Source organism: Watersipora subatra, chromosome 2, assembly GCF_963576615.1.
Source record: "Watersipora subatra chromosome 2, tzWatSuba1.1, whole genome shotgun sequence".
Lineage (NCBI taxonomy): Eukaryota > Metazoa > Bryozoa > Gymnolaemata > Cheilostomatida > Watersiporidae > Watersipora > Watersipora subatra.
The window spans coordinates 40727068-40844469 of record NC_088709.1 but is presented as its reverse complement, the minus strand read 5'-3'; the positions used below and the strand labels follow the sequence as shown (position 1 = coordinate 40844469).

At 36.2% G+C, this 117402-nt stretch overlaps 4 protein-coding genes across 4 annotated transcripts; 2 read left to right on the top strand and 2 right to left on the bottom strand.

Annotated features, from left to right (window-relative positions):
- The first annotated feature begins 17603 nt into the window (after positions 1-17603).
- Positions 17604-18050, top strand: LOC137388212 (uncharacterized). The gene has a single exon (XM_068074716.1). The coding sequence runs from the start codon at positions 17604-17606 to the stop codon at positions 18048-18050; it is 447 nt and encodes a 148-aa protein (XP_067930817.1).
- A 3-nt stretch (positions 18051-18053) lies between these two features.
- Positions 18054-18482, top strand: LOC137388211 (serum response factor-binding protein 1-like). Its single transcript, XM_068074715.1, has one exon. The coding sequence runs from the start codon at positions 18054-18056 to the stop codon at positions 18480-18482; it is 429 nt and encodes a 142-aa protein (XP_067930816.1).
- Positions 18483-34591: 16109 nt separating this feature from the next.
- LOC137388210 (gastrula zinc finger protein XlCGF57.1-like) lies at positions 34592-83171 on the bottom strand. The gene is made up of 3 exons (XM_068074714.1): positions 83101-83171; positions 82522-82576; positions 34592-35259 (listed from the first exon to the last, which is right to left on the bottom strand). Exon 3 carries the CDS (start codon positions 35210-35212, stop codon positions 34592-34594), a length of 621 nt encoding a protein of 206 aa, XP_067930815.1. The 5' UTR covers positions 35213-35259; positions 82522-82576; positions 83101-83171.
- LOC137388209 (uncharacterized) lies at positions 73720-110896 on the bottom strand. The gene is made up of 11 exons (XM_068074713.1): positions 110417-110896; positions 108310-110281; positions 107522-107940; positions 106589-107401; positions 105344-105883; positions 102191-102296; positions 99417-99485; positions 97107-97225; positions 94640-94796; positions 88598-89287; positions 73720-74135 (listed from the first exon to the last, which is right to left on the bottom strand). The coding sequence occupies exons 1-11, from the start codon at positions 110894-110896 to the stop codon at positions 73720-73722; spliced, it is 5781 nt and encodes a 1926-aa protein (XP_067930814.1).
- Between the last annotated feature and the right edge of the window lie 6506 nt (positions 110897-117402).

Below are 117402 nucleotides of genomic sequence, written 5' to 3'. Positions count from 1 at the left end.
TACAACCTACTTGTGTGAATCAATGTTTTCAAAGCTCACATTTACAAAAAGTAGGTATCGGAGTGTACTGACAGAGGAACATACTCAACAGCTCTTAGCCGTAGCAGTAACCAAAGATAAACCAAATATTGCAGCAATAGCTGCAAAGCAAACTCGCTTCCATGTGTCTCATTAACATTACAGATACTTCTTCTGCACAGTAGATTTTGTTGAGAATAAACCCACATACGTTGTTATGTTACACCTTGTTACTTTCATGTTTATGTTCATGTATATATGTTTACTTACGCATTACTCAAAATACACATACATTTCCATATATACACCTGTATTCATGCCTGGCCATGTTACCTGTTACCCTGATTAGACCTGGTTACCTGTTTGGCCCTCCAGCAAAAGTATTTAGGCACCTCTGCTATACAGGCATTGATAATTCTGTTCTTATCAAACTGTTGACTATCTACGTACGGGATCTCAAATTGTTGGATATCTATATATACATGTATATATATTTCTCAAAATTGGTCATATGTTTGCTGTTTTAGCTATAGCTATTAAAATCTTGGAATTAAAATTTCGCATTCTGATGGATTTGAACTCACTACGAATGCATCTGTAAGTTTCTTATCTAGACGCTCTACCACAGAGCCATACAAGGCGTCACAATCAGAGTTGAGTACGCCATTAAAATAAAGGGATTCCAACCAACAGCCATTTTTTTAACTGCTTGTTTTTGAGCTTTTAAGAGGTAATCACATTTTCACATATTTCGAACCTACAACACAGCAGAGTAAAGCATGGGGAACCTTTTGATACCAAATAACTGTAATATGAATTTTGTTGCGAGTCAACCTTTAAGAAATATTTTTTGTAAGGATCATTTATTATATCTGCGACCAAGGACAATTCTTCTCGTGCAGACAATTATATTATCTCTGTGAGAAGAGCCTCAAAATTCTCTTTCCGTTCGGTCAGACAAAGACTGTACGATATCTCATTTTTACATTTGTACCAGTATCGAGAGGTACCAGTATTGTTGTATTCAAAGTTTTGATGGATCGCTTCTGGTGGAACAGTAACCTTTTTTATTCACACACACTTTTATGCAAGAATTGTTATTATTGATTCAACGTATTCAGGATTTTTATTTTCTTCTCTCAGTTCATATTAATTGTATCATTACCGAATCATCTTTTATTGTAATCATAGCAGAACCGACCTAATTTAGCTATTACTTGCTAATTCCTTCACATTTACATCTAAACCTTTTGATAGTTGTTTTTTTTTAATTTATTTGCACAAAACATTTTCCTCATGAAATTGAGTTTGAAAGTTACATGTGTTTGACAAAGTATGAAAACCTTCACAGTTCTTTTTATTTTCTATTAAATTATTTCAACTACACACAAAATTTTCTCATGATATGTAGTTTGAAAGTTAGAATGGCAAATGTTGTTATATGTTGAATACAAATCAATTTTATGAGCAACACCAGGTAGTACAGCTAGTTCAAGTATAATAATAAGTAGTAGTTATAAAAAGTGTTTATCACAACTTATACAACATTTACCGTTATAATTTTAAATGCAGGTTTTTTATGTATGTGCTAGAAGTTTAATTAGGTTTAATGATCTGAATAGGCATAGTCATAAATACGGGCTAAAACATGTTAGCAGGAAACTTAATAGACAATCATCACCTAAGAGTGAGCCTATTTGTTACCAGTGCAAACAATCAGGCCATAGGATACATGATTGCCCTGAAGCTAGATGCTATATATGTAGTAAGAAAGGGCATACCATGCAGGATTGTGAGTACAACAGACCTAGTAGCAGGAGTAGCTATATTAGAGATACTGACAGAAGTAGCAGGGAATGGCAAAGGAGTCGTTATAGAAGTCCTAGCAGGAGGGTTAGATTTTCAGAGTCTGGTAATAAATGACTAGACGACAAGATAGAACCCTCAAGGTTAACAAGAGAAAAGTTAGTTTTACCTTCGACACAGGCTCAGACGTATCTACACTTACCGAAAAGGTAGCTGATATCCATAAACATCAGAAACCTGAGAGACATTTGAGTGGTGCAGACGGTTCTAAGCTAGAAGTCACAGGCGTCAGTAATGCATGCATAGAAAGTACGTATCAAAGTATAGATACTTGTGTATATGTACTAAGAGGCTTTAGCCGTAATTTATTGGGCATGTCAGAAATTAAAAGACTAAACTTACTGGCTGTTATCAATGCCACCTGTTTGAGCGAGTTTGACCACATGAAGGAATTTCCTAAGGCTTTTGAGGGTCTTGGAACGATGCCTGGTGAATTCACCATCAGTTTAAACATGGGTGTGGATCTCGTTAGGCTATATTCACCAAAGCCAATAGCAGCAGGTTTGAGGGATAAAGCTAAGTCAGAGTTATACAAAATGGTAGCTGACAATGTTATAGACCCAGTAGAAAAACCTACCGACTGGTGTTCAGGCCTCATGATTGCCCCCAAGTTGGGAGGCAAGATAAGGATGTGTGTAGATTTAACCAATCTAAACAAATGTGTAAGGAAAGAAATCTGTCTTTTACCTAAGATTTCTGATATGCTATGTTAATTGTCAGAAGGAGCTATGTTTTCGAAATTAGATGCTAATTCTGGCTTTTGGCAGGTCAAATTGGACCCCGAGTGCAAACTGTTGACAACCTTTGTCACGCCTTGGGGTAGGTTCTGTTTTAAATGCATGCCGTTTAGTATTTCTTTAGCACCCGAATACTTTCAACGTGTTTTAGAGAAAATATTGAAGGAATTAAAAGGTGTCATTTGTTTAATGGATGACATCCTAATGTATGGGGCTAACCCCCAAGAACACTGGGAGAGGCTCAATAAAGTATTAAAACGTATAGAAAAATCAGTTATGACACTCCGAAACGAGAAATGTGAGTTCGGCCGCTCAGAGGTCAAGTTTTCAGGCCACATGATTAGTGGTACAGCTATAAAACCTGACCCTAGCAAAATAGAAGCTATGGTCAACATGTTACCTCCTACAAATAAAATGGAGGCGAAAAGGTTCCTTGGTATGGTTAACTACTTGATGAAATTTAGTAGTAAACTCGCAGGCTTATGAGCACCGACCCATGAGATCAAAGGCCATAATTCAGAATGGTTCTGGAGACCAGACCAGGAGGAAGCTTTTTGTAAAGTAAAACAAGAAATGTCTAAGCAACCCGTATTATTCACATTCGACTTAAATGCTAAGCACAGGGTGTCAGCAGATGCAAGTAAAAATGCTTTAGGCGCAGTACTGCTCCAGTTGACTAAAAATGGCAATTGACAACCAGTTGAATATGCTTCCAGCAAAATGTCCAAAACTGAGAAGAGGTATGCTATGGTGGAAAAGGAATTACTTGCCATTACATGGGCTTGAGAGAAATTTGATTATTACCTCGTTGGTTGCTGGTTCGAAAGTGAGAGTGACCATAAACCTTTAATAGCGATTTTGGGCGAAAAGGATCTCTCTCGATTACCGGTCAGGGCACAGTGTTTGAAATTACGTTTGATGAGATATGATTACACTATTTTTCATACTCCAGGTAAAAACTTGTTCCTGGCAGACTCCCTGAGTCGACCTAATGAGTATGCTTGCGACGAGATAGCCAGCATTAAATGCCACACCGTAGAAAACTATGTACATGATAGTTTGCTCCGGTACATACCCTGATGTTAAAGAGGAAGTAATATTTAAGGCTACACAGGAAGGTAGTTGTGCTAAAAAGTGTTTAACTTACATGAGTAAAGCCTGGTTCCAATATATGTCGCAAAGCATTGGCCACAGCACCGCAGGCTATTAGCGGTGAAATGGGAACCTACGCGCCTTGTACCGCCGGTAGTTGCCAGCAGCATCGCAATAGTTTCGCACTGCTCAAATTTTGCAAAAGATCGCAGGCTAAACCTTCCCGAAATGCACTGTACGGGTAAAGGTCACCATTATAGGAACGACGTGGCAAGCGAACATTTTATTTGATTACGTAATTATGTTTACGATATTATTAATGACGTGAACAGATGCCGGCGAGCCTAGCATCGCAAGCATTTAGCTGTGCATGTTACCGCCGGAGTCTCCCAATCGATATGGGAACCAGGCTTAAGGGATGGCCAGATAAAGTAGCAACATTTAGCGAAGAGCTACACCGGCTGATGTCGAAGACGTGCGCAGCGACATTTCTGGTGGCCTGGTGTTAATGGTGAGATTGCAGATATAATAGGTAAATGCAATATCTGTATTATGCATTCCCAGGTTAAGCATCAACCGATGCAAGAGGATGTATTACCCACAAAACCGTGGGAAGTCATAGGCATGAATGTGTTCACTTTTGACGGTGATCTGTATCTAGTTATGGTTGACTATTTCTTATCTAAATGGATTGAGGCTCTGCCATTGGAGACCCAGACATTTAGGGAAGTGGTCAATGTTATAGGGGATGTGTTTCACCTGTTCGGAATTCCAAAATGCGTAAGGTCCGACAATGGTGCTTGCTATGACTGTCATGGGTTTAGCCATTTCGCTAAAAAACAAGGTTTCAGATTGGCTACCAGCAGTTTCAGATACCCATGCTCAAACGGCTTAACCAAAGGTGCGGTGAAAACAATAAAATTTTTGTGGGAAAAAACTCACGATAAAGGTATTACCTTACTAACTTACAAAACTACTCCATTACCATCAGGATATTCACACAGTGAACTCATGTTTGGGAGACGAATAAGGCCAACCTTAGGTATACCCTATGAAAGTGATGTGGATTATGGTCAGTTTAAAACATGAAACATCACATAGACATAAGATTAAGTCTAAATTGGATAGGAAATACAGGGCAAAACGACTCCTCAAACTCTTACCTGGGCAAGTCGTATATGTTAAGGCTACCACCGACATCGGGACTAAGGGTACTATACTTAGGGAAGATGCCTCTCCTGATAGTTACTGGGTTAGAGTGAAGCAGAGTGAGATCTGGAGAAACAGACAACACCTTTTTGTGTTGTTTCCTAGTTCTTCAGGTATCTACGACACATTTGATGATAGAGCAGATGGCGAAAGCCAACCTTCATGTGCCAGAGATCTGAGGGCTAAAACCCCTCTTCCCATAGGTCTGCATATCGGGAATGAGATGCTCGTTAAGAAAGCAGAACCCGCAAGAGACGGGCAGGCAGAGCAACTAATAAGTGCTCAAGGTACAGGTCAAAGCAATGTTCAGGTAACTGGATCTAGCAGGGTCAGTAAACCACCCCACAGACTCAAAGATTATGAGGTTTAATTGAAGCCTGTTTGTAGTTACAGATACATATCGATGTCTAGCTCAAGTTCCGGTGCGAGAGGAGACCAGGGGTCCAGGGATGGGAGAGGAGTACCCTTCAAGGAGACTGACTGGTCCTCCAAGGCGGGTAAAGACGGCAGGAAACCCTCTGCCAGGATGGTGTATGGTCAGCCAGGTACTAAGCGTTGCTTCCTTTGCCAAGCTTTCAGGGACCATGTAGCAGCCACTTGCCCTAGAAACGTTTGCAACAAGTGTGGCAAGCCAGGATACTGGCTCAGGGAGTACACAGCACAGGTTTGTGATTGGTGTGCTTAAGATGGACATATGATGACAGCATGTCCAAATGGAGGTAAGGAATACTTTGCAGGTAGCAAGTGGAAGGCGAAGCCTTTCTCGGAGCCAGCGGCTAAGACTAGGCCGAGCCCTAGCTCTGTTGCCGGGAGGAGCTATGTTCAGGCAGCCCAGGATAAGCCCCGATCGTTCCTTTACCAGGTGAGCAGCTTTCTCGATGAGGTTCAGTCTGGTTTCATGTCGCGTGAAATCATCTTACAACGCAAACATGCCTTTTGTACATGGAGTACAGGAGAGCTATTACAGCTCTAGAGGTCGATGAGCGCCAGTTAGAGATTGGTAATGAACAGGAGTTCAAGGCTGTCTTGACGAACCTAGCTACCCTGGAGGACAAGGTTCTGAAGGACGCTAGGCTACCTGCTACCCAGGCTAAGGTAAAGTTGTCCTCAGACAACCAGCTGTTTGCCGGCGACGAGGCCTACTTGGCTCCCCACATCTCAAATCAGGGAGTGCAAAGCATGTTGTCCCGACAACAACCTGTTCTAGTCGTGAGGCTAGCAAGGCTCAGTCAGATCCACCTTCAGACAACCAGCTGTATGTTGGCGGGGAGGCCCACTTGCTTCCCCACACCTCAATTCAGGGAGGTGCAGAGGATGCTATCTTGACAACATCCTATACCAGCCCTGAGGCTAGCCATGCCGAAACAGGTGACATGGTAACCCAGGGGAGCATCTCTTGCGTTAAATTGGCGAAAGACAGGAGGCCCTGCTAGAGGCTAAAAAGCAAAAGATGCAAAAGATAACGATTTGTGAGTTTCTAGCCCGCAGTTCCTAACTCGGTTTGAAAACTGTGTAGCTGTGTTGGTGATTATAGGTAATCAGTAGTACCATGGACGTAAGAAAATAGTTTTGTATGGCTTTCAAAAGAAACCTTTGACATCAGTGTTAAACGTCCTGCTCTAGCGGGCAATATTTGTTTCTTTTTTGCATTTCTAAAGCAAGAGGCATCGTGGGCCAACATCGTGCCGCATGCTTGCAGTCAAAAATCTTTTTTAAAAATTAAGAATGGTTACTGGTGTTTTGCTGGTTCTGAAAATGCCTAGATTTATTTTAAATACAAGAAATATAAGGTATATATATAAAAGAGTGATAAAAACATAATACAATGTACATTGAAAAAATACCAAAAAGGTTTACTGCTCTTAATAAAAAGGTTACGCTGCTAAAAATAGATCCTAGACAGATGTTTTATAAGCAACTATGTTCTTGATGACGGTTTGTGTTGCAGCAGTGTCTTTTCGTGCAGTCTGTTAAATTTCTAATTGTAATTTTCCTTCGAAATATTGGACTAAGTTTTAGATTTTATTTTACTTATTTTAGGTGGTAGTCGTTGGCATAAAACTGGCGATTTCTAGGTTGAAATCAACAACCAAGTTATGTCTTTCTGAGGTTGTGATCTAAAGTTGATGTGACGTGATGCTGTCAAAATATCTCTATTTCATTTAATCAGCGGTAAAAGTTCACCATGACATTAATTTTATCATAATTTTTGTTACATCAACAAAATACATAGTTTATAAACTTATTATGCAACGCTTTACAAAGCAGAAAAGATCTTGCCATATTGTATTATTCTTAAACATTTTTTAAATCTTCATCAGATGTTCATTTTCAGTTTCATGTTTTACTAATCCATGATAGTATCACTGTATCACTAACGCATTAGACCAGCCTGCTGACATGGTTATAGGACCAAGACATGATTCTGAGTTAAGTAACTACTACCTAATGATTAGTATTCTTATACTGCACTTTTATATAAAAAGACTATGTCACGAAAATAATTTTGAGAACAATCAGTGTTGCATGGCTGTGCATAGTTACTATTTTAAAAATTTAAAACAGCACATCTTTTATATAGCGTGTAACTTGAATAAGATGACGGTTTTGTAGGCATGGCAATATTTGCTCTGCGTTTATATATAACATGCAACTTGCATAGCTTTATATATAAGTTGTATATGGTACTCTGTTTGCAGCTGGTAGATATGAAACTTAGGAAAATTCATTTAATGGACTCTCTTTCTTATAAAGGACAACAGACCATTGAAAATAGGTGAGCATGAAATACTTCACTAGGTTTGTCGATAAATCTTACAAAAAGCAACTGTTATTGCCTTTGCATTCTAACATAAATGATCTAATCCAAAAACTCACTGTTAGCAACAATATTTGTAGGAAGCTTGTTTCTGTTGAGAGGTTTGCTGATTATGCTATGACAGATAGTGAGATGGCAGCTATGCAACAAAAGGATTGTGTAAGCTGTGGACTGTATGTTATCAAGGTGTGTGACACTTTCATTCGTAGAGGTCTCTCAAGACTTCAACAATTATCAGTAGGAAACGTCTGGTTAAATTATTTATCTACACATTAACTATTACTAGGGAACGTAGTCTTATTCTGTCAATTTCCATTGTTAACCATAATGTTTTTTCAGCAAAATTAGTGTGATTCTTTGTAGGGGTTATGTAATAATCTTGAACTTTCTAGATATTTGGCACATTTTTTTGTTGTCAACTTATTAAAGAATAATTCTAAGAATCTCTATTTTTATATTGTTATTAATATTTTCAGCATGCATAATGATATGTTGAATCGTTTGAGCTAGAAAATAGAAAAGAAGGTGATACGTCTTTGAATCCTTCCACATACCGTAAAGAATTATTGGCAAGTATAAAGGTATGTGAAACAATAACTATTCTCAGCAGATTTAGCACATCTGTATATCTTGTATGTAAAGATATGTTAAGATACTTCCTCACTTATTCAGTTAAATTTTCTCAACCTGAACTAACAGCTTTTTAACATTTTTGCATTGAATTTTGTTTTTAACCAGTTGTCTTTATTTATGCTAGGAAGAGGGTCTAGTATTGGCGGATATTAAGCTCTCTATTGAAGCAGGTAAGTTGAAGATGTAAGCCACATACAGGCTAACAAGTTTTATATTTGTATCATGTTAATATCTAAAAATTATTTTACTGTGTTCACCAATCTAAAGCATGAGAACACTATTCTGATATCTTTAAATAGTATAGTATTGGTATCTATAGACATTACCCGCTTTATATATATCTAATGCATGTTCGTAACCCTTTGGCTACGGCACGCTTACGGCCGGGAAAATACCAGCGTACGGAGGCAATTACTAGGGCGATTTGAGCCTTCGACATGACTGCATAAAAACTGCAGTAACTTACATCACAATTCTGGTAGTTACATAAATTAATATGCATAGGAAAGCTGAGAAATTTATCTACAAGCTGATATTTTTTCTATGCAGATAGCTTGCAAATGCTTTCCAGCAAAAGTCTCAATTTGTTGAAGCTATTAATTTTTTTTTATACGCCATTTTCAATTGTATTTTCCTAATTGATAAATGTAATTGACAATGTTGTATAAATAATACTTGCACGGATTCATAGGTTCTCAACAATTTGCAAAAGAAATTGGTCGTCAAAGAGCATTTTAAGTGGTGTTATGAGCTCCGATGCATTGCGGGAGCGCCACTCGAAATTCTCAGTGCATGACCCAAAAGACCAGCGAAAAATGAAGGCCTGCCAATGTCCCCTAAACTTGGCTATAACTTACATGCAAACTGGAATAGAGCTATAAATAAATATGCATTTGAAAGTGTAGAAATTTCTCAAAAGGCAGCCATTTATTCCCTACAATTCGTTCCTGCAAATTTATTCGTCTGTGAATATTTCTATAAAGATTGTGATGTGTCAAAGTTGCCACCTTTTTATCATAAAACATCGATAACAAATACATTTTTGGAAGCAATAACTCTGTGAAAATGGTGTATGATAAGCATCTGCACAGTGTCATATGTTTGCAAGAGTTTGCAAAGAAACTGGTTGTCCAAATCCTCCTTTCCAAGCCAGCAAGCTTTCATCTATAGATATGAATTGACCAGGCAGCAAAACAGAATATAACCAGTCGCATATCATGGCAAAAACATCTTCTAACTTGAAAAATTTATTGCTAGCAGGCTGTTCAAAATTGTCAGCAAAATGCACAGTAGAAAGTAAACTTGTTTCTATTTTTTTTCTATTTTTAATTTTATTAAAAATCAGCATAGATAATAAAGGATTGTGGACTGTAAGACAACAGAGTAGGCGTTTTGAAAATACTTATATGCAAAACTAAATAAATAACTCGCCAAATATTTTTACCATCAACAGGCTCTGAAGCATCGCAATGTTTTTGGAGGCCATATTTATTCGTTTCGTTAAATATAAAATTTATAATGGCCGATGTTATAAAAAGCTTTAAGTATTAAAAATACTTACTTGTTTAAAAATTCGAACTTACTCCTGCAAAGCTGTCAGCAAAAGGTAATTCTTTTGGTTTTAAGTCAGCTCCTCTCTGAAATCTGTAAATACTCCTGGTTTCATCGCCGGCCATTTCTCTCTCACTTTCACAATCCAATTCACTCTGTTGATCTTATTTTTTACTTTCATCATCTTCCCCATGTTCTTCCGACTTGATATCCTCTTCTTCATTTCCAAACCAGTCGATGTCTTCCTCTAAACAAACTTTTTAGCACAGCTTGAACAACCGTGTGCGTTCATGATGAATAGATTTCCATAAAAGATCACATCTTTGCAAAGCGTATTGCTTGCACATGCGTATTAGGGATTATTTATAGCCTCAAACCAGTATTACAAAGCCAACCGAAATTGATCAAATTACTAATTTAATATTTTAATGCTGTTTTTTAATAAATAATATATTTTAAAAAAGGTCTATCAAAGGCCAAATTATTTCGGGATTTTCGGGATCCGTACGCTGAGCCAGTGCTCGTTATCTGGGCTTTTACGGATTTCGTAAGCAAAGGGTTAACTAGATCGAAACTTTGTGAAGTAGTCTGTAACGCTTTCTATTTATTTATTTGTGTAATAGCCAAGGAAGAATCCACCAGAGAAGGAGCAGTGAAGTGTTTCACGACAACAGAAAATCATGAAGCTACCAACTGGAATGGCTAGGAGCTTACAGAAAACCCTGTGGAATTTCCTGCTGTCTTACTAGATGCTCAGCTTATGTGTTATAAAATCAAGTACCTGAAGCGCTATAAAACACACTTTACCACTTATGGTGTTTTTAATGTAGTTCCAGCCGAAGATTACAAACATTGTCGACAGGAGCATATATCTGGAATGTATGATGGTATTCAGATGGTAAATGAGACCATTTTATATTATTTGAAAGAGAGTAGCTCTGACTATCAGGTCATTAGTCAGCAACTTATTAGACTGAGTCCAGCTGTACTATATATAGAAGCTTACGAGTCATGGTGTAAGAAGTTGACTCCAGAACATGACAATAGTAAGCCATCTCCAGCATATTATGGTATGGAAAAATCCATTACGCATAGCTAAACATATGTTTTCCTGTTATGCTTTCCAATGTACACATGTATGTATGTATGTTTTAAAACAAAATTTTATTGTTTGTTCACACTGGACTATTGTAGTGTATTACCTGTTATTTGATGCCCGGATCCAGCAGTAACTACTGTTTTACTAACTTTTATGTTGCATACATTTATATAGTTTAGCCATCCTGTATTTCTAGTCAGTTTGTTTGCATTAGTGAAATATGCATCAAGGCAGTGTGTACTCAACTGTACTCAGTGTGTACTTTTTCTTTATACAATTTTGCAACTTGGTGTATTCAACTTTTTCAACGGTTTTTCTATTTGGTACATATTATATTTCGTTGAGAGATGCTATGTAAATCTAAATAATATATTACATTATTATTATTTTATAACTTTTACATGCAACGTACAATGATAATACCTTCTCATAACTCTAAGCTTTAGTTTGTATGAAGTCATAAAACTTTTATGTAGCCAGGCTAATACTTGCTGTTCAAGTCCATGAAGTTGAAATAAGATAACTATTTTGTAGCCAGGCTAACAATTGCTGAAAAGTCAGAATCTAACATGTATTTTATTGGAAATATAACTGTTTTGTAGCTAGGCTAATATTTGCTGAAAATTCGGGGTCCAATGTGTGTTTAATAGAAATATAACTGTTTTGTAGCTAGGCTAATAATTGCTGAAAAGTCAGGTTCTAATATGTATTTAATAGAAATATAACTGTTTTGTAGCTAGGCTAATAATTGCTGAAAAGTCGGATTCCAATATGTATTTAATAGCAATATAACTGTTTTGTAGCTAGGCTAATAATTGCTGAAAAGCCAGGTTCTAATTTGTATTGTAATCAGAAGAAAAAGTATAACTGTTTTGTGGGCAAGCCAAAGCCTGCTGTAGTCATATAAAACTAGAAATTCCACTGTCATACAGCCCACGACCAAAGAGATGGCCAGAGATATTGGCAAAAAAATAAAGGGTACTGATGGTTGAGAAATGCAATATTAGCAATCAAATGGCTCTGCAGTGCAATAGGATAACTGCAATGGTAGCTGTAATGTACTGGGTGTGGGTGTGATTATATACGACAATAAGCAATAATGAATGGAAAAGATGTTTATATTTTCCCCCTGCAACAGGAAAAATGCAATATTGGCCAATATTAGAAGTAAAATGCACTGATATTCTTAGAATAGTCAATTTTATTAATATAGTAGTAATAGAAAACCAATACACAATTTTGTTTACATTTCAAAACGTCATAGGTAGCAATATCGAGAAGTTGTGGTATTTATATAGGTTTTTAGAAAATTTATTTAAAAAGTGTTTGGTCATGACAAACAACAACAATGAAAGGAAATATTACATGTTTATATCTCTCCCTTGCAATAGGAGAAATGCAATGTTGGCCAATATTATAAGTAAAATGCACTGATATTATTGAAATAACCAATATTGTTAATATAGTAATACAGCAATAATAGAAAACCTATGAGCGTTCATGCGTCTCGAAGATTTCTGCAAACTGCAGCAAAATAAAAGCTGTTATAAAAGTGTTATAAAGCTGTAGGCCTAATTTACTGTAATGTATGTAATTCAACAACAATAAAGAAATATGTTTATTATAACTCTGAAATGCAAAATTAGAAGTAAAATGGCAAGCTACTGTGTACTATACACAGTTTGAAAGTTGGTTGCGTTGAATGTAGAATGGTTTTGATAAGCGATCTTTAACAGAAAGCGGGTAGGAGCATTCACGCGTATAAAAATGTAGCAAAATAAAAAATGTTCTCGTCATGAAGGGGCGTTGTAGTTCGGCCCTAGCTTGTACATAAGTTGTAAAGAATTTCGGCTAACGTTTCAAATAATGAAACCTTCGGTGATTGGACAAAAAACACAGGCTGATAAACTGTGTACCACAATTTCGTACCTGTAAATCGGTCTACACCTCAAACGGTCTACGTTTATTACAGAAACCTTCGAATAAATTCGAATACAAGTAAAAATGGCCATAGACTGATGAAATGAGCACGGTTTTCTCGTGAAATGCGCACTGCTAAATAGTTCTACAATCGGTCGCACGGCTTTATTGGCGTTTCAATTTTCTGTCTTAACTTTTATTAAACCGAGCTTTTCAAGCTTTTTGTGGCAATTTTCGTTCAAATTAATCTGTCTATTTGTGTATAATCCGATCAGATGGGTAAGTTTTAAAATAATACCGACGGTTGACAAAGACTTGGTAACATATTTAAATAGGTTTAAATGTGTTTTGTATCGTTATTATACTTTAACGACTTTACATTCCGATGCTTAAATTTTTTGATGAAATTTCTTGAAGAGGGTTCGTCTCATTGTTGATGAATAATTTTCGTAAGTTGTGTGCACATGCATTTATCATAAAAACTCCCACACTTCCGCTCCGCTCGTGTGCTCGTGGGATAACCGCTTTGCAATGTAGTACATACGTAACAGTTTGTAATAATAGTAGTATCAATGTACAAGCCGTATTCAAGAGTATACTAAAAACCATTTACAAGAACAGCCTACTACAACTATGCAGTACAGTTAGCATTAATAGTTTTGTAGTTCCGTAGAAACGACTTTGTCAACGTGCCGTTACTTAATTTATTTCTGTGTACATTCCGCAACCGAGTTAGGAATTGCGGCTAAAAACTCACAAATCGTTATCTTTTTTAGATCTGACCTTTGCTGTTACTACAATATGGTGGGTCAGGTATAATGGGAGTGGCTCAAAATCTGGTCAGTTTCTGGGTCGTTTCGTAGAGGTGGAGCTTAATCCGGAAATGCAAATGTTTTGTCGGCACTAAGCGACGAGGTTTTAGGCGAGTGCCAATGTTTAGTTGGTTAGAAATTGAGTCTGTAATCTTTTTATTTTTTGTAACAAAATAAAGCATAAAAATCTTTTTAGGCAAATCTTTAATTAAAAATATGAGTTCTTTCATCAAACTAGCATAACGTATTCACATAGCCGTTTATCGTAGTTTTGTCGTGTTAAGACCAAATAGTAACATGCTCACGAAACGGAAAAAAATCTTCTCAAAAATACATCATTTATTTTTCTGTTTTGTTTATACAGTGTATATGAAAAATATCTTACATACATTGTAATATGATTGCACTTACATGTATGCAACGCGGTATTACATAAGTTATTGAATATTTGTGATTATGTTCTAACCAAATAAAATGCACATTGAAACAATTGTCTACTTTGCTACCATTCTGAGAGCTAAAGAAGATTATATTTCATTTTAGTGTAACTATTTATGTTAGCATATCGTGAGACAAAGATTGTGAAAAGGTAACAGAAGACATTATTCTATCTTATCTTTACTGCAAACACCGACTTCTCCAACAACTAACTTTATTTAGATTTTGAACATGACCGCACTCTGTAGGTATTCATTTGTCAATTTGCTTATATATTTATTATTTGAGTACAGCAATGTGTGACCAAAAAACTTTTCTTGATTTGTTGGGCAAAAAATATTTTCTTGCTGTTGGCATGATGATGTATTTTCTTGCTCCAATATAAATAATACATGTGGCAATTGTTGTGCATCATTGTTAGCAGCTCTCCCGTTACCTTCACAAGCACAATGTAGCCAATTCTGGAAAATCAGAGGGCAGCACACAAAACCTTTAGCATGATGTATGTCTATTGGCAGTGCTGACGTTATACAGCATACATTGTTTGAAAAGTCGATGCGCAATGACAAAATGTCTGGTGATGGACCACTGGAACAATGATAAGAAGTAGGTTGTTTCAGTTATCGGACGAATCTATCATGATAAATTGTTAAGTTTAATAATTTTACTTTATTTGATATAAAAAGAAAATGTTGCACATACCTTAATTACTACCACATCAGCACCAAAACCATAAAAGGCCTCTAGCAAGCACAAATGAGAACAGAATAACACAGTAGAAAAGGGCCACATATACTACATGTAGATATGTAAAAATAAGTGAATATAAGTCTGGGTTATTTGTTAAAAAAATCAGTGTAGAAAATCCTGAATGTTGTATATATGCAGGTAAGGTTTAATTTGATCAATATATTCACTCAAAATTGAGCACAGTACCAAGCTGAAACAGTTTGAGTTTTTGCATATAAAAGTATTCCTATCTAGAACAAGTTTGTTCTCTATGACTGCAGATAAATTGGCAATGAGGTGGAGGGCACACCAGATGCCCTCCGGCGTGCCCTCCCCTCATTGCCAGTTCACCCACAACTATAGGGAACAAACTTGTTCTATGTTTTATGCCTATCTAGATAAGATTTTAATTATATTATAAATTAATTTACAATTTTAAAATTTATAATTTAATTTATAATTATAACTGCATGCATTATAAAGCCTCAGGGAGCATTTTTGCTCTGTTATTTCTTACTCCCTACAAACTCCTCTTGGAGATCCTTGATCTAAAATAAAAACAATCATAGCATGTGTATTTACATCTCCTTGAACTTGTAAAGTGCTGTGAATGCAGTATTCAAGTGGCATTATTTGCGACAATTTTTGACTTTGACAGGAATATTATTTGTTAATTTAATGAAGTAATTTGGAAAGTTACATTAGACATTGTGATTAGCTGGAAGTTAATTTGGCGATCTCAAAGAATCGGGCAAATCTGCTTTTGCTAGTTTCTGATTTTATTACTGTTTTTACAGTAGTAGTTTTATTTCACAATTATTTCCTGGCTGCATATATTTTCTCCGATCCTACATTGCTCAACCGACTTAACCCATAGAGTTGACTTGTAGAAGACAACAGCGACATTAGTCCAAGTACTCAGTCTATGAATCGGACGGTGTTGTGCCACCTTGTTATCAATTTCTAAAAGAGTTGATAACAACTCCAGAGATGCTCCCAAATCCTGATTAGAGATTTGCAAATCACATCAAATTACCAATCATGAGATTGGCATCAAAGCACCTTGAAAATGGGTTACCAAGCTTGTAAATTAAATCAAATTAAAACCGTCAATTACATAGTGGATGATGGTTTTAATTTCATTTTATTTGAAAGCTGAGCAGTCACCCTTCTAAGTGATTGGATTTGGAGCAAAACGCATGCCAGCGACTTGGACATGTTAGCATAAAACACATGTTAAAGAGATTGGGTGATAATTAGATGGCAGAAAGGAATCTGCTACCTTTATTCTTAAAGATGAGTTTAGCAGTAGCAGTTTTCTAATCCTTTGGGACAGTGTGGGTGGAGAAAGAGTGCTGCATTAACTTTGTGAAAATCTGTGCGATATAGGGGGCCAGGTGCTTCAGTAGTGAGGGTAAATCATATTTAACTTTGAGCATATGCTACGACTACCTAAAATTTTCAAAATTGATAAAAATGGGTAATTTAAAATGTTTTATTTTCCACGAATCTATTTTGTGGTTAGGTATTACCCCTACACTGTAGAAATTCAAGGTTTGCTGATTATTGGTTTGTTATCCGCGATCGACCCATATCTGAAATAAAAACTTATGCCAAAAACCAAACAAGGCAACGCAACCGGCCAGTGAGAACTGTGTTAGCCCCGAAATCCAGGCTATAGCACAATCCGGACAGAGCGTGATCATTAAACCCTGTCCATATGATGGCCGCTTCCTATCCTGTGGAAGTTTATACCTTTGGTTTACATAAGTTAAGGGAAACGAAAAGCTTGAAGGTCAAATTAGATTTATTTTTTTTAAACCAGTAAGGTTTATGCTGCAGAGAAAAAATAAAAACTATTATGCATGTCTAAAATAGAACAGAAATACACTTACTATCATAAGGGCAGTTTGTCTGTTTGTTCATCCATTTTCAGCAGACAGGGTTAGAGGTTGGGATAAATGATTGATTATTCAACAAAGTGGTGAGTGCTCAGGGTTGTGGCATGCTTGACTGCTCTTCTGATTGTCTGAGGTGCAATCTCATCTAGTACACTTTTTCCTTCAACAACCACATGTGGCTACACAAGGACAGGGGGCACAGCTCCTACTATAGTAAAGACTAAAAACTCAGAACATCTGATAACATATAGATTCTTCGTCTTTTTACATAGGGCTCATATAAAAAGACATTAAAAATCAATAGAGCTACTTCAACCTCCAAAACCAGAGTCATCTGCTCTCATTTAACGATCATACATTTTGGTAGGCATACATGCATATATCTTTAATGTATACTGTGTCACAAAGTAGGAAATCAAATACAACACACTGCTGACCACAATTGTGTATCATTTCAATATAGAGAACAGGTATATAGAGAGCACAGACATACATAGCATGACTAAAGAGAAATGGGTGAAGGGAACATGACAATAAAACATGGTTATAGAGAACATGGCTATGGAGTAGAAGGTTACAGAGCACATGGTTATAAAGAACATGGCTGTAAAGTGGAAGGCTATAGAGAACATGGTTATAGAAAACATGGCTATAGGGAACATGGCTATGGAGTGGAAGGTTACAGAGAATATGGTTATAGAGAACATGGCTGTAAAGTGGAAGGTTACAGAGAATATGGTTATAGAGAACATGGCTATAGAATGAAAGGTTACAGAGAACATGGTTATAGAGAACATGGCTGTAAAGTGGAAGGCTATAGAGAACATGGTTATAGAAAACATGGCTATAGGGAACATGGCTATAGGGAACATGGCTATGGAGTGGAAGGTTACAGAGAATATGATTATAGAGAACATGGCTGTAAAGTGGAAGGTTACAGAGAATATGGTTATAGAGAACATGGCTATGGAGTGGAAGGTTACAGAGAATATGATTATAGAGAACATGGCTGTAAAGTGGAAGGTTACAGAGAATATGGTTATAGAGAACATGGCTATGGAGTGGAAGGTTACAGAGAACATGGCTGTAAAGTGGAAGGCTATAGAGAACATGGTTATAGAGAACATGGCTATAGGGAACATGGCTATGGAGTGGAAGGTTACAGAGAATATGGTTATAGAGAACATGGCTGTAAAGTGGAAGGTTACAGAGAATATGGTTATATAGAACATGGCTATGGAGTGGAAGGTTACAGAGAACATGGCTGTAAAGTGGAAGGCTATAGAGAACATGGTTATAGAGAACATGGCTATAGAGAACATGGCTATGGAGTGGAAGGTTACAGAGAATATGGTTATAGAGAACATGGCTATAGAGAACATGGTTATAGAGAACATGGCTATGGAGTGGAAGGTTACAGAGAACATGGTTATAGAGAACATGGCTGTAAGGTGGAAGGTTATAGAGAACATGGTTATAGAGAACATGGCTTTGGAGTGGAAGGCTACAGGGAATATGGTTATAGAGAATAAGGCAATGGGGAACTTGGTGGAAGAGACAATGGCGGTAGAGGATGTCGTTATGATGAGCAAGATTGTTGATAACATGGCTATAGATGTCATGACTATTAAAACATGGGTACAGGGAACATGGCTATAGATGCCATGACTATATAAACATGGCCACAGAGAACATGGCTATAGAGGCCATGACTATAGAAACATGGCCACAGGGAACATGGTTATAGATGCCGTGAATATAGAAACATGGCCACAGGGAACATGGTTATAGATGCCATGATTATTAAAAAATGGCTACAGGGAACATGGTTATAGAGGCCATGACCATAGAAACATGGCCACAGAGAACATGGTTGTAAAAAAACTGAATGTAGAGATCATGACTTTATGGAACATGTTTATGGACACTAGGTTTTGGGAACACGGCTAAAAATAATATGGAAATGATGATAACGATTATACAGAATATCGCCATAGAAAACATGGCTGTAGAGAACATGGATATAGACCAAATAGTTATAGAGAAAACGATCATAAAGAACATGGTTATAAAAAACAAGGTGGTCGAGAACATGGTTATAGATGGAATAGGATTTTTTAGCGCCGACTTTTGGCGCAAGACCTTTTGGCGTGACAGTTCCTGTTACAGGAGGTCTTGGCGCAGCAATCTGGCCGCAGGTTATGAGTTCACAATTTATCTCTATCTTTCACCATGAGTTATAACAGCTAGACAAATTTTAAGCAAAGCAAAAAAGAAACGGCACAATTTATGTATTTGAGATATGCAATTCATGAGGCCCTTTAATTGAATTTGTTAATACGAATGTAAACATTCATGTAATTAACGAAATAGTGATTCAAAGTGAGAAAGTGATTGAAGCCAGAATTGTCATAATAAAATCACGAGTGAAATACTGAACAAGCAAAATATATTGAACCGAAGTGAATTTCAGTTTATTTTTTCTCGTGTATTATGTATCTACTATATAAACGGCAATCGTTTACCCGCTACTAACGGGTAATAGTCCTCCTTTAACGGGAATCGCCGGTAATACATGCCCCTATACATAACCCAGAGCCGTATGCTTTTACAGAATTACCTATTCATCAGTTTTACACTAAAACACGTCACCTCTGGTTAGCGCGTGCCTCTTTACGGCGCCCCACGACACTGGTCCGTTTGAAACAGTAAATTTGCTGCCGTGCTATAAAGCACCGTCCTGAGTTCGGCTGCCTATACAGCTATACAAATGTACTAATCATTAAATAAAATAAATTAATGAATAGTAATTTACATGCGATTAATTTTTACTGCCAACGTGTACCGAGAAGGTCACGCGAACGTTGGTTTCTTGCGGTCACTGGAAAACGCACTTCGCTCCTACTAAATTTCTACATAAAAAAGGTAAGTATTTCTTAATCAATGTTGTATTGTATATGAATTGCCACACTTCCATTACATAACTCTTTCACTTGCATTCGTGTACAAATTTAGCTATCGGCCTACTGCCAGCAATTTTGCCGATATTGCTTAATATGTATACATTATTTTTTAATTTCAAACTCGATCTAGAACGTTTGTTTGGGTTATATATTTCATTTTGCCAACATTTTAACAAGCACTGCTATACAAAAAATTTGTTGTGTGTATACTTTGTGCATTTTAATTATCTGTGAAATCACAAAAAATTGATATGGCTATAATTTCATCAACATAAGTAGTTATTTGTTTTTTAGCTCGGACGCATTTAATGAACTCACACAAAAATCTTCGTTTTTATGTTGGAAATTATCAAACGAAGATTTAAAGTTAAATTTTAGGCTAATTTTGTAGAGAAATCTTTGGACAACACTGTCACTACTATAAAAGTCTTAAAGATCATCGGTTATGTTATCAACGCATAGGCCTAATAAATTTCAGTTACTAGCAATTGCTGGGAAAGTCGCAAAAATGTGTCTATGGCGGTCGACCATAGAAAATGCATGAGTGAGTCTACTTCAGTGAAAGGGTTGAAAACGTTGGATTTGCCACTGTTTGTGATAATAAAGATGTTCATTTCCTTCTGCATCTGAGTTACTTTTACTTTTTTTCCAGCTACGAGTACTACAGAACTACAGCTACTACAGGACATGCACGGGCACTACGAGCCTGGCGATAGGGACGGTGAGACAAAAGCGTGCAGCGGATATTACAAAAAAGCACACCATCTCATTTAATTTTAAAAATGCTTGAAGCAGTACAATGCCTTCCAAAAAGCCTACTGCCCAAACGCAAGAACAGATTGATTCCTGTAGAAAAAAAGACCGAATTCACAAAGCAGCAGCTAGACGAGTAGAAACTGCAGAGCAAACACAGCTACGTCCACAATGAAACGGAACTGCTACTGCAGCTGTTAGAAGTGCAGAAACTGCAGAGCAAACACAGTTACGCCTACAACGAAACAGAATAGCTACTGCATCTGCTAGATGTGCAGAAACTGCAGAGCAAACACAGCTACGCCTACAACGAAACAGAATAGCAGCTGCTAGAAGAGCAGAAACCGCCGGACAAACACAGGTACATCGAGAGTAGGCCAGAATAGATGCTGCAGCCGCTAGAAGTGCAGAGACTACTGAATCGACCCCAGCAGCAACTCAAACGGCTCAGAGTAGCCGCTACATTGGCCAGACGTGCAGAAACCTCCGAGCAGATGCAGCGGCAACAAAAACATGATGCACTAGCTACAACAGCTGCTCGGCGAGCTGAATGTTCACAGCAGATGAAACAGCGACAACAGCAAGATGCACTAACTACAGCAGCTGCTACTAGGCGCCGTGTATGGTCAGAAAACTTCGCACTTGACTACAGTCCTGCAACACAGTATATGGCCAAATTTTTTTATGGGATGAATGTCCAAAAATGCTCCAGATGTAGTGCCGTACGTTGGAAAGGCGAGAGGCCATATATGTAGTTTATATAGTAGGTTTTATAGATAATAAATTTTATCAACAACCGCATTACTGCTGCACAGTTTGTATATACCATGTCAAAACACAGGCTATAGACGAAGAACTGGTGAGTCATGATTAGTGTTTCAAGCATGCAGAAGTCTCAATTCAATAAATGCTGGCGATAGCTAAGCAGTGCAATAGCAAAATATTTTCTAGAATTTCTTAAAATATGTAAAACCTTTTAGTACTGCCAGTTTGAAGAACGTCAGTTTGCCTAGCAATGTCAATTTCATTATCAGTTCTGTGTACAAAATAAAGGACAATTCCGATTTGAGTGGTTCGAGACTGATGCATTTTAAACTAGCTGTAAAATACATTGCATATTTCCATTGGTCTCTCCAACATTATTCACATGTACAACTGCATATGTGTATGCAGTCAGATCAGTACAAAAGTTTCAGTAGATTGCATATTTGGAGTTGTTTTACACTATGAAAGACAACTCTCAATAAAACTATTGCTTTACGTAAATCTGTTCTCGAACACAGGTAATGCAGCTAGTCTATATATATATATATATATATATATATATATATATATATATATATATATATGTGTGTACAGCATTCTCAGTTGAGAAATTTCATGAACAAATGTTTTTGCATTTTTACTATCAACATGTTGTTTATTTACTGTGAAAACAGAAAAATAATTTTTTGGTGTTGAAATAACACTGCTAAGAATCTGGCACTAAAAATTCCTACTTCAGAAAGTCCGTCTAAAAAGTCATAGACCACCAGGTTATAGATGCCATGACTATAGAAACATGACCAGAGAGAATATGACTGTCAAGAGCATAGATATAGAGATGATCACTCCATGGAACATGGTTATGGACACCTTGCCTTTGGGAACATGGCCACAGGGACATGAAAATAAAGATCTAATTTATTTAGAAGCTGGCAATTGAAAGCATGGCTATTGTGAACATGTTTATAAAAACAATGGTGATAGCGAAAACAGCTACACAGAACTTGGCTATAAAAAAAACTTTGTTATAGAAAACAGAGCTATAAAAGACATTGTTATGGAGAACATGGTTAGAAAGAATGTGGTTATGGAGACCTTGGCCGTAGAAGACATGGTCTCAGAGGAAATCTACAGTAGATATGAAAGGCACAATTGCAACGTACTTGAAGGTAGTGATTGTTAAAGTTTGATACCACTGTTTAACTGACCAATAGGAAAAAAGCTGTCGCTAGAATCACCTTGCTGAGCATCTGATGTTACTTACAAAGCTGTCATGTCTGTTGAATAAAGAGATCAGAGTACCTAAACAAACAAGCAGGAAAAAAATGGATTGCTGTACATAAAATCTATGTTCCCACAGCCACCCATGTCATTCAATTGGCTTTCCTAAATTAAATCTACTCAAATACCAAACATAGCGGAGTAAACACGCATTCCACAAGTTGATAAGAAAAAGGGAGGTGAAAACAAAATGCTACTAATGAACTTTGATAATTTTAATTTGAAGAATATGAAACACCAACCAGCTGTAATACGTCTAAATGCATAAATATACATCCCATCTGCAGTTGTAATAATACTAATTGTGTGTTGATCTTAATCTGGGTAGACAAAGACAGAGATAATGGAAGTCAAGCTTATAAAGAAGATGGTTATAGATGTAGCGATAATAAAAGATGATGAGAGGGAACAAGAGTGCAAAGAACATATCTCTTGAGAAAAATGGTTATAGAGAACATGGTAATACAGAAATTCATGGTAGAGAAAATGGTGGTGGAGTACGTGTTTATGACGAGCAAGGTTGTCGAGGACATGGTTACAGATGCAATGACTATAGAAACAGCAACAGAACACAGTAAAGAATATAGATATAGAAATCATTACTACACAGAACATGGTTATGGGTACCATGGCTCTGGGAACATGGTTACAGACACCATGTCTCTGGGAACATGGTTACGGGCACCATGGCTCTGGGAACATGGTTACAGACACCATGTCTCTGGGAACATGGTTACGGGCACCATGGCTCTGAGAAAATGGTTTTGGATGGCATGTCTCTGGGAACATGGTTACGGGCACCATGGCTCTGAAAACATGGTTACGGATGCCATGGCTCTGGGAACATGGTTACGAGTACCATGGCTCTGGGAACATGGTTACGGACACCATGGCTCTGGAAACATGGTTACGGGCACCATGGCTCTGGGAACATGGTTACGGATGCCATGGCTCTGGGAACATGGTTACGAACACCGTGGCTCTGGGAACATGGTTACGAACACCATGGCTCTAGGAACATGGTTACGAACACCATGCCTCTCGGAACATGGTTACGGATGCCATGGCTCTGGGAACATGGTTACGGACACCATGGCTCTGGGAACATGGTTACGGAAACAATGGCTCTGTGAACATGGTTACGGACACCATGGCTCTGGGAACAAGGTTACGAACACCATGGCTCTGGGAACATGGTTACGAACACCATGGCTCTCGGAACATGGTTACGGATGTCATGGCCCTGGAAACATGGTTACGGGCACCACGGCTCTGTGCACATGGTTATGGGCACCATGGCTCTTGGAACGTGGTTACGGACACCATGGCTCTGAGAACATGGTTATGGGCACCATGGCTCTGGGAACATGATTACGGGCACCATGGCTTTGGGAACATGGTTACGAACACCATGGCTCTGGGAACATGGTTATATAAACAATGAGTTTGGAAACATGGCCACAAAGAACATGATTTTAGATAACATAGAAATGAGGATAATGATTATACAGAAGTTGGCCATAGAAAACACGGCTGTAGAGAACATGTTTATCGACCAAATGGTTATAGAGAAAACGGCTACACAGAAAATAGCTGTGGAGAACTTGGTTATGGCAAATGTGACTAAAAGAACATGGTCATAGATAAAGTGGCAATGAAGAACTTGGCTATAGAGAACATGGTTGTAGATAACATGGTCATCAAGACATTGGTATACAGAACATGGATATAGAGAACACTGTCATATAAAACATCCAGGCTATCAAGACTAATGTTATAAACAGTGGAATATAGAGGTAAAGGCCAGAGAAAACATGATCATGGAGACCATGTCTGTTAGCACATGGCCACTTGTGACACGGCTGTAGAAAACATGAAGATATAGGTCATGGATATACAAATGATAGCCATGGCAAACTTGGCTATAGAGAACATGGTTATAGGTAAACTTGCTGTAAAGAACTTGGCTATGGAGAAAATCATTGAAGAGAACATGGTCATCTAGGCATTGGTATACAGACAATGAACATTTAGAACATGGCTATCAAGAACATGGTTAGAAAGCGTGGCTATACGAACATGGCTATGGCGTACAAGATTACGATGGAGAACAAGGTTATGGAGAACATGGTTACAGACAGTACAGCTATAGTGAACATGGTTATGGGGGAACAAGGTTATGGAGAACATGGTTACAGATAACACAGCCATAGATAACATGGTTATGGAAGAACAAGGTTTCGGAGAACATGGTTACAGAGACATGGTTACAGAGAACATGGTTACAGATAGCACAGCTATAGATAACATGGTTATGAAAGAACAAGGTTATGGAGAACATGGTTACAGATAACACAGCCATAGATAACATTGTTATGAGAGAACAAGGTTATGGAAAACATGGTTACAGACAGTACAGCTATAGATAACATGATTGTGGGAGAACAAGGTTGTAGAAAACATGGTTGCAGATAGCACAGCTATAAATAATATGGTTATGAGAGAACAAGGTTATGGAGAACATGGTTACAGATAGCACAGCTATAGAGAACATGGTTATGGGAGAACAAGGTTATGGAGAACATGGTTACAGATAACACAGCTATAGATAACATGGTTATGGAAGAACAAGGTTTCGGAGAACATGGTTACAGAGAACATGGTTACAGATAGCACAGCTGTAGAGAACATGGTTATGGGGGAACAAGGTTATGGAGAACATGGTTACAGATAACACAGCTATAGATAACATGGTTATGGAAGAACAAGGTTTCAGAGAACATGGTTACAGAGAACATGGTTACAGATAACACAGCTATGGATAACATGGTTATGGAAGAACAAGGTTTCAGAGAACATGGTTACAGAGAACATGGTTACAGATAGCACAGCTATAGAGAACATGGTTTTGGGAGAACAAGGTTATGGAGAACATGGTTACAGATAACACAGCTATAGATAACATGGTTATGGAAGAACAAGGTTTCAGAGAACATGGTTACAGAGAACATGGTTACAGATAACACAGCTATAGATAACATGGTTATGGAAGAACAAGGTTTCAGAGAACATGGTTACAGAGAACATGGTTACAGATAGCACAGCTATAGATAACATGGTTATGGGAGAACAAGGTTATGGAGAACATGGTTACAGACAGTACAGCTATAGATAACATGATTGTAGGAGAACAAGGTTGTAGAAAACATGGTTGAAGATAGCACAGCTATAAATAATATGGTTATGAGAGAACAAGGTTAAGGAGAACATGGTTACAAATAGCACAGCTATAGAGAACATGGTTATGGGAGAACAAGGTTATGGAGAACATGGTTACAGATAACACGGCTATAGATAACATGGTTATGGAAGAGCAAGGTTTCAGAGAACATGGTTACAGAGAACATGGTTACAGATAGCACAGCTGTAGAGAACATGGTTATGGGGGAACAAGGTTATGGAGAACATGGTTACAGATAACACAGCTATAGATAACATGGTTATGGAAGGACAAAGTTTTGGAGAACATGGTTAAAGATAGCACAGCTATAGATAACATGGTTATGAGAGAACAAGGTTATGGAGAACATGGTTACAGATAACACAGCTATAGATAACATGGTTATGGAAGGACAAAGTTTTGGAGAACATGGTTAGAGATAGCACAGCTATAGATAACATGGTTATGAGAGAACAAGGTTATGGAGAACATGGTTACAGATAACACAGCCATAAATAACATGGTTGTGAGAGAACAAGGTAATGGAAAACATGGTTACAGATAACGCAGCTATAAATAACATGGTTAAGGGAGAACAAGGTTATGGAAAACATGGTTACAGATACCACAGCTGTAGAGAACATGGTTATTGGAGACCAAGGTTGTGGAAAACATGGTTACAGATAACACAGCTATAGATAACATGGTTATGGAAGAACAAGGTTTCAGAGAACATGGTTACAGAGAACATGGTTACAGATAGCACAGCTGTAGAGAACATGGTTATGGGGGAACAAGGTTATGGAGAACATGGTTATAGATAACACAGCTATAGATAACATTATTGTGGGAGAACAAGGTTGTAGAAAACATGGTTGCAGATAGCACAGCTATAAATAATATGGTTATGGGAAAACAAGGTTGTGGAAAACATGTTTACAGATAGCGCAGCTATAGATAACATGGTTAAGGAGATCAAGGTTTTGGATAACATGGGTATTAATTGCTGTACCATTGATATAAAGTATATTGCTACAGAGAACATGAATATAGAGAAAACAGATATATAGAACATATTTATAGGGTCATGGTGATAGAGAACACGGCTGTAATGGATATGGTTATTGAGGAAATACATCTAGTAGACAATGAGTTAAAGGAGTTTATGGACGACATGATAATACAGGAAAGAACTGTAGATGTTGTGGTTATAGAACAAATAGTTATAAAGAACCAGACTACAGATAGTATGGTTAAAGAGAGCAGGGAGAAAAACATGCTGATAGAAAACATGCTTAGAAAGAACACTGTTATACAGAACATGGCTATTAAGAACATGGTTATATAAAACATAGTTATAGAGAATGTGGCTGTACAGAACTTGTTTTTAGGAACATGACAATAGAGAACATTGTTATGAAGAACCGAGTTATAGAGAACTTAGTTGAAGAGCGCATGGCCTTAGAGAAAATGGCTAGAGAGATTATCTGTTAAAGAAAAGATGGCTATAAAAAACACGCATCATGGAAATGGATATAGAGAACATGACTTTGAAGAAAATGGATGTAGAGAAAAGGGCTGTAGAGCAAATGGTAATGGAAAACATAGTTTTAGAATAACTTTACATTATATATGGAAGTCATAATAGCAAAGTACTTGAAGGCAGTAATTGTTAAAGTTTGATTACATTTTTAAGTTACCCTCGGAAAGAAAGCTGTCACTAGAATCACCGGGCTGCATGTCCTATGTGGCTTACAGAACTGTCATGTCTGTTTGTTAAATTGAAAGACCAATGTCCTAAACAAACAAGCAGACTAAAAATGGACTGTTTTATATAAAATCTACAACTCTGCAATAACCATGACAGACACTAAGTTTTCAAGGATGAAAACTACTCAATTACTATAACGTAGCCTTCTACAAGGGAACATAGTCATATAGATATTGGTATTCAGAACATGTAGCTCAATGATTCCCTTATCACTTCAGCAGTAGTCTTACCAGGGATAAAACTGAGAGTCCCTTTTTAGCAGACCCCTTGTGGTAGTATACCCAGCTGTATGCTCACATGACCAACATTATGGTATAACATAGCCTTTTACAAGGGAACAAGGTCATAGAGAAATTGGTATTCAGAACATGTAGCTCAATGATTCCCTATCTCTTCAGAGGTAGTTTTACTAGCGATAAAACTGAGAGTCCCTTTCTAGTAGACCCCTTGTGGTAATATACCCAGCTGTATCACATGACCAACATGCAACTTGAGTATACTGGGTACACATGAAGACTAAAGAGATGAAAAGAGGATTCAATTCTCATCATTATTGAGCCAGAAGAGAGATTTACTGAATGGTAGCGCAAAAAACTCATGCCATGCAAGTCTTCATCAATTATTCGATTCAACATTTTGCAGCTAAAGATGCGTTAGTTTAGGTCATGCCATAAAGTTTCATCATAGTTTCATTTTCAATATATTATTATCGAACAGTACATGGTTGTATGGACCAGTTTGTCGCACTGTGAAATCCCGGACACTACCAGCAAGCTCACAGCTGTCATCCGCAACCACTTTCTGTGACCTCCCTACAGCCCACATCAGCATAAAATTGTATGGCTGGCTGTCATGTACAGCTTGTCTCTCCATCGCGAATCTCTTGCCTTGATCTTTTCAATGTTGCCTGAACCTCTGGCTCTTTTTGGAGCACCAAAAACTAGAGATACAGGAAAAAGGAAGACATGCATAGCAACAAAGAATAATGTTGACAAGGAACTTGTTGATGAAACAATGACAAGTAGAGAACAATATGTTGATTTTTGGGGAAATCAGCAAAGCATTTCTAGGGTACAGCACATGACATTGCTAAAGAACATATTCGGGTTACTTACCAACTGCTTCAATATCTGATCCCTCACCCATATAGGACGCTGTTACTATTACTACTACTATTGTTGACAATGACATATATGAATACTGTAGGGTAATGAATGATGTAAGATATTTATTACATACTAATTTAATCTATCCATATCACAGTTATAGAAAGTTGATCTGCTTAATAACACCAACCTTAAATCAACTTCCATATAACTTTCTGTAGGTTGACATGTCAGTTCAGTGTCTGACTATGAAAGTTATTGTAAGTTTGATTGTGATGGTTTGACTGTGACTCTGAAAAACTCTCTGAGTAATCATCATACTGGTCGACGTCTTCTTCATAGGTATATACTGAGTCACCATTATAATCGATTTCTTCAAACTAATTTTTTATTATAAAACTAGCAAATGCCCGATTAATCACAACAATTTTAGCTGGACGCGTTTTTCCTTTTTGTCTCTTCCAACATTATTGGGCCGACTAACGCCTAATGGCCAATGATGTAAACTATAAACGAAATTCTAAGGAACTATCCAATCGGATTGGTCTAAATAAAATCAGTCGATAAGGGCATGGACATTGGCTTAGCCAGTACAAGGGTTAACCTTTACCGTAACCTAGGGTACACATTGAGGCTGGATTTCAACTACAGAATCTAGTAATAACTTTAATAAATGCAAAAATAAACCACAGGGTTTGCATGAACTATTACGCTGTAAGTGTGTAAAAATGGTGTACCATAAAGGTAGAACTTATGCTAAAATCGTCAGTCATGTCCGATTTGGCTCACTCAGATAGAACCAAAGTTTATCGTTTATTGGACATCTTATTTAAATCAAATATAATACTCACTTTATTTTTTACAAATAGTTACATGTAATTATGTCATCATTCAATATGCAACAGATGTGATCACATAACAAAAAGACAAGTCGCTGTAAACTTTTACAAAGCCAAATGAGAGTATGTGTGATTATTTTAACGCATATACCAGCATACAAATTTTTGTTAGGCTTCCTCACAAAGTAAAACTACTACTACAAATCTTGCATTGGAATGGTTTATCACCAGTATGAATCCGCATGTGTTCTGTTAGGGAACTACGGTTAGCAAAGCTACTTCTGCAAATCTTGCATTGAAATGGCTTTTCTCCAGTATGAGTCCTCATGTGAATTGTTAGAGTACAGCGTTGAGTAAACCTCCTACTGCACGTTGTACACTGAAAAGACTCCTCTCCAGTAGAAGTCTTCATGTCTCTTCTCCGAGTACTGCGGTGAGTAAATCTACCAGAATAATCACCTATAATAAAAGTTGACAGTGTGAGAGTTTGTTTGGCACACAGGCTTGGTGGTACCAAATATAGGTAAGTATTGTTGTCATGAAAGGCCACTTAAACCCTACAAGTAATATAAGATTTTTAGAGTTCTCATCACAAAAACACCTAATTTATGTGACACTACAAACATGAGATGTAAGTTCAGGCACCAACCTTGAAATGTGCTAATATTGACCAGCTGTCAAAAGTAAAGAATTTAGTATGAAAAGATGTCTTGGATGATTAAATTTAAATATTTCATGTTACAACATCCACATCCTTAATAGTCAAATAACAATATTACCTCTGCATGTCTTTTTTGTGTTAGGAAGTTTTGTGTGACATTCGAGTCTATCTATCCTTATTAAATAAGTTCATATAATCAGCACTGTCTCATCAGAAATGTACTTGCAATAAGCTAGTACGTATTATTAGTAAAGTAAACTTGATAGGTTTATGAATGAGGACTTTAATTGTGAATTCTAATATAAAGAGAAGAGGGAAAACCACTAAATAATTTAAAATGGATAGAAAAATAAAGTTCAGAGAGTGTTTGATCAAAAGTTAGCCCGAATGCAGTCAAAATGTAATCAACTTGAATCAAATAGGCAAATTTCATCTTGTGACAAACTGATAGAGATACAATTTTATTGTCTGAAGTCATAGTCAACATTCGGTTTGAGCCACTAGCTGGTTTCTTATGCTAAGTAGCTTCTTCATAAAAAACCAACAGCTAAACATGTCCACAACTCAAAGAAGCTGAAAGCCTCTCATCATCTATATTTTTTTCAAATGATTCTCCAAAATGTTACCATCTATCAACTTATTATAACGCAAAAATAAGCCAATTTTCATCAACTAATACAAGTAAAAATGACGATGACGACCGAAGGTGTTGTGATGAAAATGAGTTGGATCTTGTAACAGTATGTAAGGATTAAAACTAGTGATACACATGTTGAGATGGCAGCCTGGCAAGACTGGAATAGCTAGGTAAAACTGCAGCTCAAAAGAAACTTGATGAGAAATACAGGTTCAAGATGAGCTAAAGAATAATGACATGTTGGGATGTAAAAAGAAAAGTACAGTCTAACAGTCTTGATGGAAAGAAAAGGGTAAATAAGAAAGTGGTGCATTGATTATAAATAACTAAAACAATTCCAAAATAGGAAAAGTATTTTCTGTTAAGACATTTAGAGAAAAACATGACTTTATGAGTAGCTAATAGCAAATGTTTGTAGAGAATGCAAGCAAGGTTACAGTCATTATCACAGAGGTGCTGTGGCAATAACAAAAACTAGCATTTACACCTTGGTGATAGTGTCCTCAGAACCGGGGTATATAGTGGTGGAAGTTAACATTGATTTTTGATGGAGTTATTGCAGACTTGACAGTTCAAACAAACTGATCCCAGTGTTTCAATGCAAACATGTGCTAACTGGAAAGTGCTGAAACCATAAAAATAGGACCCGAGAAACAAGAGAAATTAAAATGGACAGATATATTGTTAAAAATTAGATAGCAATTATTGGTGATCCGCCACTGAAAGCTCTCCAAAGACCTGTAAAATCATAAAATGTAAAATTCATGTGGCGGTTATTTTGTGGTTGTGTTGACATCACCTCAACACTTGATTCTGTGACGAGTTTTCATAAAAACAAACTGTGTGGTAGGCAGTACCAATATTGCTTATCTTGTTTAAAAATAGTTGGACTTGTATACACGTGTATTCAAGTCTATATACAGTATACAAAGCAATTATACTGCATGCTACATGACTGTCACATGCTTACTACTGCTACAGCACTACAAATGCAACTACATGGATGTCCTGTTATTCAATCCATTAAAGTAATACCATATTTACCTTCCTCACAGTTTGTGTTGACTGATGGACTCTCTAGTTCTGGGTTATATTCAACATCTACAATATAAACAGTTTATCAGGATATTGTAAAACCTCTATTTGAATGCCACTATAGGAGAAGGATTGAAAAATACAGCACCACCCTTTAATTGAACGCCATTTCTTATAAAATGCCACTAGAGCGGAAGGGTTGAAAAATAGAGCACCACAGCAGTAAATTGAGGTTTTACGGTAACTAGAATTATTAGATTTGTACAAGAATATTTAAAAAAATTTGTTTTAAAAACTTTGTCTGATTAAAACCTAATTTACCTTCTGCATTTTTGAGAAAATAGCACGTGTTTTTATTAGTTATAGCTCGTGTGTGCGTGTTTGTGTGTGCGTGTTTGTGTGTGCGTGTTTGTGTGTGCGTGTTTGTGTGTGCGTGTTTCTGTGTGCGTGCTTCTGTGTGCGGGTTTCTGTGTGTGTGTGCAGGTGCGTGTGCACTTCTCTGTGTTTGCACCTGTGTGTGTGTGAGCGTGTGTGCAGGTGCGTGTGCACTTTTCTGTGTGCACCTGTGTGTGTGTGAGCGTGTGTGCTGCGTGTATGTGTTTTCCTGTGATTGTTTATTCTGTGAGTGTGTGTGTGTTTTTGTGAGTGTTTTTCTGTGTGTTGATGAGTTTTTTGTGCGTTGTTGAGTTTTTCTGTGTCAGTGCGTTTTTCTGCGTCGGGGTGTTTTCTGTATCGATGTGTTTTGCTGTGTCGGTGCGTTTCTCTGTGTCGGTGTGTTTCTGTGTCGATGTGTTTCTGTGTCGGTGTGTGTCTCTGCGTCTCAGTGTGTCGGTGTTAGCGTATAACTGTGTCAGCATTTCGCTTTGTGTGTGTTTCGGTGCTTATGTCTTGGTGCGAGTCCAGCTATAGCTATTAAAATTCCACAATTCTTTGGATTTGAACTGACGGAGATTGCAACCGCGAGTTCTAAATCCACACGCTCTCAGGGTTGGCATTCTTCCTGAGAAAAACTGGGGATAATGGGAAATATTATAATGCCAGAACCTTATATACAAACATTTTTGTAAACAATAATTACTTTGATAAGAATTTAGAGTATAATTCGGCCGAAGATTAATGTTTTAGTTTTGCCCGTTTTTGGACGAACAGTGAGTTTTGGGAAATATTACGCCAACCCTGCGCACTCTACCACTGCAATATACAAGGAATATTGATCAAAGCCCCTATCATATACACTATACCGTATGATCACGCTAAATGACATATTATTTGAGCATTGTGCCCACGCGCTACGATGCCCCTGTTATAAAGTACTTTTCGCCAAACTCTAGGAAAAACAATGCTTTTTCGTTATTTCTTTTGTTATTGCGTCATTTTTCCGCCACAAGGTATCAACAATTATTTTATCTCGCAATTAAAATTTGGCGATTTGTGTACCAAGTCTGTCTCAAAGGTAAAAACTCTCGACTTAGTAGGTACATTGTAATGTTATATTATCTTGCAGATCATAACCACAGCACACACTAAAGTCATTGTAGGTACATATAGTTAACTAAGGTTGACATATTATTTTGTTACTATTCTTTAATGATGATTGATTTTACCAGGAGGTGATTAGATTTAGATAATTAGATAGACGCATTAGATAATTACTGTGGGTTTCTAGTACTTTCTACACCACTCTATGTATGCCTATAGTCTGCAATATTGTCACATGCCAACACTGGCGTGCAAAAATTGGCACGCCAATTTCCGCATGCTAACACTGAAACGAACTAAAATCATATAATTGTATACCAAATAACTTTTTATTGTAATCGTAGCAAAACAGACTCTATTTAGCCATTACTTGCTAACAATTTCACATTTACATTTCTATTTTTCCTCTTAATTTATTTCAATGAAACACTGCCTTCAAGTTATTAAATCAAAAACTTAGTTGTTTTAGAAAACCTTTACAATTGCTTTATTTTTTTCTTAATTCATCTGAACTGAGCAAAAATACTTCTCTCATGATACAAAGTTTAAATGTTAGAATGGTAAATGTTGTATATGCTAAACAGAAATCAATTTTCTGTCCAAATACTTTTTATTACCCGGGCAATGCCGGGTAGTACGGCTAGTGTGAACTATAAATCAATATTGTAAGGGACGATCTGATTGGCCTGCTTTAGGTGAAATCAGTCGATACCGGTGATGACATCGGTTTGGTCGATACTAGGGTTAACCTTTACCTTAACTTTACTTTAATCTAGGGTACACAATGAGGCTGGACTTAAACTACAGAATCTAGGAATAACTCTAGTAAATGCAATAAGAAACCTTAGTTGTTGCACGAACTATTACGATGTAGGTGGGGAAATAATTGTGTTCTAGATGAATTATTTAAGAACAGAAGCAACCAATCAAATGCTTGCTTTGTCGGAAGAATAAGCTCAATATATGCTAAAAGCACGAAGTCGTCAGTCATGTTTGATTTGGTTCACCCAGATAGAACCAAAGCTTATCATTTATTGACATCTTAGTTTTATCAAATATAATACTCACTTTGTTTTTTACAAATAGTTATATTATCGTTCAATATGCATCATAAATGATCACATAACAAAAAGACAAGCCACCATACAATTTTTACAAAGCCAAATGAGAATATATGGGAGTATTTAAACGCATACCAGCATACAAAGGTGTGTCTCAAAAATGTCTTACAAGCAAAGCAATTACTGCACATCTTACATTAAAATGACTTCTCTTTATTGTGTATCTTTAAATGTCTTGTTAGACTTCCACGCAAAGTAAAACTACTACTGCAAATCTTGCATTGAAATGGCTTTTCTCCAGTATGAGTCCTTATGTGAGTTGTTAGAGTATTGCATTGAGCAAACCTGCTACTGCAAATCTTGCATTGAAATGGCTTTTCCCCAGTATGAGTCCTCATGTGATTTGTCAAAGTTTTGCATTGAGCAAAGCTGCTACTGCAAATCTTGCATTGAAATGGCTTTTCTCCAGTATGAGTCCTTATGTGAGTTGTTAGAGTATTGCATTGAGCAAACCTGCTACTGCAAATCTTGCATTGAAATGGCTTTTCCCCAGTATGAGTCCTCATGTGATTTGTTAAAGTTTTGCATTGAGCAAAGCTGCTACTGCAAATCTTGCATTGAAACGGCTTTTTTCCCGTATGAGTCCTTATGTGAGTTGTTAGACTATTGCGTTGAGAAAACCTCCTACTGCAAATCTTGCATTGGAATGGCTTTTCTCCAGTATGAGTCCTCATGTGAATTGTTAGAGTACAGCGTTGAGTAAACCTCCTACTGCACGTTGTACACTGAAAAGGCTCCTCTCCAGTAGAAGTCTTCATGTCTCTTCTCCGAGTACTGCGGTGAGTAAATCTACCAGAATAATCACCTATAATAAAAGTTGACAGTGTGAGAGTTTGTTTGGCACACAGGCTTGGTGGTACCAAATATAGGTAAGTATTGTTATCATGAAAGGTCACTTAAACCCTACAAGTAATATAAGATTTTTAGAGTTCTCATCACAAAAACACCTAATTTATGTAACACTACAAACATGAGATGTAAGTTCAGGCACAAACCTTGACATGTGCTAATATTGACCAGCTGTCAAAAGTAAAGAATTTAGTATGAAAAGATGTCTTGGATCATTAAATTTAAATATTTCACTATTTGTGTCATGCATCTCGTGTCAAGTTACAACATCCACATCCTTAATAGTCAAATAACAATATTACCTCTGCATGTCTTGTGTTAGGAAGTTTTGTGTGACATTTGAGTCTATCTATCCTTATTAAATAAGTTCATATAGTCAGCACTGCTTCATCAGACATGTACTTGCAATAAGCTAGTACGTATTACTAGTAAAGTAAACTTGTTAGGTTTATGAATGAGCAACCGGTGAATTCTAATATAAAGAGAAGAGGGAAAACCACTAAATAATTTTAAATGGATAAAAAAATAAAGTTCAGAGAATGTTTGATCAAAAGTTAGCCCGAGTGCAGTCAAAATGTAATCAAATTGGCAAATTTCATCATGTGACAAACTGATAGAGATACAATTTTATTGTCTGAAGTCATTAGTCAGCTTTCGGTTTGAGCCACTAGCTGGTTTCTTATGCTTAGTAACTTCTTCATAAAAAACCAGGAGCTAAACATGATCACAACTCAAACAAACTGACAGCCTTTTGTCATCTATATTTTTTCAAATGATTCTCCAGAATGTTACTTTCTTTCAACTTATTGCAAAAGTGAAAATAAGCCAATTTCCAATAACTAATACAAGTAAAAATGACTATGACGACTAAAGATGTTGTGTTGGCAATGAGTTGGATCCTTGTAACCAATATACATGTATAATGATTAAAACTAGCTATACTCATGTTGAGATGGCAGCCTGGCAAAACCGAACTAGCTAGGTAAAACTGCATATTTACAGTAAATCTGCAGCTCAAAAGAAAATTTAGACTGTACAAAAGAAGCTTTGAGCGTCCTGATAGTCTTCGTGTATAAAAAGATAAATATGGAGACAGTGTGTTTATCACAAACAGCTACAGGAATTACCAAATAGAAAAACTATTTTCTATTAGGACACCAAAAAACATGACTTTATGAGTAGCTATTAGCAAATGTTTGTAGAAAACACCAGCAAGAAGGTAAGTCATCATCAAGGAGAACTAAATGTACTAAACAAGGATGATAGCTCTGAGAGATTGATCAAAGTATTATTGTAGCTGCAAATGGCGTATTGATCAATGGCAACAAGTCACAAAAACTGTAATTACAGCCTTATGCAATGACACCACTTGATCTAGTACAAGGAATACAATCAACCCCATATACAGTGAAACTCGGATAACTCGCATAACTCGAAAACACGGTTAACTCAACGTATTTGTTTGGTCCGTTCCCACGCAATGATAAATAGCTTTAGATAACTCGACCGAAACTCCATTAACTCGAACAGTTTTTTGCCAAACGGCTACCGAGACGGTTGTTACTATCGCTTTAGAATATCACTTTATTCAAAGCCATAGAGATGAACGTCGACTTTTAGTAGTTTTTAGTTCTCGTTATTACCAACATCGGCAAAATATTTTCATTAATGATTTTTCTAAAGGTTTGCAAAAATTAAATTTTACCAAACATCCCTTAGCGATAACACTTCGAAAGCAAGAAAAGCGAGGTAAAATTCGGATAAATTTAAAGTAAAATCGGCAAAATCGATAATGGGTTTTTAATAGTAAAGCAGTTTTGTACTAACTGACTTACTGCAAAATTGATCTTGGTTAAAATGCTCGGTAGAAAAATAAGTATGTATTTTTTCTGAGCGTTTTAACCGCGATCAAGTTTTGCCAATTCTAATCTGAGAACGTCCTGGCAGTCACATCACCTAAAACACTAAACAAATCTCAAGTGATAGAAAAATATCTATACTTTCTGATTAAAAATATTTAAAACTGCACAGGAGAGACCCTTTAACTTGCAACAAGCAATCTATGCTTTTGATTTATATATAGTTTGTATATGTACATGTATCTACTGATAAATACGTGCACTTATGACTGTCTTGATAACTTGAACGCTTTAATAACTCGAACACTTTTGCTCGGTTTCTTGAAGTTTGAGTTATCCGAGTTTCACTGTATTTGTACAGAAAAAAGTGTTCAACGAAAACAAGTGATACTTTTAACTAGATGGGTGTATAAATAAACTGACGAATGTGAGTAACAAATAGATTAGAAAATCTCTGAGTGACAGAGCATCCAAACTAATAAAATTCTGTAATCTAATTAAACATTGCCACTAGGAAATACCACTCTTGACACATACATGTTGGATAGAATTAAGATTTTAAGAAAATCGCACAGAGCACAACCAAACTAATGCTTCAAAGTAGATAAATTGTTTGGAGAGAACAAAAATGATCTAAAATCGTATACTCCTTATGAACAAATGATACCAAATGATCTTTTGAATGGTACTCCATTCAAGTTATTTTTTAGCTAAAGCAATTTAATGGAACATGTAGTCTGTGATCAAGTAGTGCAAGAGAAGATAAGAATCGAACCAACGTGAACAAAATAGTCTCAAAGTAGAAATGATGCGCCGGTTGCATCTTCTCTGGTGTGTAAAGATTTTTGCCACGTAACTGAGCACCATGGTGGACAGTAGGAACAACAAATTTAATCATGTAGAGAAAGTCTTTGCACCACTAGACTGGTGCACATTATATCTTCTATCTGATGATCTCATGAGATCTGTCAAGCGGCCAGGTAAAGAGCACATCATAAGACTTAAATACCCTACAGGATGAAAATATTGGATGGATATAGAAATTCGCGATTTCGCGAGCAGTCAATTCTGCGAATTATTAACTCTATTTTTAAACACAAAAGAGAATAACTATTGCCTCAAATTAAAAACTAGCCGCTAGGCAGAAGTACTAAACGTAGCCAAGTTCCATAATTTTTTTAAATCATCGCCATGATTACGAGTTAACCCCATCGCCAACGCATCACACTTCTTTACAAAATTATTCAAGGTTGTCACAAGTTATGTAGAATGGCGTCATCGCAAAAATGGCCGCTAGGGAGAATTACTAAACGTAGCTGAGTTCCAAAACTTTTTTATAATCATCGCCTGGGTTTCGATTGTCAATGCATCACACTTCTTTAGAAAATTATTCAAGGTTTTCACAAGTTATTCAGCATGGCGTCGTCATCGCAAAAATATCTCCTAGTCTTTTTACATTGAAATCAACTCCATCAACCTCTAATACCGAAGTTGATGACGATAATAATTATAATCTGGACATTAATTAAGGTATGTATTTTATTTGCAGTGCAGATACGTTTTTTCCATATTTAACTGCGTTAGTTCATTATATTGTTTAAAAACTGATAGCTTTCATTAAATACTTCAGCTATTGTTTTTGTACTTCCTTTACACTTATTAATATTTTTTCTTTTTTTGTGTTTACTGCAGATTGAGAATGAAACAGAACCTATTCAGATTACGAAAACTAGAGACAAGTAGTAATATTGACCAAGGCAGGAATATTGGCAGAGAAGCAACCAGTTAAGCTAGACCCCTTTATCAACAACAACTCTTTGATATGGCTGCAACCATAGAGTTATCTCCCCCTAGAGTGATAACTACACAAGCGTTTCCGGTGCCAACAAGGAGCGTTTAGGCCACGCCTCTTTTTTGTGCTAGTCAGTCGTAGTGATTGACTAGATCGATAACATCAGCCATGAGAAGGGTTAAACAAGGATCATGAATTCCAGTTGAGATAGTAATTAATGCTCATATTAAAGAAATGATGATTATAGTTTATTACTCTAATATATGCTTATTATTTAAAGCAATTCAATACCTACCAGGGATTGCTAAACATATGGAAATGTTTACTTTTTCATTTCCATAAACATAAATATTTCCATAATTTTAGGGAAATAGATATGGAAATTTTATTTTACAAGTATGGAAATGGTATGAAAATGGAAATAATATGGAAATGAATTATGGAAATGCTATAGAAATGGAAATGAATTATGGAAATGGAATTAATATGGAAATGAATTATGGAAATGGAAATAATATGGAAATGGAAATACTATGGAAATGAAGTAGGGAAATGGAATTAATATGGAAATGAATTATGGAAATAGAAATAATATGGAAATGGAAATAATATGGAAATGAATTATGGAAATGGAAATACTATGGAAATGAAGTAGGGAAATGGAATTAATATGGAAATGAATTATGGAAATAGAAATAATATGGAAATGGAAATAACATGGAAATGAGTTATGGAAATGGGATTAATATGGAAATGAATTATGGAAATGGAAATAATATGGAAATGGAAATAATATGGAAATGAATTTTGGAAATGGAATTAATATGGAAATGAATTATGGAACTTTTATGGAAATGGAAATAATATAGAAATTAATTATGGAAATGAATTATGGAAATAATATGGAAATGAAGTAGGGAAATGTTATGGAAATAGAAATAATATGGAAATGAATTATGAAAATGTTATGGAAATGGAAATAATATGGAAATGAATTATGAAAATGGAAATTGTGACATACACGTAATCCCTGATACCTACATGACTTGCCAAGGCACTGAATAGATAGTGAGTAAAAGTGAAGGTAATGCAAGCAGTTACTCATAGATAACATACATAGTCATACTGGGGTTGTATTACATTGGTGTGATGGGAAGCTAATCAACTGCCATCAACTATGAGCTGTACTACCCGGTGTTGCCCGAGTAATTAAAAAGTATTTGGACAGAAAATTTATTTTTATATAACATTTACTATTCTAACTTTTAAACTTCATATCATGAGAAAATATTTTTAAGCAGTTTAAATGAATTAAGAGGAAAAAGAAAACAACTCTAAAGGTTTGCAAGCTTTTTCAAACAACTACAACTTTTAAATTTCATATCATGAAAGAAGTGTTTTGTTGAAATAAATTAAGAAAAAAATAAAACTGTAAATGTGTTTAAATGTAAAATAATTAGCAAGTAATGGCTAAATATAATCTGTTTAGCTATGATTACAATGAAAAATTATTTAATAAATAAGGTAATAAAAAAGTCTATTTTATTTTTATATAATTATAGTTAGTAGAATTAAGTATTTATTTTTATTTAACATATAACAACATTTACCACTTTAACTTTCAAACTACATATTATGAAAAGTGTTTTGTGTAATTAAAATAAATGAAGAGAAGAGAGAAAATAAAAACAACTGTAAATGTTTTCAAGCTTTTTCAAACAACTACCACTTTTAAACTTCATATCATGAAAGAAGTTTTTTGTTAAAATGAATTAAGAAGAAAAATGAAACTGCAAATGTGTTTAAATGTAAAATAATTAGCAAGTAATGCTAAATATAATCTGTTTAGCTATGATTACAATAAAAAATTATTGTAATCATAGCTAATTTTTATTACTTTATTTAATAAATAAAGTAATTCACAACTACTTTTTATTACTTTATTTAATAAATAAAGTAATAAAAAGTCTATTTTATTTTTAAATTTTTAATTATAATTTAGTATAATTAAGTATAATTTATTTTTATTTAACATATAACAACATTTGCCACTCTAACTTTCAAACTTTTTGCTTGCTTACATCAAGCAAAGATGTCCACTAACTAGTGGACATCTTTGCATCAAGCTAGTCTATATATTTGATTGATATGTATTGAAATCTAAGATTACATGCAAGGGCTGTTTATGAACTGAGGTGACAATGAACCACTCTATCACCATACAATGTCAATACTTTCAGTTGATGGCAGTTGATTAGCTTCCCATCACACCAATGTAATACAACCCCAGTAGGACTATCTATCTTACCTATGAATAACCAATGATATACAGCCCCTCATGTGTGGGGGCTGTATATCATTGGAGTAACTGATTGCATTAACTCACTTACTTAACACCATCTATTCAGTGCCTTTGCAATGCATGTAGGTATTGAACTGCTTTAAATAATAAGCATACATGTATATTAGAGTAATAAACTATAATCGTCATTTCTTTAATACGAGCAATAATTACTATCTTAACTGGAAATTCATGATCATTCTCATGGCTAATGTTATTGTTCTGTCGATCACTACGATTGACTAGCACAAAAAAGGGGCGTGGCCTAAACGCTCCTTGTTGGCACCGGAAACGCTCGTGTTGTTGAATGCAGTTGTCACTCTAGGGGGAGATAACTCTATGGCTGCAACAAACATGATTATATTATATATAATTATATTCTATTTCATGTATAGATATATTATAATTTATTACAAACTTGAGCGTAGAAATAAAATATTTCAAATACAAATAAAATTTTACAAACAATCAATGGAGTAAATAAACAGTTTAGTCCATATGGTGGTTGTCTGGCAATAAAATTAAACTGATACTCTTGATAAGTAAATACTAGCGTGTAATGGTGCTCTCTGACTAGTTATTTTGGTTATAGCAGCTCTATATCGCTCTCACTGTCTTGGGTAGGTGATGAAGGCGATACTCTCGCTACCACATGGCTGGTAAGGGAGTTATCGTCAGAACTCTCTTCATGGTTTACCATTGCAAAGTTCTGCCGGTTGGCCAAACATTTGTGCTCGTATCGGCGTTCTTGTTCCTTTTTTAAAACATATATATTCTCTTTTTTAGCAGCTGTGGTCACTTCTAACTCAATTTCAAGATCTTCCTGAATTATTGGTGATCTTGTATTGCAGTACGCAGTAATTTTAAAGTGCTTTATAACTTTCTAATGATCAGCAGACTTACTGCTGCTGCAACTGTGCTTCTATTGCAAATTGTCCACTGCGCTCTACGGCTCATTTACTTCCAATATGCAATCTGTGAAAATCAGCAACTCATACATACATTGAATGCGCATTATACAAAACCTAAACTGTATGTACACCGCAACTGCGCTTTAGTAAATACTGTAGATCAATTGATACCACATCTGCCCTTTATTGTACAAAATAGTCAGATGTTATGTTTAGCAAACCCATGAACTTGTGCTCTAACTCCTATATCATTTCAGATTAGCGTCAGGCATTATCACTATTCCTATAAAATTGGGGTAATTGTAGTATATTCCCATTAAAATTATGAATTAAAACCTTAATAGATTCTCTTTGCAACGGTATACAACATGCTAATTGTGATCAATTTACTCACTCATACTCAATATTGACCAGCATTCATATCTGGTGGTTATTTTGTGGTTGCATTGACATCACCTCAACACTTGGATTCTCTGACGATTTTTCATGAAAAAATGCTGTGCATATATGTGTAGTGTTATTCAAAGGTTTCTGCTGCATCTAGCTTTACGCAATGTGCACTAGCGATGCACCAACCACTCTATCTAGCAATACACAGTGTGGTAGGCAGTACCAAATAGTTGTACTTATATACACGTGTATACAGTGCAGTAGCGCAAGTATACAATGCAATTATACTGCATGCTACATGACTGTCACATGCTTACTACTGCTACAGCACTACAAATGCAACTACAGTAATACTTCAACTTACGAGTGCTCCAACGTACGAGAAACTTGAGATACGAGCCAGCTTTTAAGCAAGTTTTAGCACTAACATACGAACCATGTTTGAGATACGTGCACGTGAGTCAGTTGCCAAGTATGCCGGAGGTGTTTTATGACAACAGCATCCATCTGTATTTTTTAACTGCTCAGGTTATACTTTTGTACCGTGTTTTTGTGCACGCTTTTCAGTGCAAAATTATGCGAATTAAAAGTACTGCGCGTAGACCGAAAGTTTGCCAGTAAAATGAAAAAAAATGCAAAGAAAAAGCAAATGATAACAATTGATATTAAACGAAAAATTATTGAAAACATGCGAAATGTGTATGCGTGATTGAGCTAACTCAGCAATATGACAGAAATACATCCACAATTATCAAACAGAAGGATTGTATTCAGGGCATTTAGCTCGCAAAAGGACTAACCATAGTTTCTAAACGGCGCAGCGATCTTCACGACCGCTAATGGAGAGACCGCTCAGGCATTGGGATAAAAGATAAACAATTGGCCGGTGACAGCGTAACTGAAACGACGCTACCTATTTGAAAAGGCCGGTGCTATCTATCAAAACTATAAAAATAGACATTCGGACAAGTTGGCTAGTGGTCGTGCATTAAACCTTTGTGACGACACCTGTGTTCGTCCTAATCGCAACATGTTGAAAGGGTCACAAAGGCAAACGTCCTTAGATAGGTTCATCTTAAAACGGCCGGCTAGTCGTGAAAGCGAAACAAAGGAAAAATTAGCTAACCAGCGAGAACCTTCAAACTATGAACGCTGAAGAAATTTTAATTACGCTAAGTTAAAAACGAAAGTTTGCTTTTAGATTTGCTTCTAAGTTTGTCTTTTAAGACTTTGATAAAATCCAAATTTATCAAAGTCAACTGTTGTAAGGAAGGATAACTTATATCTCCCTCTCTGGCAAATGCTAGCGTTGGCTGCTATTGTATGTATTTAATTTTACATTTTAATTTATCACATTTCCTTGCATTATTTTTTATTTGTTTCTTTTTGAAAGCGTGTGGTAAGTTAGGACAATAACCAACATGTTCTTTCTGTTACAATATCTTGTTTGAGTGTTTTATTTGCATTTTTTAGAGTATGGAAACCAATCAATATATATTTAATTGTTCTATATATAAATAAATGCACCAACATACGAGTAAATTGACATACGAGCTCAGTCTCGGAACGCATTAAGCTCGTAAGTCGAAGTATGACTGTACATGGATGTCCTGTTATTCAATCCATTAAAGTAATACCATATTTACCTTCATCACAGTTTGTGTTGACTGATGAACTCTCTAGTTCTGGATTATATTCAACATCTACAATATAAACAGTTTATCAGGATATTGTAAAACCTCTATTGGAATACCACTATAAGAGAAGGATTGAAAAATACAGCACCACCCTTTAATTGAACGTCACTTCTTATAAAATGCCACTAAAAAGGAAGGGTTGAAAAATAGAGCACCACAGCAATATATTGAGGTTTTATGGTAAATCAAATTATTAGATTTGTACAAAAAAAACTTAAACAAAGTTGCTAAAGAAATTATATGTGATTAAAACCTAATCTACTTTCTGCAAACTTTGAGAAAATAGCTCACATTTTATTAGCTCTCATGTACCAGTAGTAGCCAATCAAATTCTAAAACTAGTCAAGTTCAGAATTTCTTCATAGAATTTACACTTAAACTGTAACTCTGGTCAGATTTAGTATTTTATCTTGAACAACAAACCAGTAGGTGAGACAATAGAGGAAAGTGATTACCATATTTAATCAACTCAATGGCAACAAAGCTTATCAACAGCAGTTATCACAATTATCTGATAAATCCATAGATACTGTATATAAACCTAGATTGGCCAATAGGGAAAAAGCATGTCAGACTTAAATAGCATGACGTAATGTCATTGTATTGTACCTCATGCTTGACTGCACTCCTTGTTGTTAACAATGGAGATAATCAGGAGAAGGTGACAAAATCACATTTTTTTTCACATAAAAACCTTCTTGGATACATAATCCAGTAAACTAAAGCATTTCTGTGATAATATCTGATAACCACCATAGATTAAAGCTATAAAAGCTATGAATTGCTGCACACAAGTCATGAGCCATCCAGGCTTTATTTGCCACCCTCTCCTATCCCCATTCTCTCTTTTCCCCTTCTCCAAAGAAGAAGTGAAAAGGGGAGAAGAGAGAAGGGGGAAAGGAGAGGGGGGGGGCAAACAGCCCACCCACCCAAAGAGCCAGACCCTGGCTAGGTAAAAGACTAATATCATGTTGAACTAAACATGACTAAATATGATGAGCCTGTGAAGTTTTGATCTGTTCAGGGAAATGGAATCAATGGCTTTCTTAGCTAGAGCTGGAACGAGACCAAGGAATGCAGGGTCAGATCAGACTCAGGGTCAGCAATGAGGGCCAAGATCGGGTCGGACCAGGTCAGCACGCGCGATTTTTTATTCATTTAAGGTTAAGAGATAGTTCTATTACAGCCTAATGTTGTTACATCAATAAACTAAGAAAAAAGAAACCATTATCACACCAATCATTATATTTTGTGGCTTGGTTTATAGATGCAATCTACAATTTACGGCTAGACATTGGTGGATCAAGGCTATTCAATAGGTGATAGATTAATGGCATGTTTTATTTCGTCTGGTCCTTCCGCTCTAGGACTATATGCGACTCAATTTCAATCGCACTTAAAAAGCGATATACAACCGCTGTTGTTTAGCCATAAACCTCCCTGTGTCTTTGTATAGAAAGACCCGAGGGTCGGGTAGCCAGACCCGGGCACCTCTGACCCGGTGGTTAAAGACCAGACGAACTACCTGTGCCAGCACTATTCTTAGCTTCATAATGCGCCCTAATCGAAATATATCTCTTTGCTATCTCACGAGCTAGGCTACTAGCTTGGTGATTACACTTAAACAATAGCAGGATGTTGAACCTCAGCAACTTCTCCATGGTAGCCATTAGTGCTAGCCTGGGAAAGTTTTTTACAAATCCAGCACTACTAAGCAACACCCTCATCGCTTTCTCACTGTGATTGCAAACTTCAATCACCACAGGCGAAGACAAAGTCAAGCTACCTTAGCTTAACTGAGTTTAAGTCAAGTTAGCCTTACACTCCCACAGTTAGCCTTAAACCATAACTGTCACGTACAACTTTTATCGTATATTTTAGGTAAATCAGCCACGCTGATTCCGATTTTGTACTCAAAATAAAGATTGGTCTGCTAACCTTCAAAGTAATTTAGGCTTTTTTAAAGCGTTTCAATATCCGTTTCGAAAACAACACAATTGGCATTACAAGCTCCGCCCATAAATATGTGACGAAACCTAGCTTTTTCAAGAACAGAAGTTAGGAATGTTTAGTCCGATTTAGAATAATAAGGATAGGTGTCTTAAAACCCATTATTATAAGGCTGAATTTAGATATTAATGTATTTTAAAACACCCATCTCTATTATTCTAAATCAGTCTAAACATCCTTACGTAACTTCTTTCCTAAAAAGCTAGGTTACGTCACATATTTATGGGCGGAGCTTGTTGTGCCGATCATGCTGTTTCGGAGACTGATATTAAAACGCTGTAAAAAAGCCTTCATTACTCTGAAATTTAGTGGACTAACCTTTATTTTGAGTACAAAATCGGAATCAGCGTGTCTGATTTACCTAGTAACAACGATAAAAGTTGTTCGTGACAGTTATGGTTTAAGACATACTTGCATACTCATCATATTTATATTTTACAGTCATGTTTAGTTCAGCATGATATTCGTATATTTACCTAGCCAGGGTCTGGCTCTTTGAGCGGGTGGGCTATTTGCCCCCCCTCTTTTTCCCTTCTCTCTTTTCCCCTTTTCAATTCTTCTTTGGAGAAGGGAAAAAGAAAGAATGGGAATAGGAGAGGGTGGCAAATAAAGCCCTGATGGCTCATGACTTGTGTGCAACAATTCATAGCTTTTATAGTTTTAATCTATGGTAGTTATCAGATATTATCACAGAATTGCTTTAGTTTACTGGATTATGTATCCAAGAAGGTCTTTATGTGAAAATAAATTAGATTTTGTCACCTTCTCCTGATTAGCTCCATTGTTAAGAACAGTGCAGTCAAGCATGAGGTACAATACAATGACGTTACGTCATGCTATTTAAGTCTGACCAGGCAACCGATGGGAATAGCTATTATTGGCCAATCTAGGTTTATATATCTATGGATAAATCTCAAACTAACCAGTAGGGTAAAGATTATCTGGACCACCATCATAACCTGGTTCTCTTTTCACTTCTGTAACTTCTACAATAATTATGAGAGTTTGTCAGAAGCTTTAGGTATATACAATGAATAATCAAAGTTATCATGAAAAATCCTTCTGTATAATTACCTTCATAACTGTCATTGTTGACTGCTGAGTCATTAGGTTCTACCTTAACTTCAATATCTACAATATAAAGTATTGATAATTTACTAGCTACAAACACTGGTTTAGTGGAGCTACACAAAAGGACCAGCCTAAACAGTACATTAAGCTGGCTGAAGCACCACAATAGAATAGTATGTAGTTACAATACACTATGGTTTGAGGAGGGAAGGTTATAGCAGACATGGGGATATAATATACAGTAATACCTCCAGTTGAATGCCATGGAGTTCTATTTTTTAACCCTTCCGCTATTATAGTGGCGGTCAAATGAAACTGGTGTTCAAAAAGAGGCTGGCATTGTATTTTTCAAAAAGCTCATCAGAATTTAAGGAAAATATATTTAACTGTTTTATAGGCGAATCGATTATAGTCTACATTGTGCACTTTCCGTCAGACTGCGACATTAACCCCTTTGGATGCACTGAATCTGCTAATTTGTCAAGGATCTCTAAATAAATATGCATTGGGAAACCAAGAAATATCTCTAACAGTTCATATATATTGCTTACAGTAACCTTCAATGATATTATTTTGCAATTTGCTGGTGCTTTCAACTTTTTTTGTATTCTCAATTTCCAAGTAAATGTTCATTTTATAACCATATCTAACAATGTTGCGTAAAAGCTCATTGCACTCATTTATATCAGGGTTGGCAAAATATCGATATTTTTAAAATATCATATCACTGATATACATCATGATATTTATGATAATTATTTTTGAAACGAATGACACTTTTGAAAAAAAATTGAAGGTAGGTTGAATTTGTATGATGTTTACATTGTGATTGACGTATTTTATAGGTTGTATGGGACCAGTCAGCAACGTTTAATACCAAACACTTGAATTATTGTAAGCCAAATATAATAATAATATTTATAAATATGAAAATGTTTATCAAACATTGGATTGGAAATCATGACATGAATGCAAAGTGCAAACAAAATAGAGCAAATAGTAAATACACACTATGATAGTCTAAGCATGTTTTAATGTCCTACTCTTGTCTAGTTTAGGTATTTGTAAACACCAGCTTGCCAGCCTTCACCACATCACGACGATTTCTCAACTTGCTGTAAACCAGTCCACCTTCGATGAAAACACACACTCAACACTAGCAGTCAGAGTTATATCATCATATTTATAGATTTTATACTGAGCCAGAATCCTTTGAAGCTATTCATTGAAAGACTTATACAGAAAATGATGAGATGAGTTACTCTGTCATCTCAGGGAGTCAGTGTAATGTGCTTACAATTCTGTCTCTGGGTGTCAGATTGTTCAATTCAAAATCATGGATTGGGAAGTTCAAAGAGTTTTCGGCAGGCTGGTTTTCCAATAAGGCAATAGATTATAACAGTTGAACATGAGATAAGATAATCAGGTTAGGGAGATAGTACTGGGATGAAGGAATACAACTTAGATTTGAAAAACTCTTCGCAACTCAAACACTAATTAATGGGTTCATGCCCAGGGGTAGGGAACCTATGGCTCTTGAGCCATATGTGGCTCTTTTGATGATTGCATCTGGCTCTTTGATAAATCATTGGAAAAATAATCCATAAATTGGCTGTTAATTTAATGAACATAATAATACAAATATTGCTGAAATTACAGTAATAATAAACACAATAAAAAATAACGTCAATTTAATAAAGATATATTTTCATTTGCAGCTTTTTTATGTGGCACTCGCAGCAGTTTCTAGTGCTTTCTGTACTACGCTCTGCTCAGGCCGCACAAAGATCGCACGAGTTATTGTTAGATCAAAAGGTAAACCCTTCAAACCAAAGTATGGCTAAAAGAAAAGCTTGTTATTTAAACATTGTTGTTCAAAAATTTTTATACTCCAAAATTGCTCAAACGTACTAAATTTGTTGGTCTTCCTTTCTCATTTTAGGTTTTCGAGATTCAAAATATACATATGGCTCGCTGAGAATTAAATTTTGAAACATGTGGTTTTTTGGCTCTCTCAGTCAAAAAGGTTCCTGACCCCTGGTCTAGCCAATGTCACCTCCTTAGTCTGGCTGTCTTTGTTTGTCTGTATTGGGTAAGCATAATAGCCCCCTATGCAAGTATTTGATGACTTTAAATTTAGGTGTTATTTAGCATTTGTAGACTGCTAGCAATAGTTGTAAGGTGAAAACGGAACGATAAAATTGATATTTTTCAAAAAGATCAAAAATATCGATTTTTTTGACCCAAAAATATCACATCTATCGGCAATATATATCAAGCGATATATATCAAGCCAACCCTGATTGATATGTTCGCTACAATATACAGCCAGAACTGACTTTTTATATGCAATATAAGATGAGTTATGAGCATCAATCTATTGTAGGCCGTGTTACGATAAGCGCAATGATGCTATCAGATAATATGCTATAAATTTGAAAATTTATAAGTTATACAATAATGATTTATCAAACGCTACAAATATGTATTCATAAACAACTGACTAGCGTACAAACAACTTCTTGAACAGAGCAAAACATTTATGCGTTGCATTTAGCTTAAGCAATAACCTTTTAGCAGCATTGCATAGCAAAACTTTCGGTCTAAAATTAGTCGTTCATATACCATCATAAATATAAACTGGTTTTACATACATCAAAGTATCAGGACCACATTAAACAAGCAACTACTATTAGCCTGATACAGTTAGTAATTATTTCTATGATGTTGCTTTCAATGTTTCAACGAAAAGAAAAACGAAAACCTTCCGAGTTAAAAAATGGACTTCGATAGGAACAGAAACAAGGGAAGAAATAATTTTTATTGATGTAACCGAGTCATTGTTAGTACGATTTGGAGGACACTTTTCTACTGATCACTTGCTATTATGGATTCATAAAGATCAAATAATGTCAAAGTGGTGGTGGTCAAATGGAGGTGCCGTTCAAATAAAGGTGGCATTCCAATAGAGGTGGCATTCAATTAGAAGTGTTACGGTATGTTTACAGAGAACATAGCTATACTAAACATGCATATAAAAGAAATAACAATAGCAGACAGACTTATAGAAAACTAGCTGTGCTACCCGCAACGCCGGGTAATAAAAATGTCTTTGGTCAGAACATTGATTTGTATTTAACATACAACATTTGCCATTCTAACTTTCAAATTGCATATCATTAGACAAGTGTTTTGCATAATTGAAATAAATTAAGAGCGAAAATAAAAACAACTTTAAAAGTTTTCAAAATTTGTCAAACAACTCTTAAACTTCATATTATGAAGAAAATGTTTTGTGCAGGTCAAATAAATTAAAAAAATAAAACGACTATAAAAAGTTTAGATGTAAATGTGAAATAGTTAGCAAGTAATAGCTAAATGAAGTCAGTTTTGCAACAATTACAATAAAGGATGATTCCATGATACAATTATTATGAGCTGAGAAAACAAAATAAAAATCCTAAATATGTTAAATTAATAATAACTATTCTTGCATAGAAGCGTGTGTTTAAAAAAGGTTACTGCTTCACCAGAAGATATCCATCAAAACTTTGAATTTGACGATACTATTACTTCTCGATACTGGTATAAATGTAAAAATGAGATATCGTACTTTGTCTGACCGAAAGGAGAGAGAATGTTGAGGCTTTACCACGGAGACGATATAATTATCCGCGCGAGAAGAATTGGCCTTGACTCCAGATATAGTAATTGAACCTTATGAAAGATATTTTTTAACAGAAGCATCATAACGCATGGCCACACCGGCACAATAATCAGCGTACGCTATAGCTATATCTATTATAGCCAGAATGCATACAGACATACGACATACTTCGAGAAATATATATATATAAACATGGCTAAAAAGAAAATAGATATAGAGAAAATCACAAAGTGATTTGATAATTTGATTGATGAATAGGAAATAAATGCAGTGAACATGGCTATTAAATGGCTTCAAGAAAATAGGTATGGAAGACATGAATACATATTGCAAAAATTCTTAAAGGTTGCCTTGCAACAAAATTCACATTGCAGTTGTTTGGTATCAAAAGATTCACCATGTCTTACTCTGCGGTGTTGTAAGTGCAAAATAGAGTCAAACATGGATAACTCGTCCACGGATAGCTCGAACGCGTGGTTAATTCGAACATTTCCTTTGGTCCGTTCCCACGTAATGATAAATTGCTATAGATAACTCGAACTCAACACTGTTAATTCGAACTGTTTTTTTGCCCAACGGCTACCGAAACGGTTGTTATCGCTTTAGAAAATCACTTTATTCAAAGCCATAGAGGTAAACTTCATCTTTTCGTAATTCATAAGCGTCGTTATTACCACCATCGGCAAAATATTTTTGTCAACGACTTTTCTAAAAGTTTGGTGAAAATTGATTTATACTGCGATACGATGAATAGCACGGGCTAACCGGGTCACGCGCGCAAGGATTTTCGCCACGCACATATAAAACAAAAATCGCATGTTGTTTTGTATGTGCGTGGCGAAAATCCTTGAGTGCGTGACCCGGCTAGCCCGTGATGAATAGTTTTCCGACGTTGATTCCGTGTTGAATCAACGTCGGAATGTTGAATGTTTAAAACGTCTTAAAATTGGTGTAATAAAACGTATACGTTGTCTGAGCTACAAAAAACTATTCATCGTTTGACCTAAACACAGAATATGTGCGTACATTCAATAAGTATCTATTAAAAAAGCGTGAGTGATATAGAATGTACTGTAAAACCTCGTAAAACTTCTAATTGAACTGCCTCGGAGTGTTGCTCTTAACGAATCCCAGGTAAAGTAAGGTAATCTGCATAAACTTCAAGAAAAAATGGCAAAATTGATCGTGGGTAAAACCCCAAAAGAAAAAAATGTCTTTTCTTTTGAGCATTTCAACAACGATCAAGTTTTGCCAATGTCAATCTGAAAAACGTCCTGGCAATAACATCACCTCAAACAACAAACCAATCTCAAGTGATAGAAAAATCTCTATACTTTTTCATGAAAACGTTTTAAACTTTACATTAGAAGCATTTAATTTGAAACAAGCCATTTGTGCTTTTGATATATATTATAGTTTGTATATGTACATGTATCTACTAATAAATAAGTAAATATATGGACTTGTGACAGTGCTCTGATAACTTGAACGCTCTGATAATTCGAACACTTTTGCTCGGTCCCTTGAGGTTCGAGTTATCCATGTTTGACTGTATGTGGAAATGTGACTACAAGCTCTTAAAAGCTCAAAAACAAACAGTTAATCGCCGCCATCACGAAACCGCCGGAGATTAGAATCCCTTTCCAAAACGGCTCAAATGGGATGTAGCTGAACAAGATGGCTTCTGTTTACACTTTCATGCAACCTCATTCGTCGAAATATTTTCACAAATATACTTTACGCAATCAATAAAACCATGTCTATAATTGTCCTTACACGTCTAATTCATCATCATTGTAATGCTGTCACTTTGAGCACTGATATCTCAAAACCGACTGTAAAAATTCGTTTAATTTTTTAACCTTAGCTCGAAAGAGTACATATCATCCTCTGATAAACATTGTTGGTCACCAGTGATAGTTGAAAAACGCTGCAGAAATTGTTCGCGCCAATTGGCAAGAAGTATGGGTCACATGATCAGAATACGACTAGATGATTAGACCAATCCGAAACAAATTTGTAAAATAGCGAACAACTATAATTGATGCAGGCTTTTTGGTAAAACCTGAAGTGTTTGTCATAAACTAGTGCTATGAGAAGTTTTATATTGAGCCTTTTATTGGCCTTTCAATTCGTGTCAAAACAATAACCAAATCGTTTGACTACGTCAGAGAAATAAATGTATTCCAATATACGGCGGTTTCGCGATGGCGGTGATGGACTGTTCGTTTTTGAGCTTTTAAGAGCTTGTAATCACATTTCCACATATTTTGTACCTACAACACAGCAGAGTAAGACATGGTGAATCTTTTGATACCAAATAACTGTAATGTGAATTTTTTTGCAAGTCAACCTTTAAGGCCAATAATCTTTATAATATACATAGTTCAGTAGAACTCTCTAACTAACCTGTTGGATAGAGACTGTCACTCAAATCCATTGCTGCTGGGTCCGATTTTACTAACACAGTTTTCATTGCAGACATTATATGGAGAGATCAGTTTATCTAAATAAGAAAAGAGCGTAAGACTAGTTTAGGTAAAATCCATGTTTGAACGCCACCTCTATTTGACCGCAACTACGAGAGAAGGGTTGAAAAATAGAGCTCCACCCTCTATTTGAACGCCATCTCCATTTGACTGCCACTTTGACTATTTTTGATGTTTATGAACCTATAAAGTCAAGTGATCAGTGAAAGTGTCCAAAAAATCGTATTATTAACTAGAAATTCCACTGTCATACAGCCCACGACCAAAGTGATAATGGAAAAAAGAAAGGGTACTGTTGATTGTTGAAAAAGTAGTTCTCAGCAGGAATTGACAGAGTATAGTGTAAATGAGACCTGTTTGAAATAGAAATATAAATGTTCTAGAAATAGCTTGAAAAGCTTGGTTTAATATGATAATAAATCACACCTAATCACACAAGAAATCACACCTAATCTACTACTATCTCAAACCTGTTTTACAACGATAAAAAAAAATTAATTTAAGCTGTAGGCCTAACCTACTGTAATGTATGTATTTTGACAACAACAATAAGGAAACATGTTTATTATAACTCTGAAATTCAAAAGTAGCTGTAAAATGGCAAGCTAATGTGTACTATACACAGTTTGAAAGTCGGATGTGTTGAATGTAGAATGGTATTGATAGCGGTCTTTAAAAGAAAGCAAGTATGAGGGTTCACGCGTCTGGAAGATTTCTGCAAACTGCAGCAAAATAAAAGCTGTTATAAAAATGTTATAAAGCTGAAGGCCTAATCTACTGTAATGTATGTAATTCAACAACAATAAGGAAATATGTTTATTATAAATCTGAAATGCAAATTAGAAGTAAAATGGCAAGCTACTGTGTACTATACAGTTTGAAAGTTGGCTGCGTTGAATGTAGAATGGTTTTGATAGCGATCTTTAAAGCACATATATTACATAATTTTTTATTGTATATTTCAATACATCAGAGTCTTGGCTTTCGAATGAACTATTGTTTGCCATGGTGAGACAGACATTGGTTGGTGTTTATAGGATTTCCCCAGAGCTCTACCGCGAAAAAGTTTACTGGCATAGTCACGAAAATTGTGACGTCACAATTCTCATATTCGTTGTTGTGTGCTCTTACCGCTTATTTATCAACTACAATAATGACGATAATGACGCTAGTGGCAGGCGAAGGTAGGACAACTCCAGAGAACGAATGAAGATGACAAAGGAATTAGTGTCATTAGTTCTCCATGTACATATTATTTCTATGATAAGTACCTCAGATTCCAAGAACCATACTCTGTTTTCCCAATGATATTATGCACTAGCTCTTTATTTTTAATGTGATGTTGAGGGTGACAACTGAGACTAATTAATTTCAAGCATTGCGTGATCTCGCGAAAGTGCGATTGACATTTAGTCCAAGGGCCACGCAACAGCAGGTCATAATTTAATCGATGTGATTTCATTACCTTTATCAACGACAGTGCATTTATTGAAGCATAATTAATTAACCCAGAACATGTGTTTGCATTGGTCGAGCATTAGCCCGATCGCGGGCTTTGTTGATTATCTAGAATCTTAGTCTATTATTAGCGCTCTTCGGGTTTAACAGCACCGATTGTCACAGAAAAATGCAGCCTCAGTGACAGCGAACGGGATCGACGACCTAACGCTAAATGAGAATTATGACGTCACATTTTGAGTACCTGAACCAAGTGTTTTTTTTTGCAGGACGTACTTTTGACACCCCATTTTTCATAGTTCTATTATTCTTTGTGTATTGAATATAGGCTCATTCGAAAGCCAAGACTCTGATGTATTGAAATATATAATAAAAAAATTATGTAATTTATGTGCTTTAACAGAAAGCAAGTATGAGCATTCACGCATCTGAAACTGCAGCAAAATAAAAAATGTTCTCATCATAAAGGTGCGTTGTAGTTCCGCCCTAGCTTGTACATAAGTTGTAAAGAATTTCGGCTAGCGTTTTAAATAATGAAACCTTCGGTGATTGGACAAAAAACATAGGCTGATAAACTGTGTACCACAATTTCGTACCTGTAATTCGGTCTACGCCTCAAACGGTCTAGGTTTATTACAGAAACCTTCGAATAAATTCGATTACAAGGAAACAATGCCACAGACTGGTGAAATGAGCAAGGTATTCTCGTGAAATGCGCACTGCGAAATAGTTCTACTATCTGTCGTACGGCTTTATTGGCGTATCGTAGGCCAGTCTTAACTTTTATTAAACCAAGCTTTTCAAGCGTTTTGTGGCGATTTTCGTCCAAATTAATCTGTCTATTTGTGTATAATCCGATCGGATGGGTAAGTTTTAAGATAATGCCGAGGGTTTACACAGACTCGATAACATATTTAAATAGGCTTAAATGTGTTTTGTATCGTTATTATACTTTAATGACTCTACAAAACGATGGTTAAATTTTTTGATGAGATTTCAAAACAGGGGTTCGTCTCATTGTTGATGAATAATTTTCGTAAGTTGTGTGCACATGCACTTATCATAAAAACTCTCAAACTTCGTTCCGCTCGTTTGGTCGTGGGATTAATCGTTTACATTATTAACAATCAATTCTCTGGTTGTCCAACTCCAAAGCTTTTTGCTTTTTTGTTGTTAAAACTTTGAAAGCAACACTATAGAAAAAATTAATATCTGTCTCAGGCTAATAGTAGTTCCTTGTTTAACGCGGTCTGTTTATTTCGAAGTAGTCTACGTATATAAGAAAAAACAGTTTAAATTTACGATGATAGATGAACTTTCAAAGCAAAGCCATAGAAATAATTACTGTCTCAGGCTAATAGTTGTTTCTTGTTTAACGCAGTCTTAATACTTCGAAGAACATGCATAAAAAACGGTTTGCAAGTTTTGGGGCAAAAGTTTTGCTTAACGAGCAAAGCTTTTACGTGTTGCATTTGTGCTAAATGCAGCGAGTGAAAGTTTTGCTCTGCCAAACAATTGTTTGGACACTAATATCGACTAGTTCAGCAGTGCAGAAGAAGAGTTGAAGTCAGAAAATATTGTGGAAGGCATTGGACAACTAGAAGATGTTCGTTCCATCAAAAGCAACAATCAGAACATAGCGATCCGAGCAAACGATGCAAATATTTTTGTTTTAAAAATGTTCATTTTTGTTTTTGCATGTAATATAAGTGTGGTTCGTTTATGTCACTTGTTCATGAATATATATATGTGTATTTGTATAATTTGATAGATTATCATTATATAACTTATAAATATGCAAATTTATAGCAGGTTATTTAATAACATCCTTGTAGCTATCTTCACATGGCTTACAATGGACCGATGCTCGTAACTTCACTTCTATTGCACATAACAAGCTAGTTTTGGCAGCAAACTGTAACAAACATATTTATGAGTGAAATGAACTTTTATACAACATTGTTAAATATAGATATAAAATGAAAATATGTCTTCAAATTTAGAATGAAACAAAAATTGAAAATGTCAACAAACTTGCAACGGAGGACGCAGGCTATAATATCATCGCAGGTCAATATGAAGCAATAGATATCAACTGGTAGAGGTATTTCTCGGTTTGTCGATGCATATTTATTAAAAAATCTTTGACAGGTTGGAGGGAAGGTAGCAGATTTATTGCATCCAAAAGGTTTAATATCGCTCCACCAGAAAAAGAGAACAAAACATAGGTGACATTCGCTTCTCCTGTAATAGGGCTAAACTTATTTTCCCAAAATTTTGACGAGCCATTCGAGAAATAAAATGCCAACCTCTATTTGAACGCCGCCTCCAAATGACCGCCACTATAAAGGAATGGTGGAAAAATAGAGCACCATGGCATTCAATTAGAGGTTTTACGACGTATTGATTTGAGGATCATCGATGGTGATTGGTTGAACTCAACCTGTCAAAACTACTATCTAGGAATATAGTGACAAAATAATATTTCCATGTTTTGATATATCTTGGCAGTCTCAGTGTTTTATACTTTTAGCATTACAGTTACCGGTCTTTTTGGCTTATACTGACCTTCCCTTTTTTGCACAACTGCTATAACTGCTATAATAGTGATAAATTTGTTGCATTATGTGATAAACAATGTCTACAGCATTATAATAATTGTCAAGTAATGTAAGCTCCACAAACGGCTCTACAACCAATTGGATTGATTCCGCACTGTAGGTTTTAAAGTATGAATACAACAAGAGAAAACAACTTTTGGAGCTAATAGGTAGTAAACAGGCGTAGTGCAATCACTGCAGAAGGATCGACCTGACATGTGATCAGTGTAGGACAAAACACAAAATCTCAGAGAAAATTTAGTGTATATGCTAAATGCTGTGAACAGGGATGCTCTAAAGTTAGTACCAGAAATCACCATGATCACCTTAGATGCTAACTCCTTCTGTACATTAGTTTATATAACCAGTTTACACCAGAACCGTGTTTTTCAGGCATGTGACTCGTATGTATGAATCCAGTCTTGTTAGCAATATCTTATAGAGTACTTTCAAGTTAGTTAGGCAAATAGGTAATCAGAATAGAACCAATATCTGAACATTCCTAATTTGGGTTTAATAATATTCCATTCTTGTTTTGTTATTGCTATACAGGCATCGATAATTCTGTTCTTATCAAACTGTTGGCTATCCAAGTACGGGATCTCACGTTGATGGATATCTATATATATATTTCTCAAAGTTGGTCGTATGTGTGCTGTTCCAGCTATAGCTATAAAATCTTGGAATTAAAATTCCGCGTTCGGATGGATTTGAACTCACTACAAATGCATCCGTAAGTTTCTTATCCAGACGCTCTACCATTGAGCCTACAAGGCGTCATAATCAGAGTTGAATACGTCATCAAAATAAAGGGATTCCAACCTACGACCGTTTTTTTGAACTGTTTCTTTTTGATCTTTTAAGAAGTTGTAATCACATTTCCACATATTTGGAACCTAAAACACAGCAGAGTAAAACATGGTGAACCTTTTGGTACCAAATAACTGTAATGTGAATTTTGTTGCAGATCAACATTTAAGAAATATTTTTTGTAAGGTTCAATTACTATATCTGCGTTCAAGGCCAATTCTTCTCGCGCAGACAATTATATTATTTCCGTGGGAAGAGCCTCAAAATTCTATCTCTGTTCGGTCAGACAAAGATTGTACGATAACTCATGTTTACATTTGTACCAGTATCGAGAGGTACCAGTATCATCGTATTCAAAGTTTTGATGGGATAGCTTCTGGTGGAACAGTAATCTTTTTTATACACACACACACTTTTATGCAAGAATTGTTATTATTAATTCAACATATTCAGGATTTTTATTTTGTTTTCTCGGTTCATATTATTGTATCATTACCGAATTATCTTTTATTGTAATCGTAGCATGGCAAAACCGACTTAATTTAGCTTTTACTTGCTAATTACTTCACGTTTCCATCTAAACCCTTTTATAGTTGTTTTATTTTCTTTAATATATTTGCACAAAACATTTTCCTCATGATATGAAGTTTGAAAGTTACAGGTGTTTGACAAAGTTTGAAAACCTTCACAGTTCTTTTTATTTTCTATTAAATTATTTCAACTACACACAGAATTTTCTCATGATATGTAGTTTGAAAGTTAGAATTGCAAGTGTTGTTATATGTTAAATACAAATCAATTTTATGAGCAACACCAGGTAGTACAGCTAGTTCAAGTATAATAAGAAGTAGTAGTAATAAAAAGTGTTTATTACAACTTATACAACATTTACCGTTATAATTTTATATGCAGGGTTTTTTCTGTATGAGCTAAAAGTTTAATTATATTTAGTTATACACATATTTATAGCATTTTTAGGAAGGTCCGGGCACATATTTTCTTGTAGTAGTTCAAACGTATTAGCTGAAGGATGTGTATTTTAACAAACCACCATTAAAACTTGGTAGGTGTAACAAATATGTGCACAATTATTCCATAGAATGGCAAGTAAGCTGTGGTGTAGTGGATAGCACGCCTGTCGGTAGAACTGGGGTTTTTCAGTTCAATTCCAGTGCAAAGCAATTTTTTCCATTCTTAAAACTTTGGCGCTATAGCTGGACATTTGGACGACAGACCAACAAATGACAAATAAACATTAAAATTATATACACTGTATATAGATGAAAATGCAGTTTCAGTTTTATTCATCCATGTATAATGCTTTGAATTTTGTGATTCTGTCTAGAGCATATTAACACTTGTCATTAGTAAGTGAAGTCCATGAACATCCTCATATTGTCCACAAACTCAAAACTACAGGACAACAAAGGCTGTTTCTGGAGTTTACTTGTAATCCACTACTTTCCACCTAGTGTGAACTTTTTAACATTAAACAAATCTTTCATCCATCAGTCCCAAAATATTCCCTAGTATTGAATGATGTAGGCTATACTGGATTTTTATTTATAACGCAAAAAGTTTTGTTTTTGAGTTTTTTTTAAATATTTTAAAAAATTGTTTCAATTTGGATTAATTTACGCATGTTGCTATACGTTTGAAGGAACATTGGTGCTGCTACTAGTAAACTCATCTATAGGGAGGCGTAGTAGCAACCAACAAAATCTTTTTGCAAACACTAATATAAAAAACTGCTTTAACTTGGAGTAGTTTACTCATGTTTGTCATACTCATGAAGGGACACTAGTGCTGCTCAATCACAAACGCATATCTGTATCGCTATAAGTATTTAATTAATTATAAGCTAAGCTATCTGTAAAACTTAGTAATCTGTTCATGGCATTAGTACATCCTCACAATTTTATCTCACTTTAACTTTTCGAGAAAATTTGTATTACACTCAATACCGAGTTTCAAGCACGCTTTACTGTCACTACAATATAGCATGTGTGATTGTTTGGATCGTTACGACTGAAAGGCGGAGCTTTATTTCACTAATTTTAGCAGAGAGGACAACTCATAGATAAACAAAGCAGACAACTCCCTTTATATGAGGTTTCTCACTAAGCAAATTTCAACTAGTTTGACATAAAAGATTAAATTAGCTTATCTCGTGCTTGCCAAGTCTTTTTTGTAAAATATTTTGGGTATATTTATCATGCTATCAAACTATAGCAGTTGAGGTGTTTTAATTAGGTATAGTACTAAATTAGTTTTTTGTGAAATTGTAAAAGTAATTTTATTAAAGCAAAGCCACACCACGAGCAGACAGCTTCATCTTTGCAATAAATGAATTGAATGAAAATGTAAAAGCTAAAATGGAAAGCCTGAAATGCAGCTCAGTAGCAAAGCTTTCACCTGTAAACCTCTGACCCATAATTGTAAGTAAGCTTTACAACTTGGAAAAGTGATATCGTGGTTCTGGAGCTTGCGGCCGCAGAGATATATTTAAAAAACGATAACTGCCATCAAAGGTATTATGTTTGCTTTATGTTGCTAATATTCACCGTCTGTAAATAATTTTTATTGTAACATTAAATGAGTATAAAAAATCAAGCTTGCCTAGTTTTATGTATACAAAGTTGTTTTTATTAAATAAACATAATCATTTAATAGTTTTTCAATTAAGATTATTAGCACATTTGTTTTATAAATACAGTCAAACATGGATAACTCGAACTTCACGGGACCGAGCGAAAGTGTTCAAATTATCAGAGCGTTCAAGTTATCAGAGCACTGTCACAAGTCCATGTATTTACTTAGTTATTAGTAGATACATACATGTACATATACAAACTATAATATAAATCAAAAGCACAAATGGCTTGTTTCAAATTAAATGCTTTTAATGTAAAGTTTAAAACGTATATAAAAAAAGTATAAAGATTTTTCTATCACTTGAGGTTGGTTTGTTGTTTGAGGTGATGTTATTGCCAGGACGTTTTTTAGATTGACATTGGCAAAACTTGATCGTTGTTGAAATGCTCAAAAGAAAAGCCATCTTTTTCTTTTGAGCGTTTTACCCACGATCAATTTTGCCGATTTTTCTTGAAGTTTATGCAAAGATTACCTCACTTTACCTTGCTTCCGAAGGGCGATCCCTAAGCGGATGTTTGGTATAAATCAAATTTCACAAAACCTTTAGAAAAGTCGTTGACAAAAATATTTTGTCGATGGCGGTAATAACGACGCTTATGAATTACGAAAAGTTGAGGTTTACCTCTATGGCTTGGAATAAAGTGATTTTCTAAAGCAATAACAACCGTTTCGGTAGCCGTTGGACAAAAAACAGTTCGAGATAACAGTGTTGAGTTTGAGTTATCTATAGCAATTTATCATTACGTGGGAACGGACCAAAGAAACTGTTCGAGTTAACTATGTGTTCGAGCTATCCGTGGGCGAGTTATCCATGTTTGACTGTAGTTTGCAGTACTTTTACTGAGTCAACCGGTAAGAAAACAGCAAGTGCAGACCTAAAGCTTTAAAAAAACTGGTCTTTGTTTTTTGGCATTTCCTCTGTACTTTTAAAAAGAAAATTACTCAGCATTATCAATTTGAACTTAGCTTATAACATCAAAACCTTTACTAATATAAAACATTCATTTAGTCTGTGTTTTAAACTGTGTTTTTAAACATCTGCAATAAATGCTCTCATAACATGATTGATCCATTTTGAGAAAGTTTATGTTAAGGGGATTTTACGCTACACAAATGATAACATTGTGAACTGCTTAATCTGTTATAATGTAGCCACAAACTCACCTTTTTTTCCTTCAAATAAAAAAAAGTAAGCCTAAGTTTTAATGATTGCACAGTAATTGTCATATTATTAATTTTTGATCAACAACTTTTCTATTTTTGTGCCACTTTCACCTGGTTTAGAGTTCTTGATTACGGTAAGTTTACGCAATCATATAAACCTCCACAGGATAGGCGACGAGCATCGTGTGGGTGAAATTTAATGATCGAGCTCTGTTGGGATGAACCCAAACAAAGAAATATGCTGAATAAAGCACCTTGTAAATTTACAAATATTTTGAACAATAGTGGTTATTTTACTTATCCGTTGGTTTCATTTTGTTGTCAAAAAATATAGTTGCCCAATATTGTCACCGTTATGATCAGTCAGTTACCATTCACAAGGATTCGTGATATTAATAGTCGCGATTGTAAAATGGCCCAAATTTGGCTTTAGATTTTGAGTATGAAAACTACACTGCACAGCTTTGCCTGCTGTCCCATCTTATTGGCCAGGTCAAACAATATGACATTGATAAAAGACTTTTGTCATTTTATATTAGGGGTGGCAAAATATTAATAAAAAACTAGAGAAAAAAAGAATGTTTTTCGGGCGATTTCGGGTCACGTCAATTTAATTGATCACTCAACTCCAAATGGGGCATTAGAGCGATATCTTTATTTAAAACATGAGATTATAAATCTTAGCTTATATTATCTATTGAGTTTTGAAATTAACAACAGGTTGGAGTAAAAAGTGTTGGCGAAAGATTAGATCAGAGAGTAGGGAAAATGTGAGTCAATTGTTATGGGTCTTCACAAAAAAAGAATGTTTTTTCATGTTTGTGCTAATGGTACTTTTAGTACTTTGGTGTCGTGTGTATAGTGCATGTGAGCATTAGAGTAAAAATCTAAAGGGATTGCAATTTTTTCAGTAATGATTTTATGTTTTAGCTTTTGCTCTTAAGTCTTTCGACACACTGCAAGAGTGGCCCATGACCACTCAGATATGAGGTCAGAAATCATGTCATTTTTGTTAAGGTTAAACGCCCACCTAAAAGCTTTCTATTCACTGATTCGAGAGAGTGAATAGGAAAAATAAAAATAGGCTTTGATAAAAATGGGGACCAGACAGTTGAGACATACTCAAGAATTGGGCGGCAGATGGTTCTAAAAGAAAGGGTTTTTGTTTTGAGGGAGTAAATTCTTAAGGACCTCATCAGCATAAATAGGGTGGATAAAGACTTAGTTATGGTCTTTTTTATGTGGAAGTTAAAGTTGAGTTTGTTGTCAATAATAAATCCAAGGTATTTAAAGTGAGTGAAAAATGTTCAGGCCTGTATTCCCTGGTTGAGAGTTGGAGCGGCTAAGCAAGTTGGGGCGGCTAATGTTAGGCGACGAGTTATGAGCATCTGGGGGTTTGGAGGGGGCGTGTCAGCCCCCTCAACAGTTCCTTTTATGTGGGGCCTCAACCGGACATCTCATGTAAAGTTTTAAAATATTTTATCCGGAAGTATAACCATTTTTTCTATTATTTGAGATTTGTTTGTTTTAGGTGATGTGACTGCCAGGACGTTTACAGATTAAAATAGGCTAAACTCGACCGCAGTTGAAACACTCAGAAAAAATACATCTTTTTCTTTTGATCGTTTCAACAAAGATCAATTTTGCCGATTTTATTTTAAGTTCATCCTAAGGTTTCTACGCTTTCATGGGGCTATTGCCAAGCGGATGTTTGTTAAAACTTGACCTTTTGCAAACCTTTATAAAAGTCGTTAACAAGAATAATTTGCTGATGATGATAATAATGACGCTAAATAACTATTAAAACTTGAAGTTTATCTATATGGCTTGGAAAAAAGTGATACTCTACAGCGATAAAAACGGTTCCTGTAGCTGTTGGGCAAATAACTGTTCGAGTTAATGCTGTTGAGGTCGAGTTATCTAAAGGAATTTATCATTGCGTGGGAACGAACCAAACAAATCCGTTCGAGTTAACCAAGTGTTCGTGATAAAATTTTACATTTTATCCGAGAGCGAGTTATTCTAGTTTGACTGTACTTAGCCGCCAAAAATTCCTAAAAGGTTGGGGCGGCTCAGCCGGCCAGCCACCCCAGAGAATACGGGCCTGCAAATGTTAGCTGTTGGCCTTTCATTAAATATTTGTGAAAAAAGCTACATTCCTGGGACTTTACAAAAGAAGTTGTCTCACATTTAGTGATGTTAAATTCTATTTGCTATTTATCAGCCCAGTCTATGATAAAATCAAGGTCTGATTAGAGGTTTGTACAGTCATTAGTTGACTCAAACTGTGAATATAGGAGAGCATCGTCAGCAAAAAGTCTGAGTTTAGAGGTATTTATGACTGTTGGCATATCATTTATAAAAATCAGGAAAAGGATGGGGTCTAAAACAGATCCCTGGGGCACACCAGACCAGACCTGACATAGTTTGGAGTATGTTTCATTTATAAAAAATAGTCTGTGTACGATCTTTTAACCAGTTCTCGACCCAAGCAATAATTGAGCTATCCAGTTTGGTTTGCCTGAGTTTGAATATAAATTTGTTATGGGATACTTTGTCAAAGGCCTTAGAAAAATCAAAAATCACTGCATCTGTATGGGTACCAGCATCAAAAGAGTCAATAAGGTCATGTGTTGTAAGGATTAGCTAGCTTTCACAGCTTCTTCTGGAGTGAAGACCATGTTGGCAATCGTGGAAAAATCAATGGAGTCCAGGAGGTTACAAATGAAATGTGCTACTATGTGTTCTGTGGTTTTTGATAAAACACACGTCAGAGAGATTGGGCTGTAGTTAGATGGCGGGATTCTGCTACCTTTATTTTTAAAAATAGGTATGACAGTAGCAGTTTTTAATCTTTGAGGACAGTGTGAGTGGAAAAAGAGTGCTGCATTAACTTTGTAAAAAAATGTGCGTTATAGAGGGCCAGGTGCTTCAGTAGTGAGGGTAAATCATATTTAACTTTGAGCATATGCTACGACTCTCTAAAATTCTCAAAGTTGATAAAAATAGGTTATTTAAAATGTTTTATTTTCCATGGATCCATTTTGTGGTTAGGTATTACCCCCTACACTGTAGAAATTCAAGGTTTGCTGATTCATGGTTTGTTATCCGCGATCGACCCATATCTGAAATAAAAACCTATGCCCAAAACCTAACAAGGCAATGCAACCGCCTGAGAACTGTGTTAGCCCCGAAATCCAGGCTAGCACAATCCGAACAGAGCTCGATCAATAAACCCCGCCCATATGATAGCCGTCACCTATCCTGTGGAGGTTTGTATCATTGGTTTACATAAGTTGAAGGAAATGCCAAGCTTCAAGGTCGAATTAATTTTTTTTTTAAACGAGTGAGGTTTATACTGCAGAGAAAAAATAAAAACTATTATATATGTCTAGAAGAAAGTAGAACAGAAATACACTTACTATCATAAGGGCAGTGTGTGTCTGTCCATCCATTTTCCGCAGACAGGGCTAGAGGTTGGTGGTTAGGTAATGATCCATTTTTCAACAAGGTGGTGAATGCTGTAAATGATAGCATGTTTGGCTGCTCTGCTGATTCTCTGCGGTGGAATTTCATGCAGTACACTTTTCCCCACCAACCACCTATGGCTTCACAAGGAAAGGGGGGCACAGCTCCTACTATAGTAAAAACTAAAAACTCAGAACATCTTATTACATATAGATTCTTTGCCTTTTTGCATTGGCCTCATATAAAAATACACTAAAAATCAATAGAGCTACTTCAACCCCCAACACCAGAGTTATCTGCTCTCATTTAACGGTCATACATTTTTATAGGCATACATGCACATATCTTTAATGTATACTGTGTCAAAAAGTAGGAAATCAAATACAACACACTGCTGACCACAATTTTGTATCATTTCAATAGAGCGAACATGTATATAGAAAATACAGACATAACCTACATAGCATGACTAAAGAGAAAATTGGTAAAGGGAACATGACAATAAAAACATGGTCATAGAGAACATGGCTATATAGCACATGGTTATAGAGACCATGTTGAAGGAAAATTTGGATACAGAGAATGTGGCAATCGAGAACTCAGTTGCGGAAAATATGGCAATATGGAATACGGTTATGCAGAACGTGGTTACAGAGAACGTGGTTACAGAGAACATGGTTACAGAGAATGTGGTTACAGAGAACATGGTTACAGAGAACGTGGTTACAGAGAACATGGTTACAGAGAACGTGACTGTCGAGAGCATAGATCTAGAGAACTTGGCTGTAGAACACATGACTATATAAAACATGGTTACGGAGAACAAGACTGTAGAGAGAATGAATATAAAGATAATAGTTGCAGAGCAAAAAATGATAGACAACATAGCTATGGAAAACATATAGGGGACATGGTTTTAGAGAAAAAAGTACAGCAGGCATTAAAAACTTATTGGCAATGTTCTTGATGGACCAGTAGAAAACAAACCAGTAGAAAATAGGCTGTAACCGAAGTCGCCTGGTTCCATGTCCGATGTTACTTCCACAGCTGTAATGAGAGTCATTAATCGGAAAGATAAGGTTACCAAAACAAAAAAACGGCAATAAACTAAAGTATACCAAAATAGATGTCTCCACAGAGAACTTGAGAGAACATCAATTTTTATGAATAATATATTTTTCTACACCACATCATATCAAGTTAACTCGCATTTTATAAGATGATAGCAAATATTAAGGTGGAAATAAGGTTATTAATAAACTTTGTCAAGTTTAGCTTGAGGAATATCAAAATATCAACAAAGTGTGTTATGTCTAAAAGCGTAAATATTCATCACTTTTTAAATTTTAATAATCTGAACTGCGCATTGTTCTTAGACCGGATGGACAGAAGTCAAAGATATGTTGTGGTAATAAAAAGCGGGATGAAAAAAACCCACTTGCAGAGAACATAGCACTAGAAACATGGTTATGGAGAATAAGGCAATGGGGAACTTGGTGGAAGAGAAAATGGCGGTAGAAAATGCGGTTACGATGAGCAAGGTTGTCGATAACATGGCTATAGATTCCATGACTATTAAAACATGGCTACAGGGAACATGGCTATAGATGCCATGACTATAGAAACATGGCCACAGGGAACATGGCTATAGATGACATGACTATATAAACATGGCCACAGGGAACATGGCTATAGATGCCATGAATATAGAAACATGGCTACAGAGAACATGGTTGTAAAAAACCTGAATGTAGAGATCATGACTCAATGGAACGTGTTTATGGACACTAGGTTTTAGGAACATGGATAAAAAGAATATGGAAATGAAGATGATTATAGAGAAGATGGCCATAGAAAACATGGCTCTAGAGAACATGGTTATCAACCAAATGGTTATAGAGAAAACGATTATAGAGAACATGGTTATAAAGAACCATGTTACCATGAGCCATAAAAGAGGTTATGGATGGAATGGGAGTTTTTAGGGCTGACATTTTTTCACAAGACCTTTTGGCGTAACAGTTTCTATTACAAGAGGTCTTGGCGCAGACATCTGACCGCAGGTTATGAGTTGACGATTTATCTCTATCTTTTGCAGTGAGTTATAATAGCTAGACAAATTTTAAGCAAAGCAAAATAGAAATGGCAAAATTTATGTATTTGACAGATGCAGTTCATGAGGCCCTTTAATTGAATTTGTTAATATGAATGTATACATTCATGTAATTAACGAAATAGTGATTAAAATTGAGAAAGTAATTAAAGCCATAATGGTCACAAAAAATCGTCATTATATAATACGTCGAACCGAAGTAAATTTCAGTTTATTTTTTCTCATGTATTCTTTATCTATATATATGTGTACAGCATTCTCATTTGAGAAGTTTCATGAATGAAAGTTATTTGCATTTTTATTATCACCATGTTGTTTATTTACTGTGAAAACGCAAAAATAATTTTTGGTGTTAAAATAACACTGCTAAAAAATCTGGCACTAATAATTCCTACATGGCATGGAACATGGCTACAGGGACATGAAAATAAAGATCTAATTTATATAGAAGTTGGCAATTGAAAGCATGGCTATTGCGAACATGTTTATAAAAACAATGATTATACAGAAGATGGCCATAAAAACATGGCTGTAGCGAATATGGTTATCGACCAATTGGTTATAGAGAAAATGGCTACACAGAAAATAGCTGTGGACAACTTGGTTATGGCAAATGTGACTAAAAGAACATGGTCATAGATAAAGTGGCAAGGAAGAACTTGGCTATAGAGAACATGGTTGTAGAAAACATGGTCATTGAAACATTGGTATACAGAACATGGATATAGAGAACACTGTCATATAAAACATCCAGGCTATCAAGAACAAGATTATAAACAGTGTGTCTATAGAGGAAATGGCCACAGAAAACATGATCATGGAGACCATGTCTGTAGGATCATGGCACTGATGGCATGGCTGTAGAAAACATGACGATAGAGATGATGAATATACAAATGATAACCATGGCAAACATGGCTATAGAGAATATGGTAATAGGTGAACTTGCTGTAAAGAACTTGGCTATGGAGAAAATTATTGAAGAGAACATGGTCATCGAGGCATTGGTATACAGACAATGAATATTTAGAACATGGCTATCAAGAACATGGTTAGAAAGCGTGGCTATACGAACATGGTTATAGCGTACAAGATTAAAATGAAGAACAAGGTTATGGAGAACATGGTTACAGATAACACAGCCATAGATAACATGGTTATGGGGGAACAAGGTTATGGAGAACATGGTTACAGATAACACAGCTATAGATAACATGGTTATGGGGGAACAAGGTTATGGAGAACATGGTTACAGATAGCACAGCTATAGAAAACATGGTTATGGGAGAACAAGGTTATGGAGAACATAGTTACAGATAACACAGCTATAGAAAACATGGTTATGGGGGAACAAGGTTATGGAGAACATAGTTACAGATAACACAGCTATAGATAACATGGTTATGAGAGAACAAGGTTATGGAGAACATGGTTACAGATAACACAGCTATAGATAACATGGTTATGGGGGAACAAGGTTATGGAGAACAAGGTTATAGATACCCTAGGACACTTATGTATTCGCGGCATATAACTTTCGCGTTTTCGGGGCAACAGCCTTTCGCGAAAATTTCATGAGCGAAACTAAACTATCACAACGAACGAGCGAAAACGCGAAAATAAATGGCTTTCTTCACTGATTCACAATAAAATCGTCATATTAGAAATGCAGGCAATTTTCGTGTGTGGTTGGCTCATTGGGCAAGTTTTGCTAAACTCATTATAGCTAATACACCGACTGAGCAGCTTGGCAAAAAAATTAAGATAATAAGTTTTTTGGAAAAGCCTAGACAAATAAAGAAGATGATGATATTAGTTTAGTCATTGAATTTGTAATTGATGAGGATGACAGTCTGGTAGGGAAAGTCATAAAATTGAATAATAATTATTGTGGTGATGAATTTTATTACCAACCAAAAGCAATAACAACCCGGGGCCATGACCACCGCGGCACCGCGTGCTATAAATACAGTACTTGAATTCTAATATTGGTACAACATCAGTCACTGCGGCAGGGACCTTGACGTCATTGATAGTCCAGGAGACAAACTGCAGCAAGCGAGCAAATTGCATTATTGATCTCGCCTACACATTTCTACCTGCGGTTCACAAATACAAACTATCGTACTTTTCGGACGATTAGCTGCTACTTTTTTCTGATGATTTGAGCCATGCGGCTTATAGGTAGGCCTACAAGGGTGCGGCTAATCACTGTGGCTTATTCTGTGGCTTTTTCTTTCACCGCTAGGGCGCACTAACGGGAATCGCCAATTAGTGCACTTCTAGCTGTGAAAGAAAATACGAAACAATGCCTCACGGTACTGTCCCGTTAGGCACTAAGTTAAAAAGCGTCGGATAATACGAAACTGTGCCGTTCTGCACTGTTCCGTTTTAAATGGCATAGTTGCTGCCTCGTTAAAAAGCACAGTCCTAAGTTCTGCGGCCTATAGTAAGGTGCGGCTTATGTATTGTTTAATTATCGCTTTTGGAAAATAAAGCACATGCAGCTTATATAGAGGTGCGGTTTATAGTCCAAACAGTACGGTAGTCCCAAATTGAAAAATATTTCGTACCAGTGAACTGGACCTGAGGAATCTAATGTTTGTTCCACTGCATTTATTTTCACATCACTATATTTTCGCACTCATCAGAGCTGCGAAATTAAGTTCCAGCGAAATTTTACTCTGTATGCTACTCACGAAACTAAATACTAGCGAAATATAAGTGTCCTAGGGTAGCACAGCTATAGAAAACATGGTTATGGAAAAACAAGGTTTTGGAGAACATGGTTATAAATGGCTGTACCATTGATATAAAGTAAATTGCTACAAAGAACATGAATATAAAGAAAACAGATATATAGAACATATTTATAGGGTCATAGTGATAAAGAACATGGCTGTAATGGATATGGTTATAGAGGAAATAGATCTAGTAGACAATGAGTTGAAGGAGTTTATGGACAATATGATAATACAGGAGAGAACTGTAGATGTTGTGGTTATAGAGCAAATAGTTATGAAGAACCAGACTACAGATAGTATAGTTATAGAGAGCAGGGAGCAAAATATGCTGATAGAACAAATGCTTAGAAAGAACACTGTTATACAGAACATGGCTATTAAGAACATGGTTATATAGAACATAGTTATAGAGAATGTGGCTGTACAAAACTTGTTTTTAGGAACATGGCAATAGAGAAAATTGTTATGAAGAAGCGAGTTATAGAGATCTTGATTGAAGAGTGCATGGTTAAAAAGAACATGGCAATAGAGAACACGGTAGTAGAGGACATGACCGTACAGAACATGGAACACGATTATAAAAACAATGCTATACAAAACATGGATATAAAAAACATCGCCTTACAGAAAACAGCTATAGAGATCATCTGTTAAATAAAATGTGGCTATAAAAACCACGCATTGGAGAAATGGACATGGAGAACATGACTGGAAAGAAAATGGTTGTAGAGAAAAGGGCTGTAGAGCAAATGGTAATAGAAAACATGGTTTTAGAATAACTTTACATTAGATATGGAAGACATAATAGCAAAGTACTAGAAGGCAGTAAATTTTAAAATTTGATAACACCTTTAGGTTACCCTGTTAGGAAAGAAAGCTGTCACTAGAATCACCAAGCTGCATGTCCTATGTGGCTTACAGAACTGTCATGTCTGTTGTTAAATTGAAAGATCAATGTCCTAAACAAACAAGCAGACTAAAAATGGACTGTTTTATATAAAATCTACAATTCTGCAGTAACAATGACAGACACTAAGTTTTCAAGGATGAAAACTACTTAATTACTATAACGTAGCCTTCTCCAAGGGAACATGGTCATAGAGAAATTGGTATTCAGAACATGTAGCTCAATGATTCCCTATTTCTTCAGAGGTAGTTTTACCAGGGATAAAACTGAGAGTCCCTTTCTAGCAGACCCCTTGTGGTAATATACCCAGCTGCGTGCTTACATGACCAACATGCAACTTGAGTATACTGGGTACACATGAAGACTAAAGAGATGAAGAGAGGATTCAATTCTCATCATTATTGAGCCAGAAGAGAGATTTACTGAATGGTAGCGCCAAAAACTCATGTCATCCAAGTCTTCATCAATTATTTGATTCAACATTTTGCAGCTAAAAATGCGTTAGTTTAGGTCATGCAATAAAGTTTCATCATAATTTCATTTTCAATTTATTATTATCGAACAGTACCTGGTTGTATGGACCAGTTTGTCACGCTGTGAAACCTGGGACACCATCAGCAAGCTCACAGCTGTCATCCTCAACGACTTGGTGCAACCTCCCTACAGCCCACATCAGCATAAAATTGTATGGGTGGCTGTCACGTACAGCTTTTCTCCTCATTGCGGATCTCTAATGTTGATCTTCTCAATCTCGCATAAACCTCTGGCCCTTTGTAGAGCACCAACAACTAAGAGTACTACTTAAAAAAGGAAGACATTCATCGCAACAAAGAATAATGTTGACAAGAAATTTGTTGATGAAACAATTACCAGTAGAAAAAAATATGTTGATTTTTTTCCGCTGGCCCTTTGTACAGCACCAACAACTAGGAGTACAACTTAAAAAAGGAAGACATGCATCGCACAAAGAATAATGTTGACAAGAAATTTGTTGATGAAACAATTACCAGTAGAAAAAAATATGTTGATTTTTAGGGAAATCAGCAAAGCATTTCTAGGGTACAGCACATGACATTGCTAAAGAACATATTAGGGTTACTTACCAACTGCTTCAATATCTGATCCCTCACCCATATAGGACGCTGTTATTATTACTACTAGTGTTGGCAATGACACGTATAATTGTGATAATGAATGTAATATATTTATTACCAACTAACACCTCTAAGTAATTTAATCTAACCATATCCCAGTTATAGAAAGTTGATCTGCTTAACAACACCAACCCTACATCAACTTCCATATGAATTACTGTAGGTTGACATGTCAGTTCAGTGTCTGACTATGAGAGTGATTGTAAGTTTGATTGTGATCGTTTGACTGTAACTCAGAAGAGCTCTCTGAGTAATCATCAGACTGGTCGACCTAAAAATCACTGCCATCAGAATCTAAAAAGCCTAAAACCTCTTCTTCATATATATACTGAGTCACCATTATGATCGATTTCTTCAAACTAATTTTTCATTGTAAAACTAGCATATGCCCGGTTAATCACAACAATTCTAACTGGACGTGTTTTTCCTTTTTGTCCCTTCCAACATTATTGGGCCGACTAACACCTAATGGCCAATGATGTAAACTATAAAACGATATTCTAAGGGACGATCTGATCGGATTGGTCTAAATAAAATCAGTCGATAAGGGCATGGACATTGGCTTGGTCAGTACAAGGGTTAACCTTTACCTTAACCTAGGGTACACAATGAGGCTGGATTTCAACTACAGAATCTAGGAATAACTCTAAGAAATGCAATAAGAAACCATAGTTGTTGCATCAACTATAACACTGTAAGTGTGTAAAAAATGGTGTACCATAAAGGTAGAACCTTCGCTAAAATCGTCAGTCATGTCCGATTTGGCTCACTCAGATAGAACCAAAGCTTATCGTTTATTGGACATCTTATTTAAATCAAATATAATACTTAATTTATTTTTTACAAATGGTTACATGTAATTATATCATCATTCAATATGCAACAGATGTGATCACATAAACAAAAGACAAGTCACCATAAAATTTTAACAGAGCCAAATGATAGTATGTGTGATGATTTAAACACATACCAGCATACAAAGTTGTGTCTTAAAAATGTCTTACAAGCAAAGCACTTACTGCGCATCTTACATTAAAATGACTTCTCTCTATTGTATGTCTTCATATGTCTTGTTAGACTTCCACGCAAAGTAAAACTACTACTACAAATCTTGCATTAAAACGGTTTCTCTCCAGTATGAGTCCTCATGTGTTCCGTTAGGGAACTACGGTTAGCAAAGCTACTTCTGCAAATCTTGCATAGGAAAGGTTTTTCTCCAGTATGAGTCCTCATGTGGCCTGCAAAAATACTGCGACGGGCAAACCTACTACTGCACATCTTACACTGAAATGATTTTTCTCCGGTATGAGTCGCCATGTGAATTGTTAGAGTATTGCGTTGAGCGAACCTGCTACTGCAAGTCTTGCATTGAAATGGCTTTTCTCCAGTATGAGTCCTTATGTGAATCGTTAGAGAACTACGATAGGCAAACCTCCTACTGCACGCTGTACACTGAAAAGGCTTCTCTCCTGTAGAAGTCTCAATTTCGCTTCTCCGAGTACTGCGGTGATTAAATCTACCAGAATAATCACCTGTAACAAAAGTTGACAGCTTGAGAGTTTTTTTGGCACGCAAGCTTGGTGGTACCAAATATAGGTAAGTACAGTGCACCCTCGATATACGATTACCCTGATATACGATTTTTTTCACCTTACGAAGTCAAACATTGCGATATCTTCACCTCGCTATAGGATTTTTATTTCACCATACGATTTTGAGAAAAGTTTCGCCCGAGTTAAAATTTAGCGGCCGGTGTGCTCATAACGAACGTCGAAAAAAAAGAGACCGAAATTTAGTTTGCCGAAAACATTTTCAGAACGTTTAGAAGAGACACGATGATCGACTTCTCTCAGGTAAGCATTCCGCATGGAAAATTTTGTGTAAAATACACAAGCAAGAGCAAATATTCATTTGTAACGTTATTATATCTCTAACTATAAACTTTCAAGTCAGCATATGTATATAACTACAAGTATCTACATTTAATTCGTTAGCCATGGAATCTGAGACCGATACGAACGTTACAAAACGAAGGAAAAATGATTTTTATGTCAACAAAGTTGGATATCGTAAATAAGAAGAAGGTACCCGTATTATTAACATTGTCAAGAAATATGATCGCAACCAATCATTTGCAATTATTATTAAAACAAGAACTCCATTCAAGCAAGCGCAAGAAAGAGCTTACGACTGAAGATTTGAAAGAGCTAGGTCATGCACGCGATCAGCATTCAAAAGGAGCAACCATTTAGTAAAGGCGAAGAAGTAGAAGATACAGAAAACCCCACATTGGCAGAAATATTTCAAGTGTTAAATTTACTGATGTGGACTGGTACATTAAGACAATACATGTATAATATATATATTATTTATCTCATGTGTGGCATGTTTTTCATATTTTATTCATTTTATTTGTTTCCTATTGATTTTATGTTTTTTCTTGTTTAACCATGTCTTTGCAGGTGGGCTTGTTATCTCCTATGTGAATACAATTCATCGTATGTATGTAACTCATATAACTAGCTACTCAAGATAGTTGACGCATTTACATTACTTTCTGAAACTTGTTAAAGCCATTTCCTCTAGGGTATAAATACGTACAAACTTTGTACGTATGGTTACATTGATTCTTGTGCACATTTCATACAAGAAAAACTACTGTAGCACCTTCTCTGGATCCTTCTACAAGCTTTAGCTAGCTAGCAGTTTTCTGCATTGCGCCAGCATTTTTTTCTTTTAAACCAGAATAAAAACTGGACAGGACTAGACAACCTTCTTTAGCCTGGTAAAAATTCCATTTTATTATGTAGTAAATTGATCTTCAAGTGTACAGCAACATAATTAGCATTGATACGTTTTTGCCTCCTCTCTGCTTTATTTGCTACAATATATCAGCTAAAGTCACGTTACTCCAAAGGTATGTACGTCCTGTATAGGAAATAAAGTTTCATTTTTCTTTTCGGTAGCCATTAAATGGTCAGGTGTGTGAGAGGCCGCTTTCGATAACTGCATCGCTTGGCCTTATTGAATTCTGGTTGAAAACGGTTTCAACCAGACACGCTAAATTTTATAATGAAACTGAAGACAGAAACTAATGAAGGATAAAATTTCGTGATAACAGTTGAAATTCATTAAAATAGTTCAAAGTACATACTAAAACTTGGTTTTAAGGGTGAGTTTGGCAAGCTAAACTTATTTGAAGTGAATTCAACGTTTATGTTATGTGTACCTTTTGAAGGTAAGAACTTTTTACCGTACGATCTGCATTTGGCACACAGATTACAATTTTACAGTATTGCAGACTATAATCACTAGGTGCACTTAATACAATGCAGCTACTGTAGGTAACTATAGTTACTAAAGTTGACATACAATTTTGCTACTAATTTTCAATATATACAGCATTTTTATAAAATTTTGGACGATTTTTACCTTCTTTTTTTTTCATTGTATAATTACAATGGTTTCTATACCCGGACATACGATTTTTTTCGCCATACGATGCCAGACTTGGAACGGATTAACATCGTATCTCGAGGGTGCACTGTATTGTTGTCACAAAAGCTCCCTTAAACCCAATAAGCTGGCACATATTGTTAGTAATGCGAAGCGCCTAGCATTTGTAATATTTAGTTACACAGCTCATCAATACCGTGTCATTGTGAAACAAAGGAACTCATAATGTTATTCCACTTTTGTATTGATATTTATGAACCCTGTTATAAGAGTATTATACGCCTCTAGCAGAACCACTCATACCCTTTTATATAGCCATTTTTGACACCATTAGGAAATAAAACTCTGTACTAATGGTAGCCTGACACACCGGTTTGTTATTCTAATCTTCTAGCACCTGTTATTTCACTGCATAGCATAAATGTTATTTGCTTATTTTTACTTCCTCGCTTACTGCTTGGGAATTTTGCAGCACCCAATCGTCTGAGATCTACGGATATGGCGGTTGGCTGACATATGTCGTAATGACTAGGCAAACATATATAAGCATGCGTAACTTAGAAGTCATTCGAATTCCATATCTACCTTGTCAAACCATTTGAATTCTATATTTTACTCACGCTCTAGGTATCACTCTGTTCTTGTATAACTTTTTATATTTTTAGACTTGCAAAAATTAGCATCAACCATTGACTTGATTAGCCTTTATATACTTTATGTTTTCTGCTATTGAAAGTTTGCATTTTTAATCAAGATAATCTGTTTTAAAGTTTTCCAGCTAAAACAAATTCTAATTCTCAACATTAAATCTACACCTAAAATACAGTCCTCTACATTCGCAAATCACAAAACAACTACTTGAACCACCAATCCAGCACTTATAGTTAATAATCCTTAAAACAGAGGATCATTACAGTAAAGTAAACTCGATAGGTTTATGAATGAGGACTTTGTGAATTCTAATATAAAGAGTAGAGGGAAAACCACTAAATAATTTAAAATGGATAGAAAAATAAAGTTCAGAGAGTGTTTGATCAGAAGTTACCCCGAATGGTCAAAAGGTAATCAACTTGAATCAAAAGGGCAAATTTCATCCTGTGACCAACTGATAGAAATACAATTTTATAGTCGGAAGTCATTAGTCAGCTTTCGGTTTAAGCCACTCGCTGGTTTCTTATGCTTAGTAGCTTCTTCATGAAAAACCAGGAGTTAAACATGTCCAAAACTCAAACAAGCTGACAGCCTCTTGTCATCTATATATTTTTTTCAAATGATTCTCCAGAATGTTACTTTCTTTTAAACTATTACAAAGCAAAAATAAGCCAATTTCCATTAACTAAAACAAGTAAAAGTGACTATGCCCACTGAATATGCTGTGTTGACAATGAGTTGGAGCCTTGTAACAATATACATGTATAAGGATTAAATCTAGCGATACACTCATTGAGATGGCAACCTAGCAAAACTGGACAAACTAGGTAAAACTGCAGCTCTCATATTAAAAAAGGAAATTTATGAGAAATACATGTTCATGATGTTCTAGAGAATGGCACGTTAGTGTGTATAAAAGAAGCTTTGAGCTTCCTGATAGTCTTCATGTACGAAAGGATAAATATGGAGGCAGTGTGTTTATCACAAACAACTAAAGCAGTTACCAAATAAAAAACTATTTTCTGTTAGGACACCAAAGAACATGACTTTATGAGTAGCTATTAGCAAATGTTTGTAGATAACACCAGCAAGAAGGTAAGTCATCATCACGGTGATGCTATGGCAATAACGAAAACTAGCATTTACAAACTTTGTTGATGATGTCCTCAAACCGTGGTCTATAGTAGTGGAAATTAATATTGATTTTTAATGGAGATATTGTTTAAAATAGGTTAGACAGTGTAAAAAACTGATAACAATGCTTCAATGCAGACACATGCTACCTAGAAAATTATGAAACCATAAAATGGGACCCGGGAGACAAGACAAATTAAAATGGGCAGATATCAATTATTGAAAAATATAGCGGCAATTTGACATCTGCTACTGAAAACTCTCCGAAGACCTCTAAAAACTTGAAACCCATCGATAGTGCTGCCCACTCTAGTTAACCCAAACAGAACTAAATGTACTAAACAAGGATGATAGCTTCAAGAGATTGAGAAAAGTATTATTGTAGGTGCAAATGGCGTAGGGCCTACTGATCAATGGCAACGAGTCACAAAAACTGTAATTACCGCCTTACGCAATGAAAACCACTTGAGCTAATAGAAGGAGTAGAATCATCCACATATATTTGTACAGAAAAAAGTGTTCAATGGAAACAAGTGATACTTTTAACTAGATGGGTGTATAGATAAACTGACAAATGTGAGTAACAAATTGATTGGAAAACCTCTGAGTGACAGTGCATCCAAACTAATAAAATTCAGTAATCTACTTAAACATTGACCACTAGGAAATATTGACACATACATGTTGGATACAATTAAGATTTTAAGAAAATCGCACAGAGCATACCCCTACTAATGCTTCAAAGTAGATAAATTGCTTGGAGAGAACAGAAATGATCTAAAATCGTATACACCTTTTGATCAAATGATACAAAATGATCTTTTGAACGGTACTCCATTCAAGTTATTTTTTAGCTAAAGCAATTTAATGGAACATGTAGTCTGTGATCAAGTAGTGCAAGAGAAGATAAGAATCGAACCAACGTGAACAAAACGGTCTCAAAGTAGAAATCATGAGCCCGTTGCATCTTCTCTGGTGTGTAAAGATTGTTGCCACGTAACTACGCACCATGGTGGACAGTAGGAACAACAAATTTAATCATGTAGAGAAAGTCTTTGCACTACTAGACTGGTGCACATTATATCTTCTATCTGATGATCTTATGATATCTGTCAAGTGGCCAGGTAAAGAGCGCATCATAAAACTTAAATACCCTACAGGATGAAAATATTCGATGGATATATAAATTTCGCGATTTCGCGAACAGTCAATTCCGCGAATTATTGAATTCGAATAATAATTAGTTCTATTTTTAAACACAAGAGAGAATAACTAATGCCTCAAATTAAAAACTAGCTGCTAGGCAGAAGTACTAAACGTAGCCAAGTTTTAAAAAAGTTTTAAAATCATAGCCGGGCTTCGTGTTAACCCATTGTCAATGCATCACACTTCTTTACAAAATTATTCAAGTTGTCACAAGTTATGCAGAATGGCGTCATTGCTAAAATAGCCGCTAGGCAAAAGTACTAAACGTAGCCGAGTTCAAGAAATTTTTTTAAATCATCGCCGGGGCTTCGAGTTAACCCCATTGTCAATGCATCACACTTCTTTAAAATATGATTCAAGGTTTACACAAGTTATTCGGCATGGCGTCGTCATCGCAAAAATATCTCCTACAGTCTGTTTTCATTGAAATCAACTCCATCAACCTCTAATACCGAAGTTGATGATGATAATTATTCTAATCTAGACATTATGGTATGCATTTTATTTGCAGTGCAGACATTTTTCCATATTTAACTGCGTTAGTTCATTATCTTTTTTAAAAACTGATAGCTTTCATTAAATACTTCAGCTATTTTTTGTACTTCCTTCACACTTATTAATATTTTTTCTCTTGTGTTTACTGCAGATTGAGAATGAAACATAACCTATTCCGATTACGAAAACTAGAGACAAGTAGTAGTATTTACCAAGGCAGGAATATTGGCAGAGAAGTAACCAGTTAACCTAGACCTTTTCATCAACAACAACTCCTTGATATGGCTGCAGCAAACATGATTATATTATATATACTCTATTTCATGTACAGATATATTATAATTTATTACAAACCCTAGTGTAGAAATAAAATATTTCAAATACAAATAAAATTTTACAAACAATGAATAGAGTAAACAAAAAGTTTAGCCCATATGGCGGTTGTCTTGCAATAAAATTAAACTGATACTCTTGATAAGTAAATACTAGCGTGTAATGGCGGTCTCTGGCTAGTTATTTTGGTAATGGCAGCTCAATACCGCTCTCACTGTCTTGGGTAGATTATGAAGACGATACTTTCGCTACTACATGGCTGGTAAGGGAGTTATCGTCAGAACTCTCCTCGTGGCTCACTATTGCAAAGTTCTGCCAGTTGGCCAAAATTTGTGCTTGTAACGGCGTTCTTGTTCCTTTTTTAAAACAGACATATTCTCTTCGTTAGCAGCTGCGGTCACATCTAACTTAATTTCAAGACCTCCTTGAATTATTGGTGATCTTCTAGGAATGACATCCACCACCCTTGCAGTCATTGTGCCTTTGTGTATGATGACAAAGCTGCTTACTCTACTTATTTTACAGGGTAGATGACCAACCGTTACGCTGTGTGCATTTACTAGCTTTACTGCAAATGGGTCGTGCAGATTATTGGGCTCTCTCTCACCCTAAAACAAATAACGAAGCATTAGGTATAGAAAAAATAAATATTGCGATTTACCAAAGTGAAATTCAATTAATTTAGTAAATGGTTTTGAAAAAAAACTCACTACTTACTAAAAGTTGTTGATTCATCAAAGGCCTCCAAATCGATAAATATTCGTGAAACCCTCTGAACGCAGCAAGAAATTTATAGCTTAGCATGATCGACTCGTAATTGTAAGCTAAATATAAACTTAAACACGCGGTGTGCACATGCGAAGGGTTAACTCTATTGCTAGCCGCAATAGAGTTAACTCTTAAGAGAGTGATTGCGTTCACCCGCGAATAAATGAGTCCGTGAATATGTATGAAAAAGTAGCAATTTACGTGAAACTTAACTCCGCGAATAAATTCATCCTGTAAGGTAATCACCAACTTGCAGACTGGCAACAACTTCAACATCGCTGTACTAAAACCTACCAATTTTACTAGATAGTGCGATACCAACCCTTCTGCATAGCATGGGTGAAAGTTTTGCTGAGGCATCTTACTTAAAAAGGAACATTCCCCCAAGAGAAGATATGCAAATCTGAGTTGATTTGAAAAACCAAGCTAAATCACAAAAGCTTTTCACCCTTCGACAATTGGCAGTAGTAGCTAAATGCAAAACAAGTTTGTTGTTAATCGTAGAGAAATGTGATGTAGGAAAAGCCAATAATGATTAGGGATTGCCTTTGAGCCATTTGATCCCACGCCTCAAACGATTAAAACCATTTGGTTTTTGCCCAGACTGCAGCTCAGGAAGTTTTAAACTAACAAAATACACTTGTCAGATGTCTTTTTCACAGAAGTAGTGTGCAACGATCTAGTGGTAATTACAATCAAATTGTAATGTTTTCGCGCAGGAGAGACAACTCTCTTTTTGGATCCGCCTGCCTCCCAGATGCTGTGTGTTGCTTTTTTGGGTGAATGTAATGTCTACCAGAATAGAAGCCACCAGATACTATGACCAAACAGATTTTTTATATCACTGCTTGATCGCCAATAAATACTACTGTCCGGCTATCCAAAAGTTTTGGCTACTAAACAAATATATACCAGATGCTATAGCTGGTCTACCTGTGTATAAAATGGCTATCAGATGCTAAGGCCAGAACAACAACCTGTATCCTGGGGTAAACTGGCTATGCTATCAAACAATCCCATCTTTAGAGCAACCATCATCAGATGCTATGACTGGACTATTCACAACACGATTAAAAAGCGACAACAGGATTGTGATGTATCGGAAGTACATTACATCATGGCATTGCAGTACGCAGTAATTTTAAAGTGCTTTATAACTTTCTAATGATGAGCAGACTTACTGCTGCTGCAACTGTGCTTCTACTGCAAATTGTCCACTGCACTCTACGGCTCATTTACTTCCAATTTGCAATCTGTGAAAATCAGCAACTCATACATACATTGAATGCGCATTATACAAAACCTAAACTGTATGTACACCGCAACTGCGCTCTAGTAGATACTGTAGATCAATTGACACCACATCTGCCCTTCCTTGTACCAAATATCAGATGTTATGTTTAGCAAACCCATGAACTTGTGCTCTAACTCCCATATCATTTCGAAATAGGAAGTCAGGCATTATCACCATTCCTATAAAATTGGAGTAATTGTAGTATATTCTCATTAAAATTATGAATTAAAATCTTCATAGATTCTCATTGCAACTGTATACAACAAGCTAATAGTGATCAATTCACTCACCCATACTCATATCTGGCGGTTATGTTGTGGTTGCATTGACATCACCTCAACACTTGATTCTGTGACGGGTTTTCATGAAAACACAGTGTGGTAGGCAGTACCAATACTGCTTATCTTGGATTAAAAATAGTTGGACTTGTATACACGTGTATACTGTGCAGTAGCGCAAGTATACAATGCAATTATACTGCATGCTACATGACTGTTACACGCTTACTACTGCTACAGCACTACAAATGCAACTACATGGATGTCCTGTTATTCAATCCATTAAAGTAATACCATATTTACCTTCCTCACAGTTTGTGTTGACTGATGGACTCTAGTTCTGGGTTATATTCAACACCTATAATATAAACTATTTATCAGGATATTGTAAAACCTCTATTGGAATGCCACTATAGGAGAAGGGTTGAAAAATACACCACCACCCTTTAATTGAACGTCATTTCTTATAAAATGCCACTAGAAAGGAAGGGTTGAAAAATAGAGCGCTATGGAAGTAAATTGAGGTTTTACGGTAAATTGAATTTTCAGATTTATACAAAAGAAATCTTAAACAAAGTTGCTAAAGAAATTATATGTGATTAAAACCTAATCTTACCTTCTGCAAACTTTGAGAAAATAACTCGCATTTTATTAGCTCTCATGTACCTGTAGTAGCTAATCATATTTTAAAACTAGTTAAGTTCAGAATTTCTTTATAGAACTTACACATACACTGTAACTCTGGTAAGATTTAGTATTTTATCTTTACTAACAAACTAGTAGGTGAGACAATAGAGAAAAGTAATTATCATATTCATTCAACTCAGAAGCATCAGAGCTTAACAGCAGTTATCACTATTATTTAATAAATCTTTAACTAACCAGTTGGGTAGAGATTATCAGGACCACCATCAGATCCTGGTTCCGTTTTTACTTCTGCAACTGCTACAATAATGATGAGAGTTTGCCAGAAGCTTCCGGTATATACAATAAATAATAGTTATCATGAAAAATCCTTCTGTATAATTACTTTCATTACTATAATTGTTGACTGAAGTATCACCAGGTTCCACCTTAACCTCGATATCTACAATATAATGTATTGATAATTTACTACCTACACACATTGTTTTAGTGGAGCTACACAAAAGGACCAGCCTAAACAGTACATTAAGCTGATTAAAGCACCACAATAGAATAGTATGTAGTTACAATACACTATGGTTTGAGGAGGGAAGGTTATAGCAGACATGGGGATATAATATACAGTAAAACCTCTAGTTGAATGCCATGGAGTTCTATTTTTTAGCCCTTCCGCTATTATAGTGGCGGTCAAATGGAACTGGTGTTCAAAAAGAGGCTGGCATTGTATTTTCAAAAAGCTCATCAGAATTTAGGGAAAATAAATTTAACTGTTTTATAGGCGAATCGATTATAGTCTACATTGTGCACTTTCCGTCAGACTGCGACATTAATCCGTTTGGATTCACTAAATCTGTTAACTTGTCAAGGATCTCGAAATAAATATGCATTGGGAAACCGAGAAATATCTCTAACAGTTCATATCTATTGCTTACAGTAACCTTCACTGATATTATTTTGCAATTTGCTGGTGCTTTCAACTTTTTTTGTGTTCGCAATTTCCAAGTAAATATTCATTTTATAATCATATCAAACGATGTTGTGTAAAAGCTCATTGCACTCATTGATATGTTCTACAGTATGCAGCCAGAACTGACTTTTTATATACAATATAAGAGGAATTATGAGCGTCAATCCATCGTAGGCGGTGTTAAGATAAGCGCAAAGATGCTATCAAATAATATGCTATAAATTTGCAAATTTATAAGTTATATAATGATTTATCAAACGCTACAAATATATATTCATAAACAATTGACTAGCGTCCAAACAACTTCTTGAACAGAGCAAAACATTTATGCGTTGCATTTACCATAAGCAATAAACTTTTAGCAGCATCGCAAAGCGAAATTTCTAGTCTAAAACTAGTCGTTCATTGACCATCATAAATGTAAACTGTTTTTTACATACATCGAAGTATCAGGACCACATTAAACAAGCAACTACTATTAGTCTGATGCAGTTAGTAATTATTTCTATGATGTTGCTTTCAATGTTTTAACCAAAAAAACCTTCGGAGTTAAAAAATGGACTTCAGAAACAAGAAAAGAATTAATTTTTTTTTATGTAACCAAGTCATTATTAGTACGATTTGGAGGACACTTTTCTACTGATCACTTGCTATTATGGAATCATAAAGATCAAATAATGTCAAAGTCGTGGTCAAATGGAGGTGCCGTTCAAATAAAGGTGGCCTTCCAATAGAGGTAGCATTCAATGTTTACAGAGAACATAGCTATACTAGACATGTCTATAAAAGAAATAACAATAGCAGACAGACTTATTGAAAACTAGCTGTGCTACCTGCAACGCCGGGTAAAAAGTCTTTGGACAGAAAATTGATTTGTATTTAACATATAACAACATTTGCCATTCTAACTTTCAAGCTACATATCATGAGAAAAGTGTTTTGCGTAATTGAAATAAACTAAGAGAGAAAATAAAAACAACTTTAAAGGTTTTCAAGCTTTGTCAAACAACTCTCAAGCATCATATCATGAGGAAAATGGTTTGTGCAGGTCAAATAAATTTAAAAAATAAAACGACTATAAAAAGATTAGATGTAAATGTGAAATAATTAGCAAGTAATAGCTAAGTGAAGTCGGTTTTGCTAGGATTACAATAAAGGATGATTCAATTATTATGAGCTGAGAAAACAAAATAATCCTAAATATGTTGAATTAATAATAACTATTCTTGGATAGAAGTGTGTGTTTAAAAAAGGTTACTGTTCCATCAGAAGATATCAATCAAAACTTTGAATATGACGGATACTATTACTTCTCGATACTGGTACAAATGAGATATCGTACTTTGTCTGACCGAAAGGAGAGAGAATGTCGAGGCTTTGCCACGGTGACGATATAATCATTCGCGCGAGAGGAATTGGCCTTGACTCCAGATATAGTAATTGAACCTTATGAAAGATATTTTTTAACAGGGGCATCGTAACATGTGGCGGCATCGGTACAATAATCAGTGTGCGCTATAGCTATATCTATAGCCAGAATGCATACAGACATACGACATACTTCGAGAAATATATATACAGTCAAACATGGATAACTCGTCCACGGATAGCTTGAACACATGGTTAATTCGAACGGTTTCTTTGGTATAGATTGCTAATAGATTGCTATAGATTGCTATAGATATAAATTGCTATAGATAACTCGAACTCAACAGTGTTAACTCGAACTGGTTTTTGCCCAACGGCTACCGAAACGGTTGTTATCGCTTTAGAAAATCACTTAATTCCAAGCCATAGAGGTAAACCTCAACTTTTCATAATTCCTAAGCGTCGTTATTACCACCGTCGGCAAAATATTTTTGTCAACGACTTTTCTAAAGGTTTGGTGAAATTTGATTTAGACCAAACATCCGCTTAGCGATCGCCCTTCGGAAGCAAGGAAAAGTGAGGTAACCTTTGCATAAACTTCAAGAAAAATCGGCAAAACTGATCGTGGGTAAAACGCTCAAAAGAAAAATATGTCTTTTCTTTTGAGCATTTCAACAACGATCAAGTTTTGCCAATGTCAATCTAAAAAAACGTCCTGGCAATAACATCACCTTAAACAACAAACCAATCCCAAGTGATAGAAAAATCTCTATACTTTTTGATAAAAAACGTTTTAAACTTTACAATAGAAGCATTTAATTTGAAACAAGCCATTTGTGCTTTTGATTTATATTATAGTTTGTATATGTACATGTATCTACTAATAAATAAGTAAATACATGGACTTGTGACAGTGCTCTGAACACTTTCACTCGGTCCCGTGAAGTTCGAGTTATCCATGTTTGACTGTATATAGAGAAATACATATATAGACATGGTTAAAAAGAAAATAGATATAAAAAAAATCACAAAGTGATTTGATAACTTGATTGATCAATAGGAAATAAATGCAGTGAACATGGTTATTACCCTAGGACCCTATTCGCCTCATCTAACTTTCGCGTTTTCGCGAAGTCATCTTCTCGCGAAAATTTCATGTGCGAAACTAAACTCTCATAACGAACAAGTGAAAACGCGGAGTTAAATAGTAGAGTTGCCCCGATTTTGGTATCGGAATCGGTATCGGTGCCGATATGAGTGTCAAGTATCTGAATCGGTATCGGCCGATCTTTTCTTAAAAAATCTCAACCTTCCGATACTTTTTACAGATCAACCATTTAGCAGAAAACTGTATTTTAGCTTGCTATACTAATAAAAAATCATCAGCTGTAAGCTTCTTACTTTTACTTAATGAATTTCAGGCCTGCCAGACAATTTATTTCATGTCTATAGCCTGATCAACACAGCGAAGGAAACTTTTTAGCCAGAACGTAAACAAAAAGTGTGGTATTTCCCAATTACAGCGATAGGATTTATTGCAAGCAATCACGAACAAGATAACAAAAATGTGAGACAAGAACGCAGTGTAATATTTCTATTTACTAGCATTACGAAAGTAATTTAAACAGTCGACGCATAAAGTTATCTATCACTCTCTTAATCCTGACGATACAATGGATCGTTTGTATTGTACAAAAGACGGTAACCCCAGTGGCGTATCGGTGGTATGTAGCCTGTCCTCCAACATCTGTTGCAAGGGAATCCCCCTTCAGTACGCTTGGCTACATTAATAATTATGGAAGAGAGAGACGTCTTACTGAGATAATGGAATCACTAACGGTTTTTAAAAGAAACATTGATTTGCTCTAAACTTGTACAGGCACAGCAGTTCATCCAACAATAGAAGAAGGACTTCGTTATCACAGATAGAACTGTACCACCAACAGTAATTACCTTTATTTATAAATTACAAGAAACATGGACTGTTTTGCTACTACATGCACGGTATGTCAGTATGTGAATATGTATATATTTTTTTCCATAAATGCAAACAAATAAATACAATAATATTCATGTTTTCTTTGCATTATGTTTGTATTTGCATAATAAAATGAACAACTATCTATGCAACACAAAAGATCTGAATCGGTATCTGAATCGGATTATTTTTCAATTAGGATCGGTATATCGGATCGGTATCTGAATCGGCTGGTGAATTTAGAATCGGGGCATCTCTATTAAATAGCTTTGTTCATTGATAGTCTAAGAAACAAATGGCAGCAAGCGATCAAATTGCATTATCGACCTCGTCCACACCATTCTATCTGCAGTTCACAATTACAAACTAGTCCCAAATTGAATTATTTTTCTTATCGGTGAACCAGGCCCGTGTTCCCTGGGGCGGCTGGCCGGCTGAGCCGTTCCAACTTTTTAAGAACTTTCCGCGGCTAAGTACAGTCAAACTCGGAAAACTTGCCCTCGAATAAAATGTAACATTTCATCTCAAACACAAGGTTAACTCGAACGGATTTGTTTGGTCCGTTCCAGGGCAATGATAAATTGCTTCAGATAATTCGACCTCGACATCATTTATTCGAAAAGTCATTTGCCCAACGGTTATGGAGACGGTTTGTATCGCTGTAGAATATCACTTTATTCGAAGCCATAGAGACAAACATCAACTTTTAGTAGTTCTTAGGCATCATTATTATCATCATCAGTGGCAAAATATTATTGTTAACGACCTTTATAAAGGTTTGCAAAATATTAAGTTTCACCAAACATCCGTTTGGCCATGTCCCATCGAAAGCGTGGAAACCTCCGTTTGAACTTAAATAAAATCGGCAAAATTGATCTTTCTTAAAACGCTCAAAAGAAAAAAATGTCTTTTTTCTGAGCATTTTAACTGCGGTCAAGTTTTGCCTATTTTAATTTAAAAACGTCTCGTCAGTCACAGGACCTAAAACAAAACAAATCTCAAAAATAGAAAAATGTTGATGTGGTATTTTGGCAAATAGCACAGAAAGTGTTATTTGCCAAAATTCAGAAATATACTACAAAATTCAGCAGCAAAAATCGACCAAATCGTTGATGCTTTTGCGCATTACTATTGCTTCCTTCGCCAAAAACTACTTTTATTCCACACACCTCAGGAATGACTCGGAAGCGTTTATAATCTCTAATAGTGACAGAATCAAGAAATAATTTTTGTATTGTGATAAAGATAAAGAAACTCCTCATATTGCGCTTGGTCTTAATGATCAGTAACTGGATAAGTAAGACCAGGTTGCGACCTTATATCCTATATAATAAACTCTACTTTTATGTGACTTTACAACAATTAATCCAAATATAATACTAATTCAAGTAAAGGCATGTTCCACAGTAAAAGAAAATTACCGGCTTTTTTCTTGCTAGTTGTCAATAATGGTTGCTGTTTCCTTTTCGCTGACAGCGAGGACGTAGTGTAAGTCTGATTAGTCATGGTCATGTCAGTTTTTGTTTTTGTACCACTATCAGTTGAAGTAGTCATGGTATTAGTTGTTCTTGTTTTGGAGTCTGTAACAGTAGAAGCGGTCATCAAGGAGTGTGTAGCAGTAGCGGTCGGGGAGTCTGTAGCAGTAGTCACGGAGTCTGTAATATTAGCAGGGGTCATCAAGGAGCGTGTAGCAGTAGTCACGGAGTCTGTAACAGTGGCAGGGGCAGTCAAGGAGTGTGTAGGAATAGCGGTCGAGGAGTCTGTAGCAGTAATCACGGAGTCTGTAATAGTAGCAGGGGTCATCAAGGAGCGTGTAGCAGTAGTCACGGAGTCTGTAACAGTAGCAGGGGCAGTCAAGGAGTGTGTAGGAATAGCGGTTGGGGAGTCTGTAGCAGTAGCCACGGAGTCTGTAATATTAGCAGGGGCTGTCAAGGAGTGTGTAGCAGTAGTCGTCTCGTTGGTCATAGCAGAATCCGTAGTGGTAGTAGTCGGAGCGTTAGTATCGGTAGCTATGGCAGTGTCAGCTGCAGTGGTGTCAAGATAGTGAGTTGTGTGATTGTCCAATGAGTCAGTCAGTGTCTCTTCAGTTAATGGCTTATACATATCTTTCTCTAAAAATGGAAAACCATGTTCAACCGTAAACAATTTAATAAAACAACAAACAAAACAACACAATATAATATACACAACAAAATAGTTGTATTTGAGCTAAATATTTGTACAGTCATACTTCAACTTACGAGCTTAATGCGTTCCGAGACTGAGCTCGTATGTCAATTTACTCGCATGTTGGTGCAATTTATTTATATATAGAACAATTAAATATATATTTATTGGTTTCCATACTCTGAAAAATGCAAATAAAACACTCAAAATAAGATATTGTAACAGAAAGAACATGTTGGCTATTGTCCTAACTTACCACTTGCTTTCAAAAAGCAACAAACAAAAAATAATGCAAGGAAATGTGTTAAATTAAAATGTAAAATTAAATACATATAATAGCAGCTAACGCTAGCATTTGCCAGAGAGAGAGATATATATATAGGTTATCCTTCATTACAACAGTTGACTTTGATAAATTTTGATTTTATCAAAGTCTCAAAAGACAAACTTAGAAGCAAGTCTAAAAGCAAACTTTCGTTTTTAACTTAACGTAATTAAAATTTCTTCGGCGTTCATAGTTTGAAGTTTCTTGCTAGTTGGCTAATTTTTCCTTTGTTTCGCTTTCACGACTAGCCGACCGTTTTAAGATGAACCTCTCTAAGGACGTTGCCTTTGTCGCCCTTTCAACACGTTGCGATTAGGACGAACACAGGTGTCGTCACAAAGGTTTAATGCACGACCACTAGCCAACTTGTCCGAATGTCTATTTTTATAGTTTTGATAGATAGCACCGGCCTTTTCAAATAGCGTCGTTTCAGTTACACTGTCACCGGTGAATTGTTTATATTTTATCCAATGTCTGAGCAGTCTCTCCATCAGCGGTGGTGAAGATCGCTGCGCCGTTTAGAAACTATGGTTAGTACTTTTGCGAGCTAAATGCCCTGAATATAATCTTTCGGTTTGATAATTGTGGATGCATTTCTGTCATATTGCTGAGCTAGCTCAATCATGCATAAACATTTCGCATATTTTCCAATAATTTTCCGTTTTATATCAATTGTTATCATTTGCTTTTTCTTTGCATTATTTTTTTCATTTTACTGGCAAACTTTCGGTCTACGCACAGTACTTTTAATTCACATAATTCTGCACTGAAAATCGCGCACAAAAACACGGTACAAAAGTATAACCTGTGCAGTTGAAAAATACAAATTGATGTTGTTGTCATAAAACACCCCTGGCATACGACAGCTGACTCACGTGCTCGTATCTCAAACATGGCTCGTATGTTAGTGCTAAAACTTGCTTGAAAGCTGGCTCGTATCTCAAGTTTCTCGTACGTTGGAGCACTCGTAAGTTGAAGTATTACTGTATACATATATTTTTTAAGAAGCAAGAAATGCTGTTCAGAACAATAATGACTACAGTAGATGCCCTTAAGAACAATAATGATTACAGTAGATGCCCTTACACCATAAACCTCCTATAAAGTAAATTCCACTGAATGTAAAGAATTTATATTAAGTTTTTGCACTTGTATTATGTAAGAAATTCCATTTAACGTAAAGTGTCAAGTCAGTGCAGGTTCTCTAACTTGATTTGAATAATGAGCTTTCCATAGTTAGCCTTGAAAGCATAGTGTGCTTTACTTTTGGTTGGGATTAAGAAATCTATTATCCTCTAATCATGGCTTTGTACAAACAGAGAGACGCCTTTCTTATAATAGTAAAGATATATTTTTCATTTGCTTTATTTCAGACATACACTTTTTTTCTTTGTAACATAGATCGTGCTGTGGAGAAAAAGTGCAAAAAATAGATTTGCAGTGACAGTGAACGACATGTGCTTCCATTAACATAACAGTACTGTTATTATAGACCTAGAAGCAAGTGTATGCGATAATAAACAGAAGGGAAAGGTTGTTAATACGAGCCAATAATACCCGTTACTATACAATCATTCGGTTCAGGAAAAAATTAACCGACTTGAAGCACAGTCTTATAAAAGTACAAAGCATACAAATTAAATCTTGGAAGAATTTAAACTATTATGCAGAGGTATGACTGTATATGCAAAGACAACAGCGATATAAAGCTATTACCACACTTGTTAGAGCACAGAGTTGAGCAGGTTAAAATGCACGCGTAACATCACCACAGGCACTCTCGTGGGTAATTACACCCACTATAACCATGTAAACAATTATTAGGTAATAGCACTGTTGGAAAGTTGTGGCAGCAAAGGACTAACCATCAAAACCAAAAGATAAGGCTGATGTCTCTCTGATCAATTTGATTAACAAAAGCAAAGCTAAGGAAAGGTTTACAAAATCAGAAAGAATAAAGCACGCAAGACAATAGCAAGCGCCAACCATCACTCATAGACTTTCAACCAGTCCATATTACCTTACCGTATAACAAAAACTCCTTGTTTGTAATTAAAAACTCAATTCAATGACACAACACCCATAATCGTAGTTTTCAAACTACAAGAGGCACATGTAATCACTATATTTGTTAAAACAAGCGCCTTGTACTCCGGTGTACCAATATATGATCAGTGAATGTTCATACACTAAAAATATCTGTCAACATGTTCTATTACAACATTGATCCAACATCAACATCCTCTTGATTGTCGAATAAATCGCTTTCAAGCTAACCGAAAGCGGTTTTCCCAATACACGTGATGTCTTAATTTCCAGTAATCAAAGGAGCGGAAATGGAGGGTATTAAAACAGTGTTTACGATTTCAAATTCAAAGCCATTAGTCATGCAATACAAGATGGGAAAGCCGCAATCATCTAAGTAACAGCGATGAAACTGGATTGGATGGTGAAACAGGTCTGAGCTTGCTTGATGGTGAAATTGGCAAACTATTAAAGTCTAACACAAAAGATCAAAGAGTTTCATTGATTTGTAGAGAAGTGATCAAAAGGTTTGCGTAATATTTGTGTAATATTGTCAGTTATAGATTTGAATGAAGACTAATCTATCCAACTCGGTTTTGCTGTTTTATATGTCTTATCATCCAGTGCGCATTATACATGTATATGAAAATAGACAAGTTGACTAATACAGTTCACCCTCGAGATACGATTACCCTGATATACGAGTTTTTCACCTTACGAAGTCAAATATTGTGATATCTTCACCTCGCTATACGAATTTTATTTCACCATACGAATTTGAAAAAAGTTTCGCCCGAGTTAAAATTTAGCCGTCGGTGTGCTCATAACACACGTCGAAATAAAAAAGACACCGAAATATAGTTTGCCCAAAACATTCTTAGAACGTTTAGAAGAGACACGATGATCGACTTCTCTCATGTCCGCGTGGAAAATTTCGTGTAAAATACACAAGCGAGAGCAAATATTCATTTGTAGCGTTATTATAGCTTTTACTATAAACATTCAAGTCAGCATACGTATATAACTACAACTATCTACATTTAATTCGTTATCTATGGAATCTGAGACCGATACAAACGTTACAAAACGAAGAAAAAATGATTTCTATGTCAACAAAGTTGGATGTCGTAAATAAGAAGAAGGGACCCGTATTATTAAAATTGTCAAGGAATATGATCGCAACCAATCAGCATTTGCAATTATTATTAAAACAAGAACTCCATTAAAGCAAGCACAAGAAAGAGCTTCCGACTGAAGATTTGAATGAGCTAGGTCATGCACGCGATCAGCATTCAAAAGGAGCAACCATTTTGTAAAGGCGAGGATTTAGAAAATACAGAAAATCCCACATTCGCAGAAATGTTTCAAGTGTTTAATTTACTGATGTGGACTGGTACATTAAAACAATGCATGTATAATATATATTATTTATCTCTTGTGTGGCATGTTTTTCGTATTTTATTCATTTTATTTGTTTCCTTTTGATTTCATGTTATATTTTCTTGTTTAACCATGTCTTTGCATATGGGCTTGTTATCTTCTACGTGAATACAATTCATCGTATGTATGTATGTAACTCATATAAATAGCTACTCAAGATAGTTGACGCGTCCACATTACTTTCTGAAACTTGCTAAAGCCCTGTCCCCCCATAGGGTATAAATACGTACAAACTTTGTATGTATGGTTACATTGATTCTTGTGCACATTTCATACAAGACAAACTACTGTACCACATTCTCTGGATCCTTTTACAAGCGCTAGCTAGCAATTTTCTGCATTGCACCATCAATTTTTTCCGTAGAAAAATTGGACAGGAATGAACAACTTCTTTTAGTGTGCTAAAAAATTCCAATTCATTACGTTTTAAATTTATTTTCAAGTGTACAGCACCATAATTAACATTGATACGTTTTTGCCTCCTCTCTGCGTTACCCGCTACATGTACCAGCTAGGTTACTCCAAAGGTATGTACGCCCAGTATAGAAAATATAACTTTATTTTTCTTTTCGGTAGCCATTAAATGGTCAAGTTTGCGAGAGGCCGCTTTCTATAACTGCATCGCTCGGCCTTATTGATTTAGGTCGAAAAAGATTTCAACCAGATAGGCTAAAGTTCATAGTAAAAGTGAAGATAGGAACTGCTGAAGGATAAAATTTCGTAAAAAAAATGTTGAAATTCAGTAAAATAGTTCAAAATACATACTAAAACTTAGTTTTAAGTGTAGGCTTTGCAAGCTATACTTACTTGAAGTGAATTCAAAGTTTATGTTATGCGTACCTTTTGAAGGCAAGAACTCCTTACCGTACGTACTACATTTGGTACACACATTATAATTTTGCGTTTTATTGCAGATCATAACCATTAAAATAAACTAAATACAATACAGTTACTGTAGGTAACTATAATTACTAAAGTTAACATACTATTTTGTTGCTAATTGTCAATATGTACACATTTTTATAAACAAAATTGACGATTTTTACCAGGGGGTGTTTGCATTGTATAATTACAATGGTCTTTATACCCCGATATACGAATTTTTCACCATACGATGCCAACTCTGGAACGAATTAACATCGTATCTCGAGGGTGCACTGTACTGTGTTTTTATAATTTGGTGCACTTTATTGTCAGAAAAATATACTAAGTGATCTACAACTAATTTATAAGACAGATATGCGCGACATAAATGTCTCAGATAGAATACACCAGAGTTTGGCAATTACGATTGTACAAGTCTTCAATTGCTAACCTGTACTACAGAATTAATAGCTGTGACAATTGATTTTTTGGTTCACCCACTGGAGGTTTTTTCAACAAATAACAGCTCGGAACTTATGAAGGAAACTTTAAAAATACAGTTGACAGGCATGGGCACCAGAAGTTGCAAGAGAAAATGAAGCTTAGAGACTGCTTGAGCTTGATACCAAAATTCATTCCTTACGTTTTGCTTTGATGAGGTTTGCAAAAGCCTCGAAGGCTAAGCGGCAGTCTTCATCTGGGAACTTGAGGCCTTTTATCACTTCATAAAATGAAGGCCTTCCACCGGGCAACACCAAAAAAGCCACAACACCAAATCCAGCGCCATTGGCATATGCAACCTAAATTCAAATAGAACTGATTTTACAAGAACAACACATCCTGCAGTCAAACAAATTTTCACAAGTAATATGCTCGACGAAGTTGGATTTACATGTACACAGTTTCTGCAAAGGATACTTTTGCATAGGTAATCAACAAATGCAATGATGAATGCCTATACATTCACTGCTGGTTTAGTGTCTTGAACTTTCAAACATTGCTTACATCCACATATTAAGGTACGGGCACACGTAAGGAATTTTTCATTCATTTTGACAGAAATTAACGAAAAACAGAATTATTTGGCAGAAATTCACAGAATTGTCTGAGTTGTGCATGCACACCAATTGGTCGACGAAACGCTTTTAATTGCCGGAACAAATTATTAGCGAGCACAATTCTAGCCGCTTTGCAATTTATATAGTCCAAAACAAAAACATGACACGCAAGAAAAATACTAACGCAATATGCCATAGTAAATACGATGAAACTGACTCGATTGCGCTATTGTTGGTTCTTTATTGTTTGGACAGCATGGCTACAAATTGTTTGATTTTTAAAATTAATTTATTTTTAGCAGCAAAAGTTTCGTTGTAAAAACAGTTGCCATCTTTAGCACAATTAAGGCAGTTGCATCGTATTCACGTATGACAAATCGCATCAACATTTTTTGCCTGTCGTGTAATGTGTTTTGGACTACATGAATATCAAAAGCTGCTAGAATCATGTCCGCTAATCATTTGTTTAGCCAATTGAAAGCGTTTCGTTGACAATTCGCTGTGCATGCACAGCTCAGACAATTCTGTGAATTTCGGCTAAATAATTCCGTGTTTTTCGTTCATATTGTGATTTCGGTCAGAATGAACGAAAAATGTGTTACGTGTGGCCGTACTTTAAACTTCTTACACTGACCTTTTAAATAAGAATTTTATTCATATTTCTACGCCAACTCACCACAATAGAATATGTGAACTCAAATTTATCTGATAAATCTTGCCAATAAGTCTATCGCAAAGCTCAATATACGCCAGCCAATGTAACTTTCCACGCTTAATGAAGATGTTCAATTTATTTCACATAAAACATTTGGCAGAATGAATTTTTTTCAAAAGTATATACAGTCAAACATGGATAACTCGAACCTCAAGGGACCGAGCAAAAGTGTTCGAATTATCAGAGCGTTCAAGTTATCAGAGCACTGTCACAAGTCCATATATTTACTTATTTATTAGTAGATACATGTACATATACAAACTATAATATAAATCAAAAGCACAAATGGCTTGTTTCGAATTAAATGCTTCTAATGTAAAGTTTAAAACGTTTTCATGAAAAAGTATAGAGATTTTTCTATCACTTGAGATTGGTTTGTTGTTTGAGGTGATGTTATTGCCAGGACGTTTTTCAGATTGACATTGGCAAAACTTGATCGTTGTTGAAATGCTCAAAAGAAAAGACATTTTTTTCTTTTGGGGTTTTACCCACGATCAATTTTGCCGTTTTTTCTTGAAGTTTATGCAGATTACTTTACTTTACCTGGGATTCGTTAAGAGCAACACTCCGAGGCAGTTCAATTAGAAGTTTTACGAGGTTTTACGGTACATTCTATATCACTCACGCTTTTTTAATAGATACTTATTGAATGTACACACGTATTCTGTGTTTAGGTCAAACGATAAATAGTTTTTTGTAGCTCAGACAACGTATACGTTTAATTACAACATTTTTAAGACGTTTTAAACATTCAACATTCCGAGGTTGATTCAACACGGAATCAACGTCGGAAAACTATTCATCACGGGCTAGCCGAGTCACGCACTCAAGGATTTTCGCCACGCACATACAAAACAACATGCGATTTTTGTTTTGTATGTGCGTGGCGAAAATTCTTGCGCGCGTGACCCGGCTAGCCCGTGCTATTCATCGTATCGCTGTATTAATCAAATTTCACCAAACTTTTAGAAAAGTCGTTGACAAAAATATTTTGCCGATGGTGGTAATAACGACGCTTATGAATTACGAAAAGATGAAGTTTACCTCTATGGCTTTGAATAAAGTGATTTTCTAAAGCGAAAACAACCGTTTCGGTAGCTGTTGGGCAAAAAAACAGTTCGAATTAACAGTGTTGAATTCGAGTTATCTATAGCAATTTATCATTACATGGGAACGGACCAAAGGAAATGTTCGAATTAACCATTTTTTCGAGCTATCCGTGGACGAGTTATCCATGTTTGACTGTATATAAACACATGAAATACATAGATTCAGTTCATGTCGTCTTGAAACAACCCTATACATTAACTAAAAAGAGTGCTTTCACAGTAGTTTACCGTCTCATCAAACTTCTGTTTAACATGAGATGGCCCTTTCTTCTGCTTTTTGCCATAAGTGAAACTTTTTTTTAGCCGCTCAGACCGTTTGTTGGCCGTTAAGATGTCCATGGATGAACCTAAAACGCAATATACATATCTATGCAGCATATTTTGTAAACTATTACATTTGCTAATTTTAACCTAGCGCATGAGACTGAGCTAGGCTGTTGCTTACATTACCATGATGGCTTATGAGTCCTTTAATATCCAAATTCCAAATATAATGTAAAATATGAGCAAATGCTGCAGAAATTTGAAATTACATAATGTAAACCTCGTTTCACATAAATTTCACTGAGCGTAAAAAATTTACAAAGTTTTTACATCAAAAACTACAAATAAAGTTCCATATAACGTGAAGAGTCAAGTCGGCGCAAGTTCTCAATTCGATTTGAATAATGAGACTATAATAATTAGCCTTAAACTCCCACAGTTGGCCTTAGACTCCCACAGTTAGCCTTAGACTCTCACAGTTAGCCTTAAATGCCCACAGTTAGTCTTAGACTCCCACAATTAGCCTTAAACTCCCACAGTTAGCCTTAGACTCTCACAGTTAGCCTTAAACTCCCACAGTTAGCCTTAAACTCCCACAGTTAGTCTTAGACTCCCACAGTTAGCCTTAAATTCCCACAGTTAGCCTTAAACTTCCACAGTTAGCCTTAAAGTCCTACAGTTAGCCTTAGACTCCTACAGTTAGCCTTAGACTCTCACAGTTAGCCTTACACTCCCACAGTTAGCCTTAAACCATAACTGTCACGTACAACTTTTATCGTATTGTCTAGGTAAGTCAGACAAGCTGATTCCGATTTTGTACTCAAAATAAAGATTAGTCCACTAACTTTCAGAGTAATGAAGGCTTTTTAACAGCGTTTTAATATCGGTCTCGAAAACAACACGATCGGCACACCAAGCTCCGCCCATAAATACGTGACGTAACCTAGCTTTTTAGGAACAGAAGTTACGTAGGGATGTCTAGACCGACTTAGAATAATAGAGATAGGTGTTTTAAAATCCATTATTATCTAAATTCTATTATCAAAATAATCTCAGTCTTTTCTGAAAGGTAGATAAGCTATTTAGCATTGCATATTTAAAAAATCGCGATAACAACGCCAGCTTGTAATAAAACCACACTTTTTGAGCTCATTTTTTTTGGCGTCCAGCCTATTTAAACATCATGTAACAAGCTACGAGCAATTTTAAATAATTTATATACCTTTCATAAAAGACTGCGATTATTTTACAGGTTGGATTCAGATAATAATGGGTTTTAAGACACCCATCTCTATTCTTCTAAATCGGACTAAACATTCCTAACTTCCGTTCCAGAAAAAGCTAGGTTTCGTCACATAATTAGGGGCTGAGCTTGTAATGCCGATTGTGTTGTTTTCGAAACGGATATTGAAACACTTTAAAAAAGCTTAAATGACTTTGAAGGTTAGTGGACCAATCTTTATTTCGAGTACAAAATCGGAATCAGCGTGGCTGATTTACGTAGAAACTATGATAAAAGTTGTACGTGACAGTTATGGTTTAAACTCCCACAGTTAGCCTTAAACTCCCACAGTTGGCCTTAGACTCCGACAGTTAGCCTTAAACTCCCACAGTTAGCCTTAGACTCCCACAGTTAGACTCCCACAGTTAGACTCCCACTTTAATATGTTACAATACCTGTTTCCACGCCATACTAACTCTTGGCTTTAGTTCGTAATAAAGTTATCATAAGTTTTGGGACTGCAAAACAAATTAAGCGAATTGTAGCACATTTGCATAGGAATACTTGCTACTACATAACAACCTCACGGATTGATTATGGTCTGATAGCCTGTGGATTTTTTTTTTGGCAGGCTAACAGACTTGGACTGTGTTGATGTTTCCGAGAAGAAGTTGTGGTTGGTTATCTTTTTAGCACCACCGATAGACCTTGACTGGCTTTAGCTATCAAATCACTAGTTATACAAACCATGGCTTCATCCTCAATATTTGCTTCTATTAAGGCTGCTTTCACGCAAAACCAGATCGATCAGCAATTAACTTCGTAATGCTGACGTGGAACAACCTTATTTTTTACGGAAATGATTGTTTTTGTACCGATGGGTGGAGCTGGTTAGACTCGGAAACAATTTACATATATGCCATACATTTTTTACGGAATGCAGTAACCTCTAAATGGCATAAAAACACCCAATACTTTATGCTAAAGAAAAAATGACAGCTTCTGATATTTTAGTACTTAAGTATATAGTAGAAGATAGCAGATCATCTTACCACAGTTGGTGCATTTCTTGACATTTATTTTCATGCTGTGCTCACAGCATGGACATTTCCTTAATGTAACTAAAAGAAGAACAACATCAACTATTACAGATATTGTGATTGCAGTCGCAATAGAAGTCCAGGTATAGTATATTCATGCATCAAATGATGCATTACTCCTATGCTAACCTGTAAACCAACACAACTAACCTTTTATTCTACATTGCATATAACATGTTCCCAAGCAAGGTACTCAAAAAGGTCTGACATAGTCGCACACAGAAACACTTTCACAACCTTATTACTCAATAGTAAAATAATGCTTTCTCGTTAAGTACTCCAGCGATGCAAGTAATGCATTTAGTAAAAACAAAGATTATTGAAGTTAATACTATATTAGCTCCAAAATTAAAGTTGGTAACATTATCATTCCGCCGACATACATAATCGTATGCAGTATTATTCAATTGTTACTGTATTCATGAGTAGAGGCATTTTTGGATAGTTAAGGAAGCATTTCATAGTATATACAGGGTTGAAAGGTCAATACCAGGGCGGTCAATACCACTGGGAAAAAAACGGTTTTCAATGTCCACCCGAAATACCCTGGGGGATAAATGAGGAAAAATATCAAAAATTGAAATGGAGAATGCTATTCAAACCATTATGTTTGTAGCTGTTTCCATGGTCTAACTAAACTATTTCCACTGAAACTAAGAGCACTGAAAGCATTTTAGCAAGCTACCAGATGGTCTTCCACCGTTCCACTAGCGGTAGTCACGAAAGTTTCAAGTGGGGTTAAGCCTCAATATATGACACCAAAGCAAGAGTGAAGCAGGATGCAATTCCAAACAATTAGTGACGTGTTACTTACTTACTTACTTGGTGGAAACTGACAAAAGTTCATCAACTAGTTCATTGTTTACGGGTAAATTTCCTGAAAGGTTGATAAACAACACAAAACCCTTATTTTTCTTGTAAAACTTTAACATTTGTCATTATTTTTCTAATAAAAACAAATTTACTTTTTTTTCCATGGTATTTACCGGTCAATACCAAGTTTTTTAAACCACCAGGATTAATTCAATAATTACCGAAAAAAATCCGAACCTAACTATACATAATATCAACACATGCCTTAAAATTCTATCCAATATTCAGTTTTTCATTAATCACAAAAAATGCTACAAATGCAACCCCGTAAATGATGTGATGGGATCACACTGTATTTCGTAAATACTTAAAGAATAGAGAAAGCATAATATTATTATGCTTTATTATTCATCTTGAGGTGTTGACTGATGTTCTAAAAAAAGAATCAAGGAGATTGACCAACCAGAAGCTGAGATATAGCCAGCCAAACACAGGTCTACCAAAAAACAAAAGTGTTTTGGTAATCGTCAATATATGACGTATGAAATGGACTTGTGTGCCATTGGTCAATTAAGCCAACTAATGCGCTCTCCTGTAACAATCACGGCGTTTTAATTGGTTTAATCCCTGGAAGTATAGAACAATCAAATTGGGCCTAACAATCATCGTTCCTAGAATTCCGAACCAGTCCCTCTGACGTTTAGATTAGTTTTAGCATAAAATAATTACACGCATCTATTATTTCGCAACATTTCGCTATCTTGCTAGTTCAGCTCAGTTTTGTTGTTCTCCTACTTAGCTTCCCTATTCAGACTCATCTTTAGCGTTGTTCAGATTTTTTAACTATAGCTAATAAATAGAATCAATTAAATCAATCATCAATCTCGGTTATCATTTGGAATTTTCTACAAATTATATTAGTTACATCATTTATTCTATACGCAGTTATATTATTATTTTGTATAATATGCATTATGAATATTATATAAATCATAAAAAATAATCATACATAAAATAATAGATCAATAGAAAAATCAAAGCAAAAGTTATCGTTTTCTTTTCTTATAGCAAGAGCAGCACGGTCAAGTTAGTCTTTTTAAGATTATGGCTGTAGTGAACTTCCAGTCTGTTAATAGTGACGATAATCATGAAAATCAACTGAATGCTGCAGTAGATACACAGTAGAAGAATGCTGCAGTAGATACACAGTAGAAAAATGATGAAGGAACAAAAAGTCCCATTCCTATTTCTTATTCTAAACAAACTGCAACTCGCGGATATCGCATATAGACTATACACGCGCCGTTCGTTGAACAGATGATCTTCGGAGCATATCCGTGGAGATCGAGTTAAAATTTGAAGCACAATAGTCAAAATCTGCTCTTCTGCTTTAAAAAATCATGGCGAGGAATTGTGGGCAAATGCCTTTACCACACAATGTTTGGATGATTTTCCTGAGAAACCAGAGCTAGTATGTAAATTATTTACTATCGCGAGAAGCGTTTCACATCTCGTAGCCAAAACAATCATTATACATAACGGCGGTAAGGGTGCGCAACTCCGGCACATGACCATTAAGTCGATTTTATACGTCACAGTTTTCGGGATTTTCGAAGGGTTTTCCTCTGATTCTTTATTAGGTAGACCTGTGTTTGGCTGTCTATATCTCAGCTTCTAGTGGGTCAATCTCCTTGATTCTTTTTTTTAGAACAACATTCAACACCTCAAGATAACTAATAAAGCATAATAATATTATGCTTTCTCTATTCTTTAACATTGCATTATATTAAAAAGTAACAAAACAATAACGGATGAATAACAATAATATGGATGCAGAATTACACATCTGAACACCAAATGTAAATTCTACATAAAGGTTTATAGAACTCTAGGAAACATGTAATTAAACTTACTACAGACAGGACATTTTGATATATTTGCCAGTGCACCAGCTTTCTTCGCAAAGGTCTGTTGGCAAAATGAGCAGTGCACAACGGCAACACTGCTGGCAGACATATTCTGGAACACAAAATATACAATAGCTCAACGATTACAGGAAAAAAGTGGACCTACTTTGCAAGTAAAAGAAACAGTCATACCTCTACATAAAAGTGCCTCAACATGTGAGAAACTCTAGATAAGAGCTGACTCTCTAGCAAGTTTTGAGTGAAATGGAAACACAGAAGCCATGAATGAAATTTCATGCACAACAGCGATTATGCTAGCACCATTCTAGAAACAACCAAGAATCTTATATATTCACTTAAAACATGCTGCGCCATTTTGAACAATAAATAGATAAATGGCATAAAAACTTTGAATGGCACAAAATGTCAGTCAGCTTTGACAACAATTGGGAAATGCTCTACAAAATGTCATTGTGAAGATATGTCGTTTGTCTACGTAAAAAGACGCAGCCTAAATCAAATCATCGAAAAAAGACAAAAGAAAATAACACTTTTTAGACTGCTTGTTTAAGCCAAACATCCAATTTTAATAAAAAACTTTGGGTTCACAAGTGCAGCTTCTACGCGAGGATTTATGGTGAATTACAAATATAAAATGACATAAAATGCAATCCATGTTGAGCACTAGCAAATGAGGTGAAAATGAAAAATTTGACACCTGCCTCTGCACCTACACAGTAGTAAACTAATGGGGCCGTACAGAAATTAAATATGAAAACTATTAAAATATATGGCTAGTATAAATTACTAGTTCTCTAATTGGTAGCATTCTTGGTCACCAATCACTAGCCGATTTCTATTGTGTTGTCCAACAAGGACGAAGCTAAGAATTTATCAAACACAAACTTTCACAAGCAGAGCATAGTTTTGAAAGCAACTTTAGCACAGCGCAGAAAAAGAAAATCCTTAATAGGTAAAAGGTAATTAATTTTCTTGGCATTGCAAACTCGCAATGCCTAAACAAAAGCGCATATGTTGTCAACATGAAGGCGAGTCAGTCAGCGATATTTAGTGGACCGCAACATCCACATCATTTATTTAGTTCATGTTAAAGTCACAAGGCCCAACTGTTCTTTTTCTTGTGTGACTCCCTTCCTTCCCCTCAAATTACTTATAAAACACGTTGCCTTGTTCGGGACCATTTCAAGCAATCATACATATTTATTTTCGCTTGGGTCCCATACCTCGAGATTAATATATGCGATTAATTTGATTTAAGGTGGTGCTGATGAGATATTTTGTCTGAGCATGCCGAGAGTCTGAATAGCCTCTGAATGTTTTTGACTATATGCTCACTCCAATTAAAATCATTTGTTATTGTAACTCCTAAATACTAGATACTGTTTACAGTGTTTAAAACTACATTGTTTAATCTATATATTTTAAATCTTGGATATTAACAGCTTTGGTATTCCCAAAAATAATTATTGAACACTTGGAAGTATTAAAAGACATTTGCCATTCACTCGCCCATCTCTCCAGGCTATCCAAGTCCTTCTGAAAATCTTCCACAGAAGATGAACTAGTAATCGGGCAGTGTAGTAATGCGTCATCCGCATACAATCATATTGTGGATGTCAGAGTAAGCCCTATGTCATTGATATACAATAAAAACAGAGCTGGCCCGAGGACCGAGCCCTGGGAGACTTCTGAAGTTACTGTTTCAACATCTGAACAAATTCCATTTAAAACTACTCTCTGGCTTCTGCCCGATAATAAGTCTAGTATCCAGGAAAGAGTATCACTTGAAAACCAAAAATAAAATAGCTTGCTCATCAGTAGTGAATGAGAGACCTTGTCGAAAGCCTTTGAAAAATCTAAAACCGCTGCCTGCACACATCCTCCCAAATCCACTTCCCTCATGATAGACTAGGTGGTGGTCAAAAGTTGGCTGGTGCAAAACAGTCCCTTTCTAAAACCATGTTGTTGTGGTATTAAAATATGATTTAATTTGGAGCTTAATTTTGTCTCATCCATTCTATAACATACCTGCCAACCCTCACGCATTGGGCGTGAGACTCACGCAATCACCCCAAAAAAATATGAAAATGCGTGAGAAATGCGTGAGATATTTGCCCCAATTTCCACAACTTTATATATACTATCATTGATACATCAATTGCCCCAAAACCAAATCTCACACATCGCCCCACTCTTGGGTTGGCAGGTCTGTTTTATGAACACATGCCACTCGCCGCTTCCCAAAAATAAGTTCATAATGATTATAAAGTTCTTTGAACTTTAGAAGTTATTTATCATGCGTGTGTGTATATTTGTATTTAGAGTACTTCCCAAAGTACAACGGTGGTTAGATCTTTGTTGACTGTGACTTTATTTCCAACCGACCGTGAAACCTGAAAGGTTTTTAAAAAACAAATTGATTCACAATCTTTAAAGCAAAATTGCTGTCTGAATCAGAAAATGTTACGTAAATTACGTGATATCAAATGTTATAACCAAAAATATTAGATAAAAGACAAGTAAACACAAAACATACCTCTGCCATACTCCAGAATATACATATAAGTTTCTTGTCCGTAATATCGTTAGAATAATGTTTGTTCGTCAATGGCACACACGCAACTGACTTGATCGAGCCAGGTGTCAGACAGTCTTTTGTGTAGTTCTTTCGAAATAATGTCTGATGACAGTTTATAGGTGAAATGAGTAAAAAATGTTTATTGAACGACCACCATGGCAAGTGTAAAGGCCTGGAAAACTCATTAAATGTTTGGCGACTCGTGAGAAAAGGCAGCTGTTTTATTGTCTTTGTAAACAGGTCAATCAAGTTGTTCTACAGTCATTTTTTATGGCAAGCGATAATAAGTGCTGTACGTATACATCCTAAGAACTGGTTTATTTTTGTAGATTTTGTGTTTTGCAAACTTTACACTCTCCCACCTAAATTTTTCTAAAAAATTTACTAGTTCTATATGAAGTTAACAAATCTAAATCTAGTATAATGTAATTGTACTGAGTGTATTCGTGTATACCTAAATAATTGATATTTGGTACTACTATGATAATATTTATGCAGGAAGAGAATAACATACGTTTGGTTAAGAACACTGCACGTTAGTACTTGGAGTTTACGCTAACCAATAGCAGTAGTTTCTGTATGGGTCTGTAAAGCATGTTAGGTTCCCCTTTCCGCTTGCCGGAACGCGTTATCTGTTCTGGGTTTGAGATTCTGACAGTAGCGGATCTGACCAACCCATCTCTACCTGTGTTCACGGAGTCGACGGCTCCCACCTTCCACTGACTACGCCAAGTGTTTTCATCAACAACTGCGACAACGTCTCCCACCTTAAGGTTTTGGCATGGATTTCTCCATTTTTGTCGAGTCTCTACCTTTGTCAGGTAGTCCTGCCAGTGGCGCCAGAACTCATCGGCGAAACGTTGCGTCTTTTCAAACATGTTTTTTCCGTATACCTCGCCGTCTGGCACTTCACCTATCTCCTGATGTGTAGGTACTGACACAGGCTTCATGGTGATCAGATGATGTGGGGTTATAACTCCTTCATCGGGATTGTTCAGATTTGAACAGGTCAGTGGTTTCCCATTGATTATGCTGCAGATTTCGTACATGGCGGTCCGTAGTCCGGCGGTGTCCATCCTTGCGGAAAACCTGCCTTTCATCTGGTTGAATACATTCCTAATCATTCTTATTCCCCGTTCCCATACGCCGCCCTGGTGGCTAGCACCGGGAGTGTTTGTCTTGAAAGTTATTCTTGATTGGAGCATAGTCTTAGAACCCATGAAATTGGTTCCGTTATCGGAGAAAATTGTAACTACAGGCCCTCGTATGCTTTCAAGACACCTTAGCGCTTGTAGGAAACTCTCTGTGGATAAGTCACTTACGACTTCGATGTGAATCGCTCTGGAATACATACAGGTGAAGATGATACACCAGCGTTTCATCTCCTTCCTGCCTTCTTTGACGAGGAAGTGTCCAAATGTATCTACCCCTACATGGGTGAATGGAGGGCTATGTTCCACTCTTTCTTTGGGTAAGGATCCCATCTGTTGACGCAAGGGGGCACCTCTTAGGCGTTTGCAGCCTACGCAGGTTCTGAGTAATAATTTGATGAGGCCTTGTGCACCTATAATGTAGAAACCCGATTGTCTGATTGCAGACTGTGTAAAGATCCTCCCTTGATGGTGGACCTTCCCGTGGAAGTGTCTGATCAGTACTGTGGCTAGGTGACTGCGCTTATGTATGATTGCGGGTCGAAGCTCTTTGTCTGTGAGAATAGTTGAGGATTTTGCTCTACTGCCTATCCTTAGGATTCCTAGATCGTCTAAGTAGGGTGACAGCTGTCTGAGACAACTTCCTTTGCTTACCTTTCCGTGTGCTTGGATGTCCAGTATTTCTGAATGGAAGTACTTTTGTTGATCAAGCCTGATGAGAAGAGCCTCTGCATCTTGAGAATGTTCTCTAGACATTTTTTCAAGTTTCCAGATTGGCTTCAGCTTGTCCTTGGCTCGTTTAGCGACTGCACGTAGTTGTGCTGTTGCCCTGATGAGATTGTCCCACTTTGAGAAGTTTTCGACTTTGATGGGGTAGGTAACCTGGTTCATATCTACCCTAATAGTTTTCCTCAGTTCTGGATCTGATGCAGGAACATTGAAGCGCGTAGGTTGATTGAGCAAGATGTCGTCAAGATTTTCCTTCCATAGGAAGTCTGGGCCTGAAAACCAGTGAGAGTTTGTCAGTTGATGTATGGTTGCGCCTCTGGAGGCCATATCAGCTGGGTTGACTATTCCAGGAACGTGGTTCCATTGTGCCGGCTTTGTTCTGTGTCTAATTTGGGTTGCTCTGTTTGCTACAAATGGAGAAAATCTTGATGTTTCATTTCTGATATAGCCCAGTACAATCATGCTGTCTGTCCAGAAGAACACTCCGTCTATTGGCATCCTCAGTTCCTCATGCAGTTTCCCTTGGAGCTTGGTAGCTAGCACCGCACCTTGAAGCTCCATACGAGGTATGGTCGTTCGGTTCAGGGGGGCCACTCTAGCCTTTGAGAGGACAAGTGCGCAGTGGATGCGATCTGTGGTATCGATAAGACGGATGTATGAGCATGCGCCATAACCATCTTCACTCGCGTCCGCAAAGTGATGATGTTCGGCTCGTTTGATAGTTCCAAAATCCTTTGGCTTTATGCAGCGGTCAACTCTAATATCATGAATAGTGGCGAGTTGTCGCGTCCAGGCTTCCCATGACGAAGTAGTATCTAGATCGATCTGTTCATCCCAGTCAAGTCCTTTGCGACAGACATCTTGTAGCACATTCTTTCCCATTAGGGTAAAGGGTGAAACCAGACCAATCGGATCATATACCTGGGCTACGGTTGAGAGAATACCGCGTCTTGAGAGTGGTCTTGCGTCGATATTGCTGGTGAAGCAGAGCTGGTCACTCTGTAGACACCAACTAACTCCAAGTGTTCTTTGTGTCGGCATGATGCTGTTGAATGAGATAGCTTCCGTCTCTTTCTCAGATTCTGGCAAATCGGCAAGAGCTGCGGGCTCATTACTGACATACTTGTGTAGGCGAAGGTTGCCTTTAGAGCAAATTTCCCTCGCTGAATTCACCAAGTCTTTGGCAGTTCTGATGTCATCCACGCTGAACATTCCGTCGTCCACGTAAAAGTTGTCTTTGAGGAATTCTGCCGCACTTTTAGATATTTCTATGTTGTCTTCAGCCAGACGCCTCAGACCAAAGGTGGCTACCCCAGGCGAAGAGGTTGCCCCAAATATATGGACTCTCATGCGAAAGGTTTTCACTGTCGATAAGTCATCGCTATACCATACGAATCTTAGGAAGTTCCTATGATTTTGACTTACCCGAAAATTATAAAACATGGATTCTACATCACACGTTACTGCGACCTTCCCTGTGCGAAATCTGCATAAGATACCAAGTAAGTCATTGAGCTGATCTGGGCCAGTGAGAAGGTGATGGTTGAGGCACGTGTTGGCGTATTTTGCACTCCCGTCGAAGACCACACGTAATTTCCTTTTCTTTGGATGAAGCACTCCAAAGTGTGGTATATACCAGCACTTACCATCTTCTCTTACCATCTCTGAGACTGGGACTTCCTCCGCAAATCCCTTTTCGAATAGTGTGTTCATAAATTTTCGATAGTCTGCTTCATATGCTGAGTCCTTCAAGAGTTTGTTTTTGAGCAGTCCGAGTCTCTGCTCTGCTTGATGCCTGTTGTTTGGCAGTATTGGCGTTGATGATGACTTGAAGGGCAGAGGCATGACGTAGCTCCCGTCCGGATCTTGGTGAATTCCTTCGTCAAGGATTTTAAGAAATTGCATGTCTTGTTGTGACAGGGGCTTACCTCCAGGGTCTTCAAAGTCTTGTTCCACTATGGGAAAGAGTGTGGCATCCGTCTTAAAACTTGTTGCCAGTTTGGTTTTGAGTTTACCCCCGCATAGTGTCCATCCAAACATCGTCTTACAAGCTGATGTCTCCCCAGCTTCTCCTCTTTTTGTCAGGAGTGGTGTGATGATTTCTGGACTGTCTTTACCTATCATCAGTCCGATCGGGATGTCCAGCTTTGGTGGGAGATGCCTTGCAAGGGATCTTAAATGTGGTATCTTGCGGCACTTCTCATCTGTCGGTATGTTGTCTGAGTGGCACTTTATTTCTGGTCGTTCAACTGCGTCAATTGTTGAGATTTCATCGGTTAGGTATCCTCTGATTTGCAGTTTTTCATACCTCAATGTGGATGATCGGCTTATGGCGTTCATGGTTTCTAGGTTTAGGGTGTCGGGGATGCCACTTGCTCCAATCTCCATTGCGGTTTGCTTGTCAATGAAGGTGATGTCGGACAATGTATCGAGGAGGGCATACACTAGTTTTTCATTGTTTCCAGCGGATACATATACTGGTACCATCATACTGAAGCTAGATTGTCCGTAGACTCCAGTTGAATTGCATGTCTTAGTTTTTGTTTGTTCTTTGCCTTGGTTGCTGGTAGTAGGTTGTTGGCTGGAATTTCGTTGTGAGTCCGATTTTTCTGTGGGCTTCCAGTCGGGATCATGTAACATAGTCGGGTGCATTCTATGGCAGTTAGAACATGTCTGCTTGCGGTTACAGATGCTTGATCTATGTTTACCGTTCAGACAAGAGAAGCACAATCCCTTCTTGTGTACAAAGTCTTTTCTTTCCTTTAGTGATTTCTCGGCCAGTTTTCTGCAATCCCTTGTGTAGTGTCCTTTGTCGTTGCCGTTGCAGAAGTAGCAAAATGGTTCTCTTCTTGTTCGTTCAGTTTGGTATGATGCAGCCCTTCTGTTTGTCCTCTCTTCATATCTGCCCTTACTTTTAGGCTGATCATGCTTTTGATCCTTACTCTGTGATGCCATGATGTTGCTCATGTAGCAGTCCGCTTGCTCGAGAACAAACTCTGTGAAATCAGAAAATGACAAATTTCCTGTCCTCATTCGCTTAGCTCTACATACTCTCTGCGTCCAAGAGAACTTGGCACTGTCGGGTAGCTTTTGGCAAATGCGCTCGTTGTATAGCTCAGTGTTGAGGATCTGTAGGCCTTCTGTGGAGCTCATGCTTCTTCTGACTTGATCCAAGAAGTCGCCGAACTCTCTCATCTTCTTTCCGTCTCCAGAGCGTATGTTTGGCCAGTTTTCCAGCTTCTTCAACAGTATCCTTGCGATGCCGCCTTCCATACTGTATCGATCTCGCAGTTTTTCACGAGCTTCCTGATAGGAGTTATCGCTACTGTATGTCAATAAACCGATTATGGCCTTTTTTGCTTCGCCTGCAACAAATTTCTTCAGGTATCGCAGGGCCTCCCTGTCTGTTAGTCCTTCCTCGAAAACGAAGGCATCCATATCTACCTCCCAATCTGCAAATTCGAGGGTATCGCCAGAAAAGATGCTCGGTTCAACGGACTTCCTGTTTGGCTTCGACACACTAGCTGTCGATGAGTTCATTTTGGCATTGAACGATTCTGCTAGGTTGTCGGTGAAGGCTTTGAGGATGTGGCGGGTGCCAATTCCAACTTGCGGTTCCTCAGTTTGTGGTTGTTCGGCTTGTGGTTGTTGGGCTTGTGGTTGTTGAGCTTGTGGTTGCTCGGCTTGTGGTTGTTGAGCTTGTGGTTGCTCGGCTTGTGGTTGTTGAGCTTGTGGTTGTTCGGCTTGCGCTACCCTCAGGTTGATGCTATCGATTGCAATTGGTGCTGAGGACGATTCGTATCTGTCTGTGTTTGGAGTTGAAGATGCTGTAGCCCTGATACTTGGACTGCTCAAACGACTTACCCTTACTGATGATGATTCCATCCTTCTCAGGAGATTTTGTCTTTTCACTGTGTAAGCTCGCATTTCTTCTTCCATTCTCCTTTTAGCATCTTCGAGTGCCTTCTCTTCAGCTAGGATTTCACTCTCTTCTTGGCACTGTTCCTGGATCTGGGTTTTGAATGACTTGACATCCGCTTGAAATTCATTTAAGAGTTGTTCATGGGTGGGGTTCTTCTCATTTTCATTTGTTTCAATAATTTTATTATATAAATTGCCTATATCTTTGACTTTCAAATCAAGGTTGTGAACAAAGGCATCAACAGCAGGTATATCAATGACATGGGTGGCATTTTCAACAGCTTGTGTGAACTTGTCTAGGAAATCTATCATACTCTCAGACTGTCTACTTATTTCATTGATAAAATCACTGCCTAGTTGTAAAATAGTGCGCTCAGTCAGTTTTTGACTCCTTGCGAGCGCTCGTTGTGTTCTAGGGTTGTTTGATTCAGTTACCTCATCTAACTGTAGCTGCTCTTCCTCTACTCTACTTTCGCTCAAATCAGAATTTGAATTTAGCTCAAGGCTTTCGCTTTCCATGGTGATCAATTTAAATCACTGATAATTGCTATTAATTTTGTTTAGGCCTTTTTACCCTTATTGTTGCTACAATCTTAATATGAGTACAATTATTTAAACCACTAAAGCTGTCTGGCTAAATTGGCTCGATCGCGGTTCAGTTTTACAACACAGTTTGATTTTTAAACAAAATTATGATAACAACTGTTTGCAAAAGAAAAATCCAAAATGTGTGACAACTCCAAATTTACTTTACTATAATAGTGTTTATAGCGCACACTAGGTTGAGCAAGGAAATGTCAGTTAGATTGAGTAAGCAAACCTTTCAACACAGTACGTATACTTAGCTGACTGATGCAATGTGATGACTTCCTCGTTGCTGACTATCTGATATGCGGCTTGATGGCTAATAGGTACGCTTTTGCTTGGCTTGCTATTTGTGAACAGTGACGAGCAATGTTTGTTGTGTGGGTTAGTCTTTCTAAGCGACAGGCTTTCGACCTCGAAGTGTTATGATGTCTTGCAGTGCTGATGATTAACGTGAGTGAAGTATTGCGTAACCAAATCTATATCAACTGTCTGTTCCTTATCCTTGATTTGTTGACAGATGATGTCCGTATTTATAACGCAAACTCGGTTCGTCGATTGTCACCAGTTGTGTAGCAAAACTCAATCTTCAGACTTCGAGACGTTTTGTTTGAGGCTTAGTATTGAATTCAATAACTTCCGTGGCTTTGAATGAGGGTTATCGTCCATAAATAGCACTTAGGCTCCGTATTTCGATAACTTCCGTGATGAGTTTCTATGAAGGTTATTGACCGTAGATTAGCACTTAGGCTCCGTAGAATTGTATGATGTGAACACCTCAGTATGTTGTATGCTCAAGGTTTCACTATAAAGTTCTTTGAACTTTAGAAGTTATTTATCATGCGTGTGTGTATATTTGTATTTAGAGTACTTCCCAAAGTACAACGGTGGTTAGATCTTTGTTGACTGTGACTTTATTTCCAACCGACCGTGAAACCTGAAAGGTTTTTAAAAAACAAATTGATTCACAATCTTTAAAGCAAAATTGCTGTCTGAATCAGAAAATGTTACGTAAATTACGTGATATCAAATGTTATAACCAAAAATATTAGATAAAAGACAAGTAAACACAAAACATACCTCTGCCATACTCCAGAATATACATATAAGTTTCTTGTCCGTAATATCGTTAGAATAATGTTTGTTCGTCAATGGCACACACGCAACTGACTTGATCGAGCCAGGTGTCAGACAGTCTTTTGTGTAGTTCTTTCGAAATAATGTCTGATGACAGTTTATAGGTGAAATGAGTAAAAAATGTTTATTGAACGACCACCATGGCAAGTGTAAAGGCCTGGAAAACTCATTAAATGTTTGGCGACTCGTGAGAAAAGGCAGCTGTTTTATTGTCTTTGTAAACAGGTCAATCAAGTTGTTCTACAGTCATTTTTTATGGCAAGCGATAATAAGTGCTGTACGTATACATCCTAAGAACTGGTTTATTTTTGTAGATTTTGTGTTTTGCAAACTTTACAATGATTTAAACTCGAAATATATTTACTGGTTGAAAGAATAAGCCTACCTGATTAGTTAATAATTCTTACTGGTTGGTGGAGGCAACTAATACTTTTAGAATCACGGTGAAAAATTGTAAAAGAACTAAAACGCCGTGTGCCCGATATCAAAAAATTGTTTAGAATAAATTGTAGCGCTAGGAAGAAACAACCGCAAATTTGTATATTGATTATCTTGGTAAAGAATCGGCGGTACGGTTTTGCAACTTTTGTAGGTGTAGCTCTAGCAGCATGCGAATATAAATTGTGGCTCTGTAATAGCGGCACTATGAATATAATTATCCTCTTCAACAAATTTAATAGCGGTAATATCGAAGACCGGTGTTTGCCATTGGCAGGGGAGATAATGAGTAATAGAAGAGTGGTTCGTAGTGAAGAAGTGTAGTTCGTACTGGAAAAAGCTCGTTTTCTTAGTTGACTCGCTGGTCATCCTGGTTGTTATAGTTACCTGTACACGCTATCACCGCAAAAACGCGAGTTGAATTGAAATTCACTGTTACTAATATTGTCTTATGGCCAATATTGTCTTATGGTGTTAATTGATTGTTGTTTTTCTTATAGCGGGCACTAATCATGTTACGATTTCTAATTTTAAAAAAAAGTTGTTTAAAAATTGAACCAAAAATGTGTGCCTGGCTCAATGTATTGGGCTAAACAATAAGTTAAACACGTTTCTGAAAGTGAAGGAGCTCTCTTTATTTTGCAACACAAAACTACTATGTATGTTGTAGTTGCTGCAGTAGTTGGTAACTTATTACTAAACAGTAGTAGGTGTAAAACAATACAAAGTATAGGAAAACTATTCACAATTTTGTTTCAATACACAAAAGCAACATTTTGTAACGCAAAAAGTCTATGTGATACTGATTAATAACAGTAGGCATACAACAAAACAGAGTATGTGATATATGTTCAGTGTCCGTATATAACGCAAAAGTAACATTATATGTGTAACGCAAAGTAATACTTGTAGCAATTGACAGTATGTCTACAACACAGGATATCTGATACCTATTCACAATAGGTGTGCATGCACAACACAGAGTATGTCATCACCATTTACAGAAGACATAGAACTAGACATAGACATAGGCATAGAACAATGGAAACTGTCTATCAGTGAGTATATAAAACAGAGTATATGTGATCTGGTTCAACAAGAAGACAGGCATAAAAGTATAGATTAGAAATAACGACAAGAAAGCTGACAAATGAAATGAAAACAGCTACTGCAAGCACCTGTCTTTGTCAATATGGAGCTACAGAAATAATCATTAGTTAAATTGTTAGTGAAAAGGTGATGATATTTGTTGGCTCAAGAGTTATACATCTCCTGTGGTATCACTTGTCGCAAGTACTGCACTGAACCATAGGTTTGCTATTCAATGATAGTCATTCTCAAGCTGAGGCTTGTTGTATGGTCAGTGATACAAAGTGAACCAACAACAAAGCAGGCATAAAATCTATGAACCACAATCAATAAACTCTTTATCCGGATGTTTCCAAATGGATGTCATTGTGAGGTATACGACATGCACACCCTGAAAAAAAAACTGAGCAATGGCAAAGTTGTTAACAGAAATCTAACCTCTCACAGTAAAGAAGTAGTAATGAAAAATCTTGCAAAATAGATAGTCCTTTCAGTTTCCAGTTGTGTTTTACAAATTGTGCCACCTTGACTGAGAGCTGTGCTTATGTCATCAAAAGCCTGCTGTGAATATTTACTATGATTTATATAACGCGTCTTACCTTATCACTGATAGTGTGGGCTCTAATCCGTTTGGCCTATGAACCCCTGAAAGCAAATTCAAAACGGATAACTGTAAATTATATCCTATACAGAAGGCTGCATTTTTTTTACCTCACATTAAACTACTCCCTCAAACTGTTTGAGAATGTCTCCAAAAATTTAGAAATGTGCTCAACTAGTATAGGAGAGAATTTTAAGATAAAACTGGTTGTCTACAAGTTTGCTGCACACTTTCTTTAGGAGATATGATAATAAATGTAGTTCTCAAATAAGTCAAACATTTCCTTAAGCAATAACTATCAGCTGATTGACGTTATGTTAAGCATATTATATCAAGCTATATTTTTAGACTTTACTGGGTTTATAAACAATACTGTTCAGGAATTAAATGCCACCCTTTTTGACTTTCAAAGGCGCTTTCTCTCTAGTTAAATCAACTGCTTATTTGGTATTTGCTTACCTACAATGGATACGGGTCAGAGATATGTTACCCTGATCTAGAATACTTAGTTAATTAGATTATTAAAGAAAATTAATCATAAGGCTTTTATATGAACATATATGGCTTTAGTAGACTTAATTATATTTCCTTTAAAATGATAAGTAGCAACTGGCAGTCCCTTGAACACAGACAAGAGCTGAAACAATTGCACACCTTCAGTTAAATCCAATCTCAAGATCTTAAAGTTACTATTGTCAGATATCAGCTCCGGAAGAAAACAGGAGTACCTATTTTGCCAAGGAAACCAGAAACCATTATGACCTATGATGACAACAATACACGCAGAAAGAAAATTTAATGACCTATTCATCTTAGACTCTGGACGGGGAAAACCACAAATCACTATATCTCACCATCATATATACACTTATTTATATACTTATTCAAATTCAACACAACTCATCAAAATATTTCACAAACCTCAAAAAGGAGAGACCGCCAGACAGGCCAGAGAGGACAGGCCAGGGAGGCCGGATGGGTGAAATTATATAACCCTTTTTACCACGAGGAGATAAGACCATTTGGTCGAGTACTGTGATTACACAGATATATTTCTGAAGACACTTTTACCGCTCATTTTGCCGAGATATACATTTATTATACTACGAACTATTTGAACAATTTTCTTCCTTCGTTTTATGCCCAAGTGAGGCTTGTTATTGATAAATATACTTTATATCGAAGCCTGAGATAGGCCAATCTATTATTGGTTCGACGACGATATTTGAGTCTGTAACCAGCATTTGAAATTGACGCCCGAGAGAAGCTATATACTGACAAAACAACAGTGGCTAACACTCATTCTACAGAGAAACATACATTGGTGCCCAAGCGAGGCAAGACAACATCTGAACTGACAGATAAGTATATAAAAATTCAGGAGAAAACAACTTGTGTCAGAATTATAAACAGAGAGGCTAACAGATCATACACAAATTTGCAGGTTTGATTTGACAGTTTATTGCTATAGAGAATATATTTTTATAATTTAAATACTTTATTATTTTATTTTTAATTTTTCTCACGTGACACTATTCATTGTCTCACACAAACTAACTCTCAATATTTTACTAAACGCAACAACATATGGCATACTCATACCTGCCAACTCTCACGCATTGGGCGTGAGACTCACGCAATTGCCCCATCCCTCACGCATCCCACGTATTATCTCACGTATATTGCACGTAGTATGCCGCATACTATAAATACTAACACAATAAAAAAGTTATTTTTAATCGAAGCATTAAAGTTTCACAACTTATTTAACTTTTCTCCTCTATTTTTTTTTAAATTGAACCATTTTATCTACATAAGCTAACCACGCCACCGGAGATACCCTACAGAGATAGACAAACTGCTAGTATCTACCACACTATTCGCTCACCATCCCTTCTTATTGCTTTCTCCTTTGCCTGCCAGACTCTCTTCATCATCACTCATTCTGATTCTGTTGAAAGATTACACCAGGGTCCTATTGTATAGTTTCCAGATACTTCAACTGGTTTAGGTAGTAAAACGCGTGACGCTGTAACAGGAAACAAGCTTTTTCCAATACAAACTATACTCTTCTATTCCTCATTATCTCCCCTGCCATTAGCAAATGGCAAATACTAACAAATGGCGCACCGGTCTTCGATATGAAAAAAAAAGTTACCACAACAGGTATTGGTTGTGTAGAATCAAAAATAGTGATGACGAGCGATTGATTGAACCGATGTAAACAGGTACAATAAATAGGTACTCTGACTAATAATTAACCAATGGGGTGAGTAGTTTACCGAAAGCTACGTGTTTATTCGCTGCCCAATTTAACATCTAGACCAGGCCTAATAATGAATATAACACAATACACCTAGCTAGGCAAAAACTTTATTACGCCTAGATCCGACAAGTTGCTATAAAATACTAAATACTAAATTATTTGATATACAGTTTTGGAGTTATATTTTCAAACATCTAGGAAAGGAAAACTAACAATATATAGGAGTCGCCATCGTTTGTCACCATCATACCATTATCTTTGTTTTACCAATAGTAAAACAAAGATAGAGGTAACATAAATAGAGGTAACATCGATAGTAGTCTTATCAGTAGTAATAACATCAATAGAGGTAACATCAATAGAGGTAACATCAATAGTGGTAACATCAATAGTGGTAACATCAATAGTGGTAACATCAATAGTGGTAACATCAATAGTGGTAACAACAATAGTGTTAACATCAATAGTGGTAACATGAATAGTGTTAACATCAATAGTGGTAACATCAAGAGTGTTAACATCAATAGTGGGCACATACATAGTAGTTATGTTAATAGTAGTACCATCAATAGTGGTACCGGTAACATCAATAGTGGAAACTACTACTTGTAATTTGAAAAACTACTTGTAACTTGTACTAAGTAAAAAATGGAGAAGTGGAATTGTTGTGGTTAAGTAACCCTGGCTAATTTTGAAAGGGGT

Coding starts and splice junctions, on each gene's coding strand:
- LOC137388212 (XM_068074716.1), top strand. CDS start 17,604: ATGGTTATAGAGAACATGGCTGTAAAGTGGAAGGCTATAGAGAACATG.
- LOC137388211 (XM_068074715.1), top strand. CDS start 18,054: ATGGCTATGGAGTGGAAGGTTACAGAGAACATGGCTGTAAAGTGGAAG.
- LOC137388210 (XM_068074714.1), bottom strand. CDS start 35,212: ATGAAGACTTCTACTGGAGAGGAGCCTTTTCAGTGTACAACGTGCAGT.
- LOC137388209 (XM_068074713.1), bottom strand. CDS start 110,896: ATGATAGATTTCCTAGACAAGTTCACACAAGCTGTTGAAAATGCCACC. Junction 99,486..102,190: donor ATCAAAATGTCCTGTCTGTA/GTAAGTTTAATT, acceptor TTCTTCTTTTAG/TTACATTAAGGAAATGTCCA. Junction 74,136..88,597: donor AACTAGCAAGAAAAAAGCCG/GTAATTTTCTTT, acceptor CTTTTGTTACAG/GTGATTATTCTGGTAGATTT.